General features: G+C 45.3%; 2 protein-coding genes and 1 pseudogene across 2 annotated transcripts; 1 reads left to right on the forward strand and 2 right to left on the reverse strand.

Moving 5' to 3' along the window:
• Nucleotides 1-1,678: 1,678 nt before the first annotated feature.
• LOC142484844 (uncharacterized) lies at nucleotides 1,679-33,738 on the reverse strand. Its single transcript, XM_075584078.1, is given in 10 exon segments — nucleotides 1,679-3,504; nucleotides 3,506-3,628; nucleotides 3,630-5,031; nucleotides 14,673-14,780; nucleotides 21,982-22,089; nucleotides 23,242-23,389; nucleotides 24,022-24,081; nucleotides 29,820-29,936; nucleotides 30,524-30,630; nucleotides 33,640-33,738. Coding segments are annotated over 10 exon segments (2,265 nt in total). The 5' UTR covers nucleotides 33,659-33,738; the 3' UTR covers nucleotides 1,679-3,431.
• A 119-nt stretch (nucleotides 33,739-33,857) lies between these two features.
• On the forward strand, nucleotides 33,858-67,846 carry LOC142484845 (uncharacterized; annotated as a pseudogene).
• A 31,019-nt stretch (nucleotides 67,847-98,865) lies between these two features.
• Nucleotides 98,866-124,456, reverse strand: LOC142484848 (uncharacterized). Its single transcript, XM_075584082.1, has 6 exons — nucleotides 123,403-124,456; nucleotides 122,716-122,938; nucleotides 121,723-121,782; nucleotides 121,051-121,198; nucleotides 114,972-115,058; nucleotides 98,866-100,190 (listed from the first exon to the last, which is right to left on the reverse strand). The coding sequence occupies exons 2-6, from the start codon at nucleotides 122,734-122,736 to the stop codon at nucleotides 99,010-99,012; spliced, it is 1,497 nt and encodes a 498-aa protein (XP_075440197.1). The 5' UTR covers nucleotides 122,737-122,938; nucleotides 123,403-124,456; the 3' UTR covers nucleotides 98,866-99,009.
• Nucleotides 124,457-144,179: the final 19,723 nt, after the last annotated feature.

Consider the following 144,179-nt stretch of genomic DNA (forward strand, 5'->3'; position numbering starts at 1 on the left):
CCGGGCCCCGTGCACTGCTTTGTCTGGGCCCTGTCCACAGTGTCTCAGAGAACAAAGATGGCTTTTGGGCCTGTTCCTCTGCCCCAACATGCTAAACCAAATGGCCCAACACCTCTGGACATCCTGGTTCTCCTTTGAGCTCCTTTGAGCTCAGATGTCTATGCAGACACCCTGGCACCTATGCAAATGCTCAGGCTGACTGCATAGATATTTATACATACAGTATAACACACTATAAACATTAGTTTAATAAAGTATAAACTTGGGGAACCTTATATATGTGTGGGGAAAATGGTTTGGGTTACCTGGGCTCAAAAACCAGGAGTCTGGGGAACTCTGTGCAGCCCCAATGTAATTCACCCTGCGTACCCACAAATAGTGCCTGCACGCCGGGGAGAATCAGGAAACTACCAGTAACTCAGCCCCCCGAACTCCTGCAAACAAAACAAATACAATTTCACCCAAATATCCCACCTTAAACTTACACTCCCAAAATCTCGTCTATATGACACAGGGAACCCCAAAAACCTCTAAACAGGTCAGGTTTTTGCTATACTTTACATGGGACTTCCATAGCCCACCCCGTCCTCATGTAATGACAGGCGCACACAAAGCCTACGCTGTTTGCAGCGAGCCATATCTGTACCTGAGGAAACCCCTAAACCGGGGACCCCCTTTTCTAAGTATACTATAACATTTCACCATGGCTCACTTTCCTTCCTGGGCTTTGCTGAAGCAGGGTACCCTAGTGGTGAGTGTCGGTTACATTTCCAAGGGCTAAAGAAGGAAACTATTGATTCACATACACTGTCCTGTTGTAAAGAAAACCTGTCCCATTTCCATAGAGGAAAAAAAGTTCAGAAAACAAAAGCATAAGGAAAACAAATGTTTATTATAGATTGAAAGCAAAACATGGAACACTCAACATTCCTCTTTTTTGATCAATACAATAACTCCCCGAACATTTCCCGATGTAGGAAAATCTCTGGGACTTGAAATAAATAACTGATAGGGTAACACCTTATTTTTATCAGATTAGTGTCCTTAATTGTTACTGTGTAAAAAAGTAAATGAATGATCATTAACTATAATGACAGTTCTACATAGATCAGGGCTGCACAACATACGGTCCAACGGACCCCCCTTCTTTACCCCCCTTCCCTGCTAGGGAAAGAAGGACGCGTTCCAGTAGGAGCGCGCTCCAGCAGTGTCTGTGCGTGGCTGCACGCTCTCCCCTAACCTCCTCCCTCCCTCCTCCAGCACGGGGACGCGCTCTAGCAGTGTAGCGCGACCCGGAACTTCCGGATCTGCTGCTAGAGCGCGCATCCCTCGCGCTTCCCTGCCGCCACGTAAGCATGGGGAGGGGGGCTGCTGACATGGGAGGGGGGCTGCTGACATGGGAGGGGGGTGGGGGGCTGCTTACATGGGTGGGGGGCTGCTGACATGGGAGAGGGGTCTGCTGACATGGGAGGGGTCTGCTTACATGGGAGAGGGGTCTGCTGACATGGGTGGGGGTCTGCTGACATGGGAGGGGGGTGGGGGGCTGCTGACATGGGAGGGGGGTGGGGGGCTGCTGACATGGGAGGGGGTGGGGGCTGCTGACATGGGAGGGGAGTGGGGGGCTGCTTACATGGGAGGGGGTGGGGGGCTGCTGACATGGGAAGGGGGTGAGGGGCTGCTACCATGGGAGGGGGGTGGGGGGCTGCTGACATTGGTTGCTGACATGGGAGGGGGTGGGGGGCTGCTGACATGGGAGGGGGTGGAGGGCTGCTGAAATTAGCTGGGGGCTGCTGCTATGGGCTGTGGGGCCCGACTCTGTTTTCATTGTGAGGGGGGAGAGTGGTGTGAGTTGCAGGGGGGGGGGAGGAGAGTGGTGTGATTTGCAGGGGGGGAGGAGAGTGGTGTGAGTTGCAGGGGGGGAAGAGTGATGTGAGGTGCAGGGGGGAGGGAAGAGTGATGTGAGGTGCAGAGGAGGAAAGTGATGTGAGGTGCAGGGGGGGAGGAGAGTGATGTGAGGTGCAGGGGGGGAGGAGAGTGGTGTGAGTTGCAGGGGGGAGCGTGCTGTGAGGTGCAGGGGGGGGGAGTGATGTGAGGTGCAGGGGGGGAGAGTGATGTGAGATGCAGGGGGGGAGAGTGCTTTGAGGTGCAGGGGGGGAGTGATGTGAGGTGCAGGGGGGAGAATGATGTGAGGTGCAGGGGGGGTGGGATGTGTGGTGTGCAGGGGGTTATTGTGTGTTTGATGTTGAGGGGGAGTATTATGTGTGTGGGTGAGGGTGAGAGATGGGGGTATGAGAGATAGATGGGGAGTATCGCAAAGGTTGATAGTGAGGGGTTCTGGGGGAGATATGAGGATGATAATGAAGGGTGCTGGTGGTGATGAGGATGATGAGGGGTGCTGGGGAGATATCTGAGGATGATGAGAGGTGCTGGAGGAGAGATGATGATGATGAGAGGTGCTGGAGGAGAGATGATGATGATGATGATGATGATTTTACCCGTGCAGCCCAATTTTTTTTTCCTTGGAACAGTTCGGCCCTTCTCACTTTACGAGTTGTGCAGGCCTGACATAGATTATAACATTTTAGTTTACATTGCTTTCCCAATCTAATATCGACATTTTTCTAGGACTAATCCAGCATCTACAACTTTGAGATCAAAACAAAATGGAACAATTCCCAAACATTTTCTTTATTTCTTGTTAATCAGAACATTTTTGCAGAAAATAAGGGCAAATGGAACATTCTAGAAAAAAAAACCCCTAAATACAGGGTTTCCTATCATGAACAGGTTTTCTGTGATTCATGTGTGGGTTTACCAGCAAGTCTTTAATTTTGTGTGGCTTTTTTGATGCATAGAAATATTTTATCAATAAAGTTTTTCCCACGTGGGACAATCACACAGCTTCTACTCCATGTGTTCGCTGGTGTGTGACAAGACTTTCAAGGCGAGTAAAAAAAATATGCCATAGGAAGTTCCATTTCTCTCTTGTATGAGTTTGTCTGGTGTGTAAGACGTGAGTTTTCAGAAAAGCATTTCACACAATTAGGCAAAAAATACATTGTGAATTTTGATGCAATAAAAAGCGGCTTTCCTAAAAATATTGAACGTAACTCTCTCTCCTTTGTGTATTCTCTGACATACTGTAAAATTAGGATTTGGAAGCAAAGTATTTCCCACATTTATGGCACACATTATTTCTCTTCTGTATGAGTTGTCTGGTGTTGAAGAAGATTTTACCAGAGTAAAGCAATTCCCACACTAAGTTCAAGAATAAGGCTTTTCTCTTGTATGAATTATCTGATATTGATTAAGAGCGGACTTACAAAAGTGTTTTCCACAGTCAGTGAACATATGATGTTTCTACCCTGTGTGGTTTCTTTGATGTATAACAAGATTTGGTAGCAAAATGTTTTCCACATTCACTTCATTAATTAGGGCTTCTTCTCTCCTGTGTGTAATCTCTGATGTATAATATGACTATATTTGAGAGTAAACCGTTTCCCAGTCATTACACTTATGTGGCTTCCCTCTTGTGTGTGTTTTCTGATGTACAATAAGACTACATTTGAAAGCAAAGTCTTTCCCCCATTCATTGCATTTATAAGGCTTCTCTCTTGTGTGCTCTGAGATGTTGAGCAAGATTATATTTGCTGGTGAAATGTTTCCCACATTCATTGCATTTGTGAGCATTCTCTCCGGTATGTGTTTTCTGATGTACACAAAGACTAGATGTGTAAATAAACTGTTTCCCACATTCATTGCATTTATGAGGCCTCTCTCCTGTGTGTGTTCTCTGATGTTCAAGAAGACTGTGTTTGAAAGCAAACTGTTTCCCACATTCATTGCATTTATGAGGCTTCTCTCCAGTGTGTGTTTTCTGATGCACAACAAGATGAGATTTGCGGTTGAACTGTTTCCCACATTCTTTGCATTTGTGACACTTCTCTCCTGTGTGTATTCTCTGATGTACAATAAGATAAGATTTGGATGTAAACTGTTTCCCACACTCATTGCATTTATTAGGCTTCTCTCCTGTGTGTGTTTTCTGATGATCAACAAGATTAGATTTGCAAGTGAAGTGTTTCCCACATTCCTTGCATTTATGAGGCTTCTCTACTGTGTGCATTTTCTGATGTACAATAAGACTAGATTTGTACATAAACTGTTTCCCACATTCATTGCATTTATGAGGCTTCGCTCCTGTGTGCACACTCTGATGTGCAATAAGACTAGATTTGGACGTAAACTGTTTCCCACATTCATTGCATTTATGAGGCTTCTCTCCTGTGTGCACACTCTGATGTACAATAAGACTAGATTTGGACGTAAACTGTTTCCCACATTCATTGCATTTATGAGGCTTCTCTCCTGTATGTGTTTTCTGATGTACAAAAAGACTAGATTTGTAAATAAACTGTTTCCCACATTCATTGCATTTATGAGGCTTCGCTCCTGTGTGCACACTCTGATGTGCAATAAGACTAGATTTGGACGTAAACTGTTTCCCACATTCATTGCATTTATGAGGCTTCTCTCCTGTGTGCACACTCTGATGTACAATAAGACTAGATTTGGACGTAAACTGTTTCCCACATTCATTGCATTTATGAGGCTTCTCTCCTGTGTGTGTTTTCTGATGCACAACAAGATGAGATTTGTGGTTGAACTGTTTCCCACATTCATTGCATTTATGAGGCTTCTCTCCTGTGTGTATTCTCTGATGTACAATAAGATAAGTTTTGTATGTAAACTGTTTCCCACACTCATTGCATTTATTAGGCTTCTCTCCTGTGTGTGTTTTCTGATGATCAACAAGATTAGATTTTCGAGTGAAGTGTTTCCCACATTCCTTGCATTTATGAGGCTTCTCTCCTGTGTGTATTTTCTGATGTACAATAAGATGAGATTTGTTAGCAAAGTGTCTCCCACATTCATTGCATTTATGAAACTTCCCCTCTGAGGGGAAATTGATATTTTCCATTGTCCTATCAGTTGAACAGGCTGCAGTGTTGATCCAGCTCATGGATTCATCTGTTGGAAGGAAATGCACAGTGAGTGTATTATAACAGTATCATCTAACATTTCATTCACTATGAGCATCATTTGACAATGAGGGGTGTTGGCTTTTTGGTTGCAACACTTTCGAGTTTGGTTATATTTTCTATGCCACTTTATGTATTGGCTGTCCTCTCTCTATATGTAATCATTACAAAGACAATTCAGAACTTGAATATGGAAACAAAACAAATAGAAAAAAAAAGACTCCTCACCATGCTTCTAAATAATATCACCACCCTGAAAGGGAAAGGTGATGCTCCAAAAGATGGGCCACCAGACTTCCCGGTGTCACGTTCCCCATTGGTAGCAATCACATGTTCGGGGATCTCCCCCAGAGTGACAAACAGAAGCAGAGGGGGCTCGGATCAACCCAGAGAAAACTAGCATTTTAATGATGATTTAATTGGAATGACACAAGGACCTAAAGTATGGCATAACAGGTCCTGGGCCATAGCAGGTACATTATTAGAGTAATCTAAAGGTTAAAATAACAAAAGACAAAAATGCCCAATGTTACATCCAATGTGACAAAATACATACTGCAGTACTTCAGTGCTGATATTCTCATGAGCAAGGGTCATTTAGTTAAACCCTTTGGCCAAAGCATTATAAGCCTACAGCCACGTCATGGCATAACCAAATTGCAGGTCCTTACACTACCTGATAAAATTCTCATGTACCTCTGTTGGAGGGAGAATAACCAAATTGGGTCTGTCACAACAGGAACATGAAAAAAACTGCTACTTGGAAAGTGGGGCGGGGTGAGCTTAAGGGGTTCTTGAGCTTTCTGGAATATTGTGTGTTTATTGATTTTAAAGGTTAAAATAAGGAATGTACAAAAAGAAAGAAACGACAACCGCTCAACTATTAATACTCATAAAATAGTATTGGAAAGAGTGGGGTGCATGGGGAATATATTGTATACACACAAAAACTGAACAAGACTGATCAGCAAAAAAGAACCCCCTATTGTAGCACTCAACCACAGATGAATGATATAAAGGATATAAAATCCTAAACGAAAATCACTAAATATAATTATATATCACATAGAGAGGGGTAATCACAGTTAAAATAAAATAATACAATTTTATTATATATCAACTCTTCTAAGTGCTCAAAAATAATAGAAACAGTGGAAGAGTAGTTAATCTAAAATCCCTGATGGAGAGACTGATAATTTCAAGATAGGGGTTAATGGCAATATAAATGCAAGTTGATTATACTATTGTATTTTAAATCCCCTAATGATCTTGACGGACACCAAACAGTTAAACACTACCTAGAATCCACATTGATGTTAGGCCGTAACAGACCTGCTTAATAGCATAATAGTGTTGAATCAGTGGTTCCTGGAGTATGAGAGAATAGAGTGCAACGAAGTGCATATAGGGCGGCGCAGTGATAAAGGGCATAAAATAGTGCCGTCAATATGTGAATAAAACATAAAAACTTAAACAAAGTGAAAAAATGTGTAATCATAAAGTGACTAGAGAATAATGTGAAAATAAAGAAATTTGCAGCTCAAAACCCTTTAAGTGGATGGTCTGTTGAATCCACTTCAAACGTTGATGGCCTCAAGGTGTGGGGGAGCACAGGTTCAATATGTAATAACAGATGAATAAAACATAGTGCAAATATAGTTTGTAACCATCGATTATATTGGATACTCAATCAAATGGAGACTCATGTGGTATCAATCAAATAAAGGCGTTTCAAAGATCAGTGGCAATGAGCTTGACTCTGGTGTATGGAATATGCAGGAACTTCAGTCAGATGGGATAGTATACAGTGTTTCTCAGGGATTATCACCAATCAGGGTAAGAGAGAAAAGACATCCATAGCGTAATCTAGTACAAGAAATAATTTTATAGAAACAATTCACTTACACAGTGTCATAAGAAATAAGACACATAAAATGCTGATGTCATCAGATTGGGTTGCTCCCCGCTACCTCCGTCACAGACCTCTCCACTTCAGCTCACTCCTGTCCACATCAATCGTGTGTGACGCTGCAGGTAAGTATCCTGATGATAGGAGGGTTTTTGTGCCAGTTCTCCCGTCTAAGGACTAGCTCGGCGCAACATCCAAGGGGGAGCGATATGGAGCTTTCTGATGCTCTACGCATTTCACTAGGCGTGTAGCTTCGTCAGGAGTCATGGTTACCCTACAGAAGCTTCGCGACCAATACTCTGAGCTAAGAGCTAATTGGCTGGAAGATTAGCCAATGGTGATTCAAACAAGGGAACATCCCAAGTCTGCCAAATACAAAATACAGTGTATACTAAGAATAACGGAGTTATCTCGGCGCAGTAAAACCAGTGATACAAGAGGAAAAGAAGGGAGAGAGGAGGGAACATGATTAGTCACAAATTATGAAATAAAACATTAATCATAAAAACGGTATAATGTCAATGTCTGTATTAAGGCCCCTTGGTGTCATAGATTTAATTCTATGGATCCAAAAGGTCTCTCTTTTAGCATGATTTTGTAACCTATCACCACCTCTCCAGTGGGGTGTGACATGTTCGATTCCCCTGAAAGTGAGAAGACTAGGGTCTGAATTATTGAACAATTCAAAGTGTTTAGGAACACTATGGGTGTAACGCTCGGCCTGCCCACAAACCAGACAAGACCCCGGGACTGAGGTGGAACGGACAAATACCACACACCTAATAGTAAACGGGGGCGCGGCCGGTGGTAGTAGCGTAGCTGGTCCAGGGAACAAAAGTAGATGTAGTTCGGTACTTGCCCAATCCGGCAAGAAGGATAGTGTCTGTAAGCCAATGATCCAGGAGTAGAGAAGGGAGCGTGGTAGAGTGCCCATAAGCCTAGGTCGAGGAGAGAGCTGCGTCGTTGAGGGTCCGTATGCCGAGTCCAAGGGGTATAGAAGTAAGCATGGTAGAGTGTCCAAAAGCTAAATCCGAGGGTCCAGAAAGCAGCGTGGTCAAAGTCCAAAGCCAAGGTCGAAATCCAGGGAGCTCAGCAGAGAATCCAGGGACAGGAACAGGGACTGAAACAACAAGAGAGCAAAGCAGAAGCAGACAGCACCAAGGTACAGTAGCGATGAAGAGCACTGAGAGAATGGGGAGGCAAGACTAAATAGTGGGCAGGGACCTATCAGGGGAAAGGGAGGAGAGGAGGTGCGGTCCAGGGTTAAACCCTGATAGGGGAAAGAAGCCTGGGAACGAACCCGGTCGAGCTGGGGCTGGAGAGCGCGCTGGTGCGCATGCCCGTAAGGAGGAGGCGGGACCGGGTTCAGGGCACCAGGTAAGAGAGGCTTGGGTCCGGGCGCGCCTGTAAGCATCACGTGCGCGACCCGGAAGAGAGAGAGCAGCCGCGGGGGTGATGACGACGGCAGAGGAATGCCGCCGGGGATTTGGGGTAGCGGGAGAGAAAGGTAAGGGGGCGCCGAGAGCGGGAGTCTCCGCAGCGCGGAACCTTACAGTACCCCCCCCCCCCTCCTTGAGGGTCGGACTCCGGACGATCCATCCAAGGTTTATGGGGGAATTTTTGATGGAATCGTTTGAGTAGAGACAGAGCGTGGAGATCAGCGTGTGAGGCCCACGAACGATCCTGAGGTTCGTATCCTTTCCAGTGGACCAAAAACTGGAGCTTGCCCTGGAGATGCGAGAATCAATGATGGACTGAATTTCGAATTCATGTTGTCCTGGTACAATGGCGGGAGGAGGTCGAAGTGAAGGATGAGCAAATCGTGTGCCTTGGATGAAAGGATTTAAGAGTGAGACATGGAAAACGGGTCAAATCTTCATGGAATGGGGCAAGAGGAGTTGATAGGCCACAGGATTGATTTGTCTCAGGATGGAGAAGGGCCCAGAAACCTGGGAGACAATTTAGGAGTTGGAGCCTTCAGTTTGATATTTTTAGAAGAGAGGCAGACCTTCTCTCCGGGTACAAACTTATGAGCCTCCCGACGAAGCCGATCTGCCTGTCACTTCTGTCTTAGAACAGATTCCTGTAAAGCTGTTTGAATCCTCCTCCATGACTCCTGTAACGTGGACACCCCAACATCTGCTGCAGGCACTCCAGACATGGATGAATGCATAGGTAGACGAGTAGGGAGAAATCCATCGTTTACAAAAAACGGTGATTCTTGAGTGGACTCATTCTTGAGAGAGTTAATAGCAAATTCAGCCCAAGGAAGTAATTCTGCCCAATTATCCTGAGTCGGAAGAAAAACAATGCAAATACTGTTCGAGGGATTGGTTCATGCGTTCAGTCAGCCCATTCGTTTGGGGGTGATAGCCTGAGGAAAAAAGGAGAGTAATGCCCAGCCTCTGAAAACGCGTGCCAAAACTGACACACATTGAGTACCACGGTCCGAGACAATGGACAGCGGAACGCGATGAATACGGAAAATCTCTTTTACAAAGATATCAGCCAGAGTACTTGAATTGGGTAAACTCTTGAGGGGCACAAAATGAGCTTGCTTGGAAAATCTGTCGATGACCACTAGGATTGTAGTCATACCGTTAGAAGGGGGAAGATCCACGATGAAATCCATGGCAATGTGACTCCAAGGACGGTCCAGAACCGGGAGAGGTTGAAGTAGACCAGAAGGCTTTTGACGGACTGATTTATTTTGGGCGTAGACTGGGCAAGAGGAGATGAAACTTCGAATGTAATTTACCATATTGGGCCACCAAAAAGTCCGACGGATCAAATCCATAGTTTTCTTAAAGCCGGGATGGCCGGCAGATCTGGAGGAGTTTCCCCATTCGAGAATTTTAAGATGGAAATGTGGGGGTGCGTAAAGACGTCCATCAGGAACCTCTAGTCCTTCGGGGACCTGTGATTGAGACTCCCAAATTTTATCCATAATGTCAAAGGAAGCGGCAGAGATAAACAATCGAGGGGGAAGGATACTCTCCGGGACGTCCTGCAACTTCTCCTCTGGGTCGAACTGACGAGACAATGCATCAGCCTTGATATTCTTTGTCCCAGGAATATAAGAGATGATGAAGTTAAACCTTGAGAAGAACAACGCCCAATGGGCCTGACAGGGACCCAGGTGATGGGCACCTTCAATGTAATAAAGATTTTTGTGGTCCGTGAGGATCAAGATGCGTTCCTTGGTTCCTTCTAGAAGATGCCTCCATTCTTGTAATTTTCTCAAACATCCAGGGGGAGCATAAGGGGAAAGAAATACAAATTTAAGTGCAGACGTTTCTATAAAGTGGGATGATATTGTCTTGGCTCGTATAAATGTATTACTCACAAGATGTATGAGTTAATCAGGCAATTGGCAATAATAATACATTTATACGAGCCAAGACAATATCATCCCACTTTATAGAAACGTCTGCACTTAAATTTGTATTTCTTTCCCCTTATGCTCCCCCTGGATGTTTGAGAAAAATACTTGAATCTTTGGAACCCGTGAAACAGGTCCCACCAGTGAGGTTTGAGCTGGGTGGTTGGATTTTAATCATCATACATCACTTTTTTAAGATATATTCACTATTGTTATTATTTATAGTTGTTTGCGCCTTATATCACTTATTTCACAATACTCCATTCTTGTAATGCCATCTTGATGGCCAACAACGTCCTATTCCCCACGTCGTAATTTTTCTCTGCCGGAGTAAATTTCTTGGAAAAAACCCCTCAGGGGTGGAGTTTATCTTCGGGGGAGGTTCTTTGCGAGAGAACCGTACCGGCTCCCACGTCAGAAGTGTCGACTTTTAGGGTAAAGGGGAGGGTGGGGACAGGGTGTCGTAAAACGGGGGCCGAGACAAAGGTTATTTTGAGAGATTCAAAAGCATGACTAGCCTCCGACGGCCAAGAGGAAGGATCGGCCCCTTTTTTGGTAAGGGCAGTAATGGGTGCTACCAGAGTAGAAAAACCAGCAATGAATTTCCTATAAGAGTTTGCAAAGCCAAGGAAACGTTGGATCGCCCTCAAAGAGTTGGGTTGTGGCCATTCGAGTATAGATTTGAGCTTCTCCGGATCATGGTGAACCCCTGGTCCGAGATAATGTATCCTAGGAAAGTGGTTGAGGATTGATGAAAGACACACTTCTCCATCTTGGCGTAGAGCCTGTTGGCCCGTAGACGCGAGAGCACCATTTTGGTATGGAGAATGTGTTCGTCGAGGGTCTTGGAAAAGATGAGGATATCATCCAAGTAGATAATCACAAATATGTTCAAAAGATCACAGAAAACTTAATTCATAAAGTCTTGGTGGAGTGCAGGGGCATTGCACAACCCAAACGGCATCACTAGGTACTCATAGTGTCCACTGCGCGTGTTGAACGGGGTCTTCCACTCGTCGCCACTGCGGATGTGAATAAGGTTATAGGCCCCCCGTAAATCAAGTTTATAAAAGATAGTCGAGCCCTGCAACCTATCGAAGAGCTCGGGGATCAGGGGCAATGGGTAGAGATTCTTGATGGTAATCTTATTTAGCCAGCGGAAATCGAAGCACGGACGAAGCGTCCCAACTTTTTTTTTTACAAAAAAAATCCTGCTCCGGCGGGGGAGGTGGAATTCCGGATAAAGCCTTTCTGAAGGTTCTCCATGATATACTCTGCCATGGCCTCCGTCTCGGGCAAAGATACGGGATACGACCTGGCTTTAGGAAAAGGGGCTCCCGGAATCAAGCCAATCGGGCAGTCGAAAGGGCGATGGGGGGTAAGCTCCTCGGATTTGGTCTTACTGAAGACGTCCAGGAACTCCGAATAAACCTCCAGTAGGGTGGCCTCTTGCGGGGGGGAGGTCTCCAAGACGGCCAGTACCGTGGGGGATGGAGGGAGCAACTCCACATGGGGAGATCTCCAATGGATGGGGGATTTAGCAGTCCAATCGATAATGGGGTTGTGGAGTTGTAACCACGGTAGGCTCAGAATGAGTTGGACGGAAGGGGAATGGATGACATCAAAGGTAATGAATTCCAAGTGTCCATCCTTCATAGAAAGTTCAATGGGAAATGTCTCCAAGGAAATAAAGGCTGGCTGAAGAGGTCGGCCATCGATAGCCTCCAACCCGACCGGAATGGCCTCCCGAAGAGGGATGTTGTTCTGAATGGCAAAAGCATGGTTTATGAAATTCCCTCCAGATCCGGAATCGAGGAAGGCCAGGGTAGGAATTTGGAGGCTGACGTACTTAAGGAGGACAGGGAGTAAGATACGCTTGGGAAACTCCTGTGCGGGAGAGGGGAAGGAAGAGATAGTACCCAGTGAAATCCCCTCATACCACACTGGGTGCTGGCGTTTCCCGGCCTCAAGGGACAACGCGGCAAGATGTGTCCAGGAGATCCGCAATAAAAGCACAGGCCCTCATTCCTCAGACGAAGTCGTTCCGTAGATGAAAGCTGATGGCTGCCCAGTTGCATGGGTTCCGGAGAATCCAATGCCGGTAAGGCAGGGGCAGGATACCTGGAGACAGAAGGCATAAAGACAGTAGTACGGGGACGTTGACGTTCGGCCTGCCTTTCCAGAAGTCGTTGATCCACCCTGATGCATAAAGTGATCAGGGCCTCCAAAGAAGATGGCCTCTCGTGAGCCGCCTGTATCGTGCCACAGATTTCCGACCCTGTGAGATGTGGAACAAGGAGGAAGCAGCCGTATCACTACGTCCAGGGGTATCAAAAACTAAACAAAACTCTCTCTTAAAGTTGGGAAAGCTGTAAGTAAGTTCAGGTCTTAGCTTCCAGATTGGTGAAGCCCAGGCTAAAGTGTCCCCGGTGAGGAGGGAGAAGATGTACGCTACCTTGGTACGGTCCGTGCGGAAGCGAGAAGGTGACAATTCGAATTGTATCTCGCACTGGTTTAAAAACCCACGACATGCAAACAGGTCTCCAGCGTATTTACTAGGCGTAGGGATCCGCAACTCTGACGTGCCTGCTCCCTCTCGGGAAACGGAGATTGCACACGGGGCGGTGAGGCAGAGCACAGCCGTTCAATAAGGAAGTAGCAGGATCACAGCGGCAAGATAAAAAACTTCTTTATTAAGACACCATGGTGCAGACAGGAATGAAGGGTAGCTCTTACGCGTTTCACGCCTATACGGCGCTTCGTCAGAGATTAAAAGAGATTAAAAGACCACATTTATTACTCAATATAATAGTGAAGCTACTAAGATAGCAAAAATTGTCAACAAACATTGGCATGTATTAAAAAATGATCCTATACTTGCTAATGAAATTCCAGACCGTGCTTATGTCATTTTTAAAAGGGCAAATAACCTTAAAAGTAAACTTGCTCCTAGTACTTTTAAAATTTTACAAAATAAGAAAGATCATTGGCTCAAAATACCAATAGGGTTCTTTAAATACGGGAATGGCAAAGTCTGTATTTCAGGCTCCAACGAAAAATTAACCTTCTCCTCTAACACCACAGGGGAAATGTTTGACATGACTCAATTTATTAATTGTAAAACAGACCATGTAATTTACATGATTGAATGTCCATGCAAAATGCAATACATTGGAAGAACTACAAGACCCCTGAAAGTGAGAATTATGGAACAAATGGGTAATATTAAACGTAAATTACAAACCCATAGTGTTCCTAAACACTTTGAATTGTTCCATAATTCAGACCATAGTCTTCTCACTTTCAGGGGGATCGAACATGTCACACCCCACTGGAGAGGTGTTGATAGGTCACAAAATCATGCTAAAGGAGAGACCTTTTGGATCCATATAATTAAATCTATGACACCAAGGGGCCTTAATACAGACATTGACATTATACCGTTTTTATGATTAATGTTTTATTTCATAATTTGTGACTAATCATGTTCCCTCCTCCTCTCTCTCTTCTTTTCCTCTTGTATCACTGTTTTTACTGCGCCGAGATAACTCCGTTATTCTTAGTATACACTGTATTTTGTATTTGGCAGACTTGGGATGTTCAATTGTCTGAATCACCATTGGCTAATCTTCCAGCCAATTAGCTCTTAGCTCAGGGTATTAGTAGGCGAAGCTTCTGTAAGGTAACCATGGTTCCAGAAGTATGCCAGCCGTGTGTGTAGTGTAACACAAATGTATCCAGGCTTGTAGTGTTTAGTAGCAGCTGCAGCAGCAGTCAGATTGTTACGTATTCACTTAGATACAGTTTGCTGTTAGTAAAAGCATCTCAACGAGTATCTCATTGTACCACAGCAAGCGTAATGTCGTAGCAACACAGGCCATGAGATTATTAAAGTCACACGTGAATCATCATGTGTCAGCAGCTACCCACATAGCAAGTTTGCCTAAGTCAGAAAACATGCACTTAAAAAGCCACGCTAAACATCTAATGATGTATACAATGATAAAACCGTTTCACAGCAGGCTGGCAGTGTTCACAGCTGGTGTCAGTAGCCGTCTCAACCAGATGACGTCATCATCCCAACATCATCCTACCCAATTCATTCATCTGTGGTTGAGTGCTACAATAGGGGTTCTTTTTTGCTGATCAGTCTTGTTAAGTTTTTGTGTGTATAAAATAAAGAATGAAAAGGAATTTTTCCTAATTACTTTTAATACTGATGCCCGACATAATTTCCTTGAGAACATACCTACACATAAATTTGAATTGTAATCATTTTTCTCTGCACATGGGGGAAATATGGGCCCTGACCTACTTTCTTCACACATGTCCTACTCACCTGTGCTGGTACCTTCAAGGCTTTCCATCTCCTGAGCTTCTACGTGACTCTTCACACTTGGATCCTCTATTTGCTCAGCCCGTGGGACAATTTCATCTTTAACTTCACCTGCTCAAATCATTTAATACCAATTACATTTTCTTATTTCATTGACTTTCTCATATTTAATACAGTACATATTCTACATAATGTGTTTTCCTGTTTTACACATGGCGGTGGGTACCAAATTTGATAGCCCCTCACCTGTAGCCGCTGTCGGACAGAAAACTCTTCTGTAGGTACAAGTACTGTATTTAAGGCCCACACCTTACATGCAAGAACAGTATTTTCTCTTTCCTACAACGTAGCAGAATGTTTTGTTATTTTGAATTAGGACTCACCGTGCAGTTCAATTCAGGAGTCGTCAGCCTCTCCTCCCTGAAGCACCTGCCGGTGTCTGTGTTCTGGAACACAATCAGTGAAACACAAGGCCAGGGTAGGCCTTATAGGGCTGGTAATGGCATCCCATGTGAGTGCTGAGGATCGGAAGTGGTCACCATGTCTATAAGCGGCATGTGCGATGACGTCACAGTTGCGACAGTGATGGAATGCATCTATTATGCTTGTGGTATGCAGAGGCACTTAGAAAGTCACGAAAATAGAGTGCAATTTGAGCATGCAAGCAAGAAGTTTCCCAAAAGTTCCCAGTCACTGTCACGGGAGACCAGGACTTTTAACAAATTTATACCGGGATCATTCACTAGGCAAAACACAGTCGGGGAATAAAATTAGGTTGATTCGGGTAAACCCGCGTTCACACAGTGAAATACAACGATACAGGAAATATACACATTTTCTGGGTGCTGGGGTTGAAATCTGGGCTAAACTAGGTGCAGGGCGCCTTCTTCGGAAGTCTTACCCTGACCGGGAAAGCCACCTGGCTCTCCTGGTCCTCTTTTCGGCGAAAAACCTTAGCCTCGACTGCTAAATTCGAAAATGAGAACTTGGTCCTCGCGTCTGACTTATTCTCTGCAGGGCAGACTTTCCTAGCTTAAAAATGAAACCGGTTGCTCTGCTATTTTGAACAGAACAACTTTGAAAAGCCCGCCCTAGCTTCATCGCTCAAGCCACAAAATCATCTGGTTCTCTGACTGGTGCTTCTCCTTACATACCCTCCGCTAAGCTATCTTCAGCATGGAGAAAGGAGTAGCGACTAGACCGTGGGAGTTCCTCCCCACTAGTGTCACGGGAGACCAGGGATTTACACCTTTATACCGGGATCATATCACTCAGCAAAACCAAGAAGTAAAACAAATTGTGATTTATTCCATGGAAACACACAATGGATTACAATATACAGGAGAAAACACACTTACTGGGGGTCTGGGCTTCAAAACTAAACTTTCCTAGTTGAAATAGTCCATAAAACAAAGTCTTTAGGTTGACCGGGACTCAGCTCGAAAAGTCCTGGAACTCAAATTGGCATGAGTATCCAGACGCCACCGCTGTATCTCGTCCGGAGATGCCAAAATCCCTTGACCGGGAGATGGTACCAAACACCCTGGTACTCTTTTCGGCGTGTAGTTCCATCCGCTACGTTCTCTTCTCAGAATTTGGCCCCGAAAAGTAGGACTTAGAAAATTTCTTGACTCGAAAATCTCTGAAGCCGGTCACTGCTATTTCTCCAAGAGCATCTTTTGGTGAGTTCAAATTTGCTGCTGCTACTGTTTTGGCGCTTAGAATCTGCGGCCCGGATTGGCTGCTGGGCTTCTTATAGTATTTCATATTCATTCATGAAATACTACAACCAATCCGAGCCTGGAAACATTACAACCATCCAATCAGAGGGCTGCCAGTCTTCTAAAGCCAGGCAAGCGGTTCTTCTGACTGTAACAATGGCATGGGCGAGTTTGCCACCTTAGCCACTTGTTATTCAGAAGCCACCCGATGGGTTAGGTGCCTCCAAGCCTGGGAAGGCTAATGCTAGCCGCGATGGCTTGCATTGTTTCCCGGACGTGGGTACTCCACTCAACCATCCTGCCCAAATTGCTGTAACACCTCTGGCAGCATCTGTGGCTTTCAAGTATGGCCAGGCAGACTTAGCGGCACCACAAATTGGTAGCCCACTAGCCCCCCGCAGAGTACCGTCTATAAAAGTCCCAGCAGTCTAGGGAACACTGGGCAGCCCGGGTGTAATTCACCCCATGTACCGGCAAATCATGTCTGCTCGCTGTGGGTAATTAGGGGACTACCGGTAGCTCCAGCCCCCGGACTCCTGCAAACAAAAGGATTGCATTTCTACCCAAATATCCCACCTAAAACTTACACACACAAAGTTTCATGAGTCTGGGGCAAAAAGAACATGTAAACAGGAAAAGCAGGGCTCACTTTATTTTTACATGTATCATCCTGGCCCCTGGCTTATGTTGCTAGGAAGCTGCCAGGGACCCCAGATGGATTTAAACCTTTATTGTATAGCCTGGTTACCCCTTACCGTCACAAACAAGTCTAGACAAAAATACTTTTCTTCAGAGGGGTCCGGTGTATTTCAGCAACATTCGGGGGCGAATATTGGGATTCATCCAAACAGGTGGGATTAGATGAAGAGAAAAAGATAGGCAGAAAGGTGCACCGAGAAGCAAGGATACTTATTAAGTAAAAACCCAGAACATGAAACACAGAGCTCAGTGCACATCCAATGAAACTTAAACACGGTACAGAGCCTAAATATATATGTATAGATATCTTTTTATATTAGTGTTAGGTACCCTTGAGATGTGGTCTGCCGTGTAGTGGCTCAAGGGCTTACAACTCTTTGGCCAAAGAGTTAAACTAAAAGACCATTTTATTCAAAAGATATATATATATATATATACCCCCAAAATAACCATATATATATATATATATATATATATATATATATATATATATATATATATATATATATATATATATGACAAAACAGAGAAAGAAAGCAGCGCCTCTGATAAGTGTGAAAACAATATTAAAGTGAATAAACTTGCTAAGAATATATAATATAATATTATATCTACACAGTGTAAATACTAATAATGAATCCCTTAATTATTACTATAGCACAAAAAAATATTACACCTGTAAACCATATGGAGAAATTCTACATAAAACTAAGTAACAACATATACAGAAAAAAAGCAAAGAAAAAGTGATAAACCAGTCCTCAGAAATAGTTCCAGTAAAAATTGTGGGTGCTGGTGTAGAGGGTCTCCGGCTGCTCTCAATATGGACAAACCACGTCCACAGGGAATCTAAAGGGAAAAAGAGAGGAGAGAGCGCACGCCCATAGCGTAAAATAGTAAATTTAATGAGGGGAAGGGGAGGAGGGGGTAAAAAATGCACTTACAAAAGTACAATAAAAACAAGCATTGCGTGATTAATAATCACCACCATCCGGTTAATACTGCATCATTTTGGGGCAATCCCAGTCTCAGAGTATGAAGGATCGACGTCCCAGCAGGTATCCAGGGCAGGTAAATGCTGTATACGAGTCCAAGAAAGTGGCTCCGTTTTCTTCAGCCTCTGTAGCACTCACGCATGGATCAGTAGACTGATTATTTACACCTTGGCTGCTGGGCTTCTTATAGTATTTCATATTCATTCATGAAATACTACAACCAATCCGAGCCTGGAAACATTACAACCATCCAATCAGAGGGCTGCAAGAAAGTGGCTCCGTTTTCTTCAGCCTCTGTAGCACTCACGCATGGATCAGTAGACTGATCCATGCGTGAGTGCTACAGAGGCTGAAGAAAACGGAGCCACTTTCTTGGATTCGTATACAGCATTTACCTGCCCTGGATACCTGCTGGGACGTCGATCCTTCATACTCTGAGACTGGGATTGCCCCAAAATGATGCAGTATTAACCGGATGGTGGTGATTATTAATCACGCAATGCTTGTTTTTATTGTACTTTTGTAAGTGCATTTTTTACCCCCTCCTCCCCTTCCCCTCATTAAATTTACTATTTTACGCTATGGGCGTGCGCTCTCTCCTCTCTTTTTCCCTATATATATATATATATATATATATATATATATATATATATATATTTAGGTACTGTACTGTGTATAAGTTTCATTGGATGTGCACTGAGCTCTGTCTGTGTTTCATGTTCTGTCTCTGGTTTTAAATATATTGCCATGCTCGGTAGCACTCCTCTGTGACACTTATACGCTTATATATATGTTGTGGTTATTTTGGGGGTTCAATATGAGCTTGTAGGTATCCTGTATGTTTTACAATTCCTGTTCCGCTGGTCTTAGCTGATTGGAGGGTAGCTCCTCCTACCTAGTTTGAAGCTCACCCCCTCCCACTTTTAAATGGTTAAAAGCTCACTCTTGCATCTCCCACTCTCAGGGGAACTTGCTTGCTTGCAGTTTGATTGTGACAAATCTAATACAGAGTGCCTTTCCTGCTAATGTACAGGTTAATAAGAGCTTCAATCAGACTTAGAACTATGAATCTAATTTTGACAGATTTATTATAAACTAGCTGAGAGACCCGGTGTTGCTCGGGAGTACAATTTACCGCTCCCCCCTCTCTCTCCACTCCCCCTCTCTGTGTGTTTCCTCCCCCCCTGCGCAGCTCCCTCCCCCCCCCCTACAGTGTTCTACACACACACACACACACACACACACACACACACACACGTTCCCCCACACACACTGTCGTCGTCGTCCCCCCCACACACACACACACACACTGTCGTCCTTCCCACCACACTCACACACTGTGTGTGTCCCCCACACATTTCTCCCCATACACACACTGTGGTCCCCCCCCACATACACACTGCCCCCCCAGCATACTGTCCCCCCCACACACTGTCCGTCCCCACCTCCCCCCACACACACACAAAGCCCCCTCCCCTGTTACAGGATCACAAAGCCCCCTCCCCTGTATTCTTACGAAGGTACGGACCACAAAGCCCCCTCCCCTCTGCCAGGACTCACAGCACCGCTCCTCTCTCCCGCGCTCCTCCGATTGTTGCGAGCCTAGCCCTTCTCTGCTCTCCCTCCTCCCGTCCGGGGAGCGCTGCGCATGCGCCCCCTCTCTGCACCTGTGAACGCGAGCCACCGGGAAGCTTGCAGCAGGGAAGGTGCGGGGGCCTGTCCGGCTGAGGGGGGAGAGTGACGGCTACCGGGAGAGGGGAAGGGTGGTGTGTGTGTGTGTGTGTGTGCTCATGGTGTGCGGTGTTGGTCAGAGGCGCACGCGGTCACGGTGTGAGGAGAGTGTGCGTGTGTGTCTCTTCTCCCTGCCTGGCCCGGAGGCCAATGAGCTGTCCAGCAGACATACACACACACAAACATTATTTGATACTTATATATAGATCATTCTTCCTGGTAATGCACAGGTTATGAAGAATTTATATTAGTGTTAGGTACACTTGAGATGTGATCTGCCGTGTACTGGCTCAAGGGCTTACAACACTTTGGCCAAAGAGTTAAACGAAAAGACCATTTTATTCAAAAGATATCTTATACTATATAATTGAAAGCACTGTATGCCTGTCTGGATGTCCGGTGTCCCTAGGGGAAATCTCATTGGTCCCTTGGCCCGCCCGCCCCCGCACCTCTCATTGGCCTGAGGCGGAGTGACGGGCCAAAGGAGACACAGGGACACACACACACACACACACACACACAGGGACACACACACACACACACACACACAATCCCCTCCCGGTGCCCCTCACTCTCCCCCATCAGCTGGACCGCACCTCAACTTCCACACCCCCCACACCCTCCCTCTCCCTGTGCCCGATCTTACCAGGAGTCCCGTTGTCCGGTTGGGCCTGCGCGGTTGATGCCGGCACGGGGGGGGGGGGGGGGGATCACCGTGCGCTTGCTGGTTGCGAGCCGCCCTCCCGTCCTAATGATGCCTGGGAGCCGTTGGTGCGGCCGCTTGATCTCCTCCCACTCGACGGATGGGGGGCGTGCGTTGCCCGCGCAGTGCCGCCTCCATCACAGCAGATGGTCGGTGTGCTCGGCCGGGAGCGCGTGTCTCCCGCGCGGCGGTGCTGCCTTCTCCCCCAGTGGTCCGGCTACTGTTGGCTGACGGTTGGGGTGGGGGCTCCGGCCGTAATCGGGGGCCGGGTGCGCAGGTTCCCCGCGTGGTGCAGCCTCCAGCACAGCAGGAGGGCTGTGGTGGTGTGTTTGGGGTGGGTGGTGCCGGGGGAGAGTATGCTCGCGCTGGGGCGGCCGCGTGTCTCCTGCGCGGCGCCATTTCTTGCCCCTGCACAAATTTGGGAGCCATGAAGTGCCCAGCCTGCCACTCTTGCCCCCCCGCCAACTTCCCGAACCCACCTCCTGCCCCAGCCAGATGCCACGGGGATATCAGTGCCAGGAGGGGAACCGTCTGCCGCCAGGAACCACCACCCGGTCAAGGTAAGTCACCCACCGTCTCCCACCCACGCACCCACCGACTGACGCGCGCGCACACCCACCGACTGACGCACACCCACCGACTGACGCTCGCGCACACACACCGACTGACGCACACACACCGACTGACGCACACACCCACCGACTGACGCGCGTGCACACTCACCGACTGACGCGCGTGCACACTCACCGACTGATGCTCGCGCACACCAACCGACTGACGCGCGCGCACACCCACCGACTGACGCTCGCGCACACCCACCGACTGACGCGCGCCCACACCCACCTACTGACGTGCGCGCACACCCACCCACTGACGCGCGCGCACACCCACCCACTGACGCGTGCGCACACCCACCGACTGACGCCCGCACGCACACCCACCGACTGACGCGCGCGCGCACACCCACCGACTTACGCGCGTGCGCACACCCATCGACTGACGCGCGCGCGCACACCCACCGACTGACGCGCGCGCACACACCCACCGACTTACGCGCGCGCTCATTACCTCCCGGGCAACGCCGGGTCTCTCAGCTAGTCTATACATATATATTTAGGCACTGTACCATGTATAAGTTTCATTGGATGTGCACTGAGCTCTGTCTGTGTTTCATGTTCTGTCTCTGGTTTTAAATATATATTGCCATGCTCAGTAGCACTCCTCTGTGACACTTATATGCTTATATATATATGTTGTGGTTATTTTGGGGGTTCAATATGAGCTTGTAGGTGTCCTGTACAGTATGTTTTAGAAATTAACATTGGAATATAAATACTAACTATTTTAAATGGTTTTAAACAGTCAAACATAGTCATATTAACTAAACATTTAAGAACTCAGGGAGACTATTTACTAATTCTGACCCATGTTCCATGGAGATTATTATCCTGTATGTTACTCACCTGCACTGGTGTCTGGGTGGATTTGCCCCGGTTGAATATCCTGTTCCCCTCTCTCATCCTCTCCCTGCACTTTAATTGTTACAATATCAAGATTTTCATAGTGGAGGCCTGTTAGTTCCAATAGAGGATTAAACATTTACACCATACATTATAGCAGTTAAAAGATATATATTCTTTCTTAAGAATCTTTTATGGATTTGTCCCATCGCAAAATTAATTGACCCTATCTTCATAGGATTCACATATAAATTAAGATAGAAAAACATTTTAATTGAGAGTTTTCTACCCACAAGGGTTACGTCGCCATTTTAATACACTTGGGACAGTGTTCTGCTAACACAGCAGAGAGAGAGACTGCAAACTTGTGTCTCTGCTGATCATATCTTTTACATAATTGGCATCAACCTTGAGTGGGATATTTTGGTTCAAGTCCATAACAAACAAACATAGTTCTATATATAACTATTCAAAAAGCGCTACTCAACTAAATACTAAATGATTAACAAAGTGCATTAATATTGAAAAAAAGTATATATGATATAAATATATAATGCTGGTGAATGTATGTAAAACATCTATAAAAACTCTAAGAAAAAACAGCTAACTAAAACAACAATTGATAGCTTTTAAGCAATAAATCAGCTGGTGTAGCAACTCAATATCCATCCTCCACTGGAGGGTAAGCAAATAAGTCCAAAAAAGTTCATGAGAGCTCATAGCTTCCAGCTGGATTTAGTAGCAGTGCAACCCTGTGGCTTCCCTGATGAAGCTGAGTACCCCGGCGAAATGCGTAGGATGGAGATAGCCGCGTAAACAGAAGACATTTCCCAGCCCCCATTGACATTCCTGCACGTGAAGGACTGAGTGCGCATGTGCAACCACACGCAGACGGAGCATCTCGGCAAGTAGGTTAGAGGGTGGAATCCAAACTACACTATAGGGAAGCTGTGTCTGCAGCCTGAGCGACCCTAGAGGATTTGTGCAGGAGAGTGATCGAGGGGAGAGCTAAAGGAGAGACCTAAAGGAGAGACTCCTCAAATGCTAAATGCTTAAAAAAACTTCCCAAACGTTAGTGCAACCATTGGATGTTAGTTAATACACCAATTAACTTTTGGAAACAAATAGCACTATTGTTTCTTTTTTGTTCTCCTCCCTTTTTTATTTTCATCTCTACCATTTTTGTTACACGTGAGTTTGTCTGTATGTCACTTCTATTGAATCTAGCAGGAAGCTATGAACTTTTTTTAAACATAGTTCTACCTGAACTCCTGTTTAATGGGATTCCCAAAGATTTGAGGGACTTGTAATTCTCCACCATTGCGTCCTTGTAAAGCCCCTTGTGTCCTTCTATATAGTCCCACTCCTCCATAGAGAAATAGACAGCAACATCCTCACACCTTATAGGTACCTGAGAGAGAGAATCCCATTCAGCGTTCACGTAGAGCAATTTATTCTGTAATTACTTATAAAGAGACAGAAATACAACAACATGCAGAGAATCACAGAGAGAAGATAGAATAATACACACAGGTCCAGACAGAGCGTGGTCAGTAAAGGGTCATTATTCTGTCCCGTTAGTATTTTCTCCCTGTTATGTGACTGCTGTCTCTCCCCAGTGTTTATTGTTACTAATGTAACTACTTTCCCTCCCTGTCTGCCTGTTGCCTAGCAAATGCTGCACTGGCTCTGATTTGGTATGTTCCAAGACCCCTGGCTGTTGGTTTCTCCTTGTCATATTTCCTGCTTGAACAGGCAAGCATACTGTCTCTTGCAGCCAGCAGCCACCTTGAGAAGTCACCTCACCTATCTCCTCTGGTAAAGTTAATATAATTGACCCCTCCCTTATATTTGTTACCTGTCCAGTCTTCACTCCTTTTTGTTACTGTTGTTCTACAATAGAGATTACAGAAGAAAATAAGGACTCTGTGTGCATCAAAAGGAAGTGAGTTAAGCTGCCTGTCTCTACTCACTTGCCACAGTGAACTTGGGACAGAACAGTCATGAATCTGGTATAATGTAACATGCACCAGCAGTGCTCACCTCTCCAGTTAGCAGGTGGATGCTGCTGTGGGGGGAATTGTTCCTCACAGTTACGTATTCCTACAGAATGAAAGAGTTGTGTATGAGATGAGACATGAGGAGAGGGGATATGAGATGAGAGGAAATTAATTACTTTAAAAACCCATATAAAATTTGGCACATTTTGCCTTTTTTTTAAATGTTGTATTATGCAAGTTTTTTTGACGTATTTGTATTCACATTTATATTGTATATCGATACCGATTTAATAAACTTTTTTCTCAAGTGGATTTGGATTAAATCAGGCAGGGTGGGCCACACTAATATCATAGATGAAAAGGGGGGCTCGCGCGTAAAAAGTTTGCTCACCTGTCACGGGAGACCAGGATTATCAAAACCTTTTATACCGGGATCATTGATTGAGCAAAGCAAGGAGGTAAAATAAATTGTCATGTATTTCAGGAAAAGAAATAAACACAATGTAACACAATTTACAGGGTTAACACACTTACTGGTAACGGGGCTAAAGAATAAAATAGTCCTTTAAACAAAATTCACAAAAATGACCTCTGTAGGAGCCCTTTCCAATGGCCGGGAGGTACTCACATACTCCTGGAACTGATTTCGGCATGCAATGTCAGCCGCGACCGCTACGTTCTCAAAAAGCGGGACTTAGAAACTTTTCTCACTCAAAATCTTTGAAGCCGGCTCGCGTCTATTGAGCACAGAGCACCTTTGAATTTGCCGCTGTTGGTTTGGCGCTTGGAATCTGCCCCTCTGATTGGCTGGAAGGCTCCTTATGGGTTTCAGTGTCCCATTCACAAACCTCTACAGCCTATCAGAGCGTGGGAAGTTCCCTGCCAGCTAATCACCGATTTGCCGGTATTGTAAAGCTGGGTGGGCAACTTTTTTTAGTCTGCAAAGGGGCATGCGCCAACCACTTTTACATTTTAAAATTGTTTACAATATATTATTTAGCCACATCTCACATTTTACCCACCATCAGAGCCATCACCCCCATACAAAATTTGCACAATTTAGTGGTTATTATAGGTCATCTGTGCTGGCTAGGATATTTGGTGTTTTGTTGTGATTCTGAGGGACCACGATTCAGGTAATTACCTTAACAGGCTCTGTTTATTCATTTATATCTATATACAGCTCAACCCCGTTATAACGCGGTTTTAGCATGGACCCCGAATAAAAAAATAAATAAAAAAAATTTACATTTTTGTTTCACACTGCCTCACTGCACACACTCTCACTGCACACACTCTCACTGCACACACTCTCACTGCACACACTCTCACTGCACTGCACACTGCACACACTCGCAGCACTCACTGAACACTGCTCGCTGCGCGCACAATCTCGCTGCACGCACTTTCTGCACACACGAACTGCACTGCAAACTACTCACAGCACACAGCACTCACAGCACACTCTCACAGCACACTCTCACAGCACACTCTCACAGCACAGCACACCTCCCACTCCCTACCTTTGGTGTCGGCTGCTGAGATCGGAGCAGAGCTGGCATCAGGAGGAGGGGTGTCGGGAGGAGGGGGGGTGGTGTGGATGCCGGTAGGGGGGGTGAGTGAGGAGCAGGCTGGGACTCGGAGGGCCGCATGGGCTAGGCCCAAAACTGTTTATGCCGTGGAGGGCGTGCACGGAGGGCCGGTAGGTGTGGGGGCCTCGGGGGGTGGGGGAGGAAGTGGATGCCGGTGGTGGGTGTGGGAGGTAAGGAGCAGGTTGCGGCTGGACTCGGAGGGCCGCTGCTGGGGGACGTGTAGGGCTTCCGGCCACCTTTTCCTTCCCTCCCTCCTTCCTCCCGATCGGGCGCGTTGCGGCCATTTTTTTTTAAATTAGCGCGACCCCGGTTCTAGCGCGGTCGGATCAGGTGGCCCCCGAGGACCGCGCTATAACGGGGTTGAGCTGTATCTATATGTATCTATATTTCTGTCTCAGGGTTACTGAGGCTTAATAAATTAAGACGGGCAGATAATGATTCCTTATTTCATACAAAATGGAGTCTTTGAACTTTTGATGTTTTATTGTAGGAACATGAACAGAAATGAAGCAATGGAGTATCTCAGTTCTGGATTTCCACAGACGGCTCAAATCAGAAGGCTTGACAAAGCACCTAAGCCGTACGAAACATGTTAGAGAACTTGCAAGCACCACGTTTTTGGATTTTAATCAATAAACATTGTTCTTGGTCACCACGGCCAGCGTTACCTTTTTTTGTCTGTGCACCGTCTTTTTCCTGTTTGAATCCTTCCCCCTCCTTTCTAAAGCAGATTAACATTCCTATAAGACTATTCGTTAAGTCTGGTCCAGTAAGGAGAACATAGTTTAAGGAGACTCCTTGGAATTGAACACTTGAATCAAATACCACCCGGATTTGACCAAGTTTATGAGGGTGGTAAACACCAAATAATGGTGGTACCAGCATTCTTCGCCTTCCTTCAGTGGAGGAGTGGGTTCTGCTAACCACTGTCGAATATCTTATGCCTGAAGTCCATAAAGTGACGCTTGTCTCTGGCTTCCTTTCCAAGTTGTAACGCAGCAAAGCAAGTCTAGAGAGAGGGCCTGTTCTCTGTTGTTCGGGAGAAATCCTCTGTGTGAACGATATGTAAGCAGGTCACCAAACTGTTTGATTCGTCTGTAAAGAGGTCTTTATCCATCATCCTCAGTAAATCTGTCTTCCATCGATGGAGCTGGTTTATCATTGTCTTTTGTTGTCTGCAATGCTGTACATCCTAGACCATTTCCACACTTCTCTCATGTAAAGATATCTCTGTAAGTTTCAGTGAAATGCCTTTGTTTTTCCTTTTTGCCAAGCCCTACTTTTAAGTCGAAGTGGTTAGGACTTGGTTTGAAAAGAGATGCATGTCCATTATCCAATGTTTGTTTATAGGGCATCAACGATGTCAGGTCTGTGCACTTTGGCAATGCATACGTCACACACAATCACCCATCCCAGGTCAAGACTTTGGGAATTCGGGGTGTTATGGGATCCATTGCGTGTTTGCAGACTTTGTATAAACTCAAGATATACCTGACAAGCAGTAGTAAGACCTGGGTCTCTTGGTCTAACAGTGGGACACGATCAGCTATTCTTTTGAGGTGAGGGTGATGACGTGCCATGTCTGGTGTGGGAATTTAGCTATTTTCTGGCATCTGACTACACTCGTATAGAGTAGGAAGTGGTATTTTTGTTCTACCATCTATGGAACACGTGATGTAGCCATTTGCTCTACTACCTGTTGTCTCCATCAGTCCTGCGCATGTTCTGAGTGTGTAGGGGAAAGCATTGTCTTATATATTGTACAAGTCAAAGAACTCTGACTTAGCTAAAGATCAGTTGCTTTGATCATCAATGATAGTGTACACTATTATAGCCCTTTCAGGTTGTCACTCGGGGTGTACTACAAGACATATTTTAGAGCAGGATCTCGCATCACGCCCTTGTCCACAAACCTTGGTGCACTTGGATGTGACTGATGGTGGTGTTATTTTCTCTTCTCCCTCTCCACCATACTTTGAAACAGGGTTGGGGGCCTTGAGTCAGTTAGGTTTAATTGTTTCTGGATATAAAGCTGCTACATGTCACTGTCACACTCTGTATATTTGATAGCGTCTTTACAGTCTCTGAAGAGGTGACTTGTGGAAGCGCAGCATTTGAAGCAAACTCCAAGTTCCTTGAATAGGCTCCTGGGTTCTTCTATGGTAGTGATGTACTGGGAACCCAGAAATTACCCAGGGGGCTGTGACCCGGTGTCTGGAAATTTCCGTTCTGCTCTGCTCCCTCAGTCCTCCTCTTGGAGAACGGCAGGAGAAGACCAGCAGAAGAGACTAACCTGTAGCCAGCGGTGGAGGGTGATGAGGACCGCTGCGAAGGATAAGGAGCTGGCTGTCCAATATTAATGCTCCTGCTCCGGTAACGTTCCCCGGCTCCCACCGGCACTGGCTGTGATAGGATGTGTTCCGCTGCTCCCACTAGTTCAAAATTGATGTTCTCTGCTGCCACCGCCACCAGGATGTCTGCCGTTGCTCCCACAATGTTACCGTGGTTCTCCTCACCCTCTGCTGCCGGCTGCAGGTAATTCAAAGCTGTCTGGCCCGGGTACTTGGTACCTGGTCTTGCAAATTTTCTATTTTTCCACCGGGTACCCGGCAATTTTCAGGAAAAACTACTCTGTTGGCGTCACGTGTGTCATATGGACTGAGATAGGTGCTCTAGTATTTTTGTATCTTGTGACTGGTCTTTCGTTTCTTTAAATAGCTTGTACTAGATACGGTTGGTGTACCTAGGGCTGAAGATGTGGGCTGTTGTAGTTGGGTATGTTGCTCTGTCCATCATATTGGTTCACAACATTGAATCGTAAGGTGGAGAAGGGTTTATTGGATGCCTTTGGTGTGTGTGTTGGGTATATGTTATGTGGAATAGTCCTTGCTGAGGGGAACCATGCAGTCGTCTCTTATGTGCAGTGGATGTAATGTGAGTGTGTGTAAGTATGAGAAAGGGTGTTCTCTGTGTTAACCTGATTGCGAGCTTGGTGTAGTGCATGTGTGGTTCACTCTGGTAGATGTAGCTTATGCTTGAAGATGCTGTTCCTCTAATTCATGTTGAGTCTCCATAGCTTTGGCATCTGTAATACCCTTCTCATCGGGTAGAGATGGTGGACTGGCGTTCATACTGGCATGACTTATTAAATAGTCTCTGGTGTGCTGGATCTTCTGAAGCTATTGGATTTCTCCAGTGCTCCCCGCCATCATGTCTTCTGGCTTCAAAGATCTCACCTTGGGCTTCAGCAGCAACTGCTTCCTTTTCTACATGTAAACCTCTAAGTTTGCTTCCAAATTGTTGTTCCAACGTGCAGAGGCAGCGGTGGATGCAGCCGTGACACTTTGCTCCTCCGCTTCAATATGGGCTCTCTTAAATTTCATGGCTCTGTTCGACAGTAATTGGCCCTTGCCCGTGTTGTCTTGTTTAAATGAATGTCTGGATGCGCCAGAGCTCTGTGAGCTCCTTTTTCTGACTTTTAGCTTCCGTGATTGCACTCTACATGCGGCCATAGCATTCCAGATCGATTGTTTTTTGTAGGTCTCGCCTCTTGCAGGCTTTCCACAATTATAGGGTTCTTGTCAAGTAGGTGATATATGTTTGTGACAGTATTTGGTAACGTGGCTGGTCGGTCCTTCATTTCATCTCCGACAAAAGCCAATCAATGGAACTATCTGCTCACTAGCAAAATCCTCTATTGTGTCCAAACTCATGGTTGATCAACTTTATCTGTTCTCTCCTTTTACCTAGTCATGTCCCTTTATTATTTTGTGCTCTCCCTATGCACAAAGTTGTCTTGTCTGTCCCAAGCTCTGTCATTGAATAACTGCATCTGTCTCTGGACATCGGTTCTCAAAGTAACACACATACGCGCTATGACACTATGACATTATACAGATGCAGCGGCCGTTATTCGAACAAATTACGGAGCCGTTTTCGTGTGCGCTGCTGTACTCCACGCGGCATTAACGTGGCCATTCGCCCCCCAGGCACACACGCTTATCGTTGTTGCTTTGTTTGTGCATGGATTCTGTTTCTTTTTGTGCAATGAAATGTAATGTGTACAGTACTGTGCTACTGTGTCAATCTCAGTGTTTAACACTAAAATGCAATTTTCTGCACTCGCGTCCTAAGACGGGAAGGGGCGGTACACTTGGAAGAAATCCCGTGCCATGACATGGGTATTCCGAGGTATACAACGCCTGATGTGTTCGAATAACGGCCGCTGCATCTGTACAGCAGTTCTCACCTCTCCAGACAGCAGGTAGATGATCTCCTGGGTGTGATTCAAGATCCTCTCAGTCATCTTCTCATTGTTAATTGTGTTCATCATCAGAGAGTCAGTGAGATGCTCCAAGAATGGTCTCTGGGACAAAAGATAACATGGGAGATGTCAGAAGTAGAGATATAGGGAATAAGGGCATTTTCTGTCTGTGTCACTGTGCATTTTGAAGTACATAGAAGAAAGACTATGGGGCATATCTATCTGTGTCTCTTTGCAGTGGGAGGGACAGATATGAGGGAGTCATCAGCTCCTTGTACTTTTTCATCATCAGTGAGTTACTTAGGAACTCCAAGAATGAGCTCTGGTTCTTGTGGGAGTGTTTCTCCACTTGGTGACCTCTGCAGTTAGGAATAGTGACTGTACTTGTCCTATCACATCAATAATAGGAGAGAGACCAACCTGAAATACTATGAGGAAAGTTACCACATTTCAGGAAGCCTCAAACAGAACAGTATCCTGCACTAAAATATAATCTGTGCTACTTTATTTAGAAGATAATACTGTTGTGATTTAAAGTTATTGCGGATATGTTTGTGCTTTTCAACAAACATGGGGTTTCAGTGGGAGGTACAGATGTAATCTCAAAGAAACACAGATGCACTGCAGGGTCCTTATATACAGAAGGAGATACGAGGGGTGCCCTTATGACCTTCTGTAGAAGCCCTCACCTCTCCAGTCAGCAGGTAGATGATGTCTAGGGTGTGATTCAAGATTTCCTCAGCTATCTGCTTCTTGTCCATCATAATCGAGTTAGTCAGATGCTCCATGGTGGGCTCTGGAACCAAACAGAATGGGTAAGATCTACAGATCTCAAGCAATAAGGGCTTTTTCTGGCTGTGTCACTGTGAGGTACAGAAGAGAAAGACTATGGGTCCTCTCTATCTGTGACACTTTACAATGGGAGAGACAGATGTGAGGAAGTGATCTGCTTCTTGTCATTGTTCATCACCAATGAGTTATTCAGATACTCTAACAATGCTTCTGGTTCCTGTGGAAGCGTTTCAGCACATGGTGGTGACCTCTGCAGTTAGGGATATGACTTTACTTGTCCATCACAGTCATATCAAGAAGTGAGAGGTAGGCAGAGACAGAGACTAACTTGGGAGACTATGGAGAAAGCTAGAAACCTCAAACAGGTGCAAACATTTCTCCCTGCACCCCCTGCCTGCCTCCCCTCCCCCCTCTCCATTCAGCTCCTGGGTCAAATGACACTACAGGTCATTTGATGCCTGGTTGCCGTAGCGATGTGTTGCTGGAATGCAAGATAAGTTAAGTTACAGCGGCCTCACGCGATCCCCGGCATTTAATTTAAATGCCTTCGGGGAAGCGCGAGGCCTTTCTAACTGCCACCCCCACCCCAGAAATGTTTGTGCACCCCTACACCAACATGTAAAACAGTTGTGTGAAAAAGAAAGTACACCCTCTTTGAATTCTATGGTTTTACATATCAGGACATAATAACAATCGACTGTTCCTTAGAAGGTCTTAAAATTAGGTAAATACAACCTCAGATGAACAACAACACATGACATATTATACTGTGTCATGATTTATTTAACCAAAATAAAGCCAAAATGGAGAAGCCATGTGTGAAAAACTAAGTACACCTTTACTGCTTCCATAGGAATTAAGATGCTAAGTAGCAGACAGGTTCTGCTAATCAAATGTCCTTGATTAATTGATCATCAGCAAGTGTGACCACCTGTATAAAAGCCGACGTTTTGGCAGTTTGCTAGTCTGGAACATTCAGGTGTGTGTTAACACAATGCCAAGGAGGAAAGACAGCAGCAATGATCTTAGAGAAGCAATTGTTGCTGCCCATCAATCTGGGAAGGGTTATAAGGCCATTTCCAAACAATTTAAAGTCCATCATTCTACAGTGAGAAAGATTATTCAAAAGTTGGAAACATTCAAGACAGTTGCCAAGTGGAGATGTTTGGCCATAATGCACAGCGCCACGTTTGGCGAAAACTAAACACAGCATATCAGCACAAACACCTCATACCAACTGTCAAGCACGGTGGTGGAGGGGTGATGATTTGGCCTTGTTTTGCAGCCACAGGAACTGGAAACCTTGCAGTCATTGAGTCGACCATGAACTTCTCTGTATACCAAAGTATTCTAGAGTCAAATGTGAGGCCATCTGTCCGACAGCTAAAGCTTGGCCGAAATTGGGTCATGCAACAAAACATTGATCCCAAGCACACCAGCAAATCTACAACAGAATGGCTGAAAAAGAAAAGAATCAAGGTGTTGCAATGGCCCAGTCAAAGTCCAGACCTTAACCCGATTGAAATGCTGTGGCTGGACCTTAAGAGAGCTGTGCATAAACAAATGCCCACAAACCTCAATGAACTGAAGCAACGTTGTAAAGAAGAGTGGGCCAAAATTACTCCACAACGATGTGAGAGATCTTGCAACGATGTGGCTTCTCCCTTTTGGCTTTACTTTTGTTAAATAAATCATGACACGGTGAAATATGTCATGTGTTGTTGTTCATCTGAGGTTGTATTTACCTAATTTTAAGACCTGCTAAGGAACAGACGATTGTTAATATGTCCTGTAAAACCATAGAATTCAAAGAGGGTGTACTTTCTTTTTCACACAACTGTATTACATGTTGGTGCAGGGGTGCACAATAATTTCTTGGGGGGACGGGGAGTGGCAGTTACAGAGGCCTCCCGCTACACCCAACTGTAACTGCTACATTATATAAGAATGAGTGATGGGAGAGGTGTGATAAAAAACCAGTAGAGCCGACCGAGCGTTTCTGCGAGTGTGTGCGTCAGAGCCGAGTGCGTCTAGAGTGAGGGGGTGTGTGTGTGCGTCAGAGCTGAGCGCGTCTAGAGAGGGGGGTGTGTGATGGGGAGAGGGGGTTGAAGAAATGGTGGGTGCGGGGAAAGGTGTGGCTAGGAGTGAGGGGGAGTGTGTGGGGGTGCAGTCTGCATGAGGGGGGCAGTCTGTGTGAGGGGGGAGGGAAGTCTGTGTGACGGGGGGGGGGGGGGGAGTCTGTGTGAGGGGGGGAAGTCTTTGTGAGGGGGGCCAGTCTGCGTGAGGGCCAACATCCATTGCAATCAGATATCACAACTCTGTATATAATATTCTGTTTCTGTATTTCTTATAAACCGTTAAATCCTTGTAACATGCCCCCTGTGTATGGGGAAAGGGGTGGTTAGGAGAGATGGGGAGTGTGTGAGGGGGGCAGTCTGCGCGAGGGGGGGAAATCCGTGTGAGGGGGGGGCAGTCTGCGTGAGGGGGGGCAGTCTGTGTGAGGGGGGGGCAGTCTGTGTGAGGGGGGGGCAGTCTGTGTGAGGGGGGGGCAGTCTGTGTGAGGGGGGGGCTGTCTGTGTGGGGGGGGGGCAGTCTGTGTGAGGGGGGGGCAGTCTGTATGAGGGGGGCAGTCTGCGTTAGGGGGGGCAGTCTGTGTGAGGGGGGCAGTCTGTGTGAGGGCCAACATCCATTGCAATCAGATATCACAACTCTGTATATAATATTCTGTTTCTGTATTTCTTATAAACCTTTAAAACCTTGTAACATGTCCCCTGTGTATTGGTGCAATAACAGGTCTCATACCCCCTTCCATGTATGTTACACACACAGCTTCCCCCCTTCTCTGCCCCTCACCCAGTGAGAATATTTAGCAGCAGCCATTCCCATGTGAGGTGGGTGCATGAAGCCCCCATGTAATAGTCAGGTCTCTGCACACAGTGTAACAGGAGATTAATGTAATCAGAGCCTCTGTGTAACTATATTACATACACATAAGAAACACATCACCTCCTACCTGGGGGCAGCTGCAGCATGTGGGGGAGGGGAGGGGCTCTGTGCTCTGATTGGCTGAGCTCTGAGTGATGTCATGAGCTCTCAAGTAATCTGGGATTTCTAGTCCTGCTACCTTCAGAATTACAACAAAGGATCAGAAGCTGGACTACAACTCCCAGAAGCCCCTGCTGAGAAGGAAATCAAAAGCCAGATAGCAGCCAATTCGTGCAAAGGCTCAGGGTGTCAGCATTCATTGGCTGCTGTGTGCCATGTGATCAGAGCGCAGCCAATCAGAGCACAGAGCCCCTCCCCCACATGCTGCAGCTGCCCCCAGGTAGGAGGTGATGTGTTTCTTATGTGTATGTAATATAGTTACACAGAGGCTCTGATTACATTAATCTCCTGTTACACTGTGTGCAGAGACCTGACTATTACATGGGGGCTTCATGCACCCACCTCACATGGGAATGGCTGCTGCTAAATATTCTTACTGGGTGAGGGGGCAGAGAAGGGGGGAAGCTGTGTGTGTAACATACATGGAAGGGGGTATGAGACCTGTTATTGCACCAATACACAGGGGACATGTTACAAGCTTTTAAAGGTTTATAAGAAATACAGAAACAGAATATTATATACAGAGTTGTGATATCTGATTGGAATGGATGTTGGCCCTCACACAGACTGCCCCCCCTCACGCAGACTGCCCCCCCTCACTCAGACTGCCCCCCCTCCTCACACAGATTGCCCCCCCCTCACACAGACTGCCCCCCCCTCACACAGACTGCCCCCCCCACACAGACAGCCCCCCCCCCTCACACAGATTGCCCCCCCCTCACACAGACTGCCCCCCCCTCACACAGACTGCCCCCCCTCACACGGATTTCCCCCCCTCGCGCAGACTGCCCCCCCTCACACACTCCCCCTCTCTCCTAACCACCCCTTTCCCCGCACCCACACTTTCTTTACCCCCCTCTCCCCATCACATCCCTCCCCCCCCCTAGACGCGCTCAGCTCTGACGCACGCACTCGCAGACACGCCCGGTCGGCTCTACTGGTTTTTATCACACCTCTCCCATCTCTCATTATTCCTATTTAATGTAGCACTTACAGTTGTGTGAATTAGAAAATTCACCCTCTTTGAATTCTATGGTGTCACTGTGAGGTACAGAAGAGAAAGACTATGGGTCCTCTCTATCTGTGACACTTTACAGTGGGAGAGACAGATGTGAGGAAGTGATCTGCTTCTTGTCATTGTTCATCACCAACGAGTTATTCAGATACTCTAACAATGCTTCTGGTTCCTCTGGAAGTGTTTCAGCACGTGGTGGTGACCTCTGCAGTTAGGGACATGACTTTACTTGTCCTTACAGTCATATCAAGAAGTGAGAGGTAGGCAGAGACAGAGATCAACTTGGGAGACCATGGAGAAAGCTAGAAATCTCAAATAGGACGGGATCATGCACTAGCACAGGGGAGCGCAAACTTTTCTCCCTGCACCCCCTGCCTGCTACCCCCCCACCCCCCACTCTCCGTTCAGCTCCAGCGTCAAATGACGCCACAGGTTATTTGATGCCTGGTTGCCGTAGCGATGTGTCGCTGGAATGCAAGATAAGGGAAGTTACAGTGGCCTCACGCGATTCCCGGCTTTTAATTTAAATGACTTCGGGGAAGCGTGAGGCCATTGTAACTGCCACCCCCTTCCCTACCCCAGAAATGATTGTGCACCCCTGCACCAACATGTAATACAGTTGTGTGAAAAAGAAAGTACACCCTCTTTGAATTCTATGGTTTTACATATCAGGACATAATAACAATCGTCTGTTCCTTTGCAGGTCTAAAAATTAGGTTAATACAACGTCAGATGAACAACAACACATGACAAATTACACCGTGTCATGATTTATTTAACAAAAATAAAGCCAAAATGGAGAAGCCATGTGTGAAAAACTAAGTATACCTTATGGTTCAATAGCTTGTAGAACCATCTTTAGCAGCAATAATTTGAAGTAATCGTTAACTATGACATTATCAGTCTCTCACATCGTTGTGGAGGAATTTTGGCCCACTCTTCTTTGCTTCAGTTCATTGAGGTTTGTGGGCATTTGTTTATGCACAGCTCTCTTAAGGTCCAGCCACAGCATTTAAATCGGGTTAAGGTCTGGACTTTGACTGGGCCATTGCAACACCTTGATTCTTTTCTTTTTCAGCCATTCTGTTGTAGATTTGCTGGTGTGCTTGGGATCATTGTCCTGTTGCATGACCCAAGTTCGGCCAAGCTTTAGCTGTCGGACAGGTGGCCTCACATTTGACTCTAGAATACTTTGGTATACAGAGGAGTTCATGGTCGACTCAATGACTGCAAGCTTTCCAGGTCCTGTGGCTGCAAAACAAGGTCAAATCATCACCCCTCCTCCACCGTACTTGACAGTTGGTATGAGGTGTTTGTGCTGATATGCTGTTTGGTTTTCGCCAAACGTGGCTTTGTGCATTATGGCCAAACATCTCAATTTTGGTCTCGTCTGTCCAAAGAATATTGTTCCAGAAGTCTTGTGGTTTGTTCAGATGCAACTTTGCAAACCTAAGCCGTGCTGCCATGTTCTTTTTAGAGAGAAGAGGCTTTCTCCTGGCAACCCATCCAAACAAACCATACTTGTTCAGTCTTTTTCTAATTGTGGTAAAATAATAAGTGCAAATTAGCGCTAGTGTAAACAATATTATACAGTGATACAAACAGTGGAACAAAACCTGTGATACAGTTTGTGATGAAGGTAGTCCTGGAGCTGCCTGAGAGGTTGAGCCGGTATCTTCCAACCAGATGAGAAGATTTGTGTAGAATAACCTCCTATGGCGCTGAGGGTAGAGAATGGGATGGAGTCTTGTGCAATGGTTTCTTCTTGTATGGGTAACCTCAGAGAGGGGGACAAGAGATAAACAAAAAACACCACAATAGTGTATTACCCTTGAGACAACATATGCCGTGGTGGACAAGATACAAAGAGCCTTTATTGGTTAAAACAATTGTAACCTCAATTGATATAAAACTTATGTTGAATTAATAAACAGTAGATTATTCTCCTGCTGAATAAGAAAAAGCTCCCAAGCGCTTGTGCTTAAGGAAGCTGTGTTGCTCCGCCGTTTGGTAAAAACTGAAATCCTACTCACCGTCCATGAGTAGGACATGTGCAGTGGTTCGGGGTCTTTTGCCAGGAATAGCCGCTCGCCGTGGGGTGCAGAACGTCCGTTAGTGCGGGGAGATCTCCTGCAGTCCTCGTGGTCTTGCTGCCAACAGAGTTTTTTCAAACGTCTCCTCCGCTGACGTCACCGTCTGGTATGCACAGCTACGGTGTCCCTGGATGACCACAATCCTTCCTACGTGTTTCGAAACTCCAATTGATGGGTTTCTTCGTCAGGGATTTTCTTATTCAGCAGGAGAATAATCTACTGTTTATTAATTCAACATAAGTTTTATATCAATTGAGGTTACAATTGTTTTAACCAATAAATGCTCTTTGTATCTTGTCCACCACGGCATATGTTGTCTCAAGGGTAATACACTATTGTGGTGTTTTTTTGTTTATCTCTTGTCCCCCTCTCTGAGGTTACCCATACAAGAAGAAACCATTGCACAAGACTCCATCCCATTCTCTACCCTCAGCGCCATAGGAGGTTATTCTACACTTTTTCTAATTGTACTGTCATGACCTATAACATGCTAACTGAGGCCTGTAGAGTCTGAGATGTAACTCTTAGTTTTTTTGCAATTTCTTTGAGCATTGCACGGTCTGACTTTAGGGTGAATTTGCTAGGACCTCCACTCCTGGGAAGATTGGCAACTGTCTTGAATGTTTCCCACTTTTGAATAATCTGTCTCACTGTAGAATGATGGACTTTAAATTGTTTGGAAATGGCCTTATAACCCTTCCCAGATTGATGGGCAGCAATAATTTATTCTCTAAGATCATTGCTGATGTCTTTCCTCCTTGGCATTGTGTTTTGGGATACAAGAATAAAAAGGCGACTTACAAATTAAATGGAGATATATTGGGGGAATCCTTGATGGAGAAGGATTTAGGAGTGCTTGTAGACAGCAGGCTTAGCAATAGTGCCCATAGTCATGCAGTAGCTGCAAAGGCAAACAAGATCTTATCTTGCATCAAACGGGCAATGGATGGAAGGGAAGTAAACATAATTATGCCCCTTTACAAAGCATTAGTAAGACTACACTTTGAATATAGAGTACAATTTTTGGCACCAATCCTAATAAAAGACATTATGGAACTAGAGAGAGTGCAGAGAAGAGCCACCAAATTAATAAAAGGGAATGGACATTCTAACTTATGAGTAGAGGCGACCTAAATTAGATTTATTTACATTAGAAAAGAGGAGTCTAAGAGGGGATATGATAACTATATACAAATATATTCAGGGACAATACAAGGAGCTTTCAAAAGAATTATTCATCCCGCGGGCAGTACAAAGGACTCAGGGCCATCCCTTAAGGTTGGAGGAAAGGAAATTTCACCAGCAATAAAGGAAAGGGTTCTTTACAGTAAGGGCAGTTAAAATGTGGAATTCATTACCCATGGAGACTGTGATGGCAGATACAATAGATTTGTTCAAAAAAAGGTTGGTGTCACGGGAGACTCCTGTGGCGGGTAGGATCTCGGTGGCCGGAACAGCACGAGTGTAGTAGGGGTCACAAGCAGGAGTCCAAGGCAGGCGGCAGGTAGCGAAGTCAGGTACAAGCAGAGGTCCGAGGCAGGCAGCAGGTAGCGAAGTCAGGAAACAAGCAGAGGTCCGAGGCAGGCGGCAGGTAGCGAAGTCAGGTAACAAGCAGAGGTCGGCAACGAGGAGACTGGAACAGGACAGGGGAGCAAGGACAGGTCTGGGGGCAGGGACTGAGAACAGGAACAAACAGGGACAAGCCAGATTACCAGCAAGGGCTTTTACTGTGAACAGACTTCTATAATACAGGTACAGATCAGGATCAGAGGCATGTGCATAGGAGTCTGACTTCAAGCAAAGGCAATTGAACAACCAGGAAGCAGAAGCTATAAAGGACAGAGACAGGAGCAACAAGAAGACAGACAGGCAGACAGAGGAACCCAGAGCAAACAGAAGGCAGCAGCACACCCGGTGGACAAAGAAGCTATGGCTAGGCAGGAGGTCTAGGAGACCCTGACATTACTCCCCCCTCTCGAGAGCGTTCTCCGGACGATCCTCCAGGCTCTTCAGGGAAACCTTGATGGAAGGCCAACTTAGTGTGTATGTCAAGTGCTGATGGGAAATCTGTGAGAGGTGCATTTATCCTTATTACAGGAGCGTAGGCATCAGCGTCAGATACATTAGGCATAGCAAGGAACTTCGCAAGGAATCCATCTAACGTCATAGCAGGGGCATCAGGAACAGATACAACAGGCTCTTCACATGCACCAGTGGGGACATATAGTTCACTTTCCGTGGTCTCTTTTTGTGACCAACATATCTCTTTTAGTTTTGGAATCAGGAACTTCCCAATGGGTAGATACAACTCAATCACAGTGTCATGGACATCAGGAACATGGGCCTTAGGAACAGGTGCATCAGACTCTCCATACAAGTCAATGGGGACATTAAGTTCACTCTTCGTGGTCTCTTTTTGTGACTGCCATCTTGTGGTATCACCCAATGAAAGACCAGCTATTTGTGTTTTCAGCTCTTGAAGCTGTCCTTCTGCACTTCTTTTCCTACTCAAAGCAGTTGTCAGTTCAGCTTCTTTGGAGTGGAGTCGTGACTCCATATCTCCCAGCAGACTTAGAACAAGGCTTAAATGTGTTTCTTTTTCTTTATTTCTGACCTGTAGCTGCCGGTACGCCTCATAGACTTTGTCCAGCTGCAGCCGGGCCTTCTCATGGGCTGTGTGATTAATCACTTTGCAGGCATCAGTCACCTTGACCCCACAGCGCAGTGTCAGGCCAGCCACTTGACGGACGGACACCTCCTCCCTCTCTTTTTTGGCAAGCTGTGTCTTGAGCTCAGCGATCTGCGCCTGTAGCGCTGTGAGATACTGTGATGTGTGTTCAGCTGTCAGCTTTAGCTCTTTCATTTGTAGGTGTTGTTGCAATTTCCACTCCTCAGTGAGAGATCCCTGCTTAAGTGCATCCTGCAATTCTCTTCTCAGGGCTTTCCTCTCTTCACTGTGATCATGTTGAGCTCGCTTCCATGCATCCCTCATCACGTCTTGGAGCTCTGCAAATTCCTTTGCTATGGTCTCAGCAGCTTGTCTTTTCCAGGTCTCTTTCTCTTGGGTGTACTGGCTGTTAAGGATGGAGCAGTGTTTCTGCTCCTCTAAGTCTTGCTTCAGATCCTGGACCGCCTTGTGCTCCCTCTCATACAGGGTTACCTGGGCTCTAAGCTCTTCCTCAAGTGAGGCAATGGTTATGCTCAGTGTGGCCTTCAGCTCCTCATGCTGCTCTTTGGGAACACACTGGGTACTCAGATACTCTTGCAGCATTTTTACCTTGTAGGCAGTCTGGAAACTTTCTTCCTGTAGAACTCGCTGCTTTTCCTCAGCATTCACCCTTTTCTCTTTCGTGTCCTGCAGATGTATATGCAGTTCTTGCAGCTGACTCTGTAGCATATTTTCTGCTTGTGTGCGCTGCTCCAGGGAGACACGTTCTTCTTGCAGCACTCTCTCTGTATCCTGCAGTGCTGTCTGCACGTCTATTTTTTCCCGGGCCAACTGTTTCTTCTCCTCTCCTAATTCATGGAGTTTCTCATCTCCTTCACTGACTTGGGCATAGAGATTCGTGCACTCTTGGGTTACAGTTTCAAAACTGATATTTAACCCTTGAAGATTTCTCTCAATGAACATAGTTCTGTGTTGAAGTGGCAACTCTTCTCCTTAGAGGCTTCCAGCTCTGTAGTAAGCCTGTGAACCTCTTTCTGAGATGCTTCCAGTGCTGCGTCAACTTGAGCCATGAAAGTCTGGTACTGGACAGAATCAGCGTAGGCCTTCTCCAGCTTACTTGACAAGATCACTCTGTCATTCTCCAACTGATATTTTTCTTTTTCCCAGTCACCCTCTGCTTTTTCCAGTGCTAATTGCATCCTTGACTTTTCTTCTATCAATAGTCTCTTCTCCTCTTCTGATTCATGGAGTCTTTTATCTCCTTCACTGGCTTGAACAGAGAAGTTCTTACTCATTTGGTTTATAGTTTCAAACCTTCTATTTAACTCTTCGGAGGCGTCTCTCATAGAACGTATCTCTGTTTTCAAGTAGCATCTCTCCTCCCGAACGACTTCCATCTCTTTTTTGAAGTAGCAAATCTCCTCCTGGGAGACTTTAAGCTCTGTATTAAGCCTGTCAATTTCCTTCATAGAGATTTCCAGGAATTCGTTACTTTTAGAAGCGAGGCGCTGATCCTCAGCAGCATCAGCATATGCCCTCTCCAGCTCACCTGACATGACATCCAGGTCACTCTCCAACTGGTGCTTTTCTTTTTCCTGGAGAACACACTGAGCAATTGCTGAGGAAAGACCGCTCTGTAGTGCAGCCTTGGCTTCTTGCTCCTTATCTAAACGTCCATGAAGACAATCAATCTCTTTCCGTGCAGATTGAAGCGTCTGAGTTAGGACATCTTTTTCTTGATTAAATACATCTTTCTTTTTCTTCCTTGCTTTGAGAAGTTCTGAAGAATCAGTGGTACTGTGTTCACATTTACTGCTCAAGACTGTTTTTTGAGTGGGAGCCATAATTTCAGACATGGGGAAACCACACTTCCCAAGAAACCAGTAAAGAGGAAATGTGTCTTAAAAGCAGAAGCATTAGAATGAACAACAGAAATATTAGACACAGAGAGACAAGATAGGAGAGCTGACCCTTTGAGACTTTAGCATCAGTCACGGAGATTTATAAATGCAAGGAAAAAACATAGACAGAGAAACCTGTAGTTATATCTGAAACTTTAGAAATCAGGCATAGAAATATCATAGACAGCAGGAAACTAATACAGAGAAAAACTTGCAGTTAGATCTGAAACTTTTGACATCGGACATAGGAATATCAGACAGAGAACCCTTCAGTTAAATCTGAAACTTTTGATATCAGGCGTAGGGATATCACAGGTTACAGAGAAACAAACTTTAGGGTAACTTGCAGGTAAACCGGAAACCTTAGAACCAATCATAGAAAGAACTACAGATTGCAGGAAAAAATCACAGTATGCAGTTACAAAATAATGGAAGCACTCTTGTCTTTTGAAATGGGAACCCTGTGAACAGCAGTGGTCCAACCAGGGATGCAGAGACAAGCCTTGTCCAGGGAATGAAAAGTCAGAGTCTAAAAAGGTGGCAACAGGTACTGCAAAGGTTAACCCAGGCACTGCACAAAAGAAAAATCTCAAAGAAAGGTGCACTTGTCTCTGCAGCAACAGTTCTAGTCTCAGCAAAAATGTTTTTTCGTTATGAACGCAATAATTCTTGCAGAACACTTAGCAGCAAAAAAAAAACCTTCCCAACTGGGATTTCCAAAAAAGAAACGAAAGTACTTTTCTTCAACCATGCGGATGTGGTCTGCAGCAGCAGGCAGGAAAGGGTGCAGGCAGAAGAAGAATCTGTTCCAGCGAGGTCCAGAAGTGGCCTTTGCTTTCTGTCACGGGAGACTCCTGTGGCGGGTAGGATCTCGGTGGCCGGAACAGCACGAGTGTAGTAGGGGTCACAAGCAGGAGTCCAAGGCAGGCGGCAGGTAGCGAAGTCAGGAAACAAGCAGAGGTCCGAGGCAGGCGGCAGGTAGCGAAGTCAGGAAACAAGCAGAGGTCCGAGGCAGGCGGCAGGTAGCAAAGTCAGGTAACAAGCAGAGGTCGGCAACGAGGAGACTGGAACAGGACAGGGGAGCAAGGACAGGTCTGGGGGCAGGGACTGAGAACAGGAACAAACAGGGACAAGCCAGATTACCAGCAAGGGCTTTTACTGTGAACAGACTTCTATAATACAGGTACAGGTACAGAAACAGATCAGGATCAGAGGCATGTGCATGGGAGTCTGACTTCAAGCAAAGGCAATTGAACAACCAGGAAGCAGAAGCTATAAAGGACAGAGACAGGAGCAACAAAAAGACAGACAGGCAGACAGAGGAACCCAGAGCAAACAGAAGGCAGCAGCACACCCGGTGAACAAAGAAGCTATGGCTAGGCAGGAGGTCTAGGAGACCCTGACAGTTGGACATCTTTTTAGATGGGAAAGGTATACAGGGATATACCAAATAAATATACATGGGAAGGATGTTGATCCAGGGATTAATCCGATTGCCAATTCTTGGAGTCAGGAAGGAATTAATTTTTCCCCTTAATGGGGTTTTTTGTTTGCCTTCCTCTGGATCAATAAGTATAGATATAGGATAAAGTATCTGTTGTCTAAATTTAGCATAGGTTGAACTTGATGGACGGAAGTCTTTTTTCAATCTCATCTACTATGTAACTATGTGTTAACACACACCTGAATGCTCCAGACCAGCAAACTGCTAAAACGTCGGCTTTTATACAGGTGGTCACACTTGCTGATGATCAATTAATCAAGAACATTTGATTAGCAGCACCTGTCTGCTACTTAGCATCTTAATTCCTATGGAAGCCGTAAGGGTGTACTTAGTTTTTGTAAGGATCCGCGCTGCGGGTATACCCGCGTCCAGCGCTTCCTTACCCCTTTTACAGGCCGTTCAGGCTCCCCAGCGGCGTTTCCCGCTGCTGCCCGCTGTCCCTGCGCCTCCAGGCCGCGCGCGTCACCCCTACGGGCGCGCGTACCCAGACTGCCATTGATTGGCGCCTCCGCTGACATGGCGCACGCTCCTTGCGTGTCTCTGCCCATTTCAGCTCCGTCTCCCAGGTTCCTCTTCCCCGCTTGGTCCTTCCCCTGTCCGTCCCTCTGCTCCTCCCCTTCTTCTGTCTACTCCCAAACCCTCCGGTACGTCTCTCCTATCCTCCCCCCCCCCTCTGACGCTGCGCACTTACCTGGCACGCCCCTTCCCCATCAGCTATGCCTCCCAGGTCCTTCTTCCCTGTCTGTTCCTTCCCTTGTCCGTCCCTCCGCTCCTCCCCTCACTCAGGTCACTCCCAAAGCCTCTGGTAATTTTCCCCTATCTGGGTCTTACTTAGGCCACTCCTCTGTTCCTCCCCTCACGCCGATTGGTCCGAAACTTCTCCACTCTGCTCTCCTATCAGGTCCTCCTTCGGGCCACTCCTCTGTCACTCCCCTTCCACTGATTGGTCCCAGCCCCCTATTTAATCCCCCTTCACCACTTCCTCTTTGCTCTGCACAGCTTCTGTACCTTGGTGCTGTCTGCTGTTGCCTGGCCTCTCTTGTTTTTCAGTGACCGTTCCCGTCCCTGGACATTCTGCTGTCCTCCCTGGATATGACCTTTTGCTTTGGACTTTACTACGCCGCTCTCTGGAACCCTTGAACTTCGCTTTAGACTTTCTACGCTGCAGACTTCGACAACCCTTGGACACGGCACACGGACAATCTACTACGCTGCTCTCTCCACTCCTCAACCCAGGCTTACGGACAATCGTTTACGCTGCCCTCTCCAAACCCAGGACCCTTGACTTACGAACATTACCCTTCTCTGCCGGAGCTGTTAAGTACGGTACCATTTACATTCTAGTTTCCAGGACCATCTACGCTACTTCCACACTCCGGCCGTGCCCCTGTTTGCTACTAGGTGTGCGGTATTACTCCCTTCCACCTAATTCCTGGGGTCTCGTCTGGCTTGTGGGCAGGCCGAGCGTTACAATTTTTCAAACATGGCTTCTCCATTTTGGCTTTATTTTGGTTAAATAAATCATGACACGGTGTAATATGTCATGTGTCGTTGTTCATCTGAGGTTGTATTTACCTAATTTTAAGACCTGCTAAGGAACAGACGATTATTATTATGTCCTGATATGTAAAAACATAGAATTCAAAGAGGGTGTACTTTCTTTTTCACACAACTGTTTTACATGTTGGTGAAGGGGTGCACAATCATTTCTGGGGGGGGGGGGGGTTGGCAGTTAGAGGCCACGCGCTTCCCCGAAGACATTTAAATTAAATGCCGGGGATCGCGTGAGGCCGCTGTAACTTCACTTATGTTGCATTCCAGCGACACATCGCCATGGCAACCAGGCATAAAATGACCTGTCATTTGACGCTGGAGCTGAACGGAGAGTGGGGGGGGAGCAGGTAGGGGGGTTCGGGGAGATAAGTTTGCACTCCCCGGTGCTAGTGCATGATCCTGTCCTGTTTGAGATTTCTAGCTTTCTCCATGGTCTCCCAAGTTGGTCTCTGTCTCTGCCTCTCTCTCACTTCTTGATATTGCTGTGAAGGACAAGTACAGTCATATCCCTAACTGCAGAGGTCACCACCGTGTGCTGAAACGCTTCCACAGGAACCAGAAGCATTGTTAGAGTATCTGAATAACTCGTTGATGATGAACAATGACAAGAAGCAGATCACTTCCTCACATCTGTCTCTCCCACTGTAAAGTGTCACAGATCGAGAGGACCCATAGTCTTTCTCTTCTGTACCTCACAGTGACACAGACAGGAAAAGCCCTTATTACTTCAGATCTGTAGATCTTACCCATTCTGTTTGCTTCCAGAGCCCACCATGGAGCACCTGACTAATTCGATTATGATGGACAAGAAGCAGCGAACTGAGGGAATCTTGAATCACATCCTAGACATCATCTACCTGCTGACTGGAGAGGTGAGAGCTTCTAAAGATGGTCATAATGGCACCCCTCGTATTATCTTTTAAATAAAGTAGCAAAGATTACATTTTAGTGCATAATACTGTCCTGTTTGAGGATTCCTGAAATGTGGTAACTTTCCTCATAGTATTTCAGGTTGGTCTCTCTCCTATTGCTGATGTGATAGGACAAGTACAGTCACTGTTCCTAACTGTAGAGGTCACCAAGTGGAGAAACACTCCCACAGGGACCAGAGCGCATTCTTAGAATTTCTAAGTAACTCACTGATGATGAAAAAGTACAAGGAGCTGATGACTCCCTCATATCTGTCCCTCCCACTGCAAAGAGACACAGATAAATTTGCCCCATAGTCTTTCTTCTCTGTACTTCAAAATGCACAGTGACACAGACAGAAAATGCCCTTATTCCCTATATCTGTACTTCTGACATCTCCCATGTTATCTTTTGTCCCAGAGACCATTCTTGGAGCATCTGACTGACTCTCTGATGAACAAAATTAATAATGAGAAGATGACTGAGAGGATCTTGAATCACACCCAGGAGATCATCTACCTGCTGTCTGGAGAGGTGAGACATGCTGTACAGATGCAGCGGCCGTTATTCGAACACTTCACGCATTGTATACCTCGGAATACCCATGTCATGGCGCGGGATTTCTTCCAACTCTACCGCCCCTTCCCGCCTTAAGACGCGAGTGCAGAAAATGGCATTTTAGTGTTAAACACTGAAATTGGCACAGTAGCACAGTTCTGTACACATTACATTTCATTGCACAAATAGAAACAGAATCCATGCACAAACAAAGCTACCGCGATAAACAGTTGTGCTGGGCGATTGGTCGCGTTAATGCCGCGTGGACTACAGCAGCGCACACGCAAATTGTTCCGTGATTTATTAGAATAACGGCTGCTGCATCTGTATAATATCATAGTGCGTATGTGTGTTACTTTGAGAACCGATGTCCAGGGACAGATGCAGCTATTCAATGACAGAGCCTGGGACAGACAAGACGACTGAGCATGGGGAGAGCACAAGAGGGACATGTCTAGGTAGAAGGAGAGAACAGATAAAGTTGATCAACCATAAGTTTGGACACAATAGAGGATTTTGCTAGTGAGCGGATAGTCCCATTGATTGGCTTTTGTCAGAGATGAAATGAAGGACCGACCAGCCACGTTACCAAATACTGTCAGAAACATTTATCACCTACTTGACGAGAACCAATAATTGTGGAAAGCCTGCAAGAGGCGAGACCTACAAAAAACAATCGATCTGGAATGCGACGGCCGCATGTAGCGTGCAATCACGGAAGCTAAAAGTCGGAGAAAGGACCTCACAGAGCTCTGGCGCATCCAGACATTTAACGAGGTCTTTAAACAAGACTACACGTGCAAGGGCCAATTACTGTCGAAAAGAGCCATGAAATTTGAGAGAGCCCATATTGAAGGGGAGGAGCAAAGGGACACTGATGCATCCACCGCTGCCTCTGCACGTTGGAACACCAATTTGGAAGAAAACTTAGAGGTTTACATGTAGGAAAGGAAGCCGTCGCTGCTGAAGCCCAAGCCGAGATCTTTGAAGAAGCCGGAAGACAAGGTGGCGGGGAGCACTGGAGAAATCCAATAGCTTTAGAAGATCCAGCACACCAGAGACTATTTAATAAATCATGCCAGTATGAACGCCAGTATGAACGCCAGTTCACCAACTCTACCCGATGAGGAGGGTATTACAGATGCCAAAGCAATGGAGACTCCACATGAAACAGAGGAACAGCATCTTCAAGCATACGCTACATGGGATGGCTACATCTACCACAGTGAACCACACACTCGCATGGGTACAGATGCACTACACTAAGCTCGCAATCCAGATACGTTAACACAGAGAACACCCTTTCTCATACTTACACACTGTCACGTTACATCCACTGCACGTAAAAGACGACTGCAGGGTTCCCCTCAGCAAGGACTATTGTACATAACGCATACCCAACACACACACCAAAGGCATCCAATAAACCCTTCTCCACCTTACGGTTCAATGTTGTGAACCAATATGATGGACAGAGCAACATACCCAACTACAACAGCCCACATCTTCAGCCCTGGGTACACCAACCGTATCTAGTACAAGTTATTTAAAGAAACGAAAGACCAGTCACAAGATACAATAATACCAGAACACCTATCCCAGTCCATAGGACATGTGATGCCCATAGAGGAGTGTATTACCGAGTCCTGAAAATTGCCGGGTAGCGAGTACCCGGTGGAAAAATAGAAAATTTGCAATGCCGGTGAAGGAAAATCCATTATTTCCTCCCCTGGCTTCAGAACCGAGAGGAGCCTTTCCTCTGCCAAGTAAACTGAAGCCTTGTGACTGGATACACCATCTGCACCGTTTGCAGCAGACTTCCCAGGAAGCTTTCACGCCCTGCCACTGTTATCTTTTTGATGAACTATCAATCCTGGTAGACGAACGAAATGAAACGTAACGCAAGCCAGGTTTCAAATCCTTTGTCTCAATTTATTACTCATAGGGTTATGATTTTTATACAGAAAAAAAAGATATTGGTTAGAGGCGTAACATAGGCGTAACATAGGCGTAACATAGGCGTAACATAGGCGTAACATAGGCGTAACATAGGCGTATACTAGGTGTTTCTTGGGCGTAGCTTTGATTAGAGGCGTGATTTAGGGGCAGGACATATTAGTGGCGTGTCTTTTGGGACGTGTCTTTCCCAATACAAGCAATGTCTGAATACATAGCTTATTCATTGTCTGTTATCAGAGACCTTGAGTCTTTAGCAACTATATTACACTATTTTTCTTCTTGCAGAGAACCATTCTATTATATTCTAACTAAAACATCAGGAAATTGGCAACACAAAAGTATCGTAGTAATATCCTGACCAGGAAGAAAGGAAATGCAATTTGGCAGAAACTGAGTGCATTTAGGAATTATATTTCAGCAAAAGGCTGACTACAGAATCTTAACTAGTTATGACCAGACAAAATGGAAGCTTAACATGAGTGCAGATTCTGGCCTGAGATACTGGTCCTAACAGCCGGGTACCAAGGACCTGGACCAGGCAGCTTTGAATTACCTGCAGCTGACAGCAGAGGGTGAGAAGGACCACTGCAACTTGTGGGAGCAATGGCGACATGCTGGTGGCGGTGGAAGCAGAGAACGTCATTGTTGAGCCAGTGGGAGCAGCAGAACACATCCTATCACAGTGGGAGCTGGGAAATGTTACCGGAGCAGGGGCATTAATTTTGGACAGCCAGCTCCTTATCCTTCGCAGAGCTCCTCATCACCCTCCACCGCTGGCTACAGGTAAGTTTTCTGCTGCTCTGCTCCTGCCGTTCTCCAAGAAGAGGACCGATGGAGCAGAGCAGAATGGAAATTACTGGACACCGGATCACAGCCCCCTGGGTAATTTCTGGATGCCCAGTACATCACTACCATAGAGGAAACCAGGAGCCTATTCAATTAACTTGGAGTTTGCTTCAAATGCTGCACTTCCAGAAGTCACCTCTTCAGAGACTGTAAAGATGCTATCAAATATACAGAGTGTGACAGTGACATGTAGCAGCTTTATATCCAGAGACATTTAACCTAACTGACTCAAGGCCCCCAACCCTGTTTCAAAGTATGGTGGAGAGAGAGAAGAGTAAATAACACCACCATCAGTCACATTCAAGTGCACCAAGGTTTGTGGAGAAGGAGGTGATGCGAGATCCTGCTCTAAAATATGTCTTGTAGTACATCCAGAGTGACAATCTGAAAAGGCTATAAGAGTGTACACCATCATTGATGATCAAAGCAACTGATCTTTAGTTAGGTCAGAGTTCTTTGACTTGTACAACATATGAGACAATGCTTCCCTCCTACACACTCAGAACATGCGCAGGAATGATGGAGACAACAGGTAGTAGAGCAAATGGCTACATCACGTGTTCCATAGATTGTAGAATAAAGATACCACTCCCTACTCTATACGAGTGTAGTCAGATGCCAGAAAATAGCTAAATTCCCACACGAGACATGGCACGTCATCACCCTCACCTCAGAAGAATTGCTGATCGTGTCCCACTGTTAGACCAAGAGAAACAGGTCTTACTACTGCTTGGCAGGTATATCTTGAGGGTATACAAAGTCCGCAAACAGCTAAATGGATCCCATAACACCCCATATTCCCGAAGACTTGACCTGGTATTGGTAATTGTGTGTGACGTATGCATTGCCAAGGTGCACAGACCTGACAACGTCGATGCCCAATAAGCAAACATTGGATAATGGACGTGCATCTCTCTTCAAACCATGTCCTAACCACTTCGACATAAAAGTAGGGCTTGGCAACAAGGAGAAAGAAAGGCATATCACTGAAACTTACAGAGATATCTTTACATGAGAGAAGTGTGGAAATGGTCTAGGATGTACAGCATTGCAGACAACAAAAGACAATGATAAACCAGCTCCATCAATGGAAGACAGATTTACTGAGGATGATGGATAAAGACCTCTTTACAGATGAATCAAACAGTTTGGTGACCTGCTTCCATTTAATTCACCCAGAGGACATCTCCCAAACAACAGAGAACAGGCCCTCTCTAGACTTGCTTTGCTGCGTTACAACTTGGAAAGGAAGCCAGAGACAAAGCGTCACTTTATGGACTTCAGGCAGAAGATATTCGACAGTGGTTAGCAGAACCCACTCCTCCACTGAAGGAAGGCGAAGAATGCTGGTACCAGCATTATTTAGCGTTTACCACCCCCATAAACCTGGTCAAATCCAGGTGGTATTTAATTCAAGTGTTCAATTCCAAGGAGTCTCCTTAAACTATTCTCATTACTGGACCAGACTTAACGAATTGTCTTCTAGAAATGTTAATCTGCTTTAGGAAGGAGGGGGAAGAATTCAAACAGGAAAAAGACGGTACACAGACAAAAAAAGGTAACGCTGGACGTGGTGACCAAGAACAATGTTTATTGATTAAAATACAAAAACGTGGTGCTTGCAAGTTCTCTAACATGTTTCGTATGGCGTAGGTGCTTTGTAAAGCCTTGTGATTTGAGCCGTCTGTGGAAATCCGGGACTGAGATACTCCATTTCCTCATTTCTGTTCATGTTCCTACAATAAAACATCAAAAGTTCAAAGACTCCATTTTGTATGAAAGAAGGAATCATCTGCTTGTCTCAATTTATTAAGCCTCAGTAAGCCGGAGACAGAACAAATATATAATGTGCTTTTTGTGAAAAAGGTGGGGATTCTGGGGTCCTCAATCAATCTTTTTGTGAGAAGCTATTAGCACAGTAGCCGTCTACGCACTCGAGAGCTCACGCATGCGCAGACTACTGTGTTAATAGCTTTTAAGGGCTGATGTGATGGTGAAGGGGTTAAGCAGGCTCATTAATTAATAAAGTTTTAGCCCACTTGGTTACCCCTGATCCATGTGTTGAGGTCCTAGAGTGTCAGCTCTTGGACCCAGATGTCAGAAATGCATGTTGCAAATTACTGTGACTGTGTGCAAATTATGCGACATTAAAGATTTATTTGTGTTTTGCTTTTCTGGGTGCTGGGGCCAGGAGATTTCTAGGCTGTTAGTTTTAGCGTGGGTTTGCCGGAGAAAGTCTTTACATAATGTGTCTATGTATTGGGGTTCCAGAGTTCTGGGATACCCCAAAAGTTGGATCTGGGAATCGAGTGAGATTCTTGGATGCAGCAAAGCACATTGCTCCGGGCAAACTCTGACTCTGAAAACGTTCTTACGACTCACCGCCAGGATTCCTGCTGCAGCATCATCCAGACAAGGTAACCGGGCATGGAGGGGTTAATGTATACCTGCAACCATACCGGGGGTCCCTAGTATAAAGAGAGGTCCCCAGTATAACGAAGGGTGCCCAGATACATTAACAAAACACGCAAAACCCCAGCAAGCTCTTTTTGGGAACCCCTGAGCCCCCACAAAATATAATAATATATGCCCAGATACATGCCCAGGTACCCTGAACCTGGCATAGGGGTTCAGGGGATGCTCCAGCTATAGGATAAAGCTGAGAATGATTTCTTGTGTGTTAAAGGTTTAAAAGTTATTTGTAGAGTGTGCCAAGAATGAGGCTAGTGAGTGTAGACAATATATACCCTCACTCCATCCCTGACACTAGAACTCGGACTTACACATCTTTATCACACAAAAATATAGGACACAGTATATTTTATTAAAGCGTTATATTTAATAGGTATATGTACTGATAATGAACTGTGGGATTTCCAAGTCATGGATTCCGAGGGACCAGATGTCTACCAAGCTTGGTGCCTATGGGTCTGTTCGGTGTCCGGACTTGAAATCCTCAGGGATGCCACGGTGTTAGAACAAGAGGGGTAGTGCAGTTCTGCTTGAGTACCCGCATCCTGGGCTAACACAGGGCTATCCGGCCACCATTTGCCAGAGCCCAGACTCTGTGGAGCTTGTACAGCAGGTGGGTGTGGTGGTGAAGGGGTTAACCAGGCCAATAATAAAGGTCTTATGCCCGGCTGGTTACCCCTAAACCTTGGACTGGCCATGGACTTTTATACCTGATCCCTCTCTCCAGACTATTTTTAATAACGCAATAAAAGGGTTTTTACTAGCATGTTATTTAACTTCTTCATTATGAGTGCATTCAGTAGGTTACTTTCTTCTTTTCAGTGCTTCCAATTATTAGCCCTACATTGCACCTTCTGATTATTACTCTTTTCTGTTAAATTATTCAGGCAGATGCGAACAAACCTCCACTTTCTTCCCCATCCCCCTATTACATTTACCCCTAAACCTTGTTTGGGATGAGGAGGTTAATTGCTGGTCACCACAATGCCTTGTTTCCCCTATACATTTATTTATTTATAAAATATTTTACCAGGAAGTAATACATTGAGTTACCTCTCGTTTTCAAGTATGTTCTGGGCACAGAGTTAAGACAAATAATACATGTTTACAAATACAGTTACATAATGAGCAGGGTATACATTATATACAAGACATTGCATGCACAGTTAAAGATAATTTGTAATATGGGCATATGAAACAGTTACTATCTGTAATGTCCCTGTTTTGCAGCTCAGAAACTAGCTGCAGTCCTATGAATGTATGTTGAATGTGCAAACGATATTCGCGACACAAGGGTAAGCTCTTAGTGCTGTGCCAAGCATTAATTGAAGAAGCGCGTCTGTGGTAAGGGGCTACATTGAAGCTCTGTATCACTTCCTAAACCGCAAAACACTCCGGAGAAGTCTTAACCATAAACTCAAGTGGATAAGTGGTTTGCGGTTTATTTGAAGTGGTGGAATGCAACAATGTATCCTGCGGTCTTGTTAACCAATTAAGGTCACGTGGTGGAGTTCTTCTGCGGTTACTGATCCCGGCAAGCAGTGATACATTGTATGCCATGACTCAAACCGCAAACCACATCACAGAGCCTATTCAATTAAGTAGCTAACTTTTGTTAGGAAGGAGATAGCACTCTAGTTTTTGGTATACAGATAGTTGAGGACGTAACATTCACATACCTATCGTTTTTATCTCACCCACACATATAGAAACCATATATAAAAATAAAATGGGTTTCAGCTATGTTTTAAAATGTAGAGACAGTAACCCTTGCCTGTCCGCCCGGCAATGAATCCATTAGCATGTCAATATGGTAAGGGTGGATGAGCTGAGGGATTTTTCATCTCCGTACTTCACAGGGCACCCTGAGGAGTTGGCGCCACAGCGTCTAGAGAAGTCCGGAGTTGAAAAGCCTCAGAGACCCTAGGTGTTAGGTCGGCCGGAATATTGCAAAGTACCAGATACTGGTACGCAGTATAGGCTATCAACACTTGGTAGCCAAACCCCAGTCTTACTGTTGCCAGGTAAGGAGTTGGGCCCGGTATGCTAAGCAGCTTAAGTGCCAAGTTGGCGCATGCTCTTAGCAAACCGGGAAGCAACTTCTGCCCATTTTGTAAGCTACTGGCAAGTTTGGGACAGGTGGGAAAAGTTGTTCCCATGGGAGGATTGGCTGGGTATGTTACAGATAGGACCCATAACCCTATAAAAATGCCTACAGCCCAGTCCTAGATAGATCCATCTGAGATTCACCAAGATCCGTCCAAGTTACAGCAGCAGCGGTTCCGGAGTGTGAGGTTTTAACTACATCGTAACCAAAGATCGCGCCCCTCTTCCAGAATTCATTTGAGCTAAGGATTCCTGAACGAATCCTGTAAGGACTAAACGAAAAGATTTCCTCCGGCGGAGATACAGGGGTGCCAACTTGCGCCCCTAGCCAAGGATTGTCACACGGCTCAAATCACACACCCACTCGCATGCGTGCAGGGGTGCCAAGAGACTGTTGTCAATTCATTCGTTCCGTGGACATTTTATTTTGTTTTCCCATCCCAGTAAGTGTTTATTAAGAGTAATTGTTTAGAATTGTGTGTTTGTCTTAGAAGGAAATTAATTACAATATTTTTGCCTGCCTTGTTGTGCTCAATCCAAAATCCCGGTATTAATGTGATGATAAGCCTTGGTCTCCAGTGACAGTGGGCTCAGTAAGCAAAGAGGCAGAGGTGCCATGTTGGCGCATGCCCTTTTGCAGAATGAAAAAAGTTGCCCACCCAGCTTTACAATACCGGTAAATCGGTGATTGGCTGGCAGAGAAATTCCCACGCTCTGATAGGCTGTAGAGGTTTGTGAATGGGACACTGAAACCCATAAGGAGCCTTCCAGCCAATCGGGCAGATTCCAAGCGCCAAACCAACAGCGGCAAATTCAAAGGTGCTCTGTGCTGAATAGACGCGAGCCGGCTTCAAAGATTTTAAATGAGAAAAGTTTCTAAGTCCCACTTTTTGAGAACGTAGCAGTTGCGACTGGCATTGCATGCCGAAATCAGTTCCAGGAGTTTGTGAGTACCTCCCGGTCATTGGAAAGGGCTCCTACAGAGGTCATTTTTGTGAATTTCGTTTAAAGGACTATTTTATTCGTTAGCCCCGTTCCCAGTAAGTGTGTTAACCCTGTAAATTGTGTTACATTGTGTGTATGTCTTTTCCTGAAATACATGACAATTTATTTTACCTCCTTGCTTTGCTCAATCAATGATCCCGGTATAAAAAGGTGTTGATTAACCTGGTCTCCCGTGACAGGTGAGCAAACTTTTTAAGTGAGAGCCCCCCTTTTCGTCTATGATATTAGTGTGGCCCACCCTGCCTGATTTAATCCAAAGCCACATGAGAAAAAACTTTATTAAATCGGTATCGATATGCAATATAAATGTGAATACAAATACGTAAAAATACTTGCATAATACATCATTTTACAAAAAATGTGCCAAATTTTATATGGGTCTTTAAAATAAATCACGCCTTAATTTCCTCTCATCTCATATCCCTTCTCCCCCGTCTCATATCCCTTCTCCTCATCTCTCATCTCATACATAGCTCTCTTTTATTCTGTAGGAATACATAATTGTGAGGAAGAATTCCCCCCACAGCAGCATCCACCTGCTAACTGGAGAGGTGAGTACTGCTGGTGAATGTTACATTATACCAGATTCATGACTGTTCTGTCCCAGGTTCACTGTGGCAAGTGAGTAGAGACAGGCAGCTTAACTCTTTTGATGCATACAGAGTCCTTTTCTTCTGTAATCTCTATTGTAGAACAACAGTAACAAAAAAAGGGGTGGTCTGGGCAGGTAACAAATATAAGGGAAAAGTTAATTATATTAACTTTTCCAGAGGAGATAGGTGAGGTGACATCTCAAGACGGCTGCTGGCTGAAAGAGGCAGTTTGCTTATCTGTTCAAGAAGGAAATATGGCAAGGAGAAACCAACAGCCAGGGGTCTTGAAACATACCAAATTAGAGCCAGTACAGTAGTTACCCTTTACTGACCACGCTCTGTCTGGACCTGTGTGTATTATTATATCTTCTCTCTGATTCTCTGCATGTTCTTGTTTTACTGTCTCTTTATAAGTAATTACAGAATAAATTGCTTTATGTGAACGCTGAATGGGATTCTCTCTGTCTCAGGTACCTATAAGGTGTGAGGATGTTGCTGTCTATTTCTCTATGGAGGAGTGGGACTATATAGAAGGACACAAGGGGCTTTACAAGGACGCAATGGTGGAGAATTACAAGTCCCTCAAATCTTTGGGAATCCCATTAAACAGGAGTTCAGGTAGAACTATGTTTTAAAAAAGTTCATAGCTTCCTGCTAGATTCAATAGAAGTGACATACAGACAAACTCACGTGTAACAAAAATGGTAGAGATGAAAATAAAAAAGGGACGAGAACAAGAAACAATAGTGGTATTTGTTTCCAAAAGTTAATCAGTGTATTAACTAACATCCAATGGTTGCACTCACGTTTGGGAAGATCTTTTAAGCATTTAGCATTTGATGAGTCTCTCCTTTAGCTCTCCCCTTGATCACTCTCCTGCACAAATCCTCTAGGGTTGCTCGGGCTGCAGACACAGCTTCCCTATAGTGTAGTTCGGATTCCATCCTCAAACCTACCTGTCGATATGTTCCATCGCCGTGTGGTTGCATATGCGCACTTAGTCCTTCTCGTCCAGGAAAGTCAATGGGGGCTGGGAAATGTCCTCTGTTTTCTCGGCTATCTCCATCCTACGCATTTCGCCGGGTACTCGGCTTCATCAGGGAAGCCACAGGGTTGCACTACTACTACTACTAAATCTAGCTGGAAGCTATGAGCTCTTTTGAACTTTTTTGGACTTATTTGTTTACCCCCCAGTGGAGGATGGATATTGACTTGCTACACCACGTGATTTATTGCTAAAAATCTATCAATTGTGGTTTTATTTAGCTGTGTTTTCTTAGAGTTTTTATAGATGTTTTTCACAATACATACATTCAGCAGCATAATATATTTATATCATATATACTTTTTTCAATATTAATGCACTTGTTAATAATTTAGTATTTAGTTGAGTAGCGCTTTTTGAATAGTTATATATAGAACTATGTTTTGTTTGTTATGGGCTTGAATCAAAATATCCCATTCAAGGTTGATGCCAATTATGTAAAAGATATTATCAGCAGAGACACAAGTTTGCAGTCTCTCTCTCTGCTGTGTTAGCAGAACACCGTCCCAAGTGTATTAAAATGGCGACGTAACCCTTGTGGGTAAAAAACTCTGAATTAAAATGTTTTTATATCTTAATTTAGATGTGAATCCTATGTAGATAGGGTCAATTAATTTTGAGATGGGACAAATCCATAAAAGATTCTTAAGAATGAATATACATTTTTACAATATCTTTAAACTGCTACAATGTATGGTGTAAATGTATACACATCTGTTTAATCCTCTATTAGAACTAACAGGCCTCCACAATGAAAACCTAGATATTGTATCAATTAAAGAGCAGAGAGAGGATGAGAGAGGGGAAAAGGACATTCAACCGGGGCATATCCACCCAGACCCCAGTGCAGGTGAGTAATATACAGGATAATTATCTCCATGGAACATGGGTCAGAATTAGTAAATAGTCTCCCCGAGTTCTTAAATGTTTAGTTCATGTAAATATGTTTGACTGTTTAAATCCCTTTAAAATAGTTGGTATTTATATTCCAATGTTAATTTCTAGCAAGTTCATTTGATAAAAAAAATGATTTAGGAAAAAAAAGTGAAAATGTATTCAGTTTACCGTTATTTTCTTTTCTGGGTCTCCAATCACTGCAATGGGTACTAAATAGGATAGTTCCTCCCCTTCAGCCGTAGTAGGACAGGAAACTCTTCTGCAGGTCCTATTATATAAGTCCCTCACCTTACCTGCAGGACAGACTTCGGTTTCTCCCATGGATGTAAAACTATATCTAATACGGAGAGGAGAGGAAAGTGAAGGAAGGATGATTACTTAATTTAAATGAAATGGGAAATTATTTTTGGAAGGAAATAGAAAACTGGTATTAAAACTGCGTTATCCTGTTGAAATGTCAAAGCCTGGAGATCACCCACTCTTCTCGATGATGTGATTGTCTTCCTGGTAAGTAGGGGGAATTTACAGAGACAGTAGGGAGGGTGTTCTGTTAAGTGCATCAGCAAGGGGTTGAGGTCAATGAATAAGATGTATAGAATCAGCCATGGAGAAACCCATATGGTTTGTTAAAGAGGTTTGTTTTAAGATTGGTCTTAATGGTGGAGAGCTAGGGGCCAGTCGGACATTTAGGGGAAGGACATTCCAGAGGCGTGGGTCAGTGAGGGAGAGAGAGGTTTTATATGGGAGATGACTTTAGATGCAAAAGGGACAGACAGAAAACGTCCTTGAGCAGAACGCAAGAGTTGGACATGTGCATAATGAGATATTAGTACTGAGAGGTAAGGAGGGTCAGAGGAGTGAATTGCCTTAAAAGAGAGAAGCGACATATTGTAAGTTATACAGGATAGAATAGGAAGCTTGGAGAGGGATTTTGGCAGGAGAGTCACTGAAACTAATTTAGGAGAGAGTGAAATGATTCTAGCAGCATTTAAGGTAGATTGTAGGGGAGACAGGTGAGAGCCGGGAAGGCTGGACAGTAGAAGGTTACAATAGATGAGATGGGAGAGGATAAGGGCCTGCATTCGAGTTTTAGCAGTAGAGCAACAGAGGAAAGGGTGTATCTTGGCAAATGGAGGAAAAAAACAAGAGTCGGGAAGATGTCTGATGCTAAATTCCTCTCTAGTAGTGCAGATAATGCCGAAACCTGGCCCTTTAAGTAATGTAGACGGAAACCCTTGTCAAAACCATCTTGCAAAAATTCTATCAATGACTAAAAAGAGAGATCAGAAAAATCTTGATTTTTCTTCTGATACCAACCTTGAAGTCAACGGTATATTAATGAGATTGAGGTGTTCCTGGCTGGCATAAGTGTTGCAATTGCCTTATCTGAACATCCCTTCTTTTTCAGTATGTGCCACCTATTCTCCATGTCCCCTGAAAGACTGGGAGATGCCGTGTGGGATCTTTTGCCATTTTCACCAGATGGGCAAACCATGTTCTTCTTGTCTTATTCGAGTGATCATATGAAAACCTTGAGCAGAAGCAGTCAACTTTTTTGTTTTTGAGATAGACCTCATGGAGCCTTCTCTGGGGCTGACCCTGTGGATACATCAGCTGGTAAAATATCCCAACATCTAATTCCCATTCATCTGGACGAATTCTTGTTCGGCTCAAAAAGTCAGCTGCAGCATTTTCTTTTGCATCTGGGAATATGAATCGCTGTGATGTTGTTCGTGTGGTCATCCTAAGACATGATGTGAGTCTCCCGCTTCTGGTTCCTTCTTCTTTTGCAATGTATTTTACCATGGCAATATTGTCAGATTCTACTCTTATATTATTGTCTTTAATACAAGCGTGACATTTTTTGATCATGTTCTTCACTGCGCGCATTTTTAGCATGTTTGCTGGAATCTCTTTGTAGGACCTTGGCCAACTTCCTTGTGCCAACCATCTTCCCATCTGCACTCCCTATCCAGAACTGATTGTTGGTTATTGTTATTCAATCACCTTCCTAGAGAGATCATGCATTTTTTAGATTTTGTGGGATTTCCCACCATCTTAGATCTAGTCCTGTTCTGGAATATATGTAAATAGTTTGCTCTAGATATTTTGGAGCTGTGTTCCATTGATGGTTTCATATAGAATCTTGCCCATCACCCATGATATTCCAGGATTGTGATTACTGTGTGTGTGTTTGACAGTAACACCTTTTGTCTTGAGGTGTTAACAATAATTCTTCCTGTTCATCCAGTCATTGATATATCTGGATAGCCCTCTATCTCAACTCAACCACAAATGGAACTACTACTTTGATAAAGGTGCTAATCCAAAAGGGATGGCAGTGTATATATAATGCCTCCCCCTGACTGGAATTATGAAGAATCTTTGATGGCTCTGTTTGATGGGTATGTTCAGATATGCATCCTTCAGGTCTATTGACACCAGCCAGTTCTTTGGCTTTGCTTTGTGAATAATTGTGTTTAATGATACCATCTTGAATTTTCTTAGTTGGAGGAAAGTATTGAACCTCCTGAGATCCAGTACTGCTCTGAATTCTCCATGTACTTTTCTGACCAGAAATATTCTGGAGTAATCCTGTTCTTTTTTGAGAATGAGGGACTTCCCTTATCACTCGATTCAGTGTTAGGTTCATTAGGATACGTTCTAATTCTTCGATTTCTATGCGCCATGTACTGCTGGAAATCAAAAATTATCTTCCTCTTGTTTCTGAGTGAACTCCAGATGGTAACCGTATTGGATGACTTAAAGAACCCACCTGTCTCTTACAGATTGAGCCCATACAACTGTGACATGCACGTGCCTTCCTCCCAGACTGAATTGCATGGCCCTGCTTATTTAATGTAAAATGTTCCCTTCCGACGGATCGTCTCCATGCTGATTTGCCATAAGAAAGGTTTCCCAAAACGAGGGACCTTGGCATGCATGTAACACATTCTGTGGATTATAAAAACACTTCGCTGTTCTCTCCTGCGGCAGGAAAACAGTTCCCACTAACAATGAATATCGCATTCCGTTTTTGGCTGATAGATATATTCTCCTTTCAACAGCAGAGAACATAGATTGTTCTTTGTGATGGAGCCTGCCACCCAATGTCTCAGGGGAAAAGGAAGAAAGCGCAAAACCCTCATAGTGTAGTACAGGCCTGCCCAACTCGTAAAGTGAGAAGGGCCGAACTGCTCCAAGGAAAAAAAATTTGGGCCGCACGGGTTAAATCATCATCATCATCTCTCCTCCAGCACCTCTCATCATCATCATCCTCATATCTCCCCCAGAACCCCTCACTATCAATCTTTACGATACTCCCCATCTATCTCTCATACCCCCATCTCTCCCCCTCACCCACACAATACCCCCCTCCACATCAAACACACAATACCCCCCTCCACATCAAACACACAATACCCCCTTCCACACCCCCAGCCCATTCCATGTCAGCATCCCCCCCCACAAGTCAGCATCCCCCCCATGTCTTCCCTCAATATGACACTCTCTCTCCCTCCCCTTAATGACACTCTCTCCCTCTCCCCTCAATATGACACTCTCCCTCTCCCCTCAATATGACACACTCTCCCCCTCCCCTCAATATGACTCTCCCCCTCCCCTCAATAGGACACTCTCTCCCTCCCCTCAATATGACACTCTCCCCCTCCCCTCAATATGACACACTCCCCCTCCCCTCAATATGACACTCTTTCCCCCTCCCCTCAATATGACACTCTTTCCCCTTCCCCTCAATATGACACTCTCTCCCCCCCCCGCAACTCACATCACACCCTCCCCCTGCAACTCACATCTCTCACCCTCCCTCTGCACCTCACATCACTCTCTCCCCCCCCTGCACCTCACATCACTCTCTCCCCCCCCCTGCACCTTACATCACTCTCTCCCCCCCCTGCACCTCACATCACTCTCCCCCCACCTGCACCTCACATCACTTCCCCCCCCTGCCCCTCACATGTCAGCAGCCCAGACCCCCCCTCACATGTCAGCAGCCACCCCCTCACATGTCAGCAGCCCACCCCCCCTCACATGTCAGCAGCCCACCCCCCCTCACATGTCAGCAGCCCACCCCCCTCACATGTCAGCAGCCCACCCCCCCCTCACATGTCAGCAGCCCACCCCCCCTCACATGTCAGCAGCCCACCCCCCTCACATGTCAGCAGCCCACCCCCACACAGCCCGTTTTTCACACCCCCCCCACCAGCCTGTTTTTCACACCCACCCCCACCAGCCTGTTTTTCTCTCACACACACACACACACACACACCACACACCACACACCACACACCTCTCTTTGATCAGCTCAGCACATCCTCTCTCCCCGGTACTAAGCCCCGCCCACGGCATGCTCTGACCTCCCCGGCAGCCTGCTATTGAAGAAAAAAAAACACACATCCTCCTCATGCTGCTGCCCCCGTGCACCGCAAAACCTGGGGGCTGGGAGGGAGAGGGCGGGGAGGGGGGGGCAGGGAGGGAAGGGGCGGGGAGGGAGGGGCGGGGAGGGAGGGGCGGAGAGGGAGGGGGCTGGGAGGGAGAAAGAGGGAGGAGGGATGAATCGCCGCCATTTTTTCAAACTTTTTTTTCTTTTAATTTATTTAATTAACTGGCGCCCGGCCAGAGTCATCGCGGGCCGCACAGAGAGGCCAGTCGGGCTGCATCTTGTGCAGGCCTGGTGTAGTATGTAAAAATAGAATTTATGTATGAAAGGTAAAATATGCACGTACAGAATAGAAATACTATATATAGGCATGTACTGTACAGTAGGTATAAAACCTAGTAATGGATAAGGCGCTCCCACGACTGCTGCACAGGATCCACAGAAGGCACCACGTCTTCCTTCACCGGCTACGATATGACCACGGATGCCTAAGTTGTTCACCCTCACATCTCTGCTCCTCCAAGAAACGGGATAGCCAGAGTTGGTGGAGTGAGTAGAAGAATATCAATCGAGATTCGCTTTCTCCAGCAGTTACAGCTCTTGGGTACTGCGCGTCTCAACCTCCAATCAGCACAACAGAAAGAGGGAACCCCACGCGTCGAGAGGCGTAACCACAGAGTGATGTGTACCGCGTCACAAACTCCAACCAATCACAGCATCTCTGAAGATGTGACCTTGCGTCATGAAACGCGTTGGAGTTTTTATTTTGATCCAATAAATTTATTGGATTTATTAAGCTCAGTTGAGCTTTTTCTGGACTTTTATTTCAACATTAGACGCTTCTGCTAGATGCTGTTTGATCGCATTCCGATTACGATGCCTGGGCGCTGAGACCGCGCTGTTTCCCCTCTGGGACCAGAGCTGTGATTTGGTTGGAGTTTGTGACACGGTACACGTCATTCTGTTGTTCCGCCTGTCGATGCATGGAGTTCCCACTCTCTGCTGTGCTGATTGGAGGTTGAGACGCGCAGTACCCAAGAGCTGTAACTGCTGGAGAAAGCGGATCTCGATTGATATTCTTCTACTCTCTCACCAACTCTGGCTATCCCGTTCCTTGGAAGAGCAGAGATGTGAGGGTGAACAATTTCAGCATTTGTGACCATATCGTAGCCTGTGAAGGAAGACGTGGTGCCTTCTGTGGATCCTGTGCAACAGTCGTGGGAGCGCCTTATCCATTACTGGTTTTTCTACTGTGACAAAAGTACCCTTTTGCCATGTACCTTTCATCCAGGGATCACCACTTTCACCACTTCCAGGTAGCGGAGACAGTCTTCTGACACAGAGGTGAAAATAAAGCTTTGGCCTGTTTATTTTGCCATTAAGATGTTACAGCAGATAACATGAATAAATCAAAACAAACAAAAGTCCTTGCTCCACTGAGCACAAAACACCGCTCTCTTAGTACAAGCTTCTCTAAAAACAAATTGGTCAGCTCACAGGCAGGCTTTAACAGCTGCTCTTCTTCATTAGCAGTTGCAGCTGTGTGAGACCAGGGAGAGCTAGAATCTCCAAAACATGGAGTGGAGCACTGGTCCACCCTACTCTCCAAGTGCTCTGCACCAGGGACCCAATAGGAGGCGAAAAAAATCCAAAATTGCACACTGCACCTCCCTGGGGCTTAATTTTGGCAGAAACCCTGCAATATTTGAGGGGCAACATATACACTTTCCACTACCATCCCCTTATATCTGTCACAATACCTACATGCCTATATAGTTTTTCTATTCTGCACGTGCATATTTTACCTTCCATATGCAAATTCTATTTTTACATACTACACTATGAGGGTCTTGCACTTTCTTCTTTTTCTCTTTATCTAGCTGGCGTTATCTTGACCTCAGCCTTTCCAGTAAACCTGCAGACCCTCTACTTGTAAAGAGATGTTTATTATTATATATATTTGCACTGTGGTGTTATTTGTCTAGGTCACATACACAGTATTTTACTCACTAATATATGTTAAACTTCAGCTGCTTATCTGTGGTTTCATATAGTTTTTACATTTTTGCAGTATAGGTCTAGTATGACCATTTAATTATAATTAATTTTTACACATTTTTGATGTGGTTGGACATATTTTTCTATATACCCAATGTCTCAGCCACAATGGTGCCCTTCTCACTGCCATTGAAAGGGCCATGAATCTTGCTGATCTGTTGTCAACTTAATTTCTCTGAGAGCACTCAGGATCAATCCTCTCATTGTATCCTGCTTGAGTGTTTCTTCCATGTAAGCTGCTCCGATGTGCATGGCTCTGGATAGGGATGTTATTGCTACTGTTGGTTTGCATACTGAAAAATACTTTCCTATGACACACTCCATTTTTCAGTCCATATCGTCTTTGAAGGATACAGCTCCTTGACATGCAACTTCATTTTTCTAGCAATCCTTGTGATTGCAGCGTAAACTTTAGGAGGCCTTCCCAAAAACCTGACCAATTTTTCTCAATAGAAATCATCCCAGCAAATCTTTTAAGAGCAAGCAATTTCTTGTCTGGCTTTGTTCACTCAGCCTCCATCACCCCCTTTATAACCTTGTGCAGGGGAAAATATCTCATCTTCCTTTGTGAGCCCATGAATAATTTCTTCATGCGTTATTCTTCTGTGTCTTGTAACTCCAGTATTTACCTCATTGCCTTAATTAAGGGGTCTACAAGGTCTAAATTAAAATCCAAATCTTCATCTAACCCCACCTGTTTGAATGAATCCCAATATTTGCCCCCGAATGTTGCTGAAATACATCTGACCCCTCTGAAAAAGAGTCTTCTTGTCTAGACTTGTTTGAAACTGTGACCTTTTGGGAGACTGCTTGCTTGCATGCTCAATCGGCACTCTTTTCATGTTTTTTTAAGTTCCTCCGCATACCACAAGCATAATAGAGGAATTCTGTCACTGTCGCTCCTATGACGTCATCGCACATGCCGCTTGTAGACATGGTGACCACTTCCGATCCTCAGCACTCACGTGGGATGCCATTACCAGCCCTATAAGGCTTACCCTGGCCTTGTGTTTCACTGATTGTGTTCCAGAACACAGACACCTGCAGGTGCTTCAGGGGGGAGAGGCTGATGACTCCTGAATTGAACTGCACGGTGAGTCCTCTTTCAAAATAACAAAATCTACTGCTACGCTGTAGGAAAGAGAAAATACTGTTCTTGCATGTAAGGTGAGGGCCTTATATACAGTACTAGTACCTACAGAAGAGTTTTCTGTCCAACAGCAGTTACAGGTGAGGAGCTATCAAATTTGGTACCCACTGCCATGTGTAAAACAGTAAAACACATTAAGTAGAATATCTATTAAATATGAGAAATTCAATGAAATAAGAAAATGTCATTGGTATTGAATGATTTGAGCAGGTGAAGTTAAAGATGAGATTGTACCAAGGTCTGAGCAAATAGCTCAGGAGATGGAAAGCCTTGAAGGTACCAGCACAGGTGAGTAAAACACATGTGAAGAGAGGAGATCAGTGCCCATATTTCCCTTATGTGCAGACAAAAATGATTATAATTCAAATTTTTGTGTAGGATTGTACTCAAGGAAATTATGTCGTGCATCAGTATTAAAAGTAATTAGGAAAAATTCCTTAGGATTCCTTATTTTAACCTTTAGATTACTTTAATAATGTACCTGCTATGGCCGAGGACCTGTTATGCCATACTTTAGGTCCTCGTGTCATTCCAGGTAAATCATCTTTACGAAAGATAGGGAGAAGGAGTGGCTCAGTGAGTAAAGACACTGACTGACACTGAGATTGCTGCAGGGGAGCCTGGTTCAATTCCCGGTGTCTGCTCCTTGTGACCTTGGGCAAGTCACTTTATCTCCCTGTGCCTCAGGCACCAAAAATATAGATTGTAAGCTCTATGGGGCAGGGACCTGTGCCTGAAAAATGTCTCTGTAAAGCGCTGCGTACAATTAGCAGCGCTATACAAGAACATGCTGCTATTATTATTATTATTATTATCCTTAATATGCTAGTTTTCTCTGGGTTGATCAGAGCCCCCTCTGCTTCTGTTTGTCACTCTGGTTGAGATCCCCGGACATGTGATTGCTACCAATGGGGAGCGGCACACCGGGAAGTCCAGAGGCCCATCTTTAGGAGCATCGCCTTTACCTTACAGGGTGGTGATATTATTTAGAAGCATGGAGAGGAGTCTTTTTTTTCTATTTCTTTGTTTCCATATTCAAGTTCTGAATTGTCTTTGTAATGATTACATATAGAGAGAGGACAGCCAATACATAGAGTGGCATAGAACATATAACCAAACTCGAAAGTGTTGCAACCAAAAAGCCAACACCTCTCATTGTCAAATGATGCTCATAGTGAATGCAATGTTAGATTATATTGTTATGATACACTCAATGTGCATTTCCTTCCAACAGATGGATCCACGAGCAAGATCCACACTGCAGCGCGTTCAACAGATAGGACAATGGAAAATATCAATTTCCCCTCAGAGGGGAAGTGTTATAAATGCAATGAATGTGGGAAACACTTTGCTAACAAATCTCATCTTATTGTACATCAGAAAACACACACAGGAGAGAAGCCTCATAAATGCAATGAATGTGGGAAACAGTTCACTTTAAAATCTAGTCTTACTGCACATCAGATAACACACAGGAGAGAAGCTTCATAAATGCAAGGAATGTGGGAAGCACTTCAAACGCACAGCTCATCTTGTTAGACATCAGAAAACACACACAGGAGCGAAGCCTCATAAATGTAAAGAATGTGAGAAACAGTTCAAGCGCAAATCTCATCTTGTTAAACATCAGAGAATACACACAGGAGTGAAGCTTCATAAATGCAAGGAATGTGGGAAACAGTTTACGTCCAAATCTAATCTTCTTGACCATCAGAGTGTGCACACAGGAGAGAAGCTTCATAATTGCAATGAATGTGGGAAACCGTTTGCTTACAAATCCAGTCTTTTTGAACATCAGAGAAAGCACAACGGAGAGAAGTCTCACAAATGCAAGGAATGTGGGAAACACTTCACTCGCAAATCTCATCTTGTTGCACATCTGAGAGCACACAGAGGAGAGAAGCCTTATAAATGCAATGAATGTGGGAAACCGTTCACTTTAAAATCTAGACTTACTGCACATCAGAAAACACACACAGGAGAGAAGCCTCATAAATGCAATGATTGTGGGAAACCGTTTGCTTACAAATCCAGTCTTCTTGAACATCAGAAAAAGCACACAGTTGAGAAGTCTCATAAATGCAAGGAATGTGGGAAGCACTTCAAACGCACATCTCATCTTGTTAGACATCAGAAAACACACACAGGAGCGAAGCCTCATAAATGCAATGAATGTGGGAAACTGTTTACTTTCAAATCTAATCTTGTTGTACATCAGAAAACGCACAGGAGAGAAGCCTCATAATTGCAATGCAAGTGGGAAACCGTTTGCTTACAAATCCAGTCTTCTTGAACATCAGAAAATGCACACAGGAGAGAAGCCTCATAAATGCAAGGAATGTGGGAAACACTTCGCTTTCAAATGTAGTGTTATTGTACATCAGAAAACAGACACGAGAGAGTGTGTAATGACTGTGGCAAACGGTTTACTCACAAATATACAATTGTGTGAAAAAGAAAGTACACCCTCTCTTTGAATTCTAGGGTTTTACATATCAGGACATAATAACAATCATCTGTTACTTAGCAGGTCTAAAAATTGGGTAAATACAACCTCAGATGAACAAGAACACATGACATATTACACCTTGTCATGATTTATTTAACAAAAATAAAGCCGAAATGGAGAAGCCATGTGTGAAAAACTAAGTACACCCTTACTGCTTCCATAGGAATTAAGATGCTAAGTATTGACAAAAACAAACAAAAATGCCCAAAGCTACTTCCAATGTGACAAAAATACACAGTTCAATACCTATATATTCCCTTGAAAAGGGGTAATTTAGTTTAACCCTTTGGCCAAAGCATTGTAAGCCTGCGAGCCACATCAAGGCAGACCCTGTTCGCAGGTCCTAACACTCCCTGGGTTTAAATTCTTGTAAACCTGTATAATTACAGCAAGAATTATCTAAATTGGATCTGTCATAACCTGGCAAAATGAAACTCACCTGCCAACGTGGAAAGTGGGGAGGGGCAAGCTTAAATATTGGGGGGGAGGGGCCACCACCCTCCCAAAAGCAGCTGAGACCAGCTGCACATAGTTAATATACACACAAATACCCAACAAGCTCTGAGAAACCCTAACCATTCCAAATAATATATATATGCAGTGTTCGACAAACCTATACATTTGTCGACCACTGTATATATGTATACAGGTGTCAAAAGGAGTGCTAGTGGGCGTGGCTAAATGTATACAACAACAAAAATGCTTAAAGCTACTTCCAATGTGACAACAATACACAGTGCAATACCTATATATTCTCTTGTATACATTTAGCCACGCCCACTAGCACTCCTTTTTACACACACACACACACACACACACACACACACACACACACACACACACACACACACACACACACACACACACACACACACACACACGAATGACCTAGGCGCAAATATGCAGGGAGAGAATAAAAGAGGAAAACATCATAGGGCAGTATATCTGAGCAATTCAGATGTAAGATGTTAAGATATGCACTTACAATTAATTCAGCAAAAATCAGCCTTTAATCCTCAATGGGACTCAGGAACCCTGCTTCCAGCGATGATCTTTGATTTCTCTGTGCTTTTTGTGTCCTCTGGATTTATTCTCCACACGATGCTCCAGACAGCTATTTCAACATCAACATCCGTCTGCTGCCAGATGATACCTTGCAAGGGATTGATCTGACAAAGGAAGGGGGAGGGGGGGAGGGAATAAGGGAAGAACGAAAATAGTATAAAACAGGCCTGCACAACTCGTAAAGTGCAAAGGGCCGAACTGCTCCAAGGAAAAAACAATTGGGCCGCACGGGTAAAATCATCATCATCATCATCATCATCATCTCTCCTCCAGCACCTATCATCATCATCATCATATCTCCCCCAGCACCCTTCATCATCATCCTCATATCTCCCCCAGAACCCAACACTATCAACCTTTGCGATACACCCCATCTATCTCTCATACCCCCACCTCTCCCCCTCACCCACACACATAATACCCCACCTCCACATCAAACACACAATACCCCCCTGCACACCACACACATCCCACCCCCCCTGCACTTCACATCCCTTTCCCCCCTTGCAGCTCACATCACTCTTCCCCTTGCAGCTCACATCACGCTCCCCCCTTGCAGCTCACATCACTCTCCCCCTTGCAGCTCACATCACTCCCCCCTTGCAGCTCACATCACTCTCCCCCTTGCAGCTCACATCACTCTCCTCCCTTGCACCTCACATCACTCTCCCCCCTTGCACCTCACATCACTCTCCCCACTTGCACCTCACATCACTCTCCCCCTTGCACCTCACATCACTCTCCCCCTTGCACCTCACATCACTCTCCCCCCTTGCACCTCACATCACTCTCCCCCCTTGCACCTCACATCACTCTCCCCCCTTGCACCTCACATCACTCTCCCCCCTTGCACCTCACATCACTCTCCCCCCTTGCACCTCACATCACTCTCCCCCCTTGCACCTCACATCACTCTCCCCCATGCACCTCACATCACTCTCCCCCCTTGCACCTCACATCACTCTCTCCCCTTGGGTGAAATACGGTGGGGGGGGGGTGGGAGACAGTGACTTTGACAGTGACTGGGTGGGTGACAGTGACTGGGTGGGTGACAGTGACTGGGTGGGAGACAGTGACTGGGTGGGTGGGAGACGGTGACTGGGTGACAGTGACTGGGTGGGTGACAATGACTGGGTGGGTGGGAGACAGTGACTGGGTGGGAGACAGTGACTGGGTGGGTGGGAGACAGTGACTGGGTGGGAGACAGTGACTGGGTGGGTGGGAGACAGTGACTGTGGGTGGGAGACAGTGACTGGGTGGGTGGGTGACAGTGACTGGGTGGGTGACAGTGACTGGGTGGGTGACAGTGACTGGGTGGGAGACAGTGACTGGGTGGTGACAGTGACAGTGGGTGACAGTGACTGGGTGGGTGACAGTGACTGGGTGGGTGACAGTGACTGGGTGACTTACATTGACCGGGTGGGTTCAGCTTGCCACCGGACGCTTTCCCCTCCTGCCCCGATATCCCTGCGGCAGCTGCCCGGGACGGGCTGGGGGGGGGGAGGGCACGGGAGGTGAGCTCGTGGGGGACACAGAAAGCTGGCCGCGGAGGGAAGCTGTGAGAAGCAGGCCGCAGGAGGAGCTGAATTACTTATTAATTATTACTTCCCCCTCTGTCCCACGTTGGGAGCAGAAGGGGGGGGGAGCGGGCCCGCAGAGGAGCTGAGTGTTGCTTCCCCCTCCGTCCCACGTTGGGAGCAGGGGGAGGGGCGCGGCTGCAGAGGATTCCCCCTCGATCCTACGTTGCGAAGGGGGGGGAAGGGGCCCTGCGCATGCGTGCCGGGACCGCAGGGAATTTGGACAGACGAGACCAAAGTGGGGATGTTTGGTCATAATGCACAGCTCCACGTTTGGCGAAAACCAAACACAGCATATCAGCACAAACACCTCATACGAGCTGTCAAGCACGGTGGTGGAGGGATGATGATTTGGGCTTGTTTTGCAGCCACAAGACCTGGGAACCTTGCAGTCATTGAGTCGACCATGAACTCCTCTGTATACCAAAGTATTCTAGAGTCAAATGTGAGGCCATCTGTCTGACAGCTAAAGCTTGGCCGAAATTGGGTCATGCAACAGGACAATGATCCCAAGCACACCAGCAAATCTACAACAGAATGGCTGAAAAAGAAAAGAATCAAGGTGTTGCAATGGCCCAGTCAAAGTCCAGACCTGAACCTGATTGAAATGCTGTGGCTGGACCTTAAGAGAGCTGTGCATAAACAAATGCCCACAAACCTCAATGAACTGAAGCAACGTTGTTAAGAAGTGGGCCAAAATTCCTCCACAATAATGTGAGAGACTGATAAAGTCATACAGAAAACGATTACTTCAAGTTATTGCTGCTAAAGGTGGTTCAACAAGCTATTGAATCATAAGGTGTTATTAGTTATTCATACATGGCTTCTCCATTTTGACTTTATTTTTGTCTGAGGTTTTATTTACCTAATTTTACGACCTGCTAAGTAACAGATGATTGTTATTATGTCCTGATATGTAAAACCATAGAATTCAAAGAGGCTGTACTTTCTTTTTCACACAACTGTAGTCATATTATACATCAGAGATTACACGCAGGAGAGAAGAAACCCTCATTAATGAAGTGAATGTGGAAAACATTTTGCTACCAAATCTTGTTATACATCAAAGAAACCACACAGGGTAGAAACGTCATACGTTCACTGACTGTGGGAAACACTTCTAGTAAGTCTGCTCTTAGGCTGCGCTTATAGTGCGGGCGACGGGTGATGTCACTATTGATTGGTTCAGAGGATATCACATGTGGCGACAGCCTCTGAAAAATCAAATTTTAGCGGCTTCCAAATTTTTGGTCGCTGCCGTCGCATTGTCCTTACTATAAGCGCTTGCGACGGCGACAATGCTTTTGTTTTCAGGCGATGTCGCGTCGACGTCACTATAAACGCAGCCTTAATCGACATCAGATAATTCATACAAGAGAAAAGCCTTATGCTTGAACTTAGTGTGGGAATTGCTTTACTTACAGGTCAAATCTTCTTCAACACCAGACAACTCGTACAGAACAGAAATAATGTTTGCCATAAATGTGGGAAATACTTTTTTTCCAAAATCTAATTTTACAGTATGTCAGAGAATACACAAAGGAGAAAGAGTTACGTTCAATATTTTTAGGAAAGCCGTTTTTTATTGCATCAAAATTCACAATGTATTTTTTGCCTAAATGTGGGAAATGCTTTTCTGAAAACTCAAGTCTTACACACCAGACAAACTCATACAACAGAGAAATGGAACTTCCCATGGTATATTATTTTCCCTCACCTTGAAAGTCTTGTCACACACCACCATGGAGTAGAAGCTGTGTGATTGTCCCACGTGGGAAAAACGTTATTGATAAAATATTTCTATGCATCAAAAAAGCCACACAAAATGAAAGACTTGCTGGTAAACCCACACATGGATCACAGAAAACCTGTTCATGATAGGAAACCCTGGAATTAGGTTTCTTTTCTAGAATGTTCAATTTGCACTTATTTTCTGCAAAAAATGTCCTGATTAACAAGAAACAAAGAAAATGTTTGGGAATTAATCCCTTTTTTATCTCAAAGTTGTAGATGCTGGGTTAGTCCTAGAGAAATGTCGATATTAGATTGGGAAAGCAATGTAAACTAAAATGTTATAATCTATGTAGAACTGTTATTATAGTTAATTATAGGCTAAAGCAGTAAAATTCAGGGCATTATTGAAAACCCTGCTCTCTGATTGGTTAAAATTCCGGGCATTATCCACAGTAATGCCCTGAATTTCAGCAGGTTGCAAAATGCCGTTTTCAATCTGTTTATTTCCAGCCAATCAGCTTTCAGAACAGCTGAGACAGGGCAGGGGATTGGTTTGAATTAAGTAAAAGCTCTGAGACATGGCAGGGGATTGGTCACAAAGTATCAGCCACGGTTTGACTCCTCCCCCTCCCGAGCTGACTGAGATTTTCTGAGCAGATTCAGTTGAATTGGGAGGGGGAGGGAGACTGCAAAGAAGTAAGTGTGTTGTGTATAGAGGTGCAGTGTTGTGTGTGTGTGGGGGGGGGAGGGGAGTGCAGAGGTGCTGTGTTGTGTGTGTGGGGGGGGAGTGTAGAGGTGCTGTGTTGTGCTGTGTTGTGTGTAGAGCTGGGGGGGAGAGTGCAAAGTTTAGTATGTGGCTGCATTTTTTATTGTGTGTGTGTGTGTGTGTAGCACTGTTGTATGTGTAGCAGCAGTTTGTGTGTGTAGAACTGATGTGTGTGTGTGTGTGTGTGTGTGTGTGTGTCAGTTGCAGTGTTTATGGGTGTAGCATGTGTGTGTAGCAGCAGAGTTTGTGTGTGTAGAGCTGCTGTGTGTGTAGAGGTGCTGTGTAGTGAGTGTAGAGGAGGTGCTGTGTTGTGTGTCTAGAGCTCCAGTGTGTGTGTGTGAGTGTAGAGGCACTGTGTTGTGTGTGGTGTGCTGTTTTGTGTGTGTGTGTGTGTGTGTGTGTGTGTGTGTGTGTGTGTGTGTGTGTGTGTGTACACAGAGGGGGCGGCAGTGTGTAGATATAGATATCTGCAGTGTAAGTTTATATAGAGGTGGATTCATGTATTTACCATTTTATTTGAATAAAAAAATCTATTTAACTATACAAAGTGTCTATTATTTATGAAATAAACCTACATTTAGCCTATAATAGTAATAATCCCCTCAGAACAGGGCATTACTGGCCAATAATGCCCTGGCTGGGTTAAAGTACCTCGGCTTCGCCTCGGGCCTTCAACTCTTCCAGCCAGGGCATTATTGGCCAGTAATGCCCTGTTCTTCAGGGATTATTACTTGATTATCATTCATTTGCTTTTTTACACGGTAGCAATTAGGGACACTTCTACTCTGATAAAAATAAAGTGTTACCCTATCAGTTATTTGTTTCAAGTCCCAGAGATTTTCCTACATCAGGAAATGTTCGGGGAGTTATTGTATTGATCAAACAAGAAAAATGTTGAGTGTTCCATGTTTTGCTTTCAAGCTATAATACAGTAAACATTTGTTTTCCTTATGCTTTTGTTTTCTGAACTTTTTTTCCTCTGGAAATGGGAAAGGTTTTTTTTTTACAACAGGACACTGTATGTGAATCAATCGTTCCCTCCTTTAACCCTTGAAAACCTAACCGACACTCACCACTAGGGTACCCCGCTTCAGCACAGCCTGGGAAGGAAAGTGAGTGTCATGGTAGACCAGGTCTTATCTACACATTAATGGGAACCTGCCTTGAGCACACAAGTTGGGGAAAATAAATTGTAATTTATTTATTTTCAGACAGACACACAAATCTTCACAATATACACTCAATAAAACACTGGGATGGGGAAACGAAAACAAATGTCCTTGGAATGAAACAAAGTCTCTGGGCACCCCTGCACGCATGCAAGTGGGTGCGCAAAAGGATCCGTGTAGCAGTTCCTGGCTAGGGCGCAACTTGCCAGACCTATATCTCAGCAAGCAGGAAAAAGTTTGTTCAGTCCTTACAGGGTTTGTTCGGGAACCCTTAGCTCTAACGAATTCCAGAAGAGGGGAATGATCATTGGTTACGATATTATTAAGCCTCACACTCCGGAACCGCAGACGCTGGAACTTGGTCAAATCGTTGTTACATCAGGGGAATCTGACTGGGACAGGGCTGCAGGCATTCTTATAGGGTTCAGCGTCCTATACTTAACATATGCACCCTATCCCGCCCGTGGGAATATTTTCCCCACCTATCCCTGACTTGCCAGAACTTCGCAGAAAGGGCTGGAGCTGCATCCCGGTTTGCACGGAGCATGTGTCAACTTCACACCTGAGCTCTTTAGCATACCGGGGTCAGTCCCTTACCTGGCGACACTGAGTCTGGGGTTTGGCCACCAAGTGTGAAGTACCCATACTTTACACTGGTATCTGGCACTCACAATATCCCGGGCCATCCTAACACCTAGGATTTCTGAGCCTTTTCAACTCCGGACTGCTCATAGACATTGAGGCACCCTCTCTGCAGGGTGTCTTTGAAGCACAGAGTTGAGAAATCCCTCAGTTCATTCACCCTTAGCATATTTGCATGCTAAAGGATTTTTCCCAGCTCACAGAAAAAAGTGTTCCTGTCTTCACATTTAAAACCAACAGTATACAGTTTCAGATGCGTTCTCCTTTGGGGGTTAGAGACCTGACAACAAATAATGACGAACAGGTAGTCGACAGCCCCCCATGCAGTAGCCCCCCAAGACACTAGGGAAGACACTTTGAGCTCGGGGTGGAAGCGGGGAGTGCTACACTATAAGACAGGAAGCAAGCAAGAGAAAACACGCAATCAAGATGGCCCAGAGTCGACCGCTCCCCCGCTCCCCCCCCCTTGTCAGCTGTCTGGTTTGTCTTGTCTGTCTTGTCCTTTGTTTGTATTGTTGCAGTTAAAAGATGACATATGTACACTGGCGACCAACTTTATTCTTACTTGGCTAGCTCCGCGAATTTCAGAAGATCCCGGTGATGTGCGGTTTTGTGTCGTTTTCTCCCGGGGTGTATAGCGTTATTTTCGCGGCTGTGATTTAAGCATTTTATTCCCGCTGTCTGCAATACTGCAATGCCGTGTAAAAACGCATGGGGGCGTTTGCGAGCTGTTGTCTCTGAAGTCTAATACCTTAGCGGTTCAACCTACAGTACACAGTCTGTGCGTGCGCGCGCAGTAATAGTAAAATTGCATATTTAATTTATTTTAAAGTACAGTACTGTACATGCTCGGACCCTGTTGGGGTGAAGTGAGGGGGTTCCTAACATCTGGGGGAAAATTAATTTTAATTCTATGGTGAGTACTGTCTTGTTGCCGTATTATTTTGGTGGGTCTGGCTGGGTACTTCTTTAGGGGGCTGACCATTACTGTACATTAAAACTTTTCTTTTTTTTTCCTCAGAAAAGAAAACGGCTAATGGGGGGATTTCGATGGATAATATTGTACTGTATGCTGATGTTTTCCGGCCGTACAGTATACTGTGTAATAAACCCGAATAAATAAAACTATGCATTTATTCTACATATTCAGTATCGTTTCATTATGTGTCTTCCACAGTATACTGTACAGTGGTATACAGTGCCTAACATCTATGGGCAAAAAGAATTTTATTCCTAGGTGCCCTAGAACAGAAGTTCCCACGCCAATTGCCCGTGAACTTGACCGCGGCCCTAAGTAGTTCCCACGCCAATTGCGCGAATATAATGTAAAATAACCCGTTCTGTGGGTCTGAGCGGGTTGAAATTTACCTGGTCCTCATGCGGGAGGATCCTTGCCATAGTGGCAAAATATCAGCCTTCCAAGACCCCCGAAACCAGAGATACAAAAAGACAGTTTAAAAGCACATTACCAAAGTGTCTTTTTTTTCTGCCATGCAAGTCAATGGCAGAAACCTGAACTTTAACATCACCCTGACTCCGTTCTGTTGCCACGAGAGGGTCACAATTTGCCATGCAATCCTGCCGCAACTAGGACTACATGGTCACCGAATCTGAGCCCTCTAGGTCGAACAGAACCGGAGTTGTGGGTTCCAGGTTTCTGCTCATTCTGACTTAGCCGGTTCAAAGCTTTCTCCGCCATTGCGCTCAATGGTAGGACCCTCCTCGCCGGCGTGACCCTTTCTCACCGCCATTACTGCTAGGACCCTGTTGGGGTCAAGTGAGGAGGTTCCTAACATCTAGGGGCAAAATGAATTTTATTTCTAGGTGCCCTAGAACAGAAGTTCCCACGCCAATTGACCTAGTTCCCACACCAATTGCCGTAGTTCCTACGCCAATTGCGCGACCAGCCAGTTAAAAAACAGTGCAGCAAGCCTCTACAGTACATTTGTTACACTGGCAAAGGAGCAAATGGAAACAATGTGAGGCAATTCAACATGGTCTTTTATTGGTGGAGTCAGTACAAAAACATTTATTTACAAATACTGTACAATGTTGTAACATTTAAAGTGCACAGCAATTCTAACAATCAACACACAATAATACATTCTGCAGCCTTTATTAAATTCTTCTGCCACAAAACATTTTTGGTGCATGGGGCACAGGGTGTTAAAGTGACTTGCTTTTTATGTACTGTATTTGGGGGTTGTCTTTGGGGGTTTATTCATCAAATTATTATGATGAACTGCCTTTTGAAATGACACTGCTGTTAACTATTTCAGCCACACACCTCCAGAGTTTTTAATCCCTCCCTAGCCAAGCGTCAATCGGCTGAGTCACCCTAGCCTACCATCCCCCTCTCTCCATTGGGTCGTTGATCTTCTGCATATTGCCATTGTGTTCTTAATCCGCCCATAGCCGAGCTACAAACACTCAGCACACCTGCTTCTAATCACACCATCCCCCTCCCCCAACCCTTAGAGGCCTGTTGTTTGAACGGTAATGCTTTGAAAATTCCCCTCTCGAATTTGAAATGTAAATCTGATGTGCACAGCACTGTGAGAATTGAGAGTACACTGATACAGTATTTCATCAGGGTGTGAAAATATTTGTCAGTCACTATGGTTTACAGTCACATGTTTTTAATACAATACAGTACATTCTTTAATATCTTTAAAATAAAAATATATAAATCCTGGTAAAATATTTTATAAATAAATAAATAAAATAATTCATTGGTGCATTGTAGGGGTGGCTGTCAATGATTATGATTCGCAGGAAAGTGAATAAATATTTATTTTATTTTATCAGGAACCAAAAAATACAAATATAAAAATAATCAGGAATAATACATACAGTAATGCAGTCTTTATTAAGTTATTTTGGCAGCTTGAAATTGGATAACCATTTGGAAAACCTTTGTAAAACATGGGGAAACATGAGTAATGCACATTTATAAGAATATTATTTAATACTACAGTATATACAGTACAGTACTGTAATGTACTGTATAATATACTGTACTGTATATACTGTATAGTAAAATTATTTTTTCTTTAGTCTTTATCTTTTCCTCATTCTGTCTGCAGTACAGTAGTTCATTGAGAGAGGAGAGGTTTTGTGTACATCATTGCTGCTGTTTATATACTGTACATTTGACTGTACAAGCAGATTTGACTGGACACAACGCCCCCATCCCCCTAGGCCACCGTTTTTCCTGGAACGACAAGAAAACCAAAAATTAGTGATGTTACTGTACTGTATTATGGCAGAACTACTGTAGGTGGCTGGTGCAGCTTTCTCTGGAAAGAAAAAAAATGGGGCAGTTACTGTAGTAGGCAGTTACTGTAGTACTGTCAAACTAGTGTACTGTATACTGTACTGGAACTACTGTATACTCTGACTACTGTTAAATTCTATGTACTGTAACCTGATGGCTGGTGCTGCTCTCTCTGTAAAGAAAAAAATAACTACTGTATACAGTACTAGTACTCTTACTATCTGGAAAGAAAAAATCTTTGCCATACTTACCTGTAACACACTGTACTTACAATACTACAGCACAGTACTACTTTCCTGATGCTTGCCCATTACGCGCGATGACAATGGGCAACACAGTGGCAATATGGTCTATATATTTATTGCAGCGTTCCACGGTGAGTACATCGTTCCAAAAACTCAGTATGCCTTTCAACAACTCGTCCTTTTTGGAGTGTTTCACCACTTTCCGGATATGGTCCTTCAGCTGATGCCAGACCATTTCGATCGGATTGAAGTCTGGCGACCTGTCATTGGAAAGAAAGGACAATTGGTTTAAGAGCTAAAAACAGTGGGAACAAAAATGGGACACGGTCTACTGCACTTACTCCGCTGGCGTCTTCACCCAGTTGATGCCGCGCTCAAGGATATGCGCCGTTGACGCAGTGTGCTTGGGATCGTTGTCCTGGTAGAAGCGGTGACCATTGGGGACAATGTTGTCTTGGAAGAAAGCTTTATTCATGATTCCTATAGCAAGAAAAGAAAAGTGCTCAAAAAACTGCACAATAGTACAGTACAGTGCATACGGTATGGCAACACTAGTCAAGTACAGTGCATTAGGCAACATTATATTTGATACATTTTACTTTCAAAGATGACAATGCATCCCGGTCCACGCCTAGAGATGGCACCCCACACATGCAGCTTCACGGGGTGTTTTGGCCACGGCTTCAAAGATAAGCGGCCTTTTTTGTGGAACGCAAATCGTGCAAATCTCTCCAGCGACACAGTAGACTCATCAGTGAAGATGCAATCCTGGAAAGTCTCCCCGCTGTCGATCCATGCCTGGGCCTGGAGCACTCTTTTGATTTTGTTTGCGTCCCGTATCATGGGGTACACTCTGTAATGACAAGGAATAAAAAAAATTTGTGGCACAGTGCAGTACAGTTTGCGAAACAACACTTTTACCTCCTGTACTGTCCAGTACTAACCTCACACATCCATATTTCCATCCAATGCTGCGTCTCATCTTCTTTATGCTGCTCTCGGATACAGTCAGATTGTGCTTTTCCTGCAGAGTGTATTTGACCCTTAATGCACTCCTCTCATCATTCTCCTCACTTATTTTGTCCACCAGAACAGTTGTCTCCCTACAATGTAAAGAAATTATATTGTTTTATTAATATGCAGCAATTTAAAATGTATATAAATGTAATGTTGTAATATACAGTACATTAAATATAAATAGACAAAATATATATACTGTTGTACTATAAATATAAATATACAAAATAAATATACTGTTGTAATATAAATATACAGTACATCCTATTCAGTATTCACCGTTGTAAGATTAATTGAAATATACAAAAAATGTATACTGCTGTACTATAAATATAAATAGACAAAATATATATTCTGTTGTACTATAAATATAAATATACAAAATAAATATACTGTTGTAATATAAATATAAATATACAGTACATCCTATTCAGTATATACCGTTGTAAGATTAATTGAAATATACAAAAAATGTATACTGCTGTACTATAAATATAAATAGACAAACTACTGTACAGTATGTTGTAATATAAATCAACAGAAATAACAACAGTATTACAGTAGATACAGAACTGTACTGTAGATGTACAGTACAGTTTTCTATATTTTTTTTTTGTTAAGTTTTATAAATATACTTACGCGTTTGTTACCCTTGGTGCCTTTTTCCGGTCTCTGTTTTTTCCTTGTGCATGATAGCTCACAGTGGTTAATGGCACAACGAGGTCAGAAGTAGCTAACCAGCGTTGGATAGCAGCAATTCGGTGTCCGCTCCTGTAAATCTCCTTAATTCGCATGCTGAGATCCTTAGAAATCTTTTTAACAGGCATTGCTGCGAGTAGAAAGAAATACAAACACAAGAATGTATATTCGATGTTTAGTCGATGTGTATTCTATGTGCAGTCAATACACAAAATGGATGGTGTATTTATACGGTAATGACTCACACGCCCACTTTCAACACCTGTACCTGGTCGCCATGCATAAAAGGTCACACACTTTGCATAGGCCACCACTCCAGGATCTTTATCTGAACTTGCCCTTGTCCAGATAATGTACTGCATTGTGCCACCTGCTTCCATGGAGCATCCCCGGTTCTATGGACGCAAGAACTCTCTCACCTCTGCCGTGCCTGTCATGCTGATAAAGCGAAAGGCGGTTGCCGTTTCCACGCCAATAGCAAAGCGACAGGCTAAGGCCAATAAAGAAAACCTTCTGCTGACCCCAAAGGTTAAGGGTTTTCTTAGACGTAAGCCTCATTATGTGAAGAAGATATACGGTAATACGCTCTCTACGCAAAACGAATGGCAGCCAACCCATCGGACCCGCAGACCACTTCCTCCCATATGCTTCGACGACTCTGCTTTAGCTGTCCCGGAAATCTTCATCCCGTTTTCTCCACCCCCATCTTCTCCGGTTCCATCTGACGACGCTGCCGCCTCTGAAATCCACGGGTCACTTTCTCCTTTGCTCTTAGACGACTCTGCTTCTCGCCCGGAAATCCAAAGGTCACCTTCTCCATCCCTCTTCGAGGCTACCGCTTCTCCTCTACCGGGTATCCACAGGTCACCTCCTCCACTCTCCATCGATGCCGCTTCTCTCCATGGAACCCCCATCTCATCCTCCGTTGCACCCATCCCCCCAGATGTCCAGACCCCATGCACAAGAAGCAGCTCGTTGGACCGGATGCTGAATGGGATAAGTGTGGATCTCCCCGGGAATTCTATTGTGCTGGCAAAGATAGATCTGCTTCTGGAGACCATGTTAAATGTGGAGCAACGGATGCTACAAATGGAGCAACGGATGGATCAACGGATGGAGAAGATAGAGGCTGACATTGCGGGCATACATTATTTGCTCGGTGCTAATGCCCCTGTTTCCCTGACGCCGGAGCAGGAGGGTGACATAGATGTGATGAATGGGACCTTCGACCCCCTTCCATCACCAAGCGCCCCCCCTCCACCACAAGATGTAGTGTACATGTATGCCGTTGAGGAGGACATGACAACCCCGTCAAGACCACGCCAGGAGACAACACGGCGACCACGACCGGAGCAAAGCTTCCTCCCAGACATCCTACCATCGCCCGTCGCCACAAGCACACCCGCTCACAAAAGACCTACACCCGCTCGCATCGAAACAGTGCCCGACATCACCCTGCGCGATCTGACAGTGGCGCTTAGGGAGAAGTATAAGGTGATGAGAGCTGGTGTACCCCACAAGTATGCCTTGATCATTTTTAAGCACCATGTTCCCTACACGTTGTACTGCGAGTGGGTGTTCAAAGTGAACTACGATGGGAATCGCGTAAAAAAGGCCCTTCCTGCCAATTTAAGGAAAAACATTGTGGAAGAATTGCGGCGCTTTTATACAGTTACAGATCCTGCAATGAAAGGTGTTAGAGACTGCATTAATGGCGTTTTGCGCCATGCAAGGAATCGGCCATGGATGGACAATGTGGAGGACTGTCTGTGAGACCATACTGTTGTGCTGAACTGTATTGTACTCTACATGTTTTGCCCTACAGTACCTGCTGTACTTAAACAAAGGAGATGTTGTTGTGTGTTTTTTTTCACAGGACATGCACAACTCCAGTCCCTGAGGGCCGCATACAGGAACGGTTTTCAATGTTGCCCTGAAAACCTGCCCTGTTTGCTGCCCTCTAGGACTGAACTGGTGCAGGTCTGACTGACAGTGTTGCGCCCCATCCCACTGTACTGTACTGTATACAGTACTGGGTTTCTTTAATAAAGGAGATGTTACTTAAAATGTCACTTTAACTCCCTTTGCCACATGCACCAAAAATGTTTTGTGGCAGAAGAATTTAATAAAGGCTGCAGAATGTATTATTGTGTGTTGATGGTTAGAATTGCTGTGCACTTTAAATGTTTCAATATTGTAAATAAATGTTTTTGTACTGACTCCACCAATAAAAGACCATGTTGAATTGCCTCACATTGTTTCCATTTGCTCCTTTGCCAGTGTAACAAATGTACTGTAGAGGCTTGCTGCACTGTTTTTTAACTGCCTGGTCACGCAATTGGCGTAGGAACTACGGCAATTGGCGTGGGAACTACGGCAATTGGCGTGGGAACTAGGTCAATTGGCGTGGGAACTTCTGTTCTAGGGCACCTAGAAATAAAATTAATTTTGCCCCTAGATGTTAGGAACCCCCTCACTTGACCCCAACAGGGTCCCAGCAGTAATGGCGGCGAGAAAGGGTCACGCCGGCGAGGAGGGTCCTACCATTGAGCGCAATTGGCGGAGAAAGCTTTGAACCTGCTAAGTCAGAATGAGCAGAAACCTGGAACCCACAACTCCGGTTCTGTTCGACCTAGAGGGCTCAGATTCGGTGACCATGTAGTCCTAGTTGCGGCAGGATTGCATGGCAAATTGCGACCCTCTCGTGGCAACAGAACGGAGTCAGGGTGATGTTAAAGTTCAGGTTTCTGCCATTGACTTGCATGGCAGAAAAAAAGCCACTTTGGTAATGTGCTTTTAAACTGTCTTTTTGTATCTCCGGTTTCGGGGGTCTTGGAAGGCTGATATTTTGCCACTATGGCAAGGGTCCTCCCGCATGAGGACCAGGTAAATTTCAACCCGCTCAGACCCACAGAACGGGTTATTTTACATTATATGTACTTACAGTATATACAGGTGTAGCGGTCATGTAAAATGGCTACAGTCATCTCTCCTGCTGACAGTAAGGCCTGGTAAGTTGTGGGCATGCCAGCAGTAATTATGGAGGTTTGCCCTCACACCCTGGTGGGGTGCCCTGTGTATGGATGGGAGTGGTCACATGCTCTGACTCCATGGTTAGTAATGTCAGAGGTGTGTCAGCTTCCAGAGTGTACATAAGGCACAGCACTGTGTCTAAGAGTTAGTTCTGCCAGAGTTCTATCTGAGTCCAGTTCTAGTAGTCTTGAGAGTTCTATTCAGTCATGAGTTAAGTACAAGTTCTAGCAGATGGTTATGTTATAGTAACTGAAGAGGAGACTGTGTCCAGGGACCTGGCACAGGGCAGAGATCCCTGCGGGGATAGGGAATCCCTATCAGAAGGAGAAATACACCTTTTAAAGGGAGGCACTGACTGAACATGAGTGGCTAGAAATCTACTGCGAGGGGCAGCTAGCCCACTCAGGCAATAAAGATGTTCTCAATCACAAACCCTCTCGTGTACATGTGTGGAGTGAATGTACAGAGAGGAGCACCACGAAGGAGTTCCTCAACAGGATCATCCCCATGCGGACGCAGGGACCCTGATGAGGTGGAGGCGCTGCACTGGAACTAGGTGAGACTCAGCACACTACCTCAGCTGCCTGTCTGGACGGGTCCTCCCCACACACCATCATGCGGGAGACTCAGGAGTCCTGTTGCCAACAGGTGCACCACCAGACACTACCACACTGTAATGGGGGCCGGTTAGACCACAGGGGCCAATGTGAGATTGGGTGGGTCAGGCCGGTTCAGAAATACCGTTACACAGGATTTATATATTTTTATTTTAAAGATATTAAAGAATGTACTGTATTGTATTAAAAACATGTGACTGTAAACCATAGTGACTGACAAATATTTTCACACCCTGATGAAATACTGTATCAGTGTACTCTCAATTCTCACAGTGCTGTGCACATCAGATTTACATTTCAAATTCGAGAGGGGATTTTTCAAAGCATTACCGTTCAAACAACAGGCCTCTAAGGGTTGGGGGAGGGGGACGGTGTGATTAGAAGCAGGCAAAAGGATTGCATGGCAAATTGCGACCCTCTCGTGGCAACAGAACGGAGTCAGGGTGATGTTAAAGTTCAGGTTTCTGCCATTGACTTGCATGGCAGAAAAAAAGCCACTTTGGTAATGTGCTTTTAAACTGTCTTTTTGTACCTCCGGTTTCGGGGGTCTTGGAAGGCTGATATTTTGACACTATGGCAAGGGTCCTCCCGCATGAGGACCAGGTAAATTTCAACCCGCTCAGACCCACAGAACGGGTTATTTTACATTATATTCGCGCAATTGGCGTGGGAACTACTTAGGGCCGCGGTCAAGTTCAATGGCAATTGGCGTGGGAACTTCTGTTCTAGGGCACCTAGGAATAAAATTATTTTTGCCCATAGATGTTAGGCACTGTATACCACTGTACAGTATACTGTGGAAGACACATAATGAAACGATACTGAATATGTAGAATAAATGCATAGTTTTATTTATTCAGGGTTTATTACACAGTATACTGTACGGCCGGAAAACATCAGCATACAGTACAATATTATCCATCGAAATCCCCCCATTAGCCGTTTTCTTTTCTGAGGAAAAAAAAAGAAAAGTTTTAATGTACAGTAATGGTCAGCCCCCTAAAGAAGTACCCAGCCAGCCCCACCAAAATAATACGGCAACAAGATAGTACTCACCATTGAATTTCCCATTCAGCTTGCGCCGGCGCCGGTCCACTGCCAGTCCAGCTTTCTTCATCATCCACGTCGATAGTTGGCAGCGGGACTAGTCCACCTGTAGTCAGCAGGTGAGGCTGGAAATCGCTTAGGTACATGCAAGCTTCATCAAAACTGCACGCCAAATCCAGCTCAGCCTCAGGCTCAGGCTCAGGGTGGTCACTGACAGTGGGACCGTCATTGGAAGCCGGTGCTGGTGCTGGTGCATTGCTTGGCAGCGACTGTCGCTTCTTAGTTGGTTTTAACACGACCCTTTGCCTTTTACCACCTCTATGATCATAGATACGGGAAAAACCCGGTGATACACACCAATACCCTCCAACAAATTGGGGCTCAATACGGTAAAAACAGGGATCACTAGATAACCTTTTCCTTACTGCACGCTTCCACGTATGAGTTGGTGAAATTTGTAAAAGTCATAGTTTTTGATAAAATACTGATAAATTTAAGCAACTGTTGCCATCTTATCCTCTGTTGCATTAATCGCGGCCCATATCAAATACGCGTAACTTCTGTCAGGTTTTTGGAAAGCAGGCTGCACTTGAACACTCATGGTGGGTCTCTGCAGAATAGTGTAACACAAACTGAAACTGGTCTTTGTCTTTCTTTAGCAGGTATGGGAAATGAATCCCTGTAGGTGCTACAAATGTCTCTGCAGTATTGTGCAATATAGCATAGGAGTCCAGGCAAGAGTTAACTTCTAATGCAGTATGTAGGGCACTGAATGCTCACTTGATGGCCATATAATAGGGTAATAGAGTGGTATGCAAGCACCACAGCAGGTGTGTGAAATGTACCCTCACTGAAGAGAGCACACCGCACACCCACTTATGGGACGGCACCCCTCAACCCATAGGCATAAGACATGATAATAACATGAATAATGGAACTGCAATCACAGAAACAAGTAACTCACAAAACCTTCCTGGACCGGTGTAGCGTGCCTCCTTCCAAAATAATGAATCCAAGTGAAGAAGAAAGTGGTGGAGCACTGCTTGAAAAAATAAATAAAAGGGCTGGAGGCTGCTTGCAGATTAAAAAATGCTTTAATTTATGCCATTAGTAGACCGGGCTACAAAAAAGGGGGTACCTCTGACGCGTTTCGCACGGTAGGAGCGCTTTATCAAAGAGCTTTGATAAAGCGCTCCTATAGCGCGAAACGCGTCAGAGGTACCCCCTTTTTTGTAGCCCGGTCTACTAATGCCATAAATTAAAGCATTTTTTAATCTGCAAGCAGCCTCCAGCCCTTTTATTTATTTTTTCAAGCAGTGCTCCACCACTTTCTTCTTCATTTATCTTTCTTTAATATGAAAAGCCTAAATTGATACATTTTGGCAACTCTTCCTTCAGTCTCAAGGCCAAGGCCAAGTTACAATGGCACACTGTGGTACAGTATCTTTTTTAAACGAAACACCTGCAAGCCGACACATTACTGATTCGGTGCATTACAAGTCATGAATTTCTGCCATCTGGCGGACACGCGAAGCATTGCAGCCTATTTAAATCCGAACCATTATCAATAAACCCATCAACCGCGCGTCAGCCGGACATGACCCTGGCTGGGATGGCAAAAGGAGCACGGCATGCTCCAGGTGAACAGCGTGGCATTCCAGGAACAAGCCAGGTGAAAGCCGGTGATTTGTAAGAATAAAAGCTGCCGCAGCAGTATGTTTAAAAACATTATTGGGGGAAGTAATACAATGGGATGGGATATAATGTATGAGTATGTTACCCCAATAAAGAAAAATTAGAAGTTGAAAAAAAAAAAACAACAGTATAACACAGTTTATTAATACAGTATGTTCTGCTTGGGCCACTACTATAAACTTTATATGTGTGTATGGTTTCTTTATTCCTCACTGCACTCCAAAATTTAGAGTGCTAGCTTATTCCGATCGTGAGTTAGCTTATTTAATTGAACGGGCTATGATGTGGTTTAGCGGTTTAACCCAATTCTCACGTCAATTGACTATCCCTCTTTCAAGTTATGAAGCTAACGGGGGAAATAAACTCAAATGTCCTTGTAACAAAACAAAGTCTCTGGGCACCCCTGCACGCATGCAAGTGGGTGCGCACAATGATCCGTGTAGTAGTTCCTGTCTAGGGGCACAAGTTGCTACCCCTATATTTCCGCCAAAAGGAGAAAGTTTGTTCAGTCCTTACAGGGTTCGTTTGGGAACCCTTAGCTCTAACGAATCCCAGAAGAGGGGGATGATCCTTGGATACGATATTATTAACCTCTCACACTCCGGAACCGCTGATGCTGGAACTTGGTCAAACCTTAGATGAATCAGGTGAATCTGACTGGGACTGGGCTGCAGGCATTTTTATAGGGTCAAGGGTCCTATACCTAACATATGCACCCAATCCTCTCGTGGGAATAATTCTCCCCACCTATCCCCGACTTGCCAGTACTTTGCAGAAAGGGCAGAACTTTCATCCCGATTTGCACGGAGCAGGCGCTAACGTCACATCTTAGCTCCTTAGCATACTGAGACCACCCCCTTACCTGGCGACACTGAGTCTGTGGTTTGGCCACCAAGTGTGAAGTACCCATACTTTACACTGGTATCTGACACAATATCTGGCCCTCTTAACACCTAGGATTGCTGAGACTTTTCAACTCCGGACTTCTCATTGACATTGAGGCCCCAACTCTGCAGGGTGCCTCTGAAGTACGGAGATGAAAAATCCCTCAGCTCATTCATCCTTAACATATTTGCATGTTAAAGGATTTATTCCTGACAGAAAAAACTTCCCGTCTTTACATTTAAAACCATCAGTACAATACAGTTTATTAATAAAAGTATGTTCTGCTTATGCCACTACTATAAACTTTGTGTGTGTGTGTATGGTTTCTTTATTCTTAGCTACACTCCAAAAACTAGAGTGCTAGCTCACTCCTAGTGCGAGTTAGCTAACTTAATTGAACGGGCTGTGATGTGATTTGCGGTTTCACCTATTTCCCACACCAATATACTTTCCCCCTTTCAAGTTAAGAAGCTAACAAGGTAACTGATACATTTTGACAGAAAAAGAACTTCAGCTAGACCGCAAACCACATATTCATTTAACCTTGCTGTTACGAGGTCTAAGGCTTAGAAAGTGATCCCTATACTTCAAAGCGGCCACCCATACATAGCCATGCTTCTTCAATCAGCGCTTGGTTTAGCGCTCGCAGCTCCCCCTTGTGTCGCAAAACCAATTGGCACAGTTTACACACAGTTCTATGACTGCAGCTATGGATTGAGCTGCAAAATGGGGACAATAAAGATGGTGTAGGAGAAAACATGTCAGTGTGGTGTACATACAGTTAACCCCTTCAGTCCCAATGCGATTTAAGGTTAATGAGCTGGGTATAATGCCTTTATTAGTGGCCTGATTAACCCCCTATCGCCACAATGACTGGACATTATGTGGGCTCTGAGGAAACTGCAGCCCTATTTGTATGATCATGGTCCACAACCCACTATGTTGGCTACAAAGGGTGTCGGGGGAGAATGGCAAGTTGTTGTGCTGGAGTTTTGCATTGCAGGAATTTGACTTTACTATTTAACACAAGAAAGGCAGCGAGCATGGAAATGCTGATGGACCTTCCCGACAGGACATTCCTTGCAAGCCAAAGTCCTCAAGAAGTGCCAGGCTGGTGGAGCCACCAGACTGTGTGACTGCCACTGAGCCTTCATCTTCAGGGGGGAGGTGTGATGGTGAGGGGTTAACCAGGCTCACAATAAAGGTCAAACCCACTTGGTTACCCCTGATCCATGTATTGGGTTTCAGGAGTGTCAGCTCTTGAGCCCAGTGTTTGTAAATGCATTGTGTAAAATTATGCGTTAATATAGTATTTTCTGTGTTTTACCTTTCCAGGTGTGCCAGCAAGCAGAGATTGCTACTGTAGGCTATGAGTTTCAGGGTGGGTTTTGCGGAGAAGGCCGTGTCAGATTGTGCCTTGTTAGTTGTGGTCCGGAGTTGCTGGATTCCCCCAACATTATACCCAGGAATCAGGTTACAATCCCAGATAAATATAGTTACAAAGCTCTGGTCAAAATCCTACCTTGAAAACGCTTACGTGACTCACCCCTAGGATTCCCTGCTTCAGCACAGACCAGAAAGGTAAATTGGGCCGAGGGGTGCAAGGTATCCCCAGAATAGTAAAGGGGTCCCCAGCATAAGAGAAGATGCCCAGTTAATGTACTGACCACTCAGATCATGGTATAGGGGTGTGGTGAGGGTTAATCAGGCCTAAATAAAGGTATTATACTCGACTGATTAACGCCAACTCGCATTGGGAATAGAAGTAAATGCAATGTGTGCTATAATCTTTTTAGGCAGTGTAGGAAGGTTGGAGCACAACTGAATACAGGAAAGGAAAAACAATCTGCGAGAGAGTGTGTGTCCCATAAAAAAGTTTAATGGATCAAACCATATACATACAGTGAGCCCACGGGCCCCCACCAATCTTTATAATCTTTTTAGGCACAAGATGGCGTTGTGAGCACCAAAGCCAGTGCTGATTGAAGAGCATTTGGCTGCGGTTTGGAGGTCTGCTTGAAGTATGGGTATCCATTTCTATCCATTGGACCTCGTAACCGCAAGTCAATTGAATAAGTGGCTTGCGGTTAGACTTGAAGTGCTTTTACCGATACAATGAATCCGTACCTTGTTAGCCTGCAGAACTTGAAAGCCAGAAAGTCAATGGCTGTGAGAAGTAGGTCAATTGATGTGGGAACTGGGTGAACTTGAGTTCCCACAAGAAAGCCTGTTCAATGAAGCCGGCTAACTCGCGAACGGAGGCACGCAGCAACCTGATTTTTGGTGTGCAAGTAAACATAAATAAAACACGCACATACATATAAAAATTACAGTTGTGGTACACTCAGAACATGATGTTTTAATAAAGTGTAAAACTGTGAATTTAAAATGTACAGGCAGGAACTGTTTTCTGTAAGCCCGGGAAGAAATCCTTTGGCATGTAAATATGCTAAGGGTGCATGAGCTGAAGGTATTTTCCTTCCTGCATTTAAAAGAGGTCCCGCTAAGTGGGAGCCTCTAAGTCTAGGGAAAATGCAGAGATGAAAAGCCTCAGAGACCCAAGGTGTGAAAATGGCCGGGATGTTGCAAAGTGCCAGATCCCAGCACTCAGCATGAATTCGCACCTTGGAGACAAACTCCAGATCCAGTGTAGGCAGGGAAGGGGTGTATTCCAGGTATGCTAAACTGCATGGGTGTCAAGTGAGCACATGCGCTTTGCAGACCGGAAAGCCTTTTATGCCCGCTTTGCAAACTACGGGCAAATAGGGGATTGGTGAGTTAAAAGTTCCCACGGCGGGGATTGGGTCAACATGATAAGGATCGGCTTGTGAATCCTATAACTGTGCCTGCCGGATCCCCAGCATCAGCTAGGCTGATCTCTCCCTCTGCCGCCTTAGTGCTCAGCTTTCTCTCCAGGAGGAGAGTGTCAGCTCTTGGGAGTGCCTGGGTCACTGGCCCTGTGGCGGGGTTTGGGACCTGCTTCTCTGACTGTGCCCATGTGAGCACACAGTCTGTCACCAGCTCCATGGAGCTGGGTACCTGCACCTCACTCCGGGGTATCAGGAACCCCTCACTCGGGGAGAGGAAGGGCAGTGTGTACAGCAACATCCAGTGCTCTTTGGGCAAACAGTATTCTCTGCTCCAACGTCATGGTTGGAAGCAGCTTGACAAAGTGGGCTAACATTTAACCGACCATGGTAAGAATGGTTCCAGGGGCAACAACGGGTGGGTTGAGGTCCCACTCCGAGAATCTCTCGAGGGGCTCGCTCTCCGGGTGCGCGGTCCCACCGGTAGTGGCCATAACCACTATCTCAGGAGTACATTTAGCCATGCTGGCTTCGTGGCACTCCAAATCCTCACACATGTCCCTCTGTGACCTGCTGCATGTCTGCAGCCCATAATCCGCACACCGGTCAACCACAGACGTCCTATCCCAGTAACAGTAACAGTCCTCTGAGTAAGCCATCTTCACCCTGTGACACTAAACTAAGTGACAAGAACCAGTGTGCTTCCCTGCTTTGTACAGTATAGTGGGTGCACGACACCACTTGTTTTGAGAGCTTGCAATCCGCAACTCCCTTTGTACTATAATTCCCCACAGGAAATTATAGCCCAAAGCCCAATGATCCATACCCCTGCCACCAGAAAAAAAAGCCTGTCATGGGAGTCAAAGACTTTTAACACATTTATACCGGGATCTTTCACTAGGCAAAACAAGATGGTGGAATAAAATGAGGGTTATTCAGGTAAACTTGCGTACACAAAATGAAATACAAAATACAGACAGAATGTACACTGTTACTGGGGTATGGGGGCTGAAAAATAGACTTTCCTAGAAGTGCGTGCTTCAGCAAAACGCTTACCCTGTCCCCTCCACGTCACTGGAGTATGTCTGGAACAAGTAACCTTATTCCTCAGAACTGATCCTCAGCTAGACTAGGCCTCCCTGGCACCTCAATGCCCCTGGGAAACCCAACCAGTGCTTCACTGGACCAGTCCCAAGATTATCTATAAGTCTGTAGACAGAGAATCTGAGTGCGGCAGCCCCTTTCATAGACTTCTGTGTCCTATGTTTTACATGAACAGGGACTTCTTGCCACTCAGAGCGTGGGAACTTTTCCCACCAGCCAACCAGAGCGGGGATCATCTGGCTGATTATGTCAGAGGAAGGGGCGTGCCAAGCCGCACCTCACCCCCCCCCCTGCGCAATCATGGCTACCTGCCAGGCTCAACAGTGTCTCAGAGAACAAAGATGGCTTCTGGGCCTGTTCCTATGCCCCTCCATGCTAAACCAAATGGCCCGACACCTCTGGACATCCTGGTTCTTCTTTGAGCTCAGATGTCTATGCAGACACCCTGGCACCTATGCAAATGCTCAGGCTGACTGCATAGATATTTATACATACAGTATAACACACAATAAACCATAGTTTAATAAAGTATAAATCTTGGAGAACCTTATTTATGTGTGGGAAAATGGTTTGGGATACCTGGGCTCGAAAGCCAGGAGTCTGGGGAACTCTGTGCAGCCCCAATGTAATTAACCCTGCGTACCCACAAATAGTGAGTACGTGAGTACGATGATTGTCAGAAAATCAAGGGGGAGCATATGGGAGAGAAGAAAACAGCAACACACACAACATGCATTTTTTACTGGCACCATTGTGAGTGTGTTTTTCATATTTTATTATAAAGTTCATTTATTTTATTGGTCTGTGCTATGTACAGGCATACCCCGCATTAACGTACGCAATGGGACTGGAACATGTATGTAAAGCGTAAATGTACTTAAAGTGAAGCACTACCTTTTTTCCACTTATCGATACATGTACTGTACTGCAATCGTCATATACGTGCATAACTGATGTAAATAACGCTTTTGTAACAGGCGCTATAGTCTCTACACTTGCGCAAAGCTTCGGTATAGGTAGGGAGCTGGCATTGTTGTTCTGGATGTGCTGACAGGCGCATGCGTAAGCTGCTGTTTGCCTATTGGGCGACATGTCCTTACTCGCGAGTGTACTTAAAGTGAGTGTCCTTAAACCGGGGTATGCCTGTAGTTCTTATCTCTTTTTATATCGTTGGAGAAGGTATCTATTTTGGTGACATCGGAGGGAAGGGACTCATTTGCATTCTGTTGGGATTATTCCCTTAAACGCCCATTGAACATCGTTTTCCTGTGAGAAGGCTGGACATTGAGCCAAGATTACCATCTTTATACTCCCAGTGTGTTCCTACGTCTACACTTATATTGTGTGTGTTGCTGTTTTCTTCTCTCCCATATGCTCCCCCTGGATTTCCTGAGAATAATTACCCACAAATAGTGCCTGCACGCCGGGGAGAATCAGGAACCTACCAGTAACTCAGCCACCCCCCAAACTCCTGCAAACAAAACAAATACATTTTCACCCAAATATCCCACCTTAAACTTACACTCCCAAAATCTCATGTCTATACGACACAGGGAACCACAAAATCCTCTAAACAGGTCAGGTTTTTGCTATACTTTACATGGGACTTCCATAGCTCACCCAGTCCTTATGTAAAGACGGGCACCCACAAAGCCTACACTGTTTGCAGGGAGTCATATCTGTACCTGAGGTAACCCCTAAACCAGGGACCCCCTTTTCAAAGTATACTATAACACATTTCACCATGGCTCACTTTCCTTCCTGGGCTTTGCTGAAGCAGGTTACCCTAGTGGTGAGTGTCGGTTACATTTCCAAGGGCTAAAGGAGGAAAAGATTGATTCACATAGACAGTCCTGTTGTAAAGAAAACCTATCCCATTTCCATAGAGGAAAAAAAGTTCCGAAAACAAAAGCATAAGGAAAACAAATGTTTATTATAGATTGAAAGCAAAACATGGAACACTCAACATTCTTCTTTTTTGATCAATACAATAACTTCTAAAACATTCCCTGATGTAGGAAAATCTCTGGGACTTGAAACAAATAACTGATAGGGTAACACTTTATTTTTATCAGTAGAAGTGTCCCTAATTGTTACCATGTAAAAAAGTAAATGAATGATCCTTAACTATAATAAAAACTTAAAGAGAAGAACCCCTACGATGAGAGCACTCAGCGGCTAGTGGACTGATCCTGATGACCTAGGAGCCTGAAATAAGGTAAGTAATTATACCAGACTGCATCATTACTCCTGTGATGCTGCCTTTACCATTTATATTTGCTGTGACTTCACTTCTTCTCAAATTATGCATTTCTTTTTAGCAGCCTCATTATGTCTCAAACTCTATTCATATATCTCCATCTCTCCTTCCTTCCCCACTTCTCAGTTCACATGAACTCCTTTCTTACCTGCGTCCTCTGACACCACACAGCTATATCCCCTGCACTAAAAAACACCCCTAAAAATCATCCTCACACATCCTCTTTCTATCCATGCTTCTCCTCCTTGCTTCTGGGGATATCTCTCCCAATCCTGGTCCCTGCCTTATTCATACATGCGCTCGTCCTCGCCTGCTAAATGCAACCTCTACTCCTTCTGGTGTCAACCCCTCCAATCTCATACCCGTCCCCTGCCACCCTCTCTCCTCTCTCCCTTTCTCCTGTGCCCTTTGGAATGCTCGCTCCCTTTCTAACAACTCATCTCATTCTCCCTATCTCGCTTCTCCCCTTCTCCACCTCCATCTACCCCCCGGTTCTGCAGAAACCTGTGCTCTATTCACTTACCTGACTTTGAGTCCACTTTAAGCTCCTCCCTCTCCTCTCTCAGCTCTGCTACAGACCCTGACAACCTGGTCAGGAACTACAACTCTGTCTTGTCCTCGTCTCTTGTTCTACATGGCCCGCTTTCTCTCTGCCGCACTCGCCCTTCTAACCCTAGACCCTGGCTAAATTCCCACACGCGCATGCTGCGTTCCTCCACTCGTTCCTCTGAACGCCTCTGGAGGAAGTCTCACACTCTTGCAGACTTCCTTCACTACAAATTTATCCTATCCTGTTTCAACTCTGCCCTCTCGCAAGCTAAACAAGCCTACTTTTCTTCACTAATCAACATGCATAAGTCTAACCCATGCCAACTGTTCTCTGTCTTTGATACTCTACTCAAACCACCCTCAGCTGCCTCTCCTTCCTCCATCTCCGCTCAGGACTTTGCTGACTATTTTAAGGAAAAGGTGGAATCCATACGGCAGAACATCCCCTCTGTTTCTTCCTCCCATCCTACACCTCTTCCTAACTCTCCTCCTGCCTTCCTTGACTCTTTTTCCACTGTCTCAGAGGAGGATGTGACGCTGTTGATAGCCTCTTCTCCCTCTACCACTTGCCCTCTTGACCCCATTCCCTCCCATCTCCTAAAACCTCTTGCTCCTACTATAATCCCTACGCTCACACACATTTTTAACTCCTCCCTCTGCTCTGGAACCTTTCCATCCTCCTTCAAACATGCAACAGTCATACCATTACTCAAAAACAGCAAGCTTGACCCTACCTGTCTTTCTAACTATCGACCTGTCTCCCTCCTGCCTTTTGCTTCAAAACTCCTTGAACGTCTTGTATTCTCTCGCTTGCTTCATTTTCTCAACACCTATTCTCTCCTAGACCCTCTACAATCTGGCTTCCGCACTGCTCACTCCACAGAAACAGCCCTCACTAAAATAACTGACGACCTCCATGCTGCCAAAGACAGAGGTCATTACACTCTGCTCATATTACTCGACCTCTCTGCAGCATTTGACACAGTGGACCACCCTCTTCTCCTCCACATTCTCCATACTCTTGGTATTCGGAACAAAGCTCTATCCTGGATCTCATCCTACCTCTCCCATCGTACTTTCAGTGTCTCTTCTGCTAACACCTCCTCCTCCTCTATTGATCTCTCTGTGGGGGTACCCCAGGGCTCTGTCCTGGGACCTCTTCTCTTTTCTCTGTACACACTCTCTCTAGGTGACCTAATAACATCTTTTGGGTTTAATTATCACCTCTATGCCGACGACACACAAATATACTTTTCAACACCTGACCTTACACCTGCTGTACAAACCAAAGTTTCTGAATGTCTCTCTGCTATATTATCCTGAATGGCCCTCCGACGCCTTAAACTCAACATGGCTAAAACAGAGCTCCTCATACTTCCTCCCAAACCTGGCCCTACTACCTCCTTCCACATTACTGTTGGTATTACAATCATTCACCCAGTAGCCCAAGGACGATGCCTAGGGGTCACACTCGACTCCTCTCTCACATTCGCCCCTCACATTCAAAACATCTCTAAAACTTGTCGCTTTTTCCTCTGCAATATAACAAAGATACGCCCTTTCCTCTGTTGCTCGACTGCTAAAACTCTGACTCAGGCTCTCATTCTCTCCCGTCTTGATTACTGTAACCTCCTGCTGTCCGGCCTTCCTGCCTCTCACCTGTCTCCCCTACAATCTATCCTAAATGCTGCTGCCAGAATCACTCTACTCTTTCCTAGATCTGTCTCAGCATCTCCCCTCATGAAATCCCTCTCCTGGCTTCCGATCAAATCCCGCATCTCACACTCCATTCTTCTCCTCACTTTTAAAGCTTTACACTCTTCTGCCCCTCCTTACATCTCATCCCTAATTTCTCGTTATGCACCACCCAGACTCTTGCATTCTTCTCAAGGATGTCTTCTTTCTACCCCCTTTGTATCTAAAGCCCTCTCCCGCCTTAAACCTTTTTCACTGACTGCCCCACACCTCTGGAATGCCCTTCCCCTCAGTACCCAACTAGCACCCTCTCTATCCACCTTTAAGACCCACCTTAAGACACACTTGCTTAAAGAAGCACATGAATAGCACTGTGGATATTCTGAACATATGATACATAAAGCTTGGCCCCCTGCAGACGTACTTACCAGAACTCCCTCCTACTGTCTCTGTATGTTCAACCTACCTACCAATTAGACTGTAAGCTCCTCGGGGCAGGGACTCCTCTTCCGAAATGTTACTTTTATGTCTAAAGCACTTATTCCCATGATCTGTTATTTATATTAACTGTTATTTATTTGATTACACATGTATTACTACTGTGAAGCGCTATGTACATTAATGGCGCTATATAAATAAAGACATACAATACAATACAAGTAATTAAAGCTAATATGTACTGATGAATAATTTAAAAAAAAATATTTATTAGGAGAAATCCTCAATTAAAATATAAATGTGTGGATAAACCTCTATGTGAGGTGACCCTGAACAAAAAGGCGAAAATTAAAAAGGAGATGGGGATAAGGTAAAAAGGGGGTAAACAGTCCTATTGAAGGCAATAAGTACTCTCAAAATGACTTCACCTGCCAAAGGTAGTAATGGCTAATTGGTGACAGAAATTGCTGGTGAGCACAGGAGCCTAAGAGATGTTATAATCTGTTATACATAGTAGCGTGGCTGACCTGAAACATAGCTGAAGACAGATAGTAGTGCCCACAACAATACACACAGCTGTAGGAGATGTTAATGACTCAAAGGACCATGAGTCAGAAACATGTGGCTAGTAAACGGAGACTGCTATATTAGCGTCATAGCTGCATACTATCTTAAATAGCGGGGGTTTGGAGGGTTTCCCTTCAGCCTCGACAAAGCTTTCCAGCTAAACGTACGTCGGCAGCAGACGTACTGACGTTATAGGTGACGGTCTCAGAGACTCCCCGGTCCGTCGCTAACGCATACCGCTCATACTTGCCACTCCTTCCCTTGTGTTGGAGTTGTTCAGTACACAGACTTCCAGCGTCTGTGCTTCTAGGAGGGGGGATTTAGGCGCAATTTGTGCTGGAAGGGTTCACGATCAGCTTTAGATCCAGTTGCAGCACAGTGTTAGTCGTGACAGTCTGAGACATAGTATCAGACATATTCAGTCTGCTACATTGTCCAGTCACGCAGTGTGTATGTGCTCCCTGCTCTCTCTACCTTCACTGCCTTTTACTTTGGAGACATCACAGGTTCATTAACCTTTACTACGGAGATTATTTGTGTGTTTTATTGAGTGCATTTAAGCTCACAGCTAGACATTGTACTACCAGTACCTATTAGGACTTCCGGGCACAAGACGTTGTCACAAAGACATCTTGCCAGACACTATCAGTCTGCCAACTTGTCTGACTCGCAGCTCTGGAACTACTTCAGACCTAAAATTTCTAATATCTGTCTCGCTGTTTTGACACATCTTTGACAGGCAGGACACGGACATAGGGTCCTTAGTATACCTTTGGGACACTTTTAGATGTGTTTAATCTGTCTTGTTCAGACATCATTACTATGTTAAGTTATCTGCCTATGTGGGCTCTGACACTAATATAGCAGTTTCCGTTTACTAGCCACGTTTCTAACTCATGGTCCTTTGAGTCATTAACATCTCCTACAGCTGTGTGTATTGTTGTGGGCACTACTATCTGTCTTCAGCTATGTTTCAGGTCAGCCACGCTACTATATATAACAGATTATAACATCTCTTAGGCTCCTGTGCTCACCAGCGATTTCTGTCGCCAATTAGCCATTTACTACCTTTGGCAGGTGAAGTTATTTTGAGAGTACCTATTGCCTTCAATAGGACTGTTTACCCCCTTTTTTCCATATCCCCATCTCCTTTTTAATTTTCGCCTTTTTGTTCAGGGTCACCTCACATAGAGGTTTATCCACACATTTATATTTTAATTGAGAATTTCTCCTAATAAATATTTTGTTTTAAATTATTCATCAGTACATATAAGCTTTAATTACTTACCTTATTTCAGGCTCCCAGGGCATCAGGATCAGTCCACTAGCCGCTGAGTGCTCTCATCATAGGGGTTCTTCTCTTTAAGTTTTAGTTCAGCCATTTCCCCTGATTGCAGCACCTGTGTCTAGGCAGTAGCGAGGGTTCCTTCCCCCCCTCCCCCTTACCATGGTTGTATTACTTTAACTATAATGACAGTTCTACATAGATTATAACATTTTAGTTTACATTGCTTTCCCAATCTAATATCTCCATTTCTCTAGGACTAACCCAGCATCTACAACTTTGAGATCAAAACAAAATGGAACAATTCCCAAACATTTTCTTTATTTCTTGTTAATCAGGACATTTTTGCAGAAGTGCAAATGGAACATTCTAGAAAAAAAAACTAAATGCAGGGTTTCCTATCATGAACTGGTTTTCTGTGATCCATGTGTGGGTTTACCAGCAAGTCTTTCATTTTGTGTGGCTTTTTTGATGCCTAGAAATATTTTATCAATAACGTTTTTCCCACGTGGAACAATCACACAGATTCTACTCCATGGTGGTGTGTGACAAGACTTTCAAGGTGAGGTAAAAAAAATAATATGCCATGGAAAGTTCCAATACTCTCTTGTATGAGTTTGTCTGGTGTGTAAGACTTGAGTTTTCAGAAAAGCATTTCCCACATTTAGGCAAAAAATACATTGTGAATTTTGATGCAATAAAAGCGGCTTTCCTAAAAATATTGAACGTAAGTCTCTCTCCTTTGTCTATTCTCTGACATACTGTAAAATTAGATTTGGAAGCAAAGTATTTCCCACATTTATGGCAAACATTATTTCTGTTCTGTACGAGTTGTCTGGTGTTGAAGAAGATTTGACCTGTGAGTAAAGCAATTCCCACACTAAGTTCAAGCATAAGGCTTTTCTCTTGTATGAATTATCTTATGACGATTAAGAGCGGACATACTAGAAGTGTTTCCCACAGTCATTGAACGTATGACATTTCTACCCTGTGTGGTTTCTTTGACGTATAACAAGATTTGGTAGCAAAATGTTTTCCACATTCACTTCATTAATTAGGGCTTCTTCTCTCCTGTGTGTAATCTCTGATTTATAATATGACTATATTTGTGAGTAAACCATTTCCCACAGTCATTACACTTAGTCTTTGGTCCCGTGTGTGGAGGTCCCCATTGGCTCCTTCCGACGTGGCTGACTGCGTGCTGTGATGCGTCAGCCGGCCGATGCTGCAAGCTCCTAGTGATTTGCAGCTCTGACGCGTCACGTGATGCGGCAGTCAGCCAATGAAGGAAGGAGGGGAGGAGATACGGATGGGAGGCGGCTTGGGAGAGGAGCAGGGAAGGAGCTGCGGGGGGAAAGTGTGTGTGTGTGTGTATATGTATGTGTGTGTATGTATTGTGTGTGTTGTGTGTGGTGTGGTGGTTTTTTTTCCTGTTTGTTTTTCCACACAATATCCTTCACGTGACAGCTAGTGGGAACATTTCAGGACAAAAGAAATCCATAAACTGTAGTTATAATTCAAGACTCATGCAGTCTGGATCATATATTGATTTGCATATTCATTCAAGTTTTACCACGCACCCCCCCCCCCCTTTCCGGCTCCCTACAGACCGCATATCGCGGTCAATTGCCTGTCAGCGCACCGCCTGTCTGCAGTGCGGGAGCGTTGACTGAGGGAGCGGGGCCATAGCCTTACTGTATGTGGCTTATCTCCAGTGTGTGTTTTCTGATGTACAGTAAGACTAGATTTCAAAGTAAACTGTTTCCTACATTCTTTGCATTCATGAGGCTTCTCTCCTGTGTGTGTTATCTGATGAACAATAAGATTAGATTTGTAAATAAACTGTCTCTCACATTCATTGCATTTATGAGGCTTCTCTCCTGTGCGTTTTCTGATGTACAATAAGATAAGATTTGAGAGTGAAGTATTTCCCACATTCATTGCATTTATGAGGCTTCTCTCCCGTGTGTGTTTTCTGATGTACAATAAGAGCAGATTTGAAAGGAAACTGTTTCCCACATTCATTGCATTTATGAGGCTTCTCTCCGGTGTGCTTTCTCTGATGTTCAACAAGTTTAGATTTGCGAGTGAAGTGTTTTCCACATTCATTGCATTTATGAAGCTTCTCTCCTGTGTGTATTCTCTGATGTTCAAGAAGACTGGATTTGTAAGCAAACGGTTTCCCACATTCATTGCATTTATGAGGCTTCTCTCCTGTGTGCAAACTTTGATGTTCAAGAAGATTAGATTTGAAAGTAAACTGTTTCTCACATTCGTTGCATTTATGAGGCTTCTCGCCTGTGTGCTTTCTCTGATGTTCAACAAGTTTAGATTTGCGAGTGAAGTGTTTCCCACATTCATTGCATTTATGAAGCTTCTCTCCTGTGTGTATTCTCTGATGTTCAAGAAGACTGGATTTGTAAGCAAACGGTTTCCCACATTCATTGCATTTATGAGGCTTCTCTCCTGTGTGTAAACTTTGATGTTCAAGAAGATTAGATTTGAAAGTAAACTGTTTCTCACATTCGTTGCATTTATTAGGCTTCTCTCCTGTGTGTGTTTTCTGATGTACAATAAGAGCAGATTTGAAAGTAAACGGTTTCCCACATTCATTACATTTATGAGGCTTTTCCCCTGTGTGTGTTTTCTGATGCGCAACAAGAGTATATTTGGAAGCAAACTGTTTCCCACATTCATTGCATTTATGAGGCTTCTCCCCTGTGTGCTTTCTCTGATGTTCAACAAGTTTAGATTTGCGAGTGAAGTGTTTTCCACATTCCTTGCATTTATGAAGCTTCTCTCCTGTGTGTATTCTCTGATGTTCAAGAAGACTGGATTTGTAAGTAAACTGTTTCTCACATTCATTGTATTTATGAGGCTTCTCTCCTGTGTGTGTTTTCTGATGTTCAACAAGATTAGATTTGCGAGTGAAGTGTTTCCCACATTCATTGCATTTATGACACTTCCCCTCTGAGGGGAAATTTATATTCTCCATTGTCCTATCTGTTGAACACGCTGCAGTGTGGATCCAGCTCATGGATCCATCTGTTGGAAGGAAAATCACAGTGAGTGTATCATAACAGTATAATCTAACATTTCATTCACTATGTGCATCATTTGACAATGAGGGGTATTGGTTTTTGGTGGTAACACTTTCGAGTTTGGTTATATGTTCTATGCCACATTATGTGTTGCCTGCCATCTCTCTATATGTAATTATTACAAAGACAATTCAGAATATGAAAACAAAACAAATAGAAAAACAAGGCGCATCTCCATGCTGCCATATAATATCACCACCCTGTAAGGTAAAGGTGATGCTCCTAAAGATGGGCCACGCGATTTCACGGGGTCGCGATCCCCATTGGTAGCAATCACATGTTCGGGGATCTCCCCTAGGGTGACAAACAGAATTCTGATCTTGGGATTCTGATCAAGCCATAGAAAACTAGCATTTTAAAGATGATTTACCTGGAATGACACCAGGACCTACAGTATGGCATGCCAGGCCCTGGGCCATAGCAGGTACATTATTAGAGTAATCTGAAGGTTAAAAAAAGGAATGCTAAAGAAATTTTCTAATTTCCTTGAGAACATACCTACACATAAATTTGAATTGTAATCATTTTTCTCTGCACATAAGGGAAATATGGACCCTGAACTGCTTTCTTCACACTTGTTCTATTCACCTGTGCTGGTACCTTCAAGGCTTTCCATCTCCTGGGCTTCCAGGTGACTCTTCACACCCAGCCCCTCTATTTGCTCAGCCCTTGGTACAATTTCATCTTTAACTTCACCTGCTCAAATCATTAAATACCAATTACATATTCTTATTTCATTGACTTTCTCATATTTAATACCTATTCTACTTAATGTGTTTTACACATGGCAGTGGGTACCAAATTGGATAGCTCCTCACCTGTAGCTGCTGTAGGACAGAAAACTCTTCTGTATGTACTAGTACTGTTTATAAGGCCCTCGTCATACACGCAGGACAGTATTTTATCTGTCCTACAGCGTAGCAGTAGGTTTTGTTATTTTGAAATAGGACTCACTGTGCAGTTATATTCAGGAGTCGTCAGCCTCTCCCCCCTGAAGCACCTGCCGGTGTCTGTGTTCTGGAACACAATCAGTGAAAGACAAGGCCAGGGTAGGCCTTAAAGGGCTGGTAATGGCATCCAATGTGAGTGCTGAGGATCGGAAGTGGTCCCCATGTCTATAGGTGGCATGTGTGATGACGTCATTGTCGTGACAGTCACGGAATTCCTTTATTATACTTGTGGTATGAGGAGGCACTTAGAAAGTCAGGAAAATAGTGCAGATTGAGCATGCAAGTACGCAGTCTCCCAAAAGATCACGGTCACAAACAAGTCTAGACAAGAAGACTCTTTTTGAGAGGGGTCAGATGTATTTCAGCAACATTCGGGGGCGAATATTGGGATTTATCCAAACAGGTGGAGTTAGATGAAGATTTGGATTGTAATTTAGACATTGTAGACCCCTTAATTAAGGCAATGAGGTAAATACTGGAGTTACAAGACACAAAAGAATAATGCATGAAGTAAGAAATGATTCATGGGCTCACAAAGGAAGATTAGATATTTTCCCCTGCACAAGGTTATAAAGGGGGTGATGGAGGCTGAGTGGACACAGCCAGACAAGAAATTGCTTGCTCTTAAAAGATTTGCTGGGATGATTTCTATTGAGAAAAATTGGTCAGGTTTTTGGTCATTTTGGTCATGCACAAAAGTTGCATGTCGAGGAGCTGTATCCTTCAAAGACGCTATGGACTGAAAAATGGAGTGTGTCATAGGAAAGTATTTTTCAGTATGCAAACCAACAGTAGCAATAACATCCCTATCCAGAGCCATGCACATCGGAGCAGCTTACATGGAAGAAACACACACGCAGGATACAATGAGAGGATTGATCCTGAGTGCTCTCACAGAAATTAAGTTGACAACAGATCAGCAAGACCCATGGCACTTTCAATGGCAGTGAGAAGGGCACCATTGTGGCTGAGACATTGGGTATATAGAAAATGTCCAAGCACATCAAAAATGTGTGAAAATGAATTATAATTAAATGGTCATACTAGACCTATGTAACGTACGTGCTCACCACAAACCTGGACCGGACCGCGGGGCTGAGGTGAGGATAGATATACACCAACCTTATACTACGAAGCCTGATCCGGGTTGCGAATTCCATGGTCAAACAAAGCTCGGTCAGGACAGGAGAAGGCAGGATAATCCGTGGACAAGCCGGGGTCAGGATAGGAGAAGGCTGGGTAAATGAGATCCATGCTGGGGTTCGGCAACAGGATGCTTGAGCGAAGGTGCTCCAACGTAGAAAGGAACAGGAACAGGGGATCCAGTGCTTCAGCACAAAACAGCACCCCTAGCAGGGTACAGCTGTGAGTAGTGGAAGCCACTGGAAGCAGGAGATTGCAGCAGGTAACAGGAACACCGATGCAGGCCTCTACAAGGAGAATATGCAGCAGGTAACAGGAACACCGATGCAGGCCTCTGCACTGGAAGCAGGGAACAGGTACTGCAGACAGGAGAAGAAACACTGGGGCTTCAGTGTAACCGCGGCAACACGGCGGAGTCTGCCAGTAACTGAGAACAATGACAAGAAGGCCAGGCAGGCCAAACACATGCTGTGGCAAACACAGTTACAAGAGAAAGTCTATGCTCAGCAACTTCCTGGTGGGCGGGGCAGGAGTTAAATAGAACAGACAGCCAATGAGACAGAGCTGCATAGGAGGCAGCAAGAAGCAGGCTGCAGTCTAATTGCAGAAGCAGGTGATTCTTGATTGCAGGTTCAAAGGGGAGTTTCCTAGAAACTGCAAGGTTCTGTAAGGACAAGGTTTCAGCAAAACCCAGGAGCGGATTCCTTACAACCTATACTGCAAAAATTTTCAAGTATATGAAACTACAGATAAGCAGCTGAAGTTTAACATATATTAGTGAGTAAAATACTGCGTATGTGACTGTCACAGTAGCTAGTGATAGGTTTATAAAACACACCAAAATATCTGGGTTGAATTCAATTGAACATGACTTAGATATAATAAATATAGTTTATTCCTTAAAGAAGGTGAATACACAAGATATACAAATAACAGACAAGAATTAGCACTTACTTAAGGGTTGGACAATGAGCAATCAGGATACAGGATTGCTACTTCATTCAGCAATACAGGTTCACGAAAAGACACGAAGACAATGGGTATAGAGCTTACACTCGTTTATATGGAGTTTCAGCCCTCATACCTTAACCTTGGGGCGCCTGAATGTCTAGCAGACTCCTTTGAAGTCAAGCCACCCTTCTGTCTGTAAGTGTGAATTATGACACTTACAGACCACTCAGGCTCTGCATTCCCCGGCCCTATTGTACACAATCAGAGTGGTCAGGCTTTGATCAGAGGGTTTATTGTAGACCACTTGTCTCCCCCCTGAACATTAACATAAAGCAGAGCCAATAACTTTTCCCGGGCTTTTATACCAGCCTGCAAAACAGTATTTCTTTAATACACATACACATATTAAAATAATCCGTTCTGTGAGTCTGAGCGGGCTGAAATTTGCCAGGTCCTCATGCCGGAGGACCATTGCCAAAGTGGCCAAGTTTCTGCCTTCCATGACCCCCAGGACCGGAGATACAAAAAATAAGTTAAAATCCCCTATTAACTTTAATGCAGGATTCTCCGCTAAAGCTAAAAGAAATCTCTGCTCCCATTGAAGTCAATGGGGTCCGCCGCCAGAGGCTTTCAATGGAGCAATGCCACCATTGAAGTCTATAGGAAAACCACAATTTTTACATTTGTCCATACTCCGTCTGGTTGATTGGAGAGGGCTGGAAATGGCCATGCGGTCATGCCGGAACAGTGACTACATGCGACCAAATCCCAACCCTCTGGTACTCACAGAACCGTAGATATGGGCTTATCCTTTTTACACTTTCGAACTTAGCCGCTTTTCCACGCGGCTCTTCCCTCCGCCATTAGAGTCAATGGCGCGACCCTTGGGGCGAGCGCAACCCATTACGGGGGTCGCTCATTCCCTGACCCGGTGGTGTTCGAGTGTGGGGGTTCCTAGGGTCTAGGGGCAAAAATAATTTTATTTCTGGGTGCCCTAGAACCTAAGTTTCCCACGCCAATTGTAGTTGAACTCAGTGTGATAAAAGTGCTCTTTCAGATATTGTATTCGCTTCTGCGGTCTGCGGTTTGGATGGCTGCCCACCCGTTCCTGGAGGTCGGCGTCAAGGAATCCCCATTGAAATTAATGGCTCCATTGACTTACAATGGGGAACCGCCGCTCCTCCTCTCGGGCGCCACCTGCAGGTCTTCTACGGAAACTGGCCCAAATCGCCGGAATCTCCATAGGGTTGTATTGAGCCCCAACGGCGACCTATGGAGAAACTGCAAAATGGAGCCTGTAAAGGTGAGAAAAGGGAACAAAGGGCTATAATCGCTCCTCAATTATTAACACCTTCCCTCCCGCATCCACCCCAGTGTATGTGTTGGTGAAGACATTGGAATGGGAACAAAACATATTTACAGGGGAATACACATTTGGGTACTGAAGCAGGGTAAAAACACATTACTGGACCGCAGTCCAGTTAACCCCTTGCTTCCCAAGTGAGAGCAGGGGGTGGCCAAATGGGGTGTAACCCCTTTAATACCGGGCCAAAACCCCTCTCCCATGACAGTGACAAATAATATCACAGTGCAAATATATATAATAATAAACATCTCTTTACAAGTAGAGTGTCTGTAGCTGTACTACAAAGGCTGAGGTCAAGATAATGCCAGCTAGATCAAGAGAAAAAGAAGAAAGCGCAAGACCCTCATAGTGTAGTATGTAAAAATAGAATTTGTATATGGAAGGTAAAATATGCACGTACAGAATAGAAATACTATATAGGCATGTAGGTATTGTGACAGATATAAGGGTATGGTAGTGGAAAGTGTATATGTTGCCACCCCCCATCGACTGCAGGCGATTTCCACTATTCACCTGTCTGACTCCCATCCTGCACACCTGGACCTATCCCTGGGCTTGCTCAGACAGGCCTTCGCTCCACCCCTTGCTACCCATTGGTCCTCTTGCATTTATAACCACAGTCTGCCCTCTCCTTCCTCGCTCTGCATAGTTCTTCTGTGACTCCTGTTGTGCAGTTGTCTATGCCAAGCTCTGTTCTGTGTTGCAGCTCTTGTTCCTGTCCCTGCCTCTGTTGGATACCTTTGGATTCGATCTCGGCTCTTGTTTGACTACGTGTACCTCGCTACCCCTGGACTCGGCTTTGGCCCTCACTACGCTGCTATCTCCTGCCCCTGACCCATGGCTCTTGGACATTAACCCTCGGACTTCTGGCACCCTGGACGTAGCAAGTATCTCATTAACCCTTTCTCACCAGGCCTGGCAGCGCATCTTACCACACTCCGGGCACGTCCTCACTGCTGTGGGTGCGTGTTATACCCTTACCCACCTCAGTACTGGGGACTGGCCAGGTCTGCGGGCATACAGGCGTTACATTATGCAGAGCCCAACAAATGCAGACCCCCTTGAGGTGGGCCAAGGTGTCACTATGGATCACTGGCAATTTTTAAGCGACCAAGTCACGGCCATGGCGCAAGAGCTTTCTAAACTCTCCCTGCAGGAATCTCCAGATGCACCGTCCCCTCCTGCCCCAGTACCTATGGGAAACTCTGAGCCACGTATTCCACCTCCCAACTTGCATGCCGGAGACCCCCTTACTTGCCGGGGATTCTTGAACCAATGTGACGTCCAGTTCGAGATGTCCCCATCTCGGTTTCCCTCAGGTCGTTCTAAAGTGGCCTATGTCTATGCCCTGCTCATGGGCGACGCTCTCGCTTGGGCTTCTCCCCTCTGGGAACACAGATCTGACATAACACAAGACTACCCCAAATTCCGGCGAGAGTTCCAGCTGGTCTTTGACACACCAGTGCGTAGGGAGACTGCAGCTTCTTCCTTGTTTCATCTCTCCCAGGGTCGCAGGTCGGCTGCAAGATACGCGGTGGAGTTCCGCACCATCGCTGCAGAGACTCAGTGGAATGATGAAGCTCTCGCCGCGGCATACTGGCAGGGTTTGTCCGAATCCCTCAAGGACGATCTCGCAGCTCATGTTCGCCCCTCATCTCTAGAGGATCTCATTGCCCTCAGCATCCGGATGGACCAGCGCATTCAAGAGCGACACCACGAGCGCCAGCGTCCCCGTTTAATGTCGCCCTTGCCTGTTTCTCCTAGGTCTCCTCCCTTGGCTCTTCCTGTGTTGGACGCACCCGAACCGATGCAAATCGGTAGCCAACAGTTTTGGACCGCTGAGAGAACACACCGCCGAAATGAGGGTCTCGGCTACTACTGCAGCTCCCCGGAACACCAACTACGTCACTGTTGCCTGAAACCAGGAAACGAGAACGCCCAGTAAAGGTAGAGGGGCTTTTACTGGGTACCATTTCTCCTTGCCCCTCTTTCACCAAAGAGCAACCGAAGAGAATCCTTCTCCCCATAACTCTTGAGGGTCCCAATGTTCGGGTAGAGGTTGAAGCCTTCATCGACTCCGGGTCTGGTGGTAACTTCTTGGATCACAATAATGCCTGCAATAACCAAGTCCCTTTAGTCAAGAAGAAGTCACCCATCGGCCTTGAGGCTATCGACGGTCGACCGCTCCAACCAGCCTTCATTATTTGGGAATCTGTTCCCCTCACCCTGACCACCACGGATGGTAATACCGAAGTCATCATCTTCGATATTTTCCACTCATCTACTGTCCAGGTCATTTTGGGATTGCCGTGGCTTCAGCTTCACAACCCGCGTGTTGATTGGACAGACGAACTACTGTTCCAGTGGGCTCCTAGCTTGAAGAAGATGGTCACTCCTCCCGTTACCGTGCTCGCGGGTCTCGACACTTCTTCACCTTCTCTCTCTACCCTGCCGGAGGTAAACCATGTCCTTTTGGATGTCTTTAACAAGACTCAGGCTGAAGTCCTACCACCTCATCATTCATATGACTGCCCCATCGAATTAATTCCTGGAACCACACTCCCCAAGTCTAAGTCGTATCCCCTATCCGTGCCCGAGACCGAGGCTATGGCAACCTACATCCAAGAGAATCTTAAGAAAGGGTTTATTCGAAATTCCACCTCCCCCGCCGGGGCAGGTTTCTTCTTCGTGAAAAAGAAGGGTGGCTCTCTAAGACCCTGTATCCACTTTCGTGGGCTAAACAAAATTACAGTTAAAAACCGGTACCCTCTTCCTTTAATTTCGGAATTCTTTGACCAGCTCCAAGGAGCCTCTATATTTTCCAAACTCGACCTGAGAGGAGCTTACAATCTAATCCGAATACGAGAAGGTGACGAATGGAAAACTGCATTTAACACACGTTCGGGCCATTATGAATATCTAGTGATGTCGTTCGGCCTCTGCAATGCCCCAGCCGTCTTCCAAGAATTTATGAATGATATCTTCCGGGACATTTTGGGTATTTTCATCATAGTATACCTAGATGATATCCTCATTTTCTCCAAGAACCTGGAAGAGCACATTTGTCACACCAAAGTGGTTCTCATTCGACTTTGTGCACATAGCCTCAACGCGAAGATGGAGAAATGTCTCTTCCACCAATCATCCACAGCCTTCCTTGGCTATATAATCTCCGATAAAGGTTTCACTATGGATCCTGAGAAATTGAAGGCGGTACTGGATTGGCCGTTGCCGAATTCCCTAAAAGCTGTTCAGCGTTGCCTTGGGTTTTCTAACTCCTATCGAAAATTCATCCGTAATTTCTCCACTATCACTCTACCCATTACTGCTCTTACCAAAAAAGGGGCTGATCCAACAACATGGTCCACTGAGGCCATCAAAGCATTCGAGTTTCTCAAAAGAGCTTTCGTCTCCGCCCCCATCCTCCGGCACCCAGATACATCCCTTCCTTTCACCCTTGAGGTTGACGCTTCAGATGTGGGAGCTGGGGCAGTACTCTCACAAAGATCTTCTCCCCAAGAAAGACTCTATCCTTGTGGATTCTTTTCTAGGAAATTCTCTCCGGCCGAGAGAAATTATGATGCCGGGAACCGTGAACTTTTGGCTATCAAGTTAGCCTTGCAAGAATGGAGACATCTCCTCGAGGGTACCAAAGAGCCAGTAGCTATTCTCACTGATCACAAAAAATTATTGTACATTGAGGGGGCTCGTCGTCTGGGATCTCGTCAAGCACGTTGGGCGCTTTTCTTCTGTCGTTTCAATTACACGATTTCCTATATTCCGGGTACCAAGAATATCAAGGCCGATGCTCTTTCTCGCCAATTTTCTACGAAGGAGGGATCTAACGAATCTTCTGAGACTATTCTTCCCGCAAAGTATATTATTTCTGCCAATACTTTTGATATCCTGGATGAGATCAATAAAGCCCAGGCTCAAATCCCTAGGAGATTTAAGGTGCCAGAAGGACGTCTGTACGCTGCTCCACGTTTTCACCACAAGATCTTAGAGTGGGGGCATTCATCCAAATCTGCTGGTCATCCAGGCTTCAAGAGGACAGTGGATCTTATTAAACGAACCTTTTGGTGGCCTAAAATGAACAAAGACATTTTTGATTTCACCAGAGCTTGTCCAGTCTGTGCTCAGAGCAAGTCCGCCCGACACAAACCTTCCGGTCTTCTCCTGTCTCTTCCTATCCCGGAACGGCCTTGGAAGCATATTTCCATGGACTTTATTGTGAAACTCCCAACTTCTAAGGGGATGAATACGATCCTTGTAGTAGTGGACAGATTTTCCAAGCACACACACTTTATACCCCTCAAGGGTCTCCCCAATTCAGCTACCTTGGCTGACAGTTTTTCTAAAGAAATTTTCAGGCTACAGGGCGTGCCACTCTCCATTGTCTCGGAGAGGGGTACTCAATTCATCTATAAGTTTTGGCGAGCTCTCTCTCAGAGACTTGGCATTTCCCTCCTTTTCTCCTCGGGTTACCACCCGCAGATCAACGGTCAGACGGAGAGAATGAATCAGACCTTGGAGCAGTATCTCAGATGCTTTGTGTCAGAATCTCAAGACAACTGGGTAGACCTATTACACTGGGCGGAGTTCGCTATTAATTCGCTGAAGAATGAGTCCACGCAAGAGTCGCCTTTCTTCATTAATTATGGGTTTCACCCCAGCAGTCTTCTACTCTCCCCTCTGGTGTACCTGCAGCAGATACTCAGGTGTCTAATTTACAAACCTCGTGGAAGAAGATTCAAAAAGCCTTGCAAGGAGACGTCCAAAAACAAAAAACTCAAGCAGATCGGCGACGTCAAGTGGGCCCGGAATACACACCTGGAGACAGAGTTTGGCTTTCTTCAAAAAATATCAAGCTTAAAACTCCTTCCCAGAAGCTGGCTCCCAGATTCTTGAGTGCATTCAAGGTCCTTGAACGGATCAATCCTGTAGCGTACCGACTCTCGCTACCTCCCACCATGAGGATACCCTCTGTGTTCCATGTGTCCCTCCTGAAACCCTTCGTCAAAATGTACATTTTCCGGACCGTCCTCGGAGACTCAATCCGTTGTAATTCAAGGGCAACAGGAATTTGAGGTCCATTCCATTCTCGATTCACGTTTTTCCAGGGGCAGACTTCAGTTCCTCATTCATTGGAAGGGATATGGCCCGGAGGAACGCTCCTGGGTACCTTGTCATCATATTCATGCTCCAGCTCTTCTTAAACAATTTAGTCGGATATTTCCTCACAAACCTTGAGAGGATCGTCCAGAGTCCGATCCTCAAGGGGGGGGGGGGTACTGTAGGGGATCGGGGGACACGCGTCTCTCAGCGGGTCCCCTTCACCTCGGCTCCCAGTGTGCCTGCTAGCTCTGGTTCCACTCCCCGTCGGCTCCTTACCTCTTCTGCTCGGGCGCCATGCCACTCCTCCGCGCCACATCCTTCCACACGTGGCCAGGGCGCGTGCACAGCAATCTTACGGAGTGCTCGCGTACCCGATCCTCTTGGCTGCCCGCCGCTGGCTCCGCCCCCCATCGGCTGCAGGCGATTTCCACTATTCCAATCCTCCCATCTCCCATCCTGCACACCTGGACCTATCCCTGGGCTTGCTCAGACAGGCCTCAGCTCCACCCCTTGCTACCATTGGTCCTCTTGCATTTATAACCCTTCTCTGCCCTCTCCTTCCTCGCTCTGCATAGTTCTTCTGTGAATCCTGTTGTGCAGTTGTCTATGCCAAGCTCTGTTCTGTGTTGCAGCTCTTGTTCCTATCCCTGCCTATGTTGGATACCTCTGGATTTGATCTCGGCTCTTGTTTGACTACGTGTACCTCGCTACCCCTGGACTCGGCTTTGGACCTCACTATGCTGCTATCTCCTGCCCCTGACCCACGGCTCGTGGACATTAACCCTCGGACTTCTGGCACCCCGGACGCAAGTATCTCGTTTCGCCCTTTCTAACAAGGCCCGGCAGCGCATTTTGCCACACCTGTCACTGCTGTGGGTGTGTGTTATGCCCTTACCCGCCTCAGTACTGAGGACTGGCCTGGTCTGCTGGCATACAGGCGTTACAGTGACGTATACCGTGTCACAAACTCCAATCAATCACAGCATCCCTGAAGAAGTGACTGTAGAGGGAGTAAGGGGGTGGCCCGGTATTAAAGGGGTTGCACCCCATATGGCCATCCCCTGACCTCACCAGAGAGACAAGGGGTTAACTGGACTGCGGTCCAGGGATGAGGTTTGCACCTTGTTATACCTTGAAAATGTATGTTCCCCTGTTCCCATGTTTCACCTTTAATGTTGTTTCCCAAGGCAGGGATAAAATCCTGCAGAGATTCCTTTGCAGACGCCATCTGCTAGGCTAATGGGTCATGAAGGACAGCCAGCTGAGTAGCCAAAGCACGGTGATCAAAAAGTTAACTGCCCTGATTGTTTACCCAATGTCTAGAGATTAAGTATTAATCAACAAACTCTGCCAGTCTAATTGTTACCCAAGGGCCGGAGAATCATTAAACTGGAGTGGTTTGTACGTGTTATGTCTACACCTACAGACAATGCAGATACATCATTTAGTAAAATGGATCGTTGCCCCCGATTTAATTATGGGGCTACCCATAGAGTCCCAGTACACATGAGCTAATTAGCTGGAGGGCATGGGTTAGTCTGTGTCTCCACGTTAGGGATTGGATACAGATAATTAAGAATAGGGTTGCACAGGTATATAAACTGTGCCAACCCTACAGTTTTGAGTTGTGCTTCTGATTCCACCTGGAATGTCACTGGATTGTGGAGAATTGCTAGCTGATACTTCTCCATGCCCCAACCCTGAGTAAGTGTTACCTTCTTGTCTGTTAATTGTACTATATTGCTGTGTTCATCTTATTTAAGGAATACATTATATTTTATTATATCTAACCTCGTTCAGTTCAACCTACATATTTGGTGTTCATTATATCTTGTCATAAGCTACCGTGACAGTGACCTTGCGTCATGAAACGCGTTGGAGTTTTAATTTTATCCAATATGTTTATATATATTTCTGGTCAGAAAAGTACAGGGAGAATTCAGAGCAGTACTGGATCTCAGGAGGTTCAATACTTTCCTCCAACTAAGAAAATTCAAGATAGTATGATTAAACACAATTATTCAAGAAATCAAGCCAAAGAACTGGTTGGTTTCAATAGCCCTGAAGGATGCATATCTGCACATACCCATCAGAGATTCTTCATAATTCCAGTAAGGGGGAAGCATTATATATACACTGCCATCCCTTTTGGATTAGCACCTTTACCAAGGTAGTAGTTCCATTGGTGGTTGAGTTGAGAAAGAGGGCTATCCAGATATATCAATGACTGGATGAACAGGAAGAATTATTGTTAACATCTCAAGACAAAAGGTGTTACTGTCAAACACACACACACAGTAATCACAATCCTGGAATATCATGGGTGATGGGCAAGATTCCATATGAAACCACTGCAGAAAACATTCTTAGATCAATGGAACACAGCTCCAAAATATCTAGAACAAAATATTTACATATATCCCAGAACAGGACTGGATCTAAGATGGTGGGAAATCCCACAAAATCTACATAATACATGATCCCTCCAGGAAGGTGATTGAATAACAATAACCAACAATCAGTTCTGGATGGGGAGTGCAGATGGGAAGACGGTTGGCACAAGGAAGTTGGCCAAGGTCCTACAAAGAGCTTCCAGCAAACATGCTAAAAATGCGCGCAGTGAAGAACATGATCAAAAAATGTCACGCTTGTATTAAAGACAATAATATAAGAGTAGAATCTGACAATATTGCCATGGTAATATACATTGCAAAAGAAGCAGGAACCAGAAGCGGGAGACTCACATCATGTCTTAGGAAGACCACACGAACAACATCACCGCGGTTCATATTCCCAGATGCAAAAGAAAATGCTGCAGCTGACTTTTTGAGCCGAACAAGAATCCGTCCAGATGAATGGGAATTAGATGTTGGGCTATTTTACCAGCTGATGTATCCCCAGGGTCAGCCCCAGAGAAGGCTCCATGAGGTCTATCACAAAAACAAAAAAGTTGACTGCTTCTGCTCAAGGTTTTCATATGATCACTCGAATAAGACAAGAAGAACATGGTTTGCCCATCTGGTGAAAATGGCAATAGATCCCACATGGCATCTCCCAGTCTTTCAGGGGACATGGAGATTAGGTGGCACATACTGAAAAAGAAGGGATGTTCAGATAAGGCAATTGCATCTCTAATGCCAGCCAGGAACACCTCAATTTCATTAATATACCGTTGACTTCAAGACTGGTGTCAGAAAAAAAATTAAGATTTTTCTGATTTCTCCTTTTATTCATTGATAGAATTTTTGCAAGATGGTTTTGACAAGGGTTTCAGTCTGAGTTACTTAAAAGGACAGGTTTCAGCATTATCTGCACTACTAGAGAGGAATTTAGCATCAGACACCTTCCCGACTTGCTTTTTTCCTCCATTTTCCAAGATACACCCTTTCCTCTGTTGTTCTACTGCTAAAACTCTAACGCAGGCCCTTATCCTCTCCCATCTCGTTTATTGTAACCTTCTACTGTCCAGCCTTCCCGGCTCTCACCTGTCTCCCCTACAATCTGAAGGGGAGGAACTAGCAAATTTAGTACCTAGTGCAATGATTGGAGACCCAGAAAAGAAAATAACGGTAAACTATACATACATATATACACATATATTCCCTATAGGGAACCATGTTAAAAATGGGGTTTGAAGCAAAAAGTGGCACTGTGTGCTCATTTGCATGTCATTTCCCAGAATCCCTTGCTGCAGTGGAAGTGCTGTGTGCTGGGTGATAATGGGGAAAGGCGGGGTTGCAGACCTGCCTAAGACATGCAGATGAGCATACAGTTGTATTTACATTTATATATATATGTATATATATAAAAACTACATATATATATATATATATATATATATATATCCATATACATATATATGGATATATATATATGTATATATATACATATATATATATATATAGAAACACAGAAAAAACAGGCGCACTCATAGCGTAAAAAGGTATAACAATATTTATGGAGTAAAGGATTTAAAATGCACACTCACAAACATAGCTTAATAAAAAGCGAGGGACACGAGGGACGCCACCTTCCTCTCAATCCGGCGTCACACAGTGAGTTCTCAGCTCCAGGTATCGCGAGAACTCAGTGACGTCAGTGGATATAGCCGGTACAAGTTCACATACGTGTATTCAGTGGACGGCTGAGATAAATGTTTCCAAAGAAACAACAAATGCTATAGGTGGCTTGTGAGTGAATAATTATTAAAAATGGAACAATACACCTCCACCAAACACTCTCTACGCGTTTCGTTTCCAAAGAGACTTCATCAGGAGTGAACAGTACAGGTGAGGAACATAGTATTTATAGTTAGATGAACCAATCAGAACATAGAAGACTACTACTCTCATCAGGAGAGTTCTCGCGATACCTGGAGCTGAGAACTCACTGTGTGACGCCAGATTGAGAGGAAGGCGGCGTCCCTCGTGTTCTCCGGGCTGCGGAGGCGTCCATAGAGGCTGCTGCAGTGAATCTACACCAGACACTGAAGTCATCTGGTACCGGGTTCCTGTGTCGGGCTGGCTGAGTTATACTCAAAATTGCTTTTTATTAAGCTATGTTTGTGAGTGTGCATTTTAAATCCTTTACTCCATAAATATTGTTATACCTTTTTACGCTATGAGTGCGCCTGTTTTTTCTGTGTTTCTATAGATATCTTCAAGGAAGTGGTGTTCCCTTCATTCGGGCTGCAGATACTCTTTTGGATAGCAATTGGAGCATTTTTTAGGATTTGTATACATTTTTTTTATAAATATTTTTCTGGACTTTACATCTGATAATTTTATTTTTATTTTTTATATATTTTTGTATTGTGCATGTATACTATCTTTCCCCATTTTTGTACAGTATAGGTTTTTTTCTTCCTGTTGATGTGGCTATTCATATAATGGTTTAGGTTGGCGCCGTTTTTTCTTTCTGTTGTGCCATATATATATATACATACACAGAAAAGAAAATAACGGTAAAATAAATATATATATATACACACATTTACTCATTTTTTCCCTAAAACATTTTTTTATCAAATGAACTTGCTAGAAATTAACATTGGAAAATAAATACACCTACCAACTATTTTAAAGGGTTTTAAACAGTCAAAAATATTCACATTAACTTAACATTTAAGAACTCGAGGAGACTATTTATTAATTCTGACCCATGTTCCATGGAGATTATTATCCTGTATGTTACTCACCTGCACTGGTGTCTGGGTGGAGTTTCCCCTGTTGAATGTCCTGTTCCCCTCTCTCATCCTCTCCCTGCTCTTTAATTGATACAATATCTAGATTTTCATAGTGGAGGCCTGTTAGTTCCAATAGAGGATTAAACAGATGTGTATACATTTACACCATACATTATAGCAGTTTAAAGATATTGTAAAAATGTATATTCATTCTTAAGAATCTTTTACGATTTGTCCCATCTCAAAATTAATTGACCCTATCTTCATAGGATTCACATATAAATTAGGATAGAAAAACATTTTAATTAAGAGTTTTTAACCCACAAGGGTTACGTCGCCATTTTAATACACTTGGGACGGTGTTCTGCTAACACAGAAGAGAGAGAGACTGCAATCTTGTGTCTCTGCTGATAATATTTTTTACATAATTGGCATCAACCCCGAGTGGGATATTTTGGTTCAAGTCCATAACAAACAAAACATAATTCTATACAAGTATATAACTCAGCATCTCCCAGGTACAAGTGTTCTAATACTCGTGACTGCACCTGCATTAATATTGAAATAAGTATATATGATAAAAATATATTATGTTGGTGAATGTATGTAAAACATCTATAAAAACTCTAAGAAAACACAGCTAAATAAAACAACAATTGATAGCTCTTAAGCAATAAATCAGCTGGTGTAGCAACTCAATATCCATCCTCAGCTGGAGGGTAAGCAAATAAGTCCAAAAAAGTTCATAAGAGCTCATAGCTTCCAGTTAGATTTAGTAGTAGTATTGCAACCCTGTGGCTTCCCTGATGAAGCCGAGTACCCCGGTGAAATGCGTAGGATGGAGATAGCCGAGTAAACAGAGGACATTACCCAGCCCCCATTGACATTCCTGCACGAGAAGGACTGAGTGCGCATATGCAACCACACACCGTCGGAGCATCTCGACAAGTAGGTTAGAGGGTGGAATCCAAACTACACTATAGGGAAGCTGTGTCTGCAGCCCGAACGAACCCTAGAGTATTTGTGCAGGAGAGTGATTGAGGGGAGAGCTAAAGGAGAGACTCCTCAAATGCTAAATGCTTAAAAGAACTTCCCAAATGTGAGTGCAACCATTGGATGTTAGTTAATACACTGATTAACTTTTAGAAACAAATAGCACTATTGTTTCTTTTTTGTTCTCGTCCCTTTTTTATTTTCATCTCTACCATTTTTGTTACATGTGGGTTTGTCTGTATGTCACTTCTATTGAATCTAGCAGGACGCTATGAACTTTTTTTAAACATAGTTCTACCTGAACTCCTGTTTAATGGGATTCCCAAAGATTTGAGGGACTTGTAATTCTCCACCATTGCGTCCTTGTAAAGCCCTTTGTGTCCTTCTATATAGTCCCACTCCTCCATAGAGAAATAGACAGCAACATCCTCACACCTTATAGGTACCTGAGACAGAGAGAATCCCATTCTGCGTTCACGTAGAGCAATTTATTCTGTAATACCAATTACTTATAAAGAGACAGTAAAACAAGAACATGCAGAGAAACACAGAGAGAAGATAGAATAATACACACAGGTCCAGACAGAGCGTGGTCAGTAAAGGATAACTACTGTACTGGCTCTAATTTGGTATGTTCCAAGACCCCTGGCTGTTGGTTTCTCCATCACATATTTCCTTATTGAACAGGTAAGTATACTGTCTCTTTCAGCCAGCAGTCACCTCACCTATCTCCTCTGGTAAAGTTAATATAATAGACCTCTCCCTTATATTTGTTACCTGCCCAGTCTCCGCCCTTTTTTCTTACTGTTGTTCTACAATAGAGATTACAGAAGAAAATAAGGACTCTGTGTGCATCAACAGGGAGTGAGTTAAGCTGCCTGTCTCTACTCACTTGCCACAGTGAGCTTGGGACAGAACAGTCATGAATCTGGTATAATGTAACATTCACCAGCAGTGCTCACCTCTCCAGTTAGCAGGTGGATGCTGCTGTGGGGGGAATTCTTCTTCACAGTTATGTATTCCTACAGAATGAAAGAGAGCTATGTATGAGATGAGAGATGAGGAGAGGGGATATGAGACAGGATGAGAGGAAATTAATTATTTTAAAAATCCATATAAAATTTGGCACATTTTGCCTTTTTTTTAAATGTTGTATTATGCAAGTTTTTTTGACGTATTTGTATTCACATTTATATTGTATATCGATACCGATTTAATAAAGTTTTTTCTCATGTAGATTTGGATTAAATCAGGCAGGGTGGGCCACACTAATATCATAGATGAAAAGGGGGCTCGCACTTCAAAAGTTTGCTCACCAATTACGGGAGACCAGGTTAATCAACACCTTTTTATACCGGGATCATTGATTGAGCAAAGCAAGGAGGTAAAATAAATTGTCATGTATTTCAGGAAAAGACATATACACAATGTAACACAATTTACAGGGTTAACACACTTACTGGGAACGGGGCTAATGAATAAAATAGTCCTTTAAACGAAATTCACAAAAATGACCTCTGTAGGAGCCATTTCCAATAACCGGGAGGTACTCACATACTCCTGGAACTGATTTCGGCATGCAATGCCAGCGGCGACCGCTACGTTCTCAAAAAGTGGGACTTGAAACATTTTCTCACTCAAAATCTTTGAAGCCGGCTCGCGTCTATTCAGCACAGAGCATCATTGAATTTGCCGCTGTTGGTTTGGCGCTTGGAATCTGCCCCTCTGATTGGCTGGAAGGCTCCTTATGGGTTTCAGTGTCCCATTCACAAACCTCTACAGCCTATCAGAGCGTGGGAATTTCCCTGCCAGCCAATCACCAATTTGCCGGTATTGTAAAGCTGGGTGGGCAACTTTTTTTAGTCTGCAAAGGGGCATGTGCCAACCACTTTTACTTTTTAAAATTGTTTTACAATATATTATTTAGCCACATCTCACATTTTACCCACCATCAGAGCCATCACCACCATACAAAATTTGCACAATTTAGTGGTTATTATAGGTCATCTGTGCTGGCTAGGATATTTGGTGTTTTGTTGTGATTCTGAGGAACCACGATTCAGGTAATCACCTTAGCAGGCGCTGTTTATTCATTTATATCTATATAACGCGGTTTTAGCAGTGCACACACTCTCACTGCACACACTCTCACTGCACACACTCTCACTGCACTGCACACTGCACACACTCTCACTGCAATGCACACTGCACTGCACACTGCACACACTCACTGCACACACTCGCAGCACTCACTGCACACTGCTCGCGCACTCTCGCTGCACGCGCACTCTCGCTGCAGTCGCACTCTCGCTGCACGCACACTCGCTGCATGCACACTCGCTGCACACACACTCGCTGCACACACACTCGCTGCACACACGAACTGCACTGCACACTGCTCACAGCACACAGCACACTCACAGCACACAGAACTCACAGCACACAGCACTCACAGCACACAGCACTCACAGCACACTCTCACAGCACACTCTCACAGCACACTCTCACAGCACACTTCACTGCACACTTCACTGCACACTTCACTGCACAGCACACCACCCACTCCCTACCTTTGGTGTCGGCTGCTGAGATCGGAGCAGAGCTGGCATCAGGAGGAGGGGTGTCGGGAGGAGGGGGGAAGTCGGGAGGAGGGGTGGTGTGGATGCCGGTAAGGGGGGTGAGTGAGGAGCAGGCTGGGACTCGGAGGGCCGCATGGGCTAGGCCCAAAACTGTTTATGCCGTGGAGGGCGTGCACGGAGGGCCGGTAGGTGTGGGGATCTCAGGGGGTGGGGGAGGAAGTGGATGCCGGTGGTGGGTGTGGGAGGTAAGGAGCAGGTTGCGGCTGGACTCGGAGGGCCGCTGCTGGGGGACGTGTAGGGCTTCCGGCCACCTTTTCCTTCCTCCCGATCGGGCGCGTTGCATAAGGTATACTTAGTTTTTCACACATGGCTTCTCCATTTTGGCTTTATTTTTGTTAAATAAATCATGACACGGTGTAATATGTCATGTGTTGTTGTACATCTGAGGTTGTATTTACCTAATGTTAAGACCTGTTATGGAACAGATGATTGTTATTATGTCCTGATATGTAAAACCATAGAATTCAAAGAGGGTGTACTTTCTTTTTCACACAACTGTATATGTGAATCCTATGAAGATAGGGTCTATTAATTTTGAGATGGGACAAATCCATAAAAGATTCTTAAGAAAGAATATACATTTTTACAATTTCTTTAAACTGCTACAATGTATGGTGTAAATGTATACACATCTGTGTAATCCTCTATTGGAACTGACAGGCCTCCACTATGAACATCTAGATATTGTATCAATTAAAGAGCAGGGAGAGGAAGAGAGAGGGGAACAGGACATTCAACCGGGGCAAATCCACCCAGACACCAGTGCAGGTGAGTAACATACAGGATAATTATCTCCATGGAACATGGGTCAGAATTAGTAAATAATCTCCCTGAGTTCTTAAATGTTTAGTTCATGTGAATATGTTTGACTGTTTAAAACCCTTTAAAATGGTTAGTATTTATATTCCAATGTTAATTTCTAGTAAGGCCATTCATTTTAATAAAAAATGTTTTAGGGAATAAAAGAGAAAATGTATTCAGTTTACCGTTATTTTCTTTTCTGGGTCTCCACTCACTGCAGTGGGTACTAAATGGGATAGATAAAGGAACAGACGATTGTTATTATGTCCTGATATGCAAAACCATAGAATTTAAAATGGGCGTACTTTCTTTTTCACACCACTGTAAATTAAGATAGAAAAACATTGTAATTGAGCGTTTTTAACCCACAAGGTTTAAATCGCCATTTTAATACACTTGGGACGGTGTTCTGCTATCACAGCAGAGAGAGACTACAAACTTGTGTCTCTGCTGATTATATATTTTACGTAATTGGCATCAACCTTGAGGGGAATATTTTGGTTCAAGTTCATAACAAACAAACATATAACTATTATATATATATATATATATATATATATATATATATATATATATATATATACTAAATAAACATATAAATAAATAACTATTCAACTAAATATTACATTACAGATGCAGCCACGAGTATTAGAACTCTTGCCTTGGAGATTCTGGGGCAGTCTCACAGTAAATGCCTCAACATTTCTGTGAGATTCTTAATGGCCCATAGCATTAACACCCCAGGGATCCCTGCATTCCCATTAAGTTTGAATGGGAATGCAGGGACCCCCGGTGTGTTAATCCTATGGCCCATTAAGAATCTCACAGAAATGTTGAGGCATTTACTGTGAGACTGACCCAGAATTTCCCAGGTACAAGTGTTCTAATACTCGTGGCTACATCTGTATTAACAAGTGCATTAATATTGAAAAAAAGTATATATGATATAAATATACTATGCTGGTGAATGTATGTAAAACATCTATAAAAACTTTAAGACAATACAGCTAAATAAAACAACAATTGATAGCTTTAAAGGAATAAATCAGCTGGTGTAGAAACTCAATATCCATCCTCAGCTGGAGGGTAAGCAAATAAGTACAAAAAAGTTCATAAGAGATCATAGCTTCCAGTAGATTTAGTAGTAGTAGTAGTGCAATCCTGTGGCTTCCCTGATGAAGCAGAGTACCCCGGCGAAATGCGTAGGATGGAGATAGCAGAGTAAACGGAGGACATTACCCAGCCCCCATTGACGTTCCTGCACGAGAAGGACTAAGTGCGCATGTGCAACCACACGCCGACGGAGCATCTCGGTAGGTAGGTTTGAAGGTGGAATCCAAACTACACTATAGGGAAGCTGTGTCTGCAGCCTCAGCGACCCTAGAGGATTTGTGCAGGAGAGTGATCGAGGGGGGAGCTAAAGGAGAGACTCCTCAAATGCTAAATGCTTAAAAGAACTTCCCAAATGTGAGTGCAACTATTGGATGTTAGTTAATACACTGATTAACTTTTGGAAACAAATAGCACTATCGTTTCTTTTTTGTTCTCGTCCCTTTTTTATTTTCATCTCTACCATTTCTGTTACACGTGAGTTTGTCTGTATGTCACTTCTATTGAATCTAGCAGGAAGCTATGAACTTTTTAAAACATAGTTCTACCTGAACTCCTGTTAAATGGGATTCCCAAAGATTTGAGGGACTTGTAATTCTCCACCATTACGTCCTTGTAAAGCCCCTTGTGTCCTTCTATATAGTCCCACTCCTCCATAGAGAAATAGACAGCAACATCCTCACACCTTATAGGTACCTGAGACAGAGAGAATCCCATTCAGCGTTCACGTAGAGCAATTTATTCTGTAATTACTTATAAAGAGACAGTAAAACAAGAACATGCAGAGAATCAGAGAGAAGATAGAATAATACACACAGGTCCAGACAGAGCGTGGTCAATAAAGGGTAACTGCTGCACTGGCTCTAATTTGGTATGTTCCAAGACCCCTGGCTGTTGGTTTCTCCATGTCATATTTCCTTATTGAACAGGCAAGCATACTGCCTCTTTCAGCCAGCAGCCGTCTTGAGAAGTCACCTCACCTATCTCCTCTGGTTAAGTTAATATAATAGACCTCTCCCTTATATTTGTTACCTGCCAGGTCTCCACCCATTTTTCTTACTGTTGTTGTTCTACAATAGAGATTACAGAAGAAAATAAGGACTCTGTGTGCATCAAAAGGGAGTGAGTTAAGCTGCCTGTCTCTACTCACTTGCCACAGTGAGCTTGGGACAGAACAGTCATGAATCTGGTATAATGTAACATTCACCAGCAGTGCTCACCTCTCCAGTTAGCAGGTGGATGCTGCTGTGGGGGGAATTCTTCCTCACAATTATATATTCCTACAGAATGAAAGAGAGTTGTTTATGAGATGAGAAATGAGGAGAGGGGATATGAGATGAGAGGAAATTAATTATTTTAAAAATCCATATAAAATTTGGCATTTTGCCTTTTTTTTAAATGTATTATGCAAGTTTTTTTTACGTATTTGAATTCACATTTATATTGTATATCGACACCAATTTAATAAAGTTTTTTCTCAAGTGGATTTAGATTAAATCAGGCAGGGTGGGCCACACTAAGATCATAGATGAAAAGGGGGCTCGCACTTCAAAAGTTTGCTCACCAATCACGGGAGACCAGGTTAATCAACACCTTTTTATACCGGGATCATTGATTGAGCAAAGCAAGGAAGTAAAATAAATTGTCATGTATTTCAGGAAAATACATACACACAATGTGTTAGGACTAGTATGTCAGGCCAGAATCTGCATTTGTGTTTAGCTTCCATTTTGTCTGATCATAACTAGTTAAGATTCTGCAGTCAGCCTTTTGCTGAAATATAATTCCTAAATGCACTCAGTTTTTGCCAAATTGCATTTCCTTTCTTCCTGCTCAGGATATTGCTAAGATACTTTTTGTATGAACAGTCTCATGCTGTTCTAGTTACAATATAATAGAATGGTTCTCTGCAAGAAGCAAAATAGTATAATTAATTGCTAAAGATTCAAGGTCTCTTTTGATAACAGACAATGAATAAGCTATGTATTCAGACATTGCTTGTATTGGGAAAGACACGTCTCAAAAAAATCATGCCACTAATATGTCCTGCCCCTAAATCACGCCTCTAATCAAAGCTACGCCCAAGACACGCCTATGTTATGCCTATGTTACGCCTATGTTACGTCTATGTTACGCCTCTACCCAATATCTTCTTTTTTCTGTATAAAAGTCATTACCCTATGAGTAATAAATTGAGACAAAGGATTTGAAACCTGGCTTGCGTTACGTTTCATTTCGTTCGTCTACCAGGCCTGAAAGTTCATCAAAGATCGACGATAACAGTGGTAGGGCGTGAAAGCTTCCCGGGGAAGTCTGCTGCAAACGGTGCAGATGGTGTATCCAGTCACAAGGCTTCAGTTTTCTTGGCAGAGAATAGGTTCCTTTTGGTTCTGAAGCCTAGGCGAGGAAATTAAGGTTTTCCTTCAGTTTTGGCGTCTAGAAGTGGGGAAATTCACAAAGGTGGTGAGTATATATGTAAATTTTTATATATGATGCTTCACCCCCTCTGGGAGTTTAAAAACACCTAAATTGTGACTGAAGAATTGGGTTAGAGGCCCTTTTAAACAAAATTTTTGGTTAGAGGCCAGTACATTTTGTGCATGACTGGACTGTTGTTTCTGATCTAGCTGAACGACCATTGTATATTGTGTAAGTATAAATATTGCAATTATTTGTCATAATTAAGCAGTTTATCTATAAGCTACTAATGGTTTATGCTGGTCTCAGAAATCAATCAGGAATAATAGCTCAGAATAATGGTGTCTGTTTTAATTGTGGTGGTTTTGGTCATTGGCAGAGAGTGTGCCACTATCAGTCAGAAGCAGGGAAGTGCTGCTTTGCCCGTGGGGGCTCAGAGTGAAAGTCTCTGTAAAAAAAAAAAAAAAAAAAAACACCGTTACCTTATGTACTGTAAAAGAGTTTGTTTGTAACCCTGATGAATTTTTCCCGAATGATTTCTTGTGTGAAAGTCATGCTGATTATCATCTGTACAAAAAATATGAATATTAGTTGCTCATGATGAAATCTAAATTTTAAAAGGTTTTTAAAAAGGTGCATACCGAATATAGAGAGAAATACCTCACAACAAAAGGGGAGTATATTCAGCTCTGTCCCTGGTTATAGTTTGAAAGGTTTATTCGTCCTGGCCAGGCGGATACTTTTTAAACCGGACACATTTCTTTTCGTTTGTGGTATTTCTATCTTAATAAAAGGAGGGGCACAGCCTCTCCCTTACAGTTAAAGAATGCAAAGCATTCAAATTAAAATTAACTAGCTCTGTGCATAAGCAGTTTATTTATGATAACAAGGTAATGTAGAACTGTCTTCTTATCCGCAAAGCAGTAAGATAACACATTTCAATTTTATTTCTACAGGATTAAGATATGTCTGGGGATGTTTTTGTTTAAAATGCTGGTAAGAGATTACAAACACTGTTTGAATTAATATATTGTATTATATATGTATATAACGCCATTAATGTACATAGCGCTTCAAAAGGAGGGTGTCCGTGGTGGCAGGTGCTGCGGGGAGGTTGAGTGGTGTGAGCGGAGTGTGATGATATCTGTCTTTAGCAGCATGGAGGTCATCAGTTATTTTAGCGAGAATTGTCTCCGTTAAATAAGCAGTGTAGAAGCCATACAAGACAGGTAGGGTAAAGCTTGCTGTTTTTTTAGTCATGGTATAACTGTTGCATGTTTGAAGATATTTTGTTTAATTTAAGAGAGGGCATAGTTAAAACGGGATAGCATAGAATTGTATTGATGGAAGTTTGCAGGAATATGAGATTTCTTTCAGAAGGCAATCAGGGGAATGAGTGCTCTTGTTGGCATAGATTTGGTGTTTATAAGTAATTTGAAATATTCCCGTTATTTAATTTTTGAAAGACCATACAAAATGCAGTTAATATGAATTAGACAGCGAAACCCGTTATCTGCACTTTGAGGTTTCTGGCTGTTTTCCCAGAAAAAAAAAAAGCGCTTTGAAAATTATTATTTTTTTCTCTTTAAAGTCAGAGTGTCTTTAAAAGTTAATGTTGGCTGTGTGCTCAGCACTTTGCAAAGAGTTCAAAATTATTTGTCTATTTTAAAAGGAAATGTTTTGTTCAGGATTTCAGGATTTTTCTTATATTGTAAATGCCACAGTTGTTAAAAGACCTACTGCAGGCTTTTTCTTTTAACACAAACAGTAAATATTTTTATAGTCACTACACATACAAATCTATTTACCAGTTTAATTTTGCTATATATCAAGCAACCTGTTTTCATAACTATTTTTGTATTTTTGTTCACATATATAGATAATATATGAACAAAAGAGGGGAGATACATACATAGGTTATTGAAGGTCTTTCTGAAATCCCTATAGAGGATCCAGAACTTGATATGTTTAAATAATACACAATGCACAGCAGGTTCAGAATTTATTATAGCAATGTTAACTCCAAGGGCTCTTGCAGTAATAAAAGTTGCTGCCATACTAACAGGGCTGACAGGCCCCTGGTAAAAAATAATAATACCTTTTCAGATGTCACAGCAAAGCAGGTAGCAAGCCATCCGTATGTTGAGGCATATATCATATCTGCCAAATTTATAATTTTGTAACCATTTATTCGTTTTTGGGTATGTCCTGGACATAGAGTTAAAGGACAGGGGATATATGATTGCATAAGTTAACAGGGTATATCTTATACTATATTAGTGAAAGCACTGTATGTTTGCCTGCCTGGATGTCCGGTGTCCCTAGCGGCAATCTCATTGGTCCCTTGGGCCGCCCGCCCCCGCACACCTCTCATTGGCCTCACACACTCACACCACCCCCTTGGCCCGCCCCCCACACCTCTCATTGGCCTGAGGCGGAGTGACGGGCCAAAGGTCCAAAAAAAAAACAAAAAAAAAAACCACACACACACACACACACACACACACACACACACACACACACACACACACACACACACACACACAGTCACACACACACACAGTCACACACACACACGGGGGGGGGGGTGTTACATACATTAGCGGGGCTCACAGTGTTAACAGCACATCTCCCGCTCTCTTCCCCACCGGTCCCGGAGGCTCCGCCTCTCCCTGTTTCCCGCGCTTTCACCCCCCCCTCCACGTGGGAGCTGCCGGACGGGTGAGTGAGCGGCCGGGTGAGTGAGCGGTCTTCACGTCCCCTCACCCCCCTTCACCTCCCCTCACTCACTTCCCCTCCACCCCCCCGGCGCCGCTACAGTCAGCGGGGGAGCCGAGTGATCACCTCCCCTCACTCACTTCCCCTCCACCCCCCCCCCCCCCGGCGCCGCTACACTCAGCGGGGGAGCGGAGTGATCACCTCCCCTCACTCACTTCCCCTCCACCCCCCCGGCGCCGCTACACTCAGCGGGGGAGCGGAGTGATCACCTCCCCTCACTCACTTCCCCTCACTCAATTCCCCTCCACCCCCCCACCCCGGCGCCGCTACACTCAGCGGGGGAGCGGAGTGATCACCTCCCCTCACTCACTTCCCCTCCACCCCCCCGGCGCCGCTGCACTCAGCGGGGGAGCGGAGTGATCACCTCCCCTCACTCACTTCCCCTCGACCCCCCCCGGCGCCGTTACAGTCAGCGGGGGAGCGGAGTCATCACCTCCCCTCACTCACTTCCCCTCCACCCCCCCCGGCGCCGTTACAGTCAGCGGGGGAGCGGCCACAACACGCTGCCTCCCGCCTCAGATCCACGTGGGAGCTGCCGGACGGGTGAGTGAGCGGCCTTCACCTCCCCTCACCCACCCCTCACTACACTTCCCCTCCCTTCCACATCCCCTCCACCTCCCCTCCACCCCCCCTCCACCTCCCCTCACCCACCCCTCACTACACTTCCCCTCCCTTCCACATCACCTCCCCTTCACCCCCCCCTTAACCTTCCCTCCACCCCCCCTTAACCTCCCCTCCACCTCCCCCTTCACCTCCGCTTCACCTCCCCTCCACCCCCCCCCTTCACCTCCCCTCCACCCCACCTTCACCCCCACCTTCACCCCCCTTCACCTTCCCTTCACTCCCCCTTACAACCTCCCACCACCTCCCCCCCTTCCCACCACCTCCCCCCTCTTCCCACCACCTCCCCCCCTTTCCACCGCCCCCCCCCCTTCCCACCTTCCCACCACCTCCCCCCCTTCCCACCTTCCCACCCCCTTCCCACCACCTCCCCCCCTTCCCACCTCCCCTCCCTTCCCACCACCTCCCCCCCTTCCCACCACCTCCCCCCCTTCCCACCACCTCCCCCCCTTCCCACCTCCCACCTCCTCCCCCCTTCCCACCACCTCCCCCCTTCCCACCACCTCCCCCCTTCCCACCACCTCCCCCCTCTTCCCCCCTTCCCACCACCTCCCCCCTTCCCCTCCTCCATCTCCCCCCTTCCCCTCCTCCATCTCCCCCCTTCCCCTCCTCCACCTCCCCCCTCCTCCACCTCCCCCCTCCTCCACCTCCCCCCTTCCCTTCCTACACCTCCCCCCTTCCCCTCCTCCACCTCCCCCCTTCCCCTCCTCACCTCCCCCCTTACCCTCCTCACCTCCCCACTTCCCCTCCTCCACCTCCCCCCTCTCCCCTCTTCCCCCCCTCCACCCCCTTTCCCCCCTCCACCCCTCTTTCCCCCCTTTCCCTCCTCCCCCACCTTTCCCCCTTTTTCCCCTCCCCCACCTTTACCCCCTTCACCCCTCCCCCCTTACCTCCCCCCCTTCACCCTTTCCCCCACCTCCCCACTTCACCCTTTCCCCCCCCTCCCCCCTTCTCCTCCCCCCTTCTCCTCCCCCCTTCCCCACCTCCCTCTTCCCCCTTCCTCTCCTCCACCTCCCCCTTCCTCCCTTCACACCCCTTCACCTCCTGTCACCACCCCCCCTTCGCCTCCTGTCACCCCCCTCCTGTCACCCCCCCCTCCCTTCACCTCCTGTCACCCCCCCCCCTCCCTTCACCTCCTGGCAACCCCCTTCACCCCCCTTCACCTCTCCCCCTTCACCTCCCCTCACCCCCCCTTCACCTCCCCTCCGCCCCCCCTTCACCTCCCCTCACCATCCCCCACCACCCCCCCTCACCACCCATCCTCACCTCCCCTCCGACCTCCCCTCCGCCCCCCTTCACCTCCCCTCACCACCCCCCACCACCCCTCCGACCTCACCTCCTTCAACGCCTTTCGTCCGCCCTCCCGCCTCTGCCTTTCGCCCACCCGCACTTCTGCCTTTCACCCGCCCACCGCTCACATCCCCGCGCCACACAGCCGCCGCACGCACTAAACAGACCTGCCACACTCGACACACACCCGCCGCCTCTCACCCACCCCACACACTCGACACACACCTGGCGCATCCTGCCCCTACGCAACAATATCACTGACCAGCTGTCACCCGCGCTCGCCACACACCCGCCGCCTCACACCCTAGCAGGACCCCGACCCACAGCCAGCACTCACTACCCATGCGCCACCCGTACTGAACACCCACCTGCCGCCTCACACACGCTCACACCCTAGCAGGACACACGCCTCACATTTTCACATCACTTATGTCACCAAAATATACATTGTACTGCGGTGTGTTTACAATAAACCATTTTTATACAACATCGTATTACATTTTCTTCCATCTTTCTTTTCAACATTATTATCCAACCTTTACAACAAATAGTCATCTATTGGTCCACGATTTATAAATAATACGACCTATTACGCATTTACATCCCGGGCAACGCCGGGTCTCTCAGCTAGTATTATATACAGGGCATTTCACTTTTTTTTTTTTAAGCAGAATAGTTACAGTGGAGTGTTTGAGGTGAAAGCCAGGAGTGACTGTGGGTGTGGGACAATAGCCATGAGTGCAGGCTGTTGGGATGCTTGATTTGTGAGGCGAGTTTTAAGGTTAGTTAGTATTAAATGACTATAAGGTTGACACCATTTGCATCAGAGAAAATGGCAGATTGCAGTTAGGTATGAATGAGAGTAAGTGTGTATTGGGAGAAGAGAGATTGATTTGTAGTTTGAGACAGTGTTTTTGTCCCCATTTTTGAAGATTGGGACAACTCTAGCAGTTTTCCAGGTCTTAGGGATATGGCCTGCAGACAGGATAGAGTTGATTATGGAAGCAATTGGTTTGGCATAGGCTGAGGTACCAAGTTTTAGGAACTTGGATTGTAGCAAAGTCAAGTCCATATTGGTTGCTTAGTTTAAAATTTGAGGAGCGTTAATAGGGAATATCTCTGTTTAATATTGTGGATGCTAATAATAGTAGTAACCATATTAATACAAGAATTTATTTCTAGGTATAAATTCTCTCCCTAGAAGACACTTATGGGATGAGTTATGACCGTCAGTAGTTCAAAGTAACGAATTAAGGACCATGTTATTGGTAATAAAACAATTAATAAGTATTGCATGCAACTAATATATATTTTGAGTCTCTCTAGGCACAGGTTAAAGCTGAAAGTGCACCTACGCGAGACGGGTTAATGGTCAAGCATTTTCTACGCAAGCACGCTCTTCATCCCAGATGAAAAGGCCATTTAAATACTACTCACCACCAGCATTGCAGTAAAAATTTCTTATCATCATGGATACACATCACGCACGTCAAAATAGTGCCAGCCTAGGCACAAACAGCTAATAAAGACAAAGACATAGCACCTGCAAATAAGTGTTTTGATGGACACAATACTCTCTGACCACTAATCATCAAGGGAGAAAGGTCATAGGCAAAAAAGTCCAGGCCTCAACTGTTACGCCGGTGCTGCCCACAGACCAGACCCGTCCCCTGTGCTGAGGTGGGACGTAGGGATACACGCACCCGCAGCAAAGGGAGCGCGTCCGGATTGTGGTGTTAGTGTTGCCAGGCCAGGTATAGTAATGAAGACAATACTTGCCGGTACCGGTAGTAGAGGAGGAGTAGTATTTGCTGTTGCCAAGATCAGGGATAGGAGAGTTGCGGATGACCGAAGGTATAAGCCGTGTTACAGGGATGCCAGAAGTCACAAAGTCCAAGTAGAGCCGAAGTCGAGAGCCAGAGGGGGTAGTCGTCCAATCCGCGTCAATACCTGAGGAGTCACTGAGAGAGTAGTCAAATGCTTCCATACAGAACTATGTCGAGCGACGAGTGATGGGAAGCACAGGCATAATAAAGCTGGGCAGGCCAATGGCAAAAGGGGGCAGGCCTGGAGGACTGCAAGGAGTCCTCCCTGATAGGAGGGAGGTGTTACAGCCGAGCTGAGTGTAATCATTGATTTGCATGGAACTGTGTGATGCTTGGGGGCGACGCCTCACTGCAGGAGCAGTGGTTAAAAGTGCTCTGTTAGGCGTGTGCTCTGTAAGCTGGGAATGCATGCACATAACGTCTGAGGCTGGCGTGTATGTAGGTGTGCGTGCAGGAGGGCGTGGGCGCGCCCGGCGCTGAGCAAAGGAATCGCCGAGGGGAGTGATCCCGCGACGGCGGCAGGGGCGAGGAGCCGTGGAGGACGGTAAGGCAGGATAGTTTTGTGGGTCCAGGGGCTCCCTACGGAGAGGGGGTGCTCTGTGTGGTAAGCGAGGAGAACGCCGATTCCTGACAGTACCCCCCCCTTCATGAACGGCCTCAGGACGGTCCAAGAACGGTTTCTCTGGAAACTTCTTCCTGAAGGACTTAAGAAGGGCCGGGGCATGAATATCCTTTGAAGGTACCCAGGATCTCTCTTCAGGGCCAAAGCCCTTACACTGCACCAAGAATTGGAGCTGACCCCTGGATAGGCGAGAATCCAAAAGAGAGTGAACATCGTATTCCTCGTTATTTTGTACCGTAATGGGATCCGGTTTACGAGTCTGATTCGGAAAGAAGTGACTGGAGATAAATGGTTTTAAGAGAGACACATGAAAGACATTGGGAATCTTCATACTCGGTTGTAGTTGGAGCCGGAATGCCACAGGATTGATTTGTTCACAAATAGGGAAGGGTCTCAGGAACTTAGGTGCCAGTTTAGGAGATGGTACCTTGAGGTGGATATTCCTAGAGGAGAGCCATACCAAATCCCCTGGTTTGTAACTGGGCGCCGAACGATGACGACGATCGGCCTGTAATTTCGATCTGCGGGAGGAGTTGAGAAGGGTAGACTGAATCCTGGACCATGCGGTTTGGAGGGAAGAAATGCGTTCATCTACGGCTGGTACTCCAGAAGAAATGTTGGGGATGGGAAGACAGGGAGGGTGGAACCCATAATTTATAAAGAAGGGTGACTCCCGGGTGGACTCGTTTTTTGCAGAATTGATGGCATACTCTGCTCAAGAGAGGAGTTGAGCCCAATCATCCTGGAAATCGAATATAAAACATCTCAGGTACTTCTCCAGGGATTGATTGATTCTCTCCATTTGTCCATTGGACTGAGGATGATAGGCGGAAGAGAAGGAAGAAGAGATGCCCAATCTCTTCGTGAAAGCTCTCCAAAATTTGGATACGAACTGAGAACCTCTGTCAGACACAATGGACGAAGGGATCCCATGAATCCGGAAAATCTGCTCCGTAAAGATATCAGCAAGGGCGGGGGAGGTGGGTAATCCTTTAAGTGGAATGAAATGGGACATCTTCGAGAACCTGTCCACGACCACCAAGATAGTGTTCATTCCTCTGGACCTGGGCAACTCCACGATGAAGTCCATAGAAATGTGGGACCAGGGGCGGTCGGAACAGGAAGTGGTAACAGAAAACCCTGAGGCTTTTGACGGAGAGTCTTGCTTTGAGCGCACGTGGGGCATGCGCGGGTAAACTCCAGAATATCTTGAGACATCCTTGGCCACCAGAAATTCCAACGAATGAGATCAGTAGTCTTCTTAAAACCTAGATGACATGCAGATTTAGAGGAGTGACCCCAAGACAGGACCTCTGGAACAAATTTGGATGGTACAAAGAGTTTGTTGTCGGGAACGACCAAGTCCTTGGGAATGCGTCTCTGGGAGTGCAAAATCTTGTCAAGATTCTTGAAAGTAGACGTGGCGAGAATCCTCTCATGTGGAAGGATAGTCTCCAACGATTCCTCTGGCCTCTCTTCAGAAGAATGTATACGGGAGAGTGCGTCTGCCTTTACGTTCTTGGTCCCGGGGATATAGGACAGGTAAAATCGAATCGAGAAAAAAAAAGAGCCCAACGAGCCTGTCGTGGACCAAGGCGTCGAGCGTTCTCTATGTAAAGAAGGTTCTTGTGGTCCGTGAGAATAGTAAACGGCTCTTTTGACCCCTCCAGCAGGTGTATCCACTCTTGAAGAGCCATCTTCACGGCCAGAAGTTCCCTGTTACCCACGTCATAATTCCTCTCGGCAGACGAGAATTTCTTGGAAAAATATGCACAGGGATGTAACTTATCTTGGGGCGTGGGTCTCTGGGAGAGAATGGCACCAGCGCCGCAATCAGAAGCGTCGACCTCCAGGACGAAGGGAAGTTCGATGTTGGGATGACGGAGAATAGGTGCGGATATAAACGCTTCCTTGAGTGTCTCGAAGGCGGAGATGGCCTCGGATGACCAAGCAGAAGGATCAGCTCCTTTTTTGGTGAGCGCAGTGAGGGGTGCCACAATGGTGGAAAAACTCCGTATAAACTTACGATAGTAATTAGCGAACCCTAAAAAACGTTGTATGGCCTTGAGAGAGTTGGGTCTTGGCCATTCAGTGACTGCTTGAAGTTTACCGGAGTCCATCATAAACCCCTCATCGGAAATGATATACCCCAGGAACGGAGAAGAGGTCGTATGAAAGGTGCACTTCTCCAGCTTGGCGTACAAATGGTGTTCACGGAGACGGGAAAGGACGTAGGAGGTGTGGCGTATATGGTCCTGGAGATCTTTGGAAAAAATCAGGATATCATCCAAGTATACAATAACAAAAATATTGAATACCTTACGAAAGACGTCGTTGATGAAATCCTGGAAGACAGCGGGAGCATTACATAAGCCGAAAGGCATTACTAGATATTCGTAGTGTCCACTACGCGTGTTGAAGGCCGTCTTCCATTCATCCCCCTTCCTGATGCGCACCAGGTTATAGGCACCACGTAGATCAGACTTGGAAAAAATCTTGGCCCCCTGTAATTTATCGAACAGTTCGGTAATAAGGGGAAGGGGGTAACGATTTTTAATAGTGATGTGGTTTAAACCCCTGTAGTCGATGCAAGGCCTCAACGACCCGTCCTTTTTCTTGACGAAGAAAAACCCAGCCCCTGCTGGGGAATTGGAGTGACGAATAAAGCCTTTCTTGAGATTCTCCTGGATATATTCATCCATAGTGTGAGATTCTGGTAACGACAAGGGGTAGGTCTTGGACTTGGGTAGGGAGTAACCTGGAACTAGATCGATCGGACAATCGTAAGTCCTGTGTGGCGGCAAGAGGTCTGACTGTACCTTATTGAAAACGTCCCGGAATTGATGGTAAACGGAAGGTAGAATAACTTCGGGAACAGAGGTATTGGCCAGCAGTTGATGAGTCTCGCCTGACCTCGGCCTCCAGGAAATGGGGGCAGAGGAAGTCCAGTCAATGAGAGGATTGATAAGCTGTAGCCAAGGAAGACCAAGGGTGATGGGTATCCCAGGAGCGTGAATGGCATCGGGAACTAAGATCTCCTTGTGCAGATGTGAGGACAGAAGCAAGGGAGCCGTCTCTAAGGAGATGTGGGCCGGGGTAAGAGGACGTCCATCCATACCGACGAGTGCGATGGGAACCTTCTTTCTCACGAGTGGTATGCGGTTTAACCTGGTGAATTCAAGATCCACAAAGTTTCCTCCAGCTCCAGAGTCAATGAAAGCGGCGGTAGAAGTCTTGAACTTATCGCCTGAAAGGGAGACTGGAAATGTAAGTTTCTTAGAGAGTTCACCTTTAGAAAGGGGATGTGGAGACATTACACCCAGAGAGAGCCCCTCTGTACTCACTGGGTGTTCCCGTCCCGGACGCAGTGGACACTCCCGAACCAGATGTTCCATGGATCCGCAGTAGAAACACAATCCCCCAGCGTGGCGGAACTGCCATATCGGTGTGCGGATGCGTTGTACCCCCAATTGCATTGGCTCTGGCAACTCCAGTGCAGGAGTGTTGCTGGGAGTACTGGAGAACGGAACTTGAAAGTTATGGATGCAAGAAGAATGTTTGTGCAGTCGCTCTTAGCACAAATTAGCCCCCACCAATTCTCACAAATAGCTGACCCTTAAATTATGTGACATATTGAGATGTAAGCCATTTTCTAATCTATAGAAATATTTAATGATATATATATATATATATATCTCTATTGGTTGTGTGGCATGTGGGCCACTAAGATTGTACCCTGCAATCACACTGACCTTTGTTACCTGGGTTTCATCCTTCCCACTTTCTATGTATCTGACACGTTACCCCAAGGGAGGCTGAGAAATCGAAAAGATCTGACCAGGACCATTAGTCCAACCCGCATTGCGGCTAGGGTTTATATACCTAGTTTAGGTGTTTTGGATCTCTATTCTAAATTAAGTGATCTTATGATAAATATTTATGATGCTCTTAATCAGACAAGTGATGCTATTATCCGTTTGACTAATGAACAAGAGCAGATCCGAACAGTATCATTACAGAATAGAAGGCTCTTGATTATCTGCTAGCCTCACAAGGAGGTGTTTGTAAACTTGTAGGACAGAAGTGCTGTGCCTATATTGAGGATGAGTCTGGCGCTATTCATCAAGATATGGATAAGCTAAAGGAAATTCAGGCTAGGATTCGTAAAGAATCCTCAGGCCTTAGCTTAAATTGGATGTCAGGACTCACTAGTTGGATCGGAGAATTGGGTATGAAAATTCTCTACGGTTTTATTGTAGTTATTAGCATAATCACAGCAATTTTTGTTATTTTTCACTGTGCTAAGTGTGCAATGCTTTCATTTGTCTCAAGGAAACCTTCAGTTTCATCTCACGCCATGTATGCAACTAATAATTCATATGTGGCCATGAACAGAGTCTATGATACTATTGGTCCCCATAAGGCCATAGTCATAGAGAAGAGTACCTAGTAAGGGTATTTGTTCTTTTAGAGAACAAAAAGGAGGGAATTGTTAGGACTAGTATGTCAGGCCAGAATCTGCATTTGTGTTAAGCTTCCATTTTGTCTGATCATAACTAGTTAAGATTCTGTAGTCAGCCTTTTGCTGAAATATAATTCCTAAATGCACTCAGTTTTTGCCAAATTGCATTTCCTTTCTTCCTGCTCAGGATATTGCTAAGATACTTTTTTTTTGTAACAATTTTTTTATTGGTCACAGTCACAGATAAATTTACATACAGTAGTGTCGTGGGCCCACAACATTTGTGTTCATTATTTCCAGAGAAGGACCAATAACAGTTTTCCTTTTTCAGTAGGAAAAACAGTACGGGGAAGAGGAGGGGGGGGGGAGGAGGAGACAAACATGGGAGGGGGGGGGGGAAAGAAGTGGAGGGGGGTATGTGGGCTTGCCCAGAGGTATCCCGGTGTAGCTCTCCAATTGTTTGGGGGTGGCTGCTAGACCTAGGTGCTTTGACTTTTTGGGGGTTTATCTCTCAATCCAGGGGTCCCATGTGTTCCAGAACTGGGGCATTTTCTTTTGGAGCATGGCCGTAAGCTTCTCCATAGTCATGACCTCGTTAACCCTTCTCACTACTGTGGTTCTCGAGGGGGCCTTAATCTGTTTCCAGGCTGCCGCTATAGAGCATCTGGCCGCTGTCAACATGGCCCTGATCAGCCGGGACATCGGTGGGGGGAGGTCATCTATGGGTTTGTTCAGCACCATGGTCAGGGGGAGAGGGATTCCAGTGATCTCGTAGATAAGTGTCTGGATCTTGGTCCAGAACTTCTGGATCTCCGGACATGACCACCAAATGTGGGCCATGTCTCCCTTTTGACCACATCCCCTCCAGCACAGGTCCGGTGTGCCGGGGTAGACCTGGCTCAGCCTAGTCGGGGTCAGGTACCACTGGAATATAATTTTATAGATGTTTTCTTTTATCGTCGTACAAATTGAGGTTTTAGGGGCTTGCTCCCAAATGTCCTCCCAGTTTTCCAGGTCTATTGGGAGACCTAGTTCGTCCGACCATTTTTGCATATATCGGTGCTTTGGGGGGTCTGATGTCGGTTCCGTGCTTTTGTATATCTGTGATATCAGGCCTCTCTGGTATATGTCTTTGAGACATAGGGTTTCAAATCGGGTCAGCGGGAGGAATTTGGAGGTTTGAGACAGTGAGTGTAGGAAGTGCCTAAGTTGTAAATATTTAAATAGATGAAGGTCTTGGGTCTGGAATTTGTTCTTTAATGCCTGAAAAGTTAGGATCTCTCCCTTCTGCAGTAGATCGGCAACCATCCTAATATTGAGACCCTGGAATTGGTCAAATTGTCTTGTGGAACACCCTGGCGGGAAGTTGGGGTTCCCAAAGAGTGGGGTGAGCTGGGAGGGAGAAGCTAGCAGACCATACTTCCCTTTGCTTTTGAGCCATGCGTCCCACGTGCATCTCATTGCTCCGAGGCCAAACCTCTGTGGCCCACTCCCTCTCCCTCCTGTGGTCCAAAGTGCCACTTGGATGGAGTGAGGCTGTGCGTAATGTGACTCTATTGCGAGCCAACAGGCCGAGGCTGGGTCGCAATTCCAAACTACAGCCTGCTTCAATTGTGCTGCGAGGTGATATCTGACTAAGTCGGGGACCCTAATACTAGGGTAAAGCTGGGGGTGGGGGAAGGGAAAGAAGGTACCCTCGCAACAGCTAAGAATAGGTTCTGTGGTGCTTCTATCCGGGGTAAATATGAACTAATCCTTGTGAGAGAAAGGGACCCCAATGGAGAGCACTCAAACAGATGCACAGAGTACACTAAACAAAGGATATGTGTGTATGTTGATAAGTGATAAGTGCACGATAAAAACCATTTATTGGAGTCTTAACTCAAAATTAAAATATAGTAGGACGCTAGGTGCCCAAATAAATGAGACTCAATGGAGTCAAAAAAGCGCAGCGAAAGTAAAAAATACCAGGTCTCAAGTGTATAGTGTAGGCTACTGCCCTTGATGATATGTGCAGGGTAGAGCCAGATGTAATCAATGCCTCCTGGAGACTGTGTCCATAAGTGCTTGGTCACAGGTATGGCCACTTGTGGCTATCAGGGTGAGTGGTATATATATGTATATCACATCACCAAGTATATATAGGTAGGTGAAACAAGTGAGTAGTTAGCTGTAGTGGATTCCCAGGGGACAGACTAAAGTCACCAGTCATAGGGTAGTCTGTATCAGCAGGTCGCTGCTCTGATCCCTGGGGGAAGGGGGGGGCAGCAATTCAGACCACCATGGGGGTTAACAAGTCAATCACTCACATACACTCACTTGAATTGTACCTCAATGCAGATATCTAGATGGATGTATATGCTGTACAAAAGTGACCATAAGTCCAGGTAGGTAGAAAAAATATATTGTAGTACACAAGTATTGTCTACATACACTCAGGAACAATAAAAACACAGGAGAAGCTGGTAGCATAAAAAAGGCAAGCACCGTGCTTCTATTCCGTGGCTGTATACTGCACCGACACACTTTATTCGAGCAAATACCCAGTATGTACCTGGCAGATACCTGGAATGCGCCGCTCCTCACCTCTGACAAGCCCCGTTGCATTTGCCTTCCCAGCCTGGGTTCATGCCTGGCTGACGGGCGGCTGATCTGTTAAATGATAATGATTAGGATTTAATAGGCTGCAATGCTTCGCGTGTCTACCAGATGGCATAAATTCATGAATTGTAATGCAGTATATATATATACTGTGCAGTATTGCAGCCAGCGGGAATAAAATGCTTCAATCCCTGCCTGGAAAATAACGCAATGCACTCGGGCAGAAAACAGTCACAAACCTCAATACACCCGGGTATACCCGAATTCGTGGGACTAGCCGAGCTCGAATAAAGTGTGTCGCCAGTGTACACACTAGCTAATGCTAAATGATCACACTGGTACACACACGGTTGCTACTTGATATAATTCAGTCTCAAGCTCAATGCTGAAACAAACTCTCTGTTAGGGAGTTTGTGTGGGTGCCGGGAGCGCTCCGATCACGAGCGTTAGTCCCGTCCCTCTGACGTGATGACGTCACTTGCCAACGTACGTTTCGCTATGGCACAAGCTTTCTCAAGGCTGGGAGGGGCTTTGGTTGTTGCCCCCACCTTTTGTAGACGAGCGTGAGCTCTGAAAGGTTACTCAATCCCCTATTCATGTACACTAGTTGAGTACTTAGCGTCCGTGGGATAGGAGATAGAATCCTGATCTTAGGTAAAGAACCTAATGCTGCCCCCTGTGTCCATTATCGTATTATCAATAGAAGCATTAGTTGCATATATATCCATGGACTATATAGAGAGCGCACAGGGGTTTATGTGTTTGCCGACACCATAATAAAAATGAGGATGCAGGAGATTACAGCAGAGGAAAGGTAGTGAGAGTGAATGGTCACTGTGATTATATATGGTACTCTAAGTGCACAACATGTTTGCACAGCTAGGCTACATGTATGGACTATATGAATGGGCTATATACAAAACCCTCATTTAGACCCCTTGGGCTTAGGGTTTTTAGGGTGTATATCCACTGGGACTCTATTTTCAGTAGCTCTTGGTCCCAATTCCCTTTCCGAATGCCCATGGACAGTTGGTCTATGCCCTTGAAGGTGAGTACCGTATGGTCACCCTGGTGGTGCTCATTGACGTGCCTTGCCACCGGAGTGTCCACTCCATTCCTGATGTTACCCAGGTGTTCGAGGACCCTAACCCTGAATGGACGCCTGGTCCTTCCTATATATTTCAGCGAGCAAACGCACTCTGCCATATAGATAACCCCTGGGGTTTTGCAATTAATAAACTTTCGTATACTAAATTGACGTGTGTTATCCCAGTTCATGAAGGTTTTTGCGTTTACTATGACCGAGCATGCTTTGCAGTTTTTACAGTTAAAGCTGCCTGCTGGCCTTATAGGGAGCCATGTTTTATTGACAGGGCTCTCAAAGTGGCTATTGACCAGCCTATCTCTTAAGTTCTTAGACCGACGGCTGGTCATTTCTGGGTATGGTTTAAGCACTTCTTTGAGGTCCTCGTCTGCCCTGAGAATGTGCCAGTGCTTGTGGAGTACACTCCTGGCCTTTGTCCATTGTTTGTTATATGTGCCTATAAACCTGATAGTCTTGGCAGATGTTGTCTCTATTTTGTCTTTCAACAGGTCCACCCTTGATGTATTTTTGGCTCTCTTGTATGCCTTATGTACCATGTTCTTGGAGTACCCTCGTTCTAGGAATCTCTCCCTCATCAATGAGGCTTGTTTCTCGAATTCTGTGTTGTCAGTACAGTTCCTTTTGATTCGTAGGAACTGTCCTACCGGAATCCCTTTAATAAGGTTGGGTGGGTGATAACTGGTAGCCCTTAGTATACTATTGGTTGCAGTACTCTTTCTGTAGATGGTACTGCTGATCAACCCATTAGTTCCGATCTGCACAGTAAGGTCGAGAAAGTTGATTTTCTCAGGACCGATCTCATATGTGAGTCTGAGATTGTTAGTATTCTGGTTCAGTCCATCGATGAAGGTCTTGAGGAGATCAGTGGATCCTCTCCACATCAAGAACACATCATCGATGAATCTGTACCACATCTCAATATGGTCCGTGAAAGTCTCATTTTGTTCACCAAAAACCACTTCCGCCTCCCACCAGCCCAGGTACAGATTGGCATAGGATGGGGCACATTTCGTCCCCATCGCTGTGCCTTGGGTCTGGTGGTACAGTTTATTGTTAAAAAGGAAGTAGTTCTTGGTGAGGACGAACTCCAAGAGGTTGACCAAAAATGTACTATGGTCCTGAAAAGACACCCCCCTTGCTCTCAGGAAGTATGTAACCGCCTCTAGGCCCTTAGTATGTGGTATAGAGGTATACAAACCCGCCACATCAAGTGACACTAGAATGGTGTCTTTTGTCACCGTAATGTCATTGAGTTTGTTCAGTATATCCTTCGTGTCCCTAAGGTACGATGGTAGGGCTGTTACATATGGTCTTAACACCTGGTCAATATAATTGCTGGCATTTTCGGTAATATTTCCAATGCCGGAGACAATCGGACGTCCTGGGGGTGGTGTCTGTTTTTTATGTATTTTGGTAGTGAGTAGAAGGTCGCAATCTTGGGGGACTGAACAAAGATAAAGTCCATCTCTCTTTTGGTGATAAGGTTACCTTTGAAAGCATCAAATAGAATATTGTAGAGTGCTTTCTGATATTCTGGAGTAGGGTCACATGTGAGTACCTCATAACAGGTCCTATCAGAGAGGAGGCGTATATTCTCTGCTACATAATCCTCACTCCTCAAGATAACAAGGTTACCTCCTTTATCTGAAGGTTTGATGGTTATTTCCTTATCTTGTTCAAGGTCCCTGAGGGCCAATTCCTCAGAATGTGTCAGATTGCGATTGACTCTACTCTGGGGGTGTCTAAATGTCTCTAGTTCTTTAGTCACTAGATCGACAAATACCGCTACATTAGAATTGGCTTCTAAAGGGGGCATGAATTTAGATTTGGGTTTAAGTGAGGTGAAAGGACCCTCACCCTCTATCCTATCCGATTCTTCTGCTAGGTCAGTAAGTACCCTCAAGTTATCTACATCAAGTTCAGTGAGAGGATCTATGCCCAAGTTGGTAGTCATGCGTAGATCCCTTCTCTTATAGAGTTTGTGTAATAGCAGCTTCCTTGCGAATAGGTTCAAATCTTGTGACTCTATTGCGAGCCAACAGGCCGAGGCTGGGTCGCAATTCCAAACTACAGCCTGCTTCAATTGTGCTGCGAGGTGATATCTGACTAAGTCGGGGACCCCCATGCCTCCTCTTGCTCTTGAGGAGAGCATCACTGACCTTGGAACCCTAGGTCTCTTATCGTTCCAAATGAATTGGAGCATTAATGACTGGATGTTCTTTAGAGCCGGGCGCGGCACTACGATGGGGAGGGTTTGGAAGAAATATAGTAACCGTGGGAGGACGTTCATTTTTATGGACACTATCCTTCCAAACCAGGAAATTTGGTGTTTTTTCCACGTTTCCAAGTCCTTTTTAATCTGGTCAAATAAGGGGGGGTAATTGTGTTGATAAAGGAAGTTATACGAGTTTGAAATTTTGACCCCCAGATATTTTATAGAGGTGGAGCTCCACTTGTATTTGTAGTGGGCTTGGATAAGTTTCCACGTCTGGGGGGGGGGGGAGATATTTAGGGCTTCCGAGTTGTCTATGTTGACCTTATAGTCCGAGACCTGCCCAAATTGAGTCAGGTGCCTTTGAAGGCTAGGAAGGGAGGAAAGGGGGTCATCGAGGGTCAGAATCACATCGTCCGCAAATAGGGAAATTTTGTACTCTCGGTCCGCAATTTGGATCCCCTTGATACTTTTTTCGGCTCTAATTTTGGCCACTAGAGGTTCAATGGTTAGGGCAAATAACAAGGGGGAAAGCGGGCATCCCTGTCTGGTCCCGTTCCTGATTTTTATTGGATCCGAGAATCCGCCTGATAGTTTGACATACGCTGTTGGGTTTTGATAGCGGGCTCTCACTCCCTCTAGGAAAGGGCCACTGAAGCCGAACCTCAGCATTGTTTGGTCTAAAAAAGACCATTTGATTCTGTCGAACGCTTTTTCAGCATCGAGGCTCAGAATCATTGCTTTGGATTCGGTGAGATGCACGTGGTCTATTATATCCACAATTTTGCGGGTGTTGTCGGAGGCCTGTCTTCCTGACACAAAACCTACTTGATCTATGTGTATGAGTCTAGGGAGAATTGGATTTAGCCTGTTTGCCAAGATCTTACTGTAGATTTTGAGATCGGTATTTAACAGAGAGATGGGCCTGTAGTTACCGCAGAGGAGCGGGTCTCTACCCTCCTTGTGGATTATAGCCAGATTTGCCGCTGTAAACATAGCGGGGATTGGTTCCCCTTGGAGGAAGGAGTTGTACATATCTAACAGGTATGGGGAGAGGATTGGCATAACATTTTATAATAAGAGTTCGAGAAACCGTCTGGGCTCCGGAGTTTTGGCTAATTTGAGTGATTTAATGGCTTCAGATAGTTCCTCTTGGGAGACATTTTTATTTTACTTCTCTACGTCTTCCTGGGATAGGGTGGGCAGGTTGCATTGCTCTAGATATTGTGAGATAGTATTAAGGCTAACCGGGTCCTGGGTTGGGGGGTGAAGGTTGTAAAGGTCAGAGTAAAAGTCTGCAAATTCCTGTGCTCTCTCTTTTCTATGTATGTGGTCTGTCCGTTTCGTGTCTGTATGCGGGCTATTTGAGATTTGACTCTCGTGCCCTTGAGTTTTGAGGCTAGAAGCCTGTCAGCTTTATTGCCTTTATCAAAGAATTTTTGCTTCGACCACCTTAGTGCCTTCTCTACTTCCTCAAGTTGAGTCTGTTTGAGGGCAGATCTAGCTAGATTTAGTTGTTTAAGCGTTTTTTCAGATGCCGTAGTTTTATGCTGCTGTTCTAGCTTGGTGATCTTGTCTAAGATCTCTTTTTGGAGCTTAAGTTTAATTTTCTTTTTGTGTGATGCGATTGAAATCAGGTCTCCTCTGATGGAAGCTTTATGGGCCTCCCAGAGCATGGCTGGGGCGGAGACTGAACCTGCATTAAATTGAAAGAACATTGATAGCTTTTGGCGGAGTACCATTTCTGTGTCAGGGCAGTTTAACATTGAATCATTTAATTTCCATCTGTATTGGGTGTTTTTCACAAAGGGTATGGATAGGGTAAGTTCAATTGGTGCATGGTCGGACCAGGTGATTGGGCCTATGTTTGACTGTGAGGACGCCTGGAAGATGTTGCTAGTACCTAGAAAATAGTCGATCCTCGAGTAGGACTGATGAGGGGTGGAGAAGAAGGTATAGTCCCTCTGACCCTGGTGCTGAGCCCTCCATATATCCACTAGTGAGTATTCCTCCATGATGTCACTAAATTTCTTAGCTTTCTTTTGGGATTGGATGGTGTGTGGAGTAGGAGAGGATGGGAGGAGGGTGGGCACGGGGTTCGATTTGTCTAGTGCGTGAGAGGCCACCATGTTAAAGTCACCTCCGATAATCAGAGATGAGAAAGATTGCTGTTCTAGGGTTTGGAGGAGTGTTCTTAGGAAAGGGAGTTGGTTGTCATTGGGGGCGTAGATGTTTACAAGTGTGATTGGGGTGCCAGACAGGGTGCCCTGTAGTATCAGGAACCGACCATCGGGGTCTGGGAGTGACTTGGATAGAACAAAAGGGACGCCATTCTGCTTGGCGAGGATGCATAATATGCTTGGGGGAATACACTTTTGAATGTGTTGGGTGGGGTTGGGGAATTGAAGTGAGTCTCTTGGATGAGGACAATGTCTCCCTTTGATTTCTTTCTAGTCCCACAATTATTGTATACATCCTCATAATACCTTCTGTGGGACTCATCATTGACATATTCCTGAGCCTCTTTGAGTGGGGGGGGGGGGAAGAGGGGAGGGGGGGAGGGAGGGGAAAGGGGAGTGGGGGAGGGGGGGAAGGGGGGGGGAAGGGGGAGGGAGGGGGCGGAGGGAGGGGGGCGAGCGAGGGGAGGGTAAGGAAGGGGGGGGAGCGGGGGGGGGAGGGAGGGGAGAGGGAGGGGGAGGGAGGGGGCGGGGGGAGGAGGAGGTGAGGAGGGGGGAGGGGGCAGGGGGGAAGGGGAGGGGGGAGGCGGGGAGGAGAGGGAGGGGGGGAGAAGGGGGTTGATCTATACAACAACATTTTAACATGGATGTAAGCGTTTTCATACATGACGTTGGTAAGTTCTCTGTGCGTCCCGTCACGTGATATTTGTCCTGGGCTTTGCCTCCCTTTGGCGGGGCGGTGGATAGTAGGTGGGGGGGGGGGGGTGGTGTGTGTGGGAGGGCTAATGGTTTGCTCGCAGTTTCAGGGGTAAATAGTTCTTCTTTTGGATTGTTTGGGAGCTGGCGTGGTGATAGGGACCCAGGTCTGGGCCTCTCTGGGGGGAGGGGTGGGGGGGATTTATAGGGGATCGGAGAGGGGGTGGGAGACAGTGGTGGTGGCGGAGGGGCGGGGGGGGTAGGAGTAGACTGGTGGTATATCGGGGTCAGGGGGAAAAAGGTGGATCCAACCTGATTGTTGCTGAACCCTCTTGGGTTAGGGATAGTCTGCATAGTCCTCTTCAGTAGCCAGGGTTTTCTCTCTCTGGGGGGCTGTACCACTATCGCCGGGGTCGGAGGCCCCAGGTTGGGGTTGCCACCCTCCAACTCCAGCTCCCCCGGCTCTGGTAGGTGGCGGTAGGAAAGACAGGGGGGGCAGGTAGGGGAGGAGGGGGATTCAGGAGGGGGGTGGGTGTATGTTGGGAGGGGTTGGGGGGGGGAAGGGGCGGGGCGAGAATGAGGGGAGGAAAGGGTTGTGGTGGGGGGGGAATGAGGGTTAGTGGAGGGGGGTCTTGGCTGAGTTCTAGGCGGCAGTGTGCTGGGGGGCCTGTCGCTGATTGTCTCGGCGTTTCTCCACTGGGAATGCTGTGCTACGGCGCCAGTTGCCGAGATTGGAGGTAGCAGGAACATCAGGTAGATGGGTGGACTTGGCCTCTCTTCGTGGGGGGGGGGGGGTTCCCTCTGGTTGTCTTCCTCAAGTCCTCGGCGGGTCTGTCACGGCAGTATGGGCTTTAGGCAGATTTCGGTGG

Source organism: Ascaphus truei, unplaced genomic scaffold (assembly GCF_040206685.1).
Source record: "Ascaphus truei isolate aAscTru1 unplaced genomic scaffold, aAscTru1.hap1 HAP1_SCAFFOLD_437, whole genome shotgun sequence".
Taxonomy (NCBI): domain Eukaryota; kingdom Metazoa; phylum Chordata; class Amphibia; order Anura; family Ascaphidae; genus Ascaphus; species Ascaphus truei.

What these genes read in the sequence shown, in the direction of transcription:
- LOC142484848 (XM_075584082.1), bottom strand. Translation starts at nt 122,736, where the DNA reads ATGAAACGTAACGCAAGCCAG. An exon ending in CCCATTTAACAGGAGTTCAG is followed by an intron (nt 115,059 to 121,050) that starts GTAGAACTATGT and finishes ATGAAAATCTAG; the next exon opens with ATATTGTATCAATTAAAGAG. An exon ending in CCACCCAGACACCAGTGCAG is followed by an intron (nt 100,191 to 114,971) that starts GTGAGTAACATA and finishes TCCTTCCAACAG; the next exon opens with ATGGATCCATGAGCTGGATC.